This window comes from Candoia aspera, chromosome 3, assembly GCF_035149785.1.
Source record: "Candoia aspera isolate rCanAsp1 chromosome 3, rCanAsp1.hap2, whole genome shotgun sequence".
NCBI classification, from domain to species: Eukaryota; Metazoa; Chordata; class Lepidosauria; order Squamata; family Boidae; genus Candoia; species Candoia aspera.
The window spans coordinates 194,576,027-194,720,205 of NC_086155.1; the positions used below are offsets into that span (position 1 = coordinate 194,576,027).

General features: G+C 39.7%; 4 protein-coding genes across 4 annotated transcripts; 2 read left to right on the top strand and 2 right to left on the bottom strand.

Annotated features, from left to right (window-relative positions):
* Positions 1-912: 912 nt before the first annotated feature.
* On the bottom strand, positions 913-76,809 carry EIF3H (eukaryotic translation initiation factor 3 subunit H). The gene is made up of 8 exons (XM_063299609.1): positions 76,644-76,809; positions 65,190-65,346; positions 24,547-24,714; positions 22,188-22,287; positions 13,571-13,720; positions 6,903-7,023; positions 3,382-3,514; positions 913-1,187 (listed from the first exon to the last, which is right to left on the bottom strand). The coding sequence occupies exons 1-8, from the start codon at positions 76,758-76,760 to the stop codon at positions 1,090-1,092; spliced, it is 1,044 nt and encodes a 347-aa protein (XP_063155679.1). The 5' UTR covers positions 76,761-76,809; the 3' UTR covers positions 913-1,089.
* Positions 76,810-77,705: 896 nt separating this feature from the next.
* Positions 77,706-82,017, top strand: UTP23 (UTP23 small subunit processome component). The gene is made up of 3 exons (XM_063299610.1): positions 77,706-77,979; positions 81,087-81,261; positions 81,574-82,017. Exons 1-3 carry the CDS (start codon positions 77,792-77,794, stop codon positions 81,964-81,966), a joined length of 756 nt encoding a protein of 251 aa, XP_063155680.1. The 5' UTR covers positions 77,706-77,791; the 3' UTR covers positions 81,967-82,017.
* A 1,259-nt stretch (positions 82,018-83,276) lies between these two features.
* On the bottom strand, positions 83,277-107,943 carry RAD21 (RAD21 cohesin complex component). Its single transcript, XM_063299611.1, has 14 exons — positions 107,800-107,943; positions 100,658-100,824; positions 99,033-99,162; positions 98,478-98,577; positions 98,041-98,147; positions 96,406-96,609; positions 93,642-93,767; positions 92,441-92,563; positions 89,981-90,204; positions 89,098-89,242; positions 88,732-88,883; positions 87,971-88,120; positions 85,957-86,040; positions 83,277-85,087 (listed from the first exon to the last, which is right to left on the bottom strand). The coding sequence occupies exons 2-14, from the start codon at positions 100,799-100,801 to the stop codon at positions 84,896-84,898; spliced, it is 1,881 nt and encodes a 626-aa protein (XP_063155681.1). The 5' UTR covers positions 100,802-100,824; positions 107,800-107,943; the 3' UTR covers positions 83,277-84,895.
* A 7,146-nt stretch (positions 107,944-115,089) lies between these two features.
* On the top strand, positions 115,090-118,873 carry AARD (alanine and arginine rich domain containing protein). Its single transcript, XM_063300272.1, has 2 exons — positions 115,090-115,432; positions 118,641-118,873. The coding sequence occupies exons 1-2, from the start codon at positions 115,208-115,210 to the stop codon at positions 118,779-118,781; spliced, it is 366 nt and encodes a 121-aa protein (XP_063156342.1). The 5' UTR covers positions 115,090-115,207; the 3' UTR covers positions 118,782-118,873.
* Positions 118,874-144,179: the final 25,306 nt, after the last annotated feature.

A 144,179-nucleotide genomic window follows, 5' to 3' on the forward strand; every position in this document is an offset into this window, starting at 1 on the left:
GTTTCCCCACCCAAGGATAATTTTTACATTTTCAACTGAACATAATACTCTTAATTTCCCAGTTTAAAAGACATCTGTCCTCATAGAAAATAATGCAGTTGCAAACACACACTAATTCTTTCCCCTAATAGAACTGGTTCTTTTGCAGATGTGTGTGAGGCACCTCTAATTATAGTCAATTCATTTTTGTTAATTTGTCACCTTAATTATTTGAGAAGATTTTTCCCAAATAGAGATTCTCGAATGTTCAATACCCTTTTGCCATTTAGCTTATTCGTATTTTTAAAAATAGTTTTGGGGAAGAGCTAGCAAAAAAGCTAAGCGTGAATCTCCCTATCTATCGGAAATCTCCCATCTCAGGGGAAACTCAGACATGATCAGAAGATCAGAATGATAAACACAACTGCAGATACATAGGGCTGGCAATGAAGACTGGAGCCATCTACTATCAAAACAGCCAGTCACCTTCCTCTTCTAGTGCTATAGCACTGATTCAAACTGGACTTTGTCTATTGTTTGAAAATAATTTTAGAAAATACAACAGATGGAAGAATCAATTCTGCAATCTTTCTTGGTAGTACAAGGGATTTGCCCCTGTGCATCACTACAGAAAACATAGGCCATTTTAGGATAGATTTCCTATGTGTTTTTAAAAGGCAACATGGGAAATGCAGTTTAGCCTCAACTGAGTAATTCTTAGAAGAGGCTCTGCATTGTGTGTGTTTGAAAACAAAACAAAACAAAAAACAAAAGCCTCTCCATGTAGGGAGGCCTTTTTTAATTATTTGAAATGGTAAGTTGAGGTCTTTTGAGGGGGTGATCCGTTAGATCAAACACTTGTGTGCAAGTTGGTGTTCGTGGCAAATAACAATCTGGAGATAGCTGTCCAGTGGTCAATAAGCACATGCTAAAAAGTTTTAGAACTTTTATTATGCTTTTCTCCTTTTCAAAGAGGGATAATTCTACCGAAAACACACAACAGTCTAATTCATGGTTCATTTTGCGATGAACAGTAGAAGTAAAAATGTGCTGAGATTCCAAGCATCTGTGCTCTTTGGGCAGGCAAGAAGCAGCACTTTATTTTCCTCCCTAATTGTTGTGTTCTTGAAGTGACTGAGCCATGAAAAGCTTGCCCAGATTCTGGGCTGTGAATTCCTTGATGTTCCGGCTGTAAGTGTTAATTTGACCTACAAAGAAAATTAAAAAAAAAAAAGGGTGGGGGGAGGAAAAAAACAAAATACTTCAATGAGAAATTGAACATGTTAATATAAAATTATCAGCCTAAAAGGTGGTTTTTGATTCAATTTTTTCCACATTGGTGAGGTTCATATAATACACTAAGCCCAAACAAGTAAACAGTTTAATTTGATAATTTGACTGATTCACCCACAATTCATATTGCTAACCAAGCAGCCAGGTTCTCACAATGCATTGAACCTCCAACTACCTAATCCTTACTTAGCCTAGTATAGTGAGTTGTGTGAAGTGAGTGTGTGAGTTGTGTGAACACAGCCACTTCATTACCCTTTGGCACAGAGGTGTACAATCCGAAGCATTCTTACCCCCAAAAGGTTTGGTTTTACAATGCCCCTCCAAATGTTGCTAGCAAGTTGCAATGCTTTATGAGACAGAACAGGGAAATTATTAAATAAATCAGGAATAATCATGCAATGAAAATTTAATTGCATTTCAGCTTTGCTTAAACTAAATCCATTTTACTTGTGTACTTGCCCCACCTGGCTTATCAAGGCCGCCAAAGTTACACAATCCTACTTCAGTGTGAGAGCAGCATGCATTTTGTCAGGACAAAGACCTTGAAATCTGGGAGCCTTCTGCAACATTTTGTACAGCCTTTCCTTCTTCCCACTCTAAGTGGTTAATAAGCATTTGTGAATCAGGCAAAATGTGATGTGAATTGTTAATGTGATTTGAAAAATGGATCCAATTTTCAACGGCTTTTCCCAAATTGGTTTGGAAAAAGCCGTATCTGCACAAACATGGAGCAGTCTTTTCATTCTTCTGATTAAATTGGGAAAGTTGATTTGATTTTGCATTCTGAGTTTATTTAAAAAATAAAATTAGGTTTAGCCATTCAGGCCATGAATTACATCAGCACAAAATTAAGTGAAACCCTGTTTAGCTTTAGGAACTTGTATATTGCTCCTGGCTTGTACATTTCAAGCCTGTTTTAGAAGTTGTATGGAAATCAACTTCTGAAAATCTGTGACAGATAAATCCTATAAAGACAGAGAAAAAGGAGGACTAGGGACGATACTATGGTATATTCACAGGGCTATATCATTTCTAAATTATGCACTATATATCTTATTTCTAATTTCTGGAAGGCCAACAGAAATATACACCCCCATCTCTTCTGCTCTGTCTTTAACAATGCTGCTTTCCTCAGCCAGCTGACATTTTATAGGTCATGTTTTTGTTAGCTACCTCATGTTATTAGCAATTTTTCAAGCCAGCAGTCTGTGAAGGGTTTGTCTGAAGTGTTATACAAATCAAAAAAGTGTCACATCGCCCCTGCCCCCTCTTTTTGTACATAGTCTATTCTTAAAATTTATTTCCTCTACTAATCAGAAAGAGCAAAAAGACAAAGCCAGATTATCAAAATTAAAATTGCTTAGCAGACCAATACATTTCCATTTTCACGATCCACTTCAAAAAGTGTTTTTAAATGCCTCTGAGACAAAAGTAGCCACATTTCAGCTTTGATCTGCAACTTAATTCTGCATGAATTAAAAAAGTGAAGGCTTTTAGTCCTTTCCCAGACTGCAGGAAAAAAAAAATTGGCTGAAGGCTGTTGCAGTATAAATCAGTTGTCCTTTCTCCTAACTGAAGTATAATATATTAGAGCAGAAGTGGATGGAAAGATAATTGAAAAAAGTGAAAAAAGTTTAACTAGGGGGTTTCCCCTTCAAAAAGCACTGAGTTGCTGGAGAATGATCAGAATTCAAGCCATACCTATTTGCAGCTAGCCAAAGAGGCTAACATTTATTCGGTTATATATCCATCTACAACTTATTTGAAGAGTTGCATTTTCAGGGAACTTTAAATTATTATCTGCCCGGTAGGGCAGAGAGGGCACGCTACAGACCCCATCAGTAAAGGAATTCCATCTAGCGGGGTCCAGGAGGCGGGCCTTCTCTGCAGTGGCACCCGCCCTTTGGAACATCTTGCCCGGCAAAATTTGCTGTTCAACGTTCCACCTAATTTACAGTATCTCCTTAAAATCCCTGAAAGTAAAGTTCAAAATGGCAGCAAAAGCAAAACAGGGCATCTAGGAGGCCTTTATTTTTCTTGCTTCCACATCACACTGAAAGCAAGCAGCAGAGACATAAAAAGGGATGGATGTTCCCTTTGGATCATTACCTGCAATCAAGAGGGAGTCCATCCTGGGAGGAGGTTGTGGCGGCTTGAAGAGTTTATTCAAGTCCTCCTCAGGAAGGGGAGGCTCCCCTCTACTCTGACGCTGTAGGTTTTCTTGCTGGCGTCTCTGCTGGTACTGAAGAAGAAAGGGAGAAAGACGCGGGGTTCAAGTGAGGGCCTGATCCAAAGGCCATCCTTGGAAATCATCCAAAGAAAATGTAGGAATGTCCTTTATGGAGCTTAAACTATGTTATGAGGCTGATCTGGTCCAAAACATTGAATGATTTGTGATCCAGCCAAGCCTTTTTAAACTGCCAAAAGGTCCAGCAACTGACCATTAATTTGAGCTGTGCCTTCCTGCTCCTTTCTTCTCAATGAATTCTACGATCAATATAATTCCACCCGCCCGTTATTATTTGTCCACTGAAGTCAATAGTCCAATAATGGGAATATGTGGGAGAACCTTTAATCCAGTTGTAATTTGGGGGTTTAATCTTACGTGATTAATATTCTTGTTTTGAATGATAAGGTATTGATTCATCCAAAGGCCTCATTAGCTTGCTACGTGACGCAAGAGTGGCTCTGACTGTGACAGCTTTCTTGATGCGTGTTAAAACATGGCTTTTCCAAAGGCCTTTGGAGGCTGAATTGGAGTTACTGGTATCAGAGGAGGTGTATATGATAGGTTGTTTTCTTCCTCACAGTCTTTTATTACTGTATTATTCCCTATACTGTATTTTTATACATTATGATTCATTCTATACACGGCTCAGAGCTTTTTAGCACTGAAGCAGTATACAAATTCTATCAATCCCCCACCCCCAATCTTGATCCATGCTTTAAATGGATGGCCTCCAGTGTAAGGGTCCTGGAGCAATCAATAGAGAGGTAGTCCTCGCTTAATGACCCTAATTAGGACTGGCAACTCCACCGCTAAGCAAAGCAGTCGCCAAGTGGGAAAACATGTGACCGCGACTGTGCTTTCCAGCTGGAAAGAGACAAGATAATCAGTTTCACACCTAACTCCCCCACCCTTTGGAATGCTCAAGTGCCTGCTTACTGTCTGGTACACATCGAAAGCAATGTGACTGCACCGGCAGTCCACGGCTGGGAGCTGCAGGTGTGTTACCCAAACAGCCTACTCTCTTGAAATCCCTCCAGACTCTCCTTTGCCTGACCTCGCCCCTCACAGAGAGATTAGAGAGGGATTTCAAGAGAGTAAGCTGTTTGTTCTTCTACACATCAGGCAAAGGAGAGAGTGCCTACAAAAATTGCTTGCTCTCCCTCCCTTACTGACTGTAATGGCGATCACATGACTGAAGGATGCTGCAAAGGTCATAAATGGGCTGTAAAGTTATTTTTTCAGCATTGTCGTAACTTTGGACAGTCACTGAACGAATGATTGGTAAGTGAGGACCACCTATAACCTCTTTCTTTCTAGCCTAACAAGGGTTCTGAGTTTAGCAAAGGAAATGCTACATTTTATGTAGTACATCTGGATTTCAAAATGCAGTTATATTCCTTAGGAGGGAAAAAATATGCTTTAATCCACCCATCTCCTTTTAACACTATGCAACCTGAAGCCACTATTAAAAACCATACTGTGACCCACAGATCTATAACTGCTCATAGAAAAATGGATGTCCTCAGACTTAAAGGAGAGAATGTGGGGAGATTCCAAATCTTACATTTGAATTGTCCAGCAGATAATTTCTTAAGAGAAATTGACATAGTTTGAGAGACCACTTTGAGGTGGAAAACATGAAAATTATAGTGTAAGCTCTAAAGTAGGCTTAGCATAGTATGTGATGCAATCCCAATCATTTGGCATCACATCCTGCCTACTGTAGCTCTCTCCTTCCACTGAAATGTTGTCACTTTGAGTGTCTAACAGCAAACTGCCCACTCTTGCTCTTCATGAAGTTCCCCAAGATCTTCACATCTCAACAGCCATAGTGTCATGTTCACTGATTCAATGTAGTTTATACATCGTAACGTTTCACATGCCATGGTGCTGACGCGTGTTTCTGTTTGGGAGGGAGCTGCTGTGAGACCTTGTACCAAGCTCTGTATGTGAAATCAGTACAATGGAATGTGTTTGGGTTATGTTCTCTGCTCAAGGACATTTCCTGCAGACCATCAGAAGCCGTTAGGAACACCTGGGACTGTGAACTTGAGAAGACTCTATGGGGGGAGGGATCTCATTTGCACCGAGGGTTTTTAGTTTGAATTTGGCGCGCTTTCATCATTCTCAGTTTTCTCTGTGATCCTGCATACTATTCTTTAATAAATCAGATATCTCTGAATTCCTGCTCATGAGTCTGATGGTGTTTTAGAATAGGCAACCATTACACATAGTGACTAAACGGCTTATTTGTACAAGTGTAAGTAAATCAGTCAAGGACTTCATTGCTATATTCACATATGTTAATGGTTGAGGGGCGGGTGAGCTGGCTTAGCTTGCTGTGGAAATCTCTCCCATTATCTTAGTTTATGACTTTATGGACCCAGAGGCTATGTTAAGTCAGTGAACAATTTCATCTTTTGTTGTACAAAGTCAGAAAGGGCACAGGGAAAAAAAAGGAGAAGCATGGCTAGGTTATAACATTAATTTAAAATGAATGCAGCTTCATTTTCAATACAGCTAAAGCTTAGTAAAAGAGAGAAGGCAGTCTGCAAATATTCCCAACATTCTCACCTTTAAGAGAAAGTTCCATATTATTATGAGTTACACAGACAAGCAAGAGGTGTATACAATTTTAAATGGACCACACAATCTTAAAGTGGAAAAACAGCATGTTTCATTCTCTTCCCCCTTACTCAAATGGCAAACATTCAAAACTTCAGTAGTATAGGTTTTAAGCTTCTGACTGGTGAGTCAAGAAACGTCTGGTGACATTTTGCTGCTTGACAGCAGAACACAAAGTGCATCCAGATTTAGAAAATATTAGTGAATAAGAGCATAAAGCTCTGTATGTCAGAGAGAATGAAAGTGGAAAGAAATGGGAAGGCGGGGGGGGGGGGGTAGCTGAGAAGGAAACAGAAAAAGAGGGGGAAAAGATATCCAGTAAATGTATTTTTATACTTCATATCAAATGGGTACGTTTCTTCCCAATATTGCTTGCTCTTGCATTCAACTATACAGCTAAATAAAATGAGCAGGTCTGGCAATGGTGCATGAAACCCAGCTACAGCAATTAGAAGTTGAGCAAGAACCAGTAGGTAACAATCCTGGATTCCCCATCCCACTGCCTTTCAAATCAGTTTTTCCATCTTTAAAATCGTCTCATAAATCTGCCTTTGCAGATTTATATTGGCAAGCCAAGGAGTGCTCAGCAGCAAAGCCCATGCTTTACATGTAACAAATGCCAAGGATAGAAAGATCAGCTTTCTGAACTGGCTTGCATATTTAGGAGATGCAACTGAAAAAAAAGTTCCTGCAATTGCCATCTTGTTATCAAAATCACATCATGAACTGCTTCACCCTCAAACAGGTGAGAGGCAGCCTGCCCCAAAAACCTTACTTGGTGTTTTTGCTGTTGCTGCTTGCTGGTATTCCTTAGGTAGGTGTTGTATTTTACAATATCCTGACTCATTTCATCCACTCGGTCCATCAGTAGTTGCAGGGTCTTGCCAAGGTGATTACTGAAACAGACAAGGAGATGCCCTGGATAAAGATATGCAACTTTTCTGTAGAAAGAAGGTGCTGTCTATTGATCAAATTGAGCTGAACCTTCTTTATGAACTCACAATGTCTCTATTTCCTTAAAATTCACTGTTCTTGTACCTACTGGCTACATGTCTCTTGTTGTAATGAAAAGGAGTTGAGAATCACAGAGAGAAATAATCTGATGTTACCAAACTGGTCAATCTCCATTCTAGCTAACACCATACATCAATTATTGGGCGCAGAAACCAGTAGAAACCTTCAATCATCACTATCTTGTTAATACTATGGAGACATGTCTATAACATGACACCTCCCAGACTGTTCTCCACATATTTCCAAAGGCACTATTTCATATTACTTAGGGCAGCACTACAATCAGGTTTAAACATTAGGGCCAGTTTGGAGTAAATCAGGTCTAGGAGACCAGGGATAGACAACCTTATTTGGAATTCTGAGGCATTTGACTAACATTATCACAAAAGGTTTGACATGGGAGATTCATTCAAAACACAGCCGCAATACACATTTATCAGAAAGCAAGCTTGCTTCTCCAGAAGTTTTCTACTGTTTTTCAGTAGGGCCACTGTGGGACCCAAAGCCATTTCAGTAAATAAATAGGATGATGCTAGCGGCTGGTGTTTGGTGCTGCAGCATGCCAAATTTTTAAAATATCAAGTGGGACAGGGAGCCTGGTGGGCATCAAGGCATCAGAGAACTCATGGGCACATGGTACCTACTTCCCGAGGTAGACCTTTCACAGTACTTTATGTGTGTATGGGATCCTAACCCTAATCCTAACCTCTTTTAAGAAGACAAACTCTTCTAAACCAAAGTGAGGTCCTGCCTAGTTCAGCAGCCTTCTTTTAAAAGCAGCTAACCAGTTACTTTTTAGGGAGGGCACAAATGTTGCAGCCTTCTGCCACAGCTAGAGCAGTGAGCACCAGATCGGTGAGGCAACACTTCTTTTCTCTTTAGCACCTATGGGCTGCAGTGGGAGGGCAGCAATCCCATGTCATCTACAAAGGCGACAGGGACAGGATTTGGGGCCTATTTACAGTGTGTACATTTTTCACAATTTTCAGGATGTATTCGTTTTCTTAGTTACCAGGCAGCCGGAAATTGTGCCACCATTTTGGCAGATGGATCTTAGAGGGCTCTGTGGGTGAAAATGGAGCCAAGGGTTGCAGGCAACTGCAGATTGTAAATTCCTGCTCTTGTCTGTATGATTCAGCACAAACCTTGGCACCAAGAGATTCCATGTTGCTAAGAACCACCCCAGAGTCCTAACATTCTATGAATTTATCTCACCTCTATTTAAAGGAATCTAGGCCACTGCCCTCTTTCAATCACAAATTCTACCTTAATTATCTCTTCCTGACGCTCCTTGGTTCTTGAGAACAGCTTTCTCCAATGTGGGTCTCTCTGAAGAGACAGTATAGTTTACTTACCCTATCTCCATACAGTAGGGTCTACTTACCAATGTGTGTGTGTGTATGCATACTCATGCATTTAATAACAACACAATCACTTTCTTACTCCCAAATGAACTTACCTTTCCTACACAGCAGTACTCAGATACAACTGCCATGATCAGAACTAGCATTGAGCATTATCGCTGTTTCAAAGGTGAAACGCCAGGCAATGCTATAAATGCCTGGTGTTTCACCTTTGCTCTGCACCCATTCCCTCACAAACGGGTCTATTTCTTTTCTGGTTCTCTCTCCCTTTTCATGGTAAGGGAAACAGTACTTTTGAGCACAGTTATCTAGCAGGGGAACTGCTGTCACCAGGAGGAATGAAGAAACTAAATGAATTGAAATGGGACAAAATAATGTTTCAAAATCAAAAACTTAATCCAAGGTACTACTTTGTATCAACATGACTATTTTATCTGATTTTAGTCTGTGCTTCTGCTAGGATTTGGAGGGACAGAAAAAATAAAGCAACCAGAAAAAAATAAATTAGCTGTTGGAAATTTAAGAACCAGCCTGGAAAAAAAAATACTGATAAACTGAAGTACACGATTACGTCTGTCCTTCTGAAATCAGTATGACCTGGAAGTTTTTAACTTTGTGTTGACCCTACTCTAGGTTTAGGCTGCTGGACTGGGAACTAAGGGTTTTTGGTGGTGAAACAGAGCACAGTACACAATAACCCTGTGCAAACTCTCATTGTTTTTTAATGGAAGTAATCTGAAGGTAGGAGACAATTTCCTATTCAATCATTTGAGAATTTGTGACACTGCTTAAGCTAAGAATGGATTTTCTAATAACAATTCTAATCTCAGGAAGATGCAAGTGAACAGCAAACCTTCAATAAAACAAAATTCCCATGTAGAATTCTCTACACAAAGCATCAGTTTCTTGGATAACATTTCCCATTCTTAACTGCTGTTTATTTCCTTAACAAAACAGATATGATTATGGGTAGGGCTTCTCCTGTACAGCTGGAACAGGATGGTATGAAGTTGAATTCTGCATGAATTCCTATTAGCCCCAACCACAATGGCCAAGCAGTAGAGATGCAAGCCATAGCTCCCTGCTGTACACTATTCAAGGCAAGCATGCTGAACAATTAATGCCGTTTTGAAACAAAAGGTCAAAGAGATCGTTCTCTCTTGTATTGCATTACAGACCTTTCTCAAAGAACTCTTCTTAGAACGAAACGCAATGGGTGCTACAAGACAGAAGGTCTTCCCAGTTAGGGGGCTGTGACTTTCAGAAAACCTTCCGGGGCAGCCAGCCTTTCCTGGTACCCACTCATTTATTTTTGTAATGCCAAAGAAGGGGATTGTAGGATGTAGAGTATTAGATTTCACAGACAAATTGGAATTGAATTTAATGGAATTTTTTAATAGGTCTATTTCTCGTGTTGCTTATTATATTTGCAATTGATTATTTTTAAAATATGGGCTTATACATATGCAACTCAAGGGAACATGTGTTATTCAACGAATTCAAAATACCAATAAATAGCAGATATAGTATACTGATGGGGTGTCCCAAATCATCAGGATGTACATTGGATCAACACTGATTTCAATGAGTAACTATACGCATGATTAAATCTGTAAGTAATCTATGATTATGATGATGGATTAATAATTTTAAGGGACATATCTAAGAATTTATAGAGATAGCCACTACCATTCTAGAGTGGAACTTAAGGCAACCCACTTGTTTATAATACTGGAGTCTCTTTGTGAGGGTCAATGTATTTCATAGACAGTATTGTTGAGAAAAAGGTTTGGTAATAAACAATCTTTCCATAGGATTTTCTCTGGGACGGGTTTTGGAATGCAACAATGTAGACTGGAGTACTATACCTTAAAACTACATACCTCTTGCAAGGAAAGCAAATAATAAAACCTGAAAAGGCAGCATTGTGGAGATAATGGGATAAGAAGGTATTAACTACGAAAAGAGGCTTTTAATAGGTTTCCCAACAGGCCCATTTCTCTGGTTTCCTTCCTTCTAAGAATAGAAATGGGTTGACAAGAGCTAATGTATATGGAATGGATGTTAAGCCAAGATTTGCATACATTACTCAAGTTCTTCTGTAAAACAGTTTTCCCCATACTGGTGACCTCTATATGTATTGGACTTTCTCATAGTTCACAGTTAGCACGGCCAATGGCCAAGCTGTTTGAGTGATTATCTAACTGGAAATCCATCACATATGGACACACAAAATTGAAGAAAGTTGCCATAGAATAGTCCCCAAATCTTGTTTCTTATAAAAAATATGGAAACATGAGAAAGGCAAGAAAACTATTTATCTTCAATGAAAAGATCTCTCGTATAGAAACTGATTTGAAAGCCTGTGATCTTAAAAAAAAAAAGTATTTTAGCGATTCTGTTATAGAAGTGGTAGGACAAACATTGAAGCAATCTTTGTCAATCTGAAGGAAAATGAATGTGTTGAGAAGGATAGAAAGGCACAACTAATATAAATGGAAGATAGAGAAACTGCAGCCTAAGGTGTGAGTTGAATTGTTTTGAGCATAAACAAACCCGACTGGACACAAGCTAGAGCCACGATTAAGGCCTACCTTGTGGCAGTAAGAGCAGCGAAATGTCAGTATTTCTCCACTCTTATTGCATCCGCAGAATGCTGCCCAGCAGCCCTGTTTAGGATCACCCAATCCCTGTTGGGGAAAGTGGACCCAGAAAATCATCTACAGGGCCGTGCTGAGGAGTTTTCGGAGCATCTGCAGGATAAAATTGCTCAGATTCACTCTAAGTTGGACTCCAAGCGTGTGATGAGTCTGGGGAGATGCCTGGGGAGTGTATTTACCCAATTATCTGGGAACAGTTTGATCCTGTTGGACCTGAGGAAGTGGATAAGATCCTCCGGACTGTAAATGCCACCACCTGTCAATTAGACCCGTGTCCTTCCTGGCTGGTGAAGGCAGCTCGGGAGGTGACATGTGGTTGGGCCCAGTCGATAGTAAATACATCCTTGCGGGAGGGGGTGTTTCTGGTGGCCTTCAAGGAACCATCAAGTAACCTCAAGTAACCATCAAGTAACCTCAAGTAACCTCAAGTAACCATCGCTGGACCCTACCATGCTGGATAATTTTCACCCAGTCTCCCACCTCCCCTTTATGAGGAAGGTGGTTGAGAAGGTGGTGGCACTGCAGCTCCAGAGGATCCTGGAGGAAGTGGATTATTTAGACCCCTTTCAGTCAGGTTTCAGGCCCGGATATGGGACAGAAACAACATTGGTTGCACTTATGGATGATCTCTGGCAGGAGTGGGATGGAGGCAGTGCATCCATCCTGGCTCTCCTTGACCTCTCAGCGGCTTTCGATACCATTGAACATCGTATCCTTTTGGGTCGGCTCAGGGAGTTGGGGGTGGGTGGCGTAGTCTTACGCTGGTTCACCTCCTTCCTCCAGGGCCGGTCCCAGTCAGTGTTAATAGGGGAGGAGAGATCAGGCTCACAGCCCCTCCTTTGTGGGGTGCCACAGGGGTCGGTACTCTCTCCTCTCCTTTTTAACATCTACATGAAACCATTGGGTGAGATCATCCGTCTCCACGGAATGAGGTATCGTCAAGATGCTGATGATACTCAGTTATACATCTCCATCCCGGGGGAAGTAAGTGATGCTGTGATTGCCCTCTCCAGGTGCCTGGGGGCTGTGGGGGTCTGGATGGGGAACGACAGGCTGTGGCTGAACCCTGGTAAGATGGAGTGGCTGTGGGTTAATGGCCCCTCTGCTCCGAGGAATTTGCCATCTTTAGTCTTGGATGGGGTTGCACTGCCCCAGACAGACCCAGTGCATAACTTGGGGGTCCTCCTGGACTCATGACTCCTGCTCAAAGAGCAGGTGGCAGTTGTGGCCAGAAGGGCCTTTGCGCAACTTTGTGCTGTGCACCAGTTATGCCCCTTCCTGGAGCAAGAGGCCCTTCAAACAGTCATTCATGCCCTGGTCATCTCCCATATAGACTACTGTAATGCGCTCTACATGGGGCTACCCTTGAACAGTATCCAGAAGCTACAGCTGGTCCAAAATGCAGCTGTGCGGGTGATTTTGTGTGCTTCACGATCAGCACATATTACTGTGTTGCTGCACGAGCTGCATTGGGTACCAGTTTGCTTCTGGGTCCAATTCAAGATGTTAGTTATCACCTTTAAAGCCTTACATGGCATGGGTCCAGGTTACCTAAGGGACCATCTCATCCCTGTTACATCAACCCGTCCCACCTGCTCATGCAGAGAGGGCATGCTGCGGACCCCGTCTGCAAGATAACTCCATCTGGCGGGGTCCAGGAGGGGGGCCTTCTCTGCAGCAGCTCCCACCCTTTGGAACACCATTCCCCTGGAAGTAAGGCTAGCCTCCTCTCTTTTGGACTTCAGGGAACGATTGAAGACCTGGTTTTGTCACCACGCCTGGAGTGGGGAGAGGAAGAGCCACTCTTGGGGTTGGTTGGCTCCCTAGTCCTGCCGAGGCCGGTCTTGTTCCCCTTTGGGTGGTATTAGATCTGCCATTACTTGGATCTCATTACATTTTATATTTATTTATTGATATTGATATTTATGGATTAATGATACTATTTATGATTTTATTGAATTTTAAACTGTTTTATTGTGAACCGCCCAGAGTCCCCCATATGAGGGAGATGGGCGGTGATAAAAATATGACAAAATAAATAAATAAATAAACAAATAATTCTTTCACATACAAAGGCCATCTTGAATTTGAAAATCCTAAATGATGTGTTACCCCATCTTTTAAATCAAGCTGAAGTCAAATCAGCTTCCCCCAATTTGCTACCCTCTGGGAGTGTTGGATGACAAATCCATCTCTGAGTTAGTATGAAACTGATGGAAAATGTAGTCCAAACGCTTCTTTTGCAATAGCCTGGTGCCTTCCTGGCATTTGGACTAATTTTCCATCAATTTCATACTAACTCAAAATGATGAAATTGTTGAAATTATTATTTTCTCATTTCTACAATGATTTCCAACTGAAGTCTAGAAGCACACACCACATTTTGATTTCAAAGCAGTACTTACTTGCTTGCGAGGCTGAGCAATTCATGTCTACCTGCTATTGCTGACTTCTTTTCTAGCTCCCAAAGAAGAACATTGATCAGGTAGGAATTCCTGATGTTAATCGGGACTTCCTCAAACATATTTTCAAAGGCAATTCCTGCTTTTTTCAACCTGAAAAGAGAAGCACATTTATGTTTCCTACAGTTTCACCAGGAACTAGCAAAATTCTCAGCTAGTTATTATGGAGACTACACTGCCCCATTCTTCCAATTCATGGAAGACAAATGTTTGTACCAGACTGAGATCCAGGATAGAAAACTATTTCATTCCAAGACCTTCTGAAATTTTTAGGCAAAAACTGACTAAAATAAACTGACTTAGGTTACAAGTCTGTAGAGTCAGGAAGCAATCATTATTTCAAGATCTGGAGAACTTTGTGGTTCATTTTAAGCTTAACAAGGGTCTCTTACTGAAAAAGATAGAGGGACAAGCAGCACACCTAATAATATGAAGAAACATTGATGTCTTTGGCATGCAGGAGGTGACAGTTACTGTCAATATGGAAAACAGTAAAGTAGACCCAGCAGAGCCAGTTTGGTCTAGGGGTTAAGGCACTGGGCTAGAACCCAGAAGACCATGACTTCAAGTCCTGCTTTAGGCACAAAGCCAGCTGAATGACTTTAAGCCAGTCACTCTCTCAGCCCTAGGAAGGAGGCAATGGCAAACCACTTCCAAAAAACTTTGCCAAGAAAACTAAACAGACTGTCCAGGCAGGAGTCAAAAACTGATTTGAAGGTGTGCATGCATGCATTCATGCATGCATACACACACACACACAAACACAGAGAGAGAGAGAGAGAGAGAGAGAAGACCAGGACTAGCCAGTACTAATTATGTCCCCATGCCTTACAATACACCACAATAGTGGTGCTGCCTTCATTTCTGAACTCCCTCTACAAAGAACTCCACTGGTTTGCTTCTGTGCAAAAAGCACATCTATCATCTAAACCAGAGTTTCTCAGCCAGGGTTCCGCAAGAGGTCACTAGGGATTCCCTGGGAGATTTATTTAAAAAAATATTTCAAATTTGGGCAACTTCACGCCAAAGAGATACGTTTCATTCTTTATTTTTAGTTTAAGAACACTGTTAATGCATATATACAGACTTACACATGAAATGAATATAATAATTTGGTAACTTCTGGCCTGTATTTGAGCCTGAATGTACAGAGGTTCCTTGAGGCAAATATTTCAACGGTTCCTCCAGGGTCAAAAGGTTGAAAAAGGCTGTCCTAAACTTTTCAAAGCATGAATTAAAGTTGGCTTTTCTCCAGGGAAGTTTACTACACCAGTTACTTTTAAATAATTATTTATGCATTAGAAACTACATGGGAAAATACCAGAACAATAATTTTTTGAAAGTCCTACATGCTTAAATCAGTATAAAAAGAATAGTCATAATCCTGGCAGTTGTCCTTTGACCAAAGAATTATTGGCTAGATCATACAACATTCTAACCATTAAAGTAACCCATACTGGCTGGGTTCAATGACACAGTGAACTATTATTGTTTACAAGCCATAATGGCTGGACACGCTAAATCAAAACCAAGCAACTATATTATGATGTCATCTGTTCTGGGAATTAGATCAATACAGAATGGGATTCTTGGATTTTCGATGTTGGTATACTGCAATGTACCATTGTGGTCCTTCATCGTTCTTTACCAATTACCATGTTCTCATTTATAATTTAAAACTATGGGTGAGTTTTAAAGGCTTCCAAATTACTTGTTGCATCTGTCCTTTGTGACCACAATTCAACAAAAAACATATGGCATGCAGGTACTGTGTGTGTGTGTGAGGGGGGCAGAGTACTTAACAGAGTACTTTGCTCTTAGCCCTGTTGAAGAAAAGAACTTTTCCACTGTAACTTTCTATTTATATACACACACACACACAAACACATACATGCATACACACACATACACACACACAAACACATATACATATATACAGATACAGAAATGCAGATACTGAAAAGCCCTGTTGGCTATCCAGTGTACAATTCTAACTTTAAGTTCTTCCACTGGCAAGCAGCAGGGACACTTCTCTCTTAAACCAGTCTTCTCCAGACTGAAGTCCTCCAGACGTGTTAGAACTTCAACTTCCAAAATATGCAGTCAGCAGGATCATCAGCCATATTGACTAGAAATTCTAGGAACTGAAGTCAACCATATCTGGAGGGGCTGAGCCTGAGAAGATGTAGACAGTGGTAATGCAGAAGGACAGGCTGTCCCATTACACCATCATAGAGCAGGATCATTGTTTCCAGTAATACAGGTGCCTACCATATTCATTATTCATTGTTTGGAAGGGATAGGAATAATTTTTAAGTGGGTGGATGCTCTACCTTTTGAGCATCTTTTCCAGGAAAATACAGGCTTCAGCACCCCTGTGTTAAAATGTAGAAGGGCATTCTTGAAGGTTCTTCTCTTTTCAATCAGTTTCCTGCCTTAGGGTGCACAGAATGAGCTAAACATTAGAGGCAAAATGAAACCCTTCATCTTAAGAAAAAATACTGAAAAATAAATCCCATGCAAACTGTGTTTGCAAGTATGGGGTCTAACACATTTCCCTCCTTCCACAAAAAACAGGGCAAAATCTAAGGAGCATAACCTAAGGAGTTTTTGTTCTTCCTGTTTCATATCCTTTACTGTTAGATGCAGCTTTTGACTTAAAAAGTGACATTTTCCTTCTTAACTTTGTTTTGCTCAAACTTTCAAAGGGATCTCTTTCAGTTTCACAAGGAAACCCAATTATTATTCTTGCTGCTTACTCTCTAAATATATTTTCCTTCTTCAAATACAAACTGATGATTTTTGCAGTTTTTCAAAAGATGGAACCAACACTTCATTCTCCAAATTGTGAAATAAATATTTACACAGCACCCTGCCCACCTCCACGTCCAACAGACTGTCCCCTTCTTTCCTAGTCTAAGCATTACCCAGGGATTTCTTTTTATTTTTTAACAAAATTGAAAAGCTGATTTTTTTTTAAAAAAAAAGCAAATGGCAAAAGAGGAAAGAAAGGATCATTTAGAGAAAGTGTTTCTTTTTTACTCTGCAGTTTTAGGAAGAAACTGTGCCACCTAGAATTTCTTTCCCCCAAACTTTAGTTGATCTTGATACAAATGTTATAGAAAAAACACAGATGAAACTCCTAGGAAATAGCTTGTGCAACTCAGAATTTACTTGATATCCATAGCTACAACCTGGAGCCCAATAAACCAACAAAAGCCAATTGAACTTACTGGGTCTTGAATATAGTGGACTGCAACTTATATCTATGTCACAAATAAAATGTAGTCCAATGAATACCTAGATCTTCTCCTCTAGCTGCCACCTGGAGTGGGGATTATATCAACACCTCCTAGAGAATAGGGTGTCATAATTTTGATCACTCATTTCAACTCCATCTTTCAATTGGATCTTCAGAGAACAAGCTGCTAATCAAGTTATGTGCACCATACATTCTGGTGCTCAATGGTTTTCTTTAATTATTTGATACCTGTGGATATGAAACACAGGAAGAAATGGAGAATGTGCCCAGCTAATCTTGTTCTCTAGATGCAGATGTGTGTGCTATGATTAGCATCAAACTGAATGCAAAGAAGGTTGGTTTAACTAAATGCATTCTTAGACGCTCTTCACATCTTCAGTGCCCATGGATATAATTTTTTTTTCCAGGGGAAGATGGGGAATTCAGCCCAACCTAGTACACAGCCACAGGCTATCCTTGTAAGAATTTAACCCTCAGACCATGAGCAGTGGCTCTCAACCACTGATTTTATGCAGACCACCAAAGTGTCACTGAAAGATTTTGTAGGCCACAATGTGGGCTGCAGGTTGGCAACATCTTGGTACCATACTGCAAATTAAGCCACCCAGATGGCATTTGTGAGATCCCAAAATTAAATAAAAATTAGTTCTTTTCCTATTGTTAAAACAAATGGCAATCTGATGTCTGCAAATCTAATGAAATGTCAATCTTCTTTATCTTCTCCTTTTGGACACACCAAAATCTCATGACATTTTGAGTGAGAATGCCGAAGTCTCAGTATCACTGACTTCCTGCAGTATTCTCACAGACCACCAACGATCCATGGTTCAGTGGTTGGGCTACAGCATCTATACTGAATACCTGTGAATTGCTGGCTTGTATGCTACATACATTTCACCTTTTTCTAATACAATTCATCTATTTTCATAGAAACAAGGAATTGTTCTTTATAATTAGCTTAGATCTACCTCCCAGTTGCTCACTTGTTAGTAATTTCATCATAATCTAAAGCACAACCAGGACTTTCATATATCTTCATCTGTGTATGACTTAATATGCAACAGTGCAAGCTATTTTTTGTTAATAACATTTATTAAGTTTCAAGAGAAGAATAAAAACTACAAAAAAACAAAAAACTACACAGAAAGAAAAAAGAATTTAAAAAGTGCAAAAACGCAAGATAATTTTTTTTTCAGATTTACAAAAAGATGTGGCTTCCGACTTTTAACAGCAAGGATATACAAAAATTTCCATAATCAATCTCTTACTCTATATTAAACCAAAATAACAAATTATTTCTATAAATCATTCCACTTCAGCACATAATAAAAGTCACTCAGTATAGTTACTCCTCACTATTATATTAAAATAAAGAAAAAAAAATTCATATAAACCTCCTAAACACCTTTCTCCCCTCCAAAAGGTAACACCTGTTTAATTATTCCCTTCCTACCACTATCCTGTACATTTCTGTCTACTATAATAAAAATCAAATTAAAAAGCACATAGGTTGTTTGCTATTATACTTGATAATACAACAGTTTTAATAATCTTAATAAACCCCCCAAAAAACAAAGCTTGAAGCAATAAATCCAAATCTTTAAAAGCAAGTAACTTCAATCAAATCCTTAAAGCAAACCAGATAAATTCTTTAAGCCTTATCCTACTTCAAAATAAACCAAAGCATTTACATATCCCCACAATGTGCACAGAGCTTTTCTCTTGAAAGAATCAAACAGTCCAACTGCCCCCCTCAAAGATTCTAGGTTCTTTTCATGACATTCCACCAGAAAGTCAATTTCACTTGTGACTTGCAGATCTCTCCCTCCGTTAAATTTCTCCAACTCCACTATCCAATCTTCATCCAGCATCTCAATAAAAATCCCAACGTCACTCTTAAAAGAAACATTTCTATTGCCATTAAATTCCTCAATTTCATCCACTACATCCCCAATCTGATGGCACATTTTAAATCTCACATTTTCCACAATGTCCTGAATATCTTGCATAAAAGCTTGATAGAAGTCAGAAGAAATGTTTAAAATCTTGATGGAAGTCAGAATCTGAAATCCCCCATGTCTCACGCAGTACATTATGGCGCCTCCTACGAACTTGCCCAGAGAAAGTTGAAGCTATGGAAAAGTTCCGGAGTGTGTTCATACAAAGTGAAAGTGATATAGGCAGACAGTCCCCAAGGGAAAGTGAAAACAGAAAGCTGAAGGTTCAAATCAGCCAATTCAATGTGTAGGAAAATGCTAATATCTTTAAATTTAATACAAAAATAATAACAGGAAGACAATTGTTTACTCTCAATCCTTTATATTGGGAAGGAAAAGGGAATCCAAAACTTAAAAAAAAAATTAAAAAGCAATCCCAAAAATAACGATAAGCACCGAGAGAACCAGCTTCTCCTTGCTGTAGAAAGCCTCTCTTGCGGTAATATACTTTAAAAAACATATACAAATTGGTGATTTAGAAATGGGGTGGCTGGTCTTAGTGTCCCTTTAAGGCTACAGCATGGCTTGGAAAGTGATGATGTTCCCGCCTCCCAGCTAGCTCTTACCAGTCGAACGAGAATGCTGTTTGCGATCTTCTGGCCGCAAGCAGCCGTCCGGAGGACAGATGGGCTGATTCCAGGTGTTCTCCTTTATCCGGAGAACATGTTTGGGCTTCAGGAGAACCTGCCTGAGCCCGAAAAAACCTGCCACGTTGTCAGCTCCACCTGCTTAGCTCGTGGGCAAAGTCGTTCAGTCCACCATTCCCCACCAGAAGCTACTGCAAGCTATTTTTTAAAGTAACAGCACTTCAACGTGGTGTATCACATAGCACTGGAAACCCTGGATTAAAGTTCTGCTTAAGCCAACATGCAGGCTTAGGGTTTATCATCTAGGACAGCTTTTTCCAGTTGGTATACTATAGATACCTTGGATCTAAATTCTCAGAATTGCCGACTGCTTTACTGAATCAGAATGTAACACTTTCTCATATACCTTGAGGACAGGACCTTTGTTTTTTTTTATCCAAAATCCTTTTAAACAATGAGGACCTGTCAGATTATTCTATCTTAAAAAATTTATTCTTATACTAAACATATTCAGTAGTTTCTAGGCTCACCGGATCTCCTGTGCTTATTCTTGAATCATGAAAGGCATCATTCTATAATAAGGTGCCCTTGGTTGACTAGAGATGATCAGAGGAGAAACACATTGCTTTGGGCTCAGGCAATTTAGGGGGGAAAATTCCTTCATTGCTCTGGACCAGAGTTCAATTCAATTTTGTTAATGTTCATGTCAAAAGCTATCTCATGGCAAATCAAGATGAAATACATATTCAAAGACATTCAAAGAAAATCCTGCTAGTTCTGATACAGATTTACAGAGCCATGGCTCTAAAACACGTTAAAAAAGGTTAATCAATATTTGTCCCAAACACAGCCTTAAGATAATTTTGTTCTGCAGCTAGAACAAGTGCGGCAATCCTTGTCATCTAAAAGATGCTCATTTTTTGCTCTGGTACCCACAGAAACAATTTGCTGATAATGGAAGGGGGTCCCTTCATTCTGAAGACTAGATAAGGGATAGGCCTACAGATTAGTACATTCTCAATATTTTCAGAATAAGAGTCTGGATTTATATACCAAGCTAAGCATAATATTGTTTGTTTGGTATATTATGCTAACTTATGTATTTGTTATTCAAATTTTGTTACCACCATCTCCCCCAAAAGAGGGACTCTGGGCGGTTTATAATAAAATTAATACTATAACAATAAACATTAAAATCCCATAAAAATAAAAACAAGTTACAAATATAAACACAGTATAAATGAATATAAAATCCAAGTGGCTCTAAGATTCCTTGGTCACAGTGGTTTTCAAAACATGGTCTACAATTTAACATAGAGGTATGTAACCTTAGGCAACAAATACAGCCTCTAGAGACCTCTAAAACGTGTTGTAACTGATAATGTGACAGAACAGAAAACACAAAACTAGGGAGTATTGGTATTATAAAGTCAAGTTTCAACTCCCAATGACTTCAGGGCACATTCATGCAGTTCTACAGTAGTAATGAATGAACACTCCTAATTTGTTTTTAGATGTTTTTATCATACCTTTATAATTTTTATAAATAACTCAAGGTGGCAAACATGCCTAGTACTCCTTCCTCCTCCTATTTTCCCCACAACAACCACCCTGTGAGGTGACTTGGGCTGAGACAGAGTGACTGGCCCAAGGTCACCCAGCTGGCTTTCATGCCGGAGGCAGGACTAGAACTCACAGCATCCTGGTTTCTAGCCCATTGCCTTGCCCACTAGACCAAACTGGCTCAAAATTCCCTGAAATTCTATCATCCCAGTACTAACTAGGTCTGACCTTGCTTACCTTCTGAGCCCAAACAAAATCAGCCAGATGCTGCTAACATACTACATATGCTTAATTTTAATACAAGGTAAACATAATCAAAGAGCCAGTTTGATGTAGTGAGTAAGGCACCAGGCTAGAAACCAGGAGGCTGTGAGTTCTAGTCCTTCCTTAGTCATGAAGCTGGCTGGGTGACCTTGGGCCAGTCACTCTCTCTCAGCCCTAGGCAATGGGAAATCACTACTAAAACCTAGAAGAAATCTTTAAAAAAAAAACTGCAGGGACTAATCCAGGAAGCTGCCAGGAGTCCTGACTCAAAGGCACAAAAAGAAAACAAACAAAAAAATAATAAAGCAAATCAAATGGGTTGATTTAGTGCTTTCTGGAGCACTAAAACAATTGTCAACTTCAGACCAGAAAAGGTATGAAGCTGTGCCTTAGTGTATGAGCCCAGACTACTGTGTTTTATTCAATAAACAAATAATGGCTTAGCACATTGTGAACATTAGACCATGAATACTCAAGGTTACATTTCTGGATTGTGGTCTTCAAGCTCTTATCTATGTAGGCCTTGTTAGTTGTATTAAGAATTGAAAAAGGGGCCCTTATATGCAAGGGAATACTCAGAAGGAAAACAGTTAAGAAGAGATTCTTGATATTCACATTTTTATAGCTGAGGAATTCAAGTCTTACATTTTCTGTCTATTCTGCTCAATTTCATTTGTCTTTAGCACTTGTCCTCTGTCTGAATGATAGAGGCAACAAATCTTTCCTCAGTGAAGCAAATGTTGCTTCTATCAGTTGTGAAGGCTCTCAGTATTTTCAGCTATTGAGAAAGCACATCCATCATTCCTCTGTTTCACAGCAATGATTTGACTATTTTATGCCTTCTATCTATCTGCCACCCACATTCTAAAATTTCCCCTTGCACTTACACTTCTGGAGAGAAATCCTTCTCTTTGCACACCTCCATCAATTTAGGTGTCAGACGGTAAGCTTTTAGGGAGAGATAGCCCTGAGCAGTTTTTATAGGATCTGAGAGTAAACAAGAAGAAAGCAATGAATTTTTGTCTGAGCACTTTATACTGGGCAATTTTTTGTATGCGTTTTAATTTTCAGCAAAAAAAAGTCTGTATCGTTTTGTTTAAAACTATCATTTGATGAAACCACAATTTGTGGAGCAAAGAAACACAAACTGCATGCATTATTACTGTTAGCATTCGCATTATTAAGCTTTTTAAAGGCTGCATATCAAAATATTATGCAATAATGAAAATAGATTCTCTCTAAAGGAACGTCTTATTGATTTAATTTCAAAATAATATGCAGTAGTGGAAATAAGATCCTCTCTAAAAAACATCTTATTGATTTAATTCCATGTCTGTATGGAGCTCAGTAACAAAAAATTCTGGGCTATTTAGAGAGGTAAGAATGTAACAGCTTAGAAGGTTCAATCTAGAATTCTATCCCCATAGCCCACAAAAAGGATATGAGGTAACTGAGAATGTTTTATTCTGTTGCTCAAAAGTGTAGGAAGAAATCAAAACACTGTAACAAGGATGTATTTGGGAAGACAGTTCCACGGAAGGGGGGTGCCTTAATTATAAAAAGCTTAGTTTTTTAAATTTTTGCCCCCCCTTTTTGGCAGGGGTTAAAAGGTAAATATTGACATGTGAGTTCTCTTAAAGGAGCTGAAAATAACCAGTTGCATGATTTCAGACCCTCAGATGTGGGGTAGGTGTTTAAGGGTAGAAACAGTAGATTTGCTTCCGAGCGGCTTCATGTTCCTATTCTTATTTTTGGAAGAAGAGACAAAAACAACTCCATTGTCAAAAATTGCCTATTTTATTGCCATATTTCAAGGGTGTGATCTTAAGCTGCTGGAAAGCCACATACAGTCCACATACAGTCCATTCTGGACTAGGGTTTCAAAAAGTGACAGCCAATATTTTGAAATCGTCCCAGAAACAAACTGAGAATCAACACAGAAGGGAAAGAGGGAATCAAATTTCTGAAATAATACTAGAAAAATGGACTTTGAAAACTGTTATTTCATTTTTTGATGATATCCAAGGCAAGTAAACCAGAATCAGGGTCCACATACTCATCAACAGCATTACATCTTACCACATTTAAGGCTCAAGGGAGCTATGTGATGCAGCAGTGTGCAGACTCAGTATTGAAAAAAAAATACATTCGTTTAAGTAAATGTTTCAAGTCGCCTTAGTCTTTTTTAATATGTACATACTTTTCATGTTGACAAGCTATCATTAAGAATGGAAAATTTTATGAATTTAAAAAAGAAAAAAACTATTTACTCTCTAGGACAAAGGAGCTTAACATCTGTGGCAAGATAACAGCTGAGGCAGACTTGCGAAACAGCAATAAAAAAAAATCAAACAAAAATACTTTGTTGTTGTCTAAAACCAAACCCAGCAAAACCTTTAGCAATCAGTGATAAAATGAAAACCCAAATAGAGTGAAACAAGTGGAAAATTCATCAAGATCTGATGATGCAATGTTTCCAGCCAGAGTAAGTATACTTTAACAACTTGTTCTTTACTGTAATCCAATTGTTAACATACTGAAACAATTTGGGGGCAGCTTGTAAGATTGATCGTATTCATTAGTACTTTTTCTGACAGACACTCAGGACGTTACATTTACTTCTCAGCTGGAAACTATACGTGAGCTTGCCAGATATGGCAAAACTGTGAGTGTTCAGGGAGGGGACAGCTATAAAGCTGTTAAATTGCCTACGGTTCTGATACAGCGCAGAACATCTGTTCTGGAGAGCTTAGGAAACGCCATTTTAAAAAATCAGCAGAAAAAAAACTGGAGGGGGAATCTTCGTGCAACGAAACAGTCCAGGTTTTGTATGCTTCTGTCAGAGGCATAAAAATGGGGGGGGGAATACTTGGCAAACTGCTTCATGATTGGTCAGTCTTATGCTGAGCCAGACGCTCCAGCAAGCTGGGCTTGTTAAGACATCTGGTGTAGTTCCACTAGCCCCTTCCATGAGGGATGGGAATTGGGAGGAATAAAAATGAAGCAGCTACTCTGGCATTCCAAAACATACACATCAGGGCTCTGATAGCAAGAAAAATAAACAAAAAGAAGGAAACCCTGTCTAGACTTTGCTGCTGCTGAGGCTGCTGCAGACACAGAGTTGGTATTTACTTGGAAAAGGTCTGCCAAGGCAGCTCTTGAGGCAGGGAGTTCATAGGCGATGTATATAATATTGAGGGATTGGGGCGGGGGGGAGGAATAATACAGAAAGCCACACAAACTAACCATAAATGAGAACGACAGATTCCTCTATTGCGTGCTGGTAACTGAACTGGGAATCCAGGAGAGCGCGGGTAACAAAGGAGCCGTAGTACGTAGACTGATACCAGCCGACATGGAGATGGTCAATATTGACATGGCGAAGACTACGCATCATTTCCATCTGATATTGAACTGGAGAGGAGAGAAAAAGGGAGAGAGGCAATAAGCATTTTGTAGGATAAGCTTACCTCCAAATCATGGCCATTTCTGATGGATGCCCCCAGTGAATTAAGGGTGAGAATCTGCTGTTGCTATTTGGATCTGAGGAATCTCTTGAGGTTGCAGGGCTCAGAGACAGGAAGCAGAGTCATTCGAGTCATTCTTGAAGTCTTTGAAGGCAAACCTTTCCAGGTTTTGAAGAGGGTCTGAGCATGTCTACTGCCTTGACTTTGGAGATACCACCACAATGGATGTTGGTTTTAAAGCTTGTGAGTCTAAAAGGGAGGGATTAATGAAGTTTGCAAAGCTTTGCCTGCAGGAAGTCCCAGGTTCTCTGGTATGTTCAGGTAAAGGCAGCAGGTAAAGAGAAAAGGGTTCTACTTCTCTCAGGAGAGCCTGCTGCCAGATTACAAATTACCAACCTTTTGCAAATTACCCAACCTTTGAATAAGGCAGTCATTCTCACTGGCTGTAGCAGTGGAAGAGATGGGACGCTGGGCAGCTCCATTCTTCAAGTATCACTTTTTCACAAGTACTGTCGCCGAGCTAAATATTCCCCACTCTATATCTGTACATCTGATTGTTATTTCTCAATGAAGAACTTAGTAACTGTTTCTCTTAAATACCATACCGTTTCTCTAAACGATTAAGATTGGTTAGGATTGGCTTGGATGTTATTATCAATCTTCTAAGGGTCGTCCAATTATGTGTCATCTGCAAATCTGATAAGCAACCCCTTCATCTTTTCATTCAAATGACTTGTAAGAAGTTGAACAGTACAAGAACCAGAATTGAATTGTTTGCTTTGCTTTTAAAATGTTTATAGATCAATTGCTTTATGGTCTCTCTCGAATGTCTTAAATATTGATGCCAAAATCACTGATCAATAGTTCTCTGGATCCTTTCCCCTCCCCCATTATCATTTTTTAACATACAGATAACATTTGCTCTCCTCCAGTAATCTGGCACTTCACTTGTTCTCCAGGACTTCACAAAGATAGTATGTAAGAATTTGGCCAGACCACCAGCTAATTCCTTCAGTTCCTAGGATGCAATTCACCCGGCCCTGAATATTTAAGCTCATTCAGAGTAAAAAGATATTCACTGTCCCTATGAATATTAAACTGCAACCGTGTCCCTTTATCCTGCACTTCACAGTTGCCTGGTGGAACATATATTCTTGTTAAAGGCTGAGACCAAATAGAATTAGAGTAGTTCTGCCTTTTCCTTGTTGCCTGTTAACATTTTCCGCCTTCACTTAGCAGTTGGCGTACAAATTCATTTCTCTTTTTATAATGTATTGGAGGACATTCTTTTTGTTGTTCTTACCCCCTTCATCAGCCTCAGCACATTCTTTTAAAATAGATTTATTTTATCATGCTAAATTAATCAACCAAATAAAAATAAAAAATATGTATAACAGCATCAAAGGAGCTCAAAACTGATAAACAAATTAATCAAAACCAGAAAAGGGGGAAGAACCTGGACATTATGTTGCCAAAAGAACAACGCCAAAAAGTTTGATCATATTGTTTGCTTTTTTTATTCCTTACCCTTTAGTAAAACAAACCAACCAATATTAATTCTGATCTTTAGCCTAATAAGGCTATGCAGTACCTTGAATATGAACACAAAATTGTGCTTCTGTCAGTTTCTTCCCAGCAAGTTAGAGTGGAAAAGATAAAACAGCTACACAAGCTTACAAATAGCTCCGATTTATTGTAGAAAAGCTAAGAAGCCATTAGGAAAGAATTCCAGCAACTGCTGTGCATCAAATGGGAACTCCATACCGCAATCCCTGTTCAAATTGTACTCTTCCTTGGTGACCTTTCTTTTCTTTCTGCCTAGGAGCATTCGTTTTTATTCTGATTTTCACTGAGCTTTTTGTGCTTCTGCTTATCATACATTTTTCCCTCATTGAAATTGTTTGCAGCAGCTCATTTTTAGGAATACCCACCCACCTTGCGTTCCTTTTCCTATTATGTTCTTCTGCCTACTTATCACTGCTCCAAGCTTATTAAAATCTTTTTTCTTTAAAATCCAAGCTATGCATTTCAATATACACAACTTCACGTTGCCTTAAAATCACGAACTCTAACATTATATGACTTTCTCCCAGTGTTCCTGCTGTATTTACTACATTGACTAAGTCTTTTCTTTTGGTTAACAGTCAGTATAGCTGATCCTCTTGTGTTGTTCTGTAGTCTCTGAAAGAGAAAACTGTGAGTAAACATGTCAACTATTTCATGAAAAGCCTATGCTTAGCAGAATCTGTCTCTCAAAGGATGTTGGGAGTCCACCATCACTACTATCTCATGCTTTTCTTAATCTACAATATACAATTCTAAGATCTACAGTTAGGTTTGGTAAAGCATAATCCACATTTTCTCCTCCTGTTTTCATCCTTCCTTGTTATTTTGCAGCTTTGTTTCTAACTTAGCCCATCTGCCCTGGTTCCTCCCAAAAACCGGATTAACTCCCATTTCTCCCAAGACAAGGTTTACCTATTTATCTTTGCAACAGCAGGGCTCTAGATCTGCTGATATGGCTCTAAATCAGTCTTTCCCAACAACTGCTAATAAAACAACTTTTTATTTAGAAAATCGTATTTTGGATGCAGCTACTTATTCCAAACGTAACTCCTTCCAAGGTGAAATTGTGGTTAAGTGACCTCTATGTTACCCAAACTCACTGGCCCTTTCCAGTCAATCAAACTACAGTAATGCAGATAGTATCTAATTATTTATAGCATGCTTTCAAAAGTCGGAAGTGAACAAAAGAATCTTGCTGTATCATAGAAAAGGCCTACTTAGTTGGGACTCCTGTGTCACAGAGTGGCCAGCAAGATGCATTTGCGTAGCTTGCTACTGCTCACAAGAGGAGTTCATACATATATTTTACCTAAATACATCTTAAAATAAACATGTATGATAGGACTGCATTGAACCTTTATGTTCCTTGAGGGGGAAGGGAGGTGGCAGTTTCAAAACAGGCTGCATCCACTACCTAGGAGTTTCATTTCAGAGCAATATGCAGACTATCAATCCCTGATTTATCCTTAAAAGAGATGATGTGGAGAAGTAACAAGACATGGACCAATGCCACTGCATATGGAAAAGGATTTCAATCTGTCACCACTACTCCCAATGCTCTATTTCTACTTTTCCCCAACCTGGATGCTGACTCAGAATCCAGGGCAGTTGGAAAGCACTTCAGTCCATGAAAGTTATCCCATGTCACCCTTATAAAAGCAGCAGGGCGGGAATAAGGTGTGGGTTCAATGCGCTCTTCTCTTTCCAGCATATTTGTTGGCTTTACATTCAGCAACATGGAACAGAGCAAATTTCATTCTTTTGATGCAGTCATTGACTCAGTTCCCTTGCCAATGGCTTCTGAGTCTTCTTTCAGAGTGGACTGTACTTTTAACATTGAAATAAATACATTTACAGCAGAAACAAGAATGTGTGGCACAGGCCATCAGCTTCTTGCTGACATAAACAGGATCCAGACACAGAATGGAGACAATTAATACATTTTTATATAATCTTTGCATATACACATAGACATATACCCTTCCAAAAAGCTAATTGAATCATTGTTAACTATTTCCAGAGTACAAATGAATACAAGATTTTTTTGTGTTGTAAAATATGCCGAAAGTTAACCATGTTAAATATAGACCCTTAATGAAAAAAGTAGTTTATGAAGTAGTCTGTAGTACCAGAAAATACTTTTAAACTTTTGATTTTTTATATTTTACATAAAGGCATTTACAAAATAATAGGGGTGATAGGGGAAATTGGGGGTGATTTATTGTTGGCTCTTTAATTTATTTTGAGAGTGGCCTAGAGACCCAATGCCTCGAACACGCTGGGGGGGAAGGGAACACTTTTTCTCAAGATTTGACCTTTATTTTTACAGTTTATAAGCTAAGAGCAGATAGGGATGTCCAATTCTGACATTACAACAAAGACAAGAATTGGGATCAAGCCACAGGATCATACAGCACACTCTCACTGCTATACAAATTAAAAACTTCTGGAAACGTTGAAGCCATGAACATGGAAGCAGGGGAGTCCCTAGGGATTTTTCAGATATTTTGCGAGTAAGTGAAATATATGTAATGTGCATTTGAATCCTAATTTAATTTGGGACTCTAGTTGAATAGAAAGATTGATATAAATCAAGTAAATAAATAAGTAAATATTACTGTTTTTACTTTATCAGCTGAAAAAACACAATTTATAATATCATTTGGCATATTTAGCAATTTCATGTAGGTTTCCTCAGAAGAAAAACTCAGGTTAATGGAGTTGACTTATATGTAAAATCCCACATATAGGGGGGAAGGGGGGGATATGTTTTGAATTTTTTTCAAATAGCCATAGTTTTCTTGGCTATTTGTTTTAGTCAAAGGATGAGGCCCTCCAGATGCTGAGTTACAACCCAATATTTCTTACCATGATTTTGCCTCTCAGTACATCACAGAAGATCAATATTGTGAGGCACCACAGGCTAATAGATATTTTAGTAGGCTAGTCTTCTGCATACGCCAAATCTAAAATTCTTAGCTAATGCTATAGTATTGTGGCCAATTTTACAGAGGTCCACACATTTTTATTAACCAGATGAGATTTCTATTTACCTTGACCTTATCTTGAGAATGTAGGGTCTTCTTATTGGTACTGCGTTGAGCTTTAGGGGTGTGGGATGATCCAGAAGGTCTTTCCATCCCCAAAGTTTCAAACTTAGAAGAGAGAAAGTCTTCTCCTTGTGTTAAGCTTCTAGACGTCTTTAAAATCCCGTAGAACACCGCACATTCTTCCTCCAGGTTTGTTATTATGCCCCTGTTATAATTTTAACTCAATTTTCTCTCTGAGCTTGAAGGAGAGGAAGAGGGAAGAGGAAGAAGTTGTTTCTCTCCAGAGAGAGCATCAGAAGCCTTTTTGCATGCTGCCTATGTACAGATGGCACACCTGGATTGTAGCCTAGCTATGAATGTACCTGGGATTCTCCCCTTCTCAGTGGCTCTGATGCAAACCGCCAGTTCATTGCGTGCTTTGAGTTTGCTGCCTTATCCAAACAGGTGAGAAATAATATTCTGGCTAGAACAAGGGAAGAAACCCACAGTGTGTTTTGTTTATGGCTTTTGTTTGCGGGGAGGTTCATGGCTAACTATATTAAGGTTGCCATGTCATCCAAACACCATTCACTATATTATTATGAGAGGCCTTAATACTGTTTTATTTAATATGAAAATATGAAACACTGACAATCATATGTGTAAAATTTGGCTACGTAGTTCTTAAGAGAGATGGACTGATCAGACTATTTCCATTTTATTCAGTTTTTACACATGCTCCCATTTCTCTAGTCATCTATCATTTCTTCCAATCCTCATAAAAAAGGCATTTAGCATTTTTAACCACAAATTACACATTTCTAAATATATTTTATCTCAAAGTACATACTTCTCAGCATATTTTATTCCAAATGTATATTTTGTACACTCTTTAGTAGGTTTTCCTTGCCAAAAATCGCATCACAAAATTCAGAGATGTGTGTAATCCAAAAAAATATTGAGTTCCCATCCCTAGATTTGTCTGGGGGTGCAGATGAGCTTGGCTTGATCTGAACTGTGTGTTGGATTAAATTGTCCTATTTATCAGTAAACCATGATTGGCAGTGGTTTAATAACAGTACATTTCATGACAGAGCACCATCCTGCAGAAATTAAGCATTCTCAATCCTACTGATACCAATAGGTATATATCCTACTGATAATATAATATCCTACTGATAGGATAGAATTAAGGACAATATTAAGCAAAGGAGTAACTCTCCTTCTAAAATCCATCAAATATAATAGGATGGCTTGTGATCATTACACCTTTTCAAGGAACTATTTTTTTAAAAAATTGAACACAAATTTTAAGCTCACAACATCATACCTTCAGATAAAAAAATAGATTAACTTTTTTTATATAAACAACTCTTAAAAAGCTGTTCAAAAAAATCAAAACATGACCCTGTTTTCAACATGCCAAATGCTTATCAATCACTTCTATACAGGACTCATAATAATGATGATGTGCCATCAAGTTGGTGTCAACTCCTAGTAATTGCAATTTTTTCTGGGATGATCTATTCTCAACCTGGTCTTTCAGATGTTCCAATGTTGCATCCATTGCTACTGACTTTTTGACGATCTTGCTGCTGGTCATCCTCTGTTTCTCTTTCTTTATACCTGTACAAAATGCAGCCTGCCTTACCATCCTTGTGTGGCCTGGCAGTGTTTTTTATAAATTCCAACTTTCATTTCCATAAAGTGTCACAGGGAAAACTACTGCCTGCTGGATTTTGATCTTTGTAGACAGCCCAGATCTGGCAGTCCTATCTTATAACAAAATTTGATACAAAAATGCCTTGCAATAGAACAGCCATAGCACTGGCCTACGAACAGATGTTATAAGGAAAACTGCTGAATCAAATCAGCAACTGGTACATATTTGATGACTGCTTCAGGCCTTCTGTAGTTAGAGACCCATGCCTACTCTCCAGCTGTAACTCTGGCCAGTATTATTTCACAGCACTATCTATTTCCCAAACAACATTGAGATGTCGCGCAGGAACCTGGGAAACCTTGAGCTCAAATCCACGCTGAACCTTGAACCTTTCTCTGCTTGCCTTCACACATTGACTGTACTATGTTAAAAAGTCATTGTGTAAACAGCAGGGAATAGTGGACACCCTGAACATTTTTGAAAAAAAAGTGGGATATGATAAAAAGTCGATTTGAGCATGCCTACCTCAACTTAATGAATAAGGTGCAAACTTTTTGCCTGACCATATGCTGCCCTTTTCTTCTTCTCAGATGTTGTACATGACAAGTGGTACAGAAACATTTTAAATCAACAAAGAACATGTAGGAAATTTTCAGTTAACCACAGTGTCCTTTAAAAGAGTTAAGTTAATAAGCTGAAGTAGATACATCCAAATGCAGCCAGTGACCCTGTTCCACAGCATGCTTATCTCAATTAGTGAGGGGGTTAATGTGCTATGGAAACATCAAGAAAGTAATCTATATCCTGGGGATTAAAGTGAGTCCTACATTGCCCAATTATAAAGAGGGATAACTCTACCATGTTGGTCATATTGGAGAAAGATCTAAACCTGAGCTCACTGCCAAGCCCAGAAAGCACAGAACATACCTCCCAAACATTGATTGGCTGCTGGAGCCAAGCCATGCCTATTACTGTCTGCTTAGCCAATGGGGAAGGGGCTAGTGATGTCAGGAAGCCTTCTCAGTATTCTCCTGGTTCAAGAATCCATGGGATATTAAGCACTTCCTAGAGGAAGTAGGTGGGGATTTCATATTCCTTCGATTGCAGCTCTTAGCCCTGGTAATGTGATTGTGACCTGCAGGACCACCAGTGAGTAGATGTGACCAAGCCAGTGGTAATTAGAAGGCTGAGTTAGCTAAGCCTGTGTGGGAACAGGGTTACTGTGTCATCATGATACCCTCTCAACAGGTGAAATGGCTGTCATTGCTATCACTGAATGCAGAATAGCTAAAATATGTAGCTGATTAAATTAAAGAAATTTAGGTTTCAGAAATTAAATAAAGTCTAATCATTCAGATTTATAGTATATACAGACAGTATCAGAAAAGGTTAGGTAAAAAGCTGCCAAAATGCACCAACAGAACAGAGGGGGAAGGAGGCATTTAATAACATGGTACAAAATAATGGCTACCAAGAAAATCCACCAGGGACAAAATTGAGCTGAATTAGTGCAGTGCAGGGTACTTTTGTTTACATAACATTTAACATGTTTATTATTTTTAATAATTTCATTTTTTATTATTTTTAAAAATCAATTTATGTGACTGCTCACTAGACCTGTTTATAAAATGACAAAGATCGTAAATCTTTTACGTGCAAGGGTACACAAAGGGAAACATTTTACTTACATGCAAACTTCAGTGTACCTTGTATTCTCTTTTTTCCCCCACACCATTTAACATCTGGCAAAACACAATCTAGAACATCACAGCTGCTACTGCATTTAATTTCTCTGCTTTGTGGCTGCAAAGGTTGTTCACAACTCAAAACATATTTCTCAGTTTCAAAGAGGTTGGAGCCAAGGGGAGATTAAAAAGGCAGAGACAAAATAGGAGATGGGGGGTCTCTAACTAGGGGGATTTAGACAGGCAATGTCTTTATGCCCTGCCTTCTCACATAAAAAGGAATTAATCTTTTCCTGTTTACTCCACTGCTCTGATGAGTGCGAACTAGAATAAAAACATATCTCACAATCTAAAGCGTACCCACAGCTAAATTAAGTCACCATATAAAATGTACTAAAAAGGTCTTTCATTCTGTGTACACATTACTGTGTCAAAAGGAGGCAAGCTACCTTGTATCATAGTGACATCCGAGACTGCTGCATTAATGCAATCAAATACATTAAACATTTCTTATTATACATCTCATTTGAACATATTGTATTTTTAGGAATGATAAAAATAGGGGTTGCTTCATGCCTTAGACATGAAAGCCGGCTGGGTGACTTTGGGCCTGTCATTCTCTCTCAGCCCAACTCACCTCACAGGGTTGCAGTTGTTGTGGGGAAAATAAGAGGAGGAAGGAGCATGAGGTATGTTTGCCAACTTGAGTTTTTTTATAAAAATAATAAAGGTGGGATAAAATTTTTTTAAAAAAGTATCTTTGAATACATTTCTATACTGAGTAGACTAATTATGTGATATCAATCTAGAACTGTAGGCAAGATGTGTTCCTCTGGTTATCCTTGGAATGTAGTTCCCACTGGCCATGCAAGCTAAGGCTGGTGGGAATTGGAATTCAATAGTATCTGAAGGAACACACCATATCTATTCCTGTTGAACACAAGGAAAATCACAAAGGGGATTTATTATTCTGCTTATCCTTGCCTGGAAAACTGCTTTATGCTATGTTCCCTGCATTTACAACCTAGCACCCTACAGTGATATTAGGAGTTCAACTCCCAAAATTCCCAGCTACCACGGCCAAAGAATTTGCAGTCCTGACACATTGGGAGGTTGGAAAATATTGATGTAAGGAAGCTACTTCCGCCCACCCAACCACTGATCTTTTCCTCTGTTTTATTTTCCTTTAAAAAAAATGCAAATGGGAGAGCAAATAATTGAACAGAGTGTGGATATGTGTATGATCTAGATGATGTACTTAGTTAGGAAGATGCAGTACAGTCCTCTTGTACATTGGATTAAGGAAAGTGTGAGTAGGCTTCAATTCTACAGTTCAGTCAATGGCACAAAATTAATGCATTTAGCCAGCAGACAAAATCCTTGCCAACACAACAAAATTGTATTATTCATACATCATGTTAACTGTCAAAAACTTCTGGAAATGATAGTTTGGGAATGATGTTGAGAAATATGTTAGCAATTGTAGTGGATGGCTGAGCCTGTAAAGTAGAAGGCTGGAGGTTCCAAACCTCTCTTCCAGAAGGCCCCTGGGCCCCTATACCCTGCTCCTGCCTCCTGTTTTAGGGTACTAGCCTGGTCCTACTGCCATCACCTATCTTCCAGGGGTTGCTTCACTTGGTAGCCATCCCCTAACCTTGGTATGTGAGAGTGATGGAGCTCTCATAACCTGTGATGCTTTTCTGGCAATTAAAAGGTGAAGGGAAGGGAAGGGAAGGGAAGGGAAGGGAAGGGAAGGGAAGGGAAGGGAAGGAGGAATCTACCTCCCTACCTCTTGGTCTTGTAGCACATAGGCATTGTATCCAGAGCAGTGTTTCTCAATCTTGACAACTCTAAGATGTGTGGACTTCAACTCCCAGAATTCCCCAACAAGCATGGCTACCAAGGTTAGAGAAACACTGATCTAGAGGATTCAGCTCCTCTTTCCGTTCTTGGGATAAAGACTAATCTCACAACAAACAAACAAAAATCAAACTTTATTTAAAAAAAAAAAAGATAACATGTAAAAAAAACCCTTTAAATTTTATATATTAAAATGCAAACATTCAGTGTTGAGGGAGAAAGGTTAGCATGATGCCCAAGTCATGATCAGCTGGGTCCCAATTATTTTAAAGATGATCCAATGCACTGGTTAGATCACAATGGCACTGATCTGATACAAATAGAGATTTCATGGAGAATCTCCAGATAGATACTGGAGAAAGAGAGTTCCCAATATTATTATAAAGCAGAAGTAGATTCTAAAGAAAACATATATTTGAACCCAGGCTTACACACAAATTCTCTAATTTCTACAGAAGAATAAAAGCATGAGGCAATGAGACTTGACACCATACTGACAAGAGAAATAAAAGTCATATTGCAAATCTTTAACAAAACGTTTGCCTATTTCTATGTGATGACTCTTAAAACAGATGTTTTCTCTGCTTCAATTACCTGGACATCAACCAGATTTCTAGAAATGCCAAACTTTCATCAGACATTGTGGGGATTGATGGTAGTTCTGTACTTTTCCCACCCTAGGTACAAAAACTTCCATGGAGTTTTTCCTCCAAGTTTTACCTCCGTAGCCAGACCTTCTTCTATCTCCATCAGATAGAAGAATGAAGTTAATCTCATTCTGTACATGAACATGGACATCTCTCCCTCTTGAGGATGTGCATTACGATCGACCTGTAGTTTAGCAAGCAGGCTACAATCATAATGGTAATCTATAAACCCACACAGAACTTGAATTTTCAGAATTGTTTGTGTTGAGAAAAGAACTATAATCCTTGCTTTCAGATTAATTTTAAGTAACAATGGACTAAAAATAATTAAAAATAGCAAATTCACATATCCATTTGCCTATGATGTAACTTCCTCCTTGATATTAGAACCCAAGATTTTTTTTTATGGAAACAAAAAGTTTAGATTCTGACAGGTAGAATAGTGCTCAAGGTTCTTTCATGTGCACATGGGATTTACAAGAAATCAATTTAACATTTCTTTTCCATTTTCTGTCTAAAACACAAACACACACTGTAGCAAAAACATATCAAATTCTCAGTTCCTGGAGCAAGATAGTATCTAAAGTGATTCCCTGATCCATTTCCTGCTAATATGACCAAACTATATAATTGTGAGATTTTTCTTGTTGCTGTTGTGTGCCATGTCCAAATCCCTCTTAGAACCTCAAATGGAATCATGCATACACAAACATACTTTCTCTAGTATGCCTTTTAAAAACCTAAGACATAAACATGTTTCAGTTTTGAAAATTATCTGTATTTTCCCTTGAGTCAAATCAAGGGTTACCAGCCTATTTTTCTTAGCACATTTCTTCTCAAGAGATTACAACACAAGCCACCATTTTTCAGAACTCTGGCATATTGGCTCTCTCAGTAATAAATTACACATTGTTAGCAATTCAGCTACTTTTACTTCTTTTGTTCTTTATTAACTTGGATCAATGCCATCTGGTTCTACTGATTTATTACTAGTTACCTTCATTTTCACCTGTAAGGCCTCCTATATCAACCAGTCTGGACACCTGAACTTCTGCTTATATTCCTGGAAAAACAACCCAATAACCCACCCGGGGATGGAATCCAATTATGGTCCATTCTCTCAGAGTTTGGATTTCACCAGGTGCAATGAGAAGACCAACAGACTCTTTAAAGCCTACCTTCCAAATAAAGAACATTTACTTGGTGCTAATTCTAACAAATACTCCTCAATTGCTGAAGTAAATTGCCCCAAAATAAATTCAGCGTAATAAGAACACTGTGATAGAGGTGTGAAAATCTCTGCATATTCAATCATCTGAGCCTAAAGAAAATACAATTTGCAATGCTGTGAGCAGTAAAACATCTATCTCTGTTTTACCATTTCTTCTCTTTGAAACATCTATGTTTGGGGTTAACAGCTCCCAAACCTGGTGTATTTAATTACTTATTCTCTGAAAGCAGGAGCTGTGTTATACATGATACAGATCACCCCTCCCCCCAATAGCCCTGGACTGAATATGGCCTGCAGGGGTTCCCCATCTGACCCATGAAGCTTGTTCCCAAAAGTCTTCCCCTCCCACAGCCCAAAAAGGATAGGAAGGAAAGAAGAGCTGATCAATCTATTTTCTCAGCCTCTGCTTGCTATTCAGTGGTGGGAAGGGGGAAGGCAATTCCTATCTTTGTATGCCAAAGGAAGCCTGGGAGCAATTGCTCCTTCCTTATCCCACGGCTGTCTTTCTTGGCTCAGAAGATATTGTCCCCAGCCTCTGAATGACAATTGACTGGGATATGACAGGGAAGAGGGTTATGGAAAAAGGCAAGGCCTTCTCTTTGAACAATGCCAGGACATCACTGGCCAAGGGGGTGGGGGAGAAATCTGACTGTTGGCCTGCTGACTTCCTACAGGTCCTATTGCTTTTGAACCCCGGCTCTTTCTAAGCTCCACAGATGAGCATCTACTCTGTCACTTTTACTAGGAGGCATTTCTGTTTCTCTGACACCATCACATATGTGTGATTGCCCAAGGAAGGCACTTGCTGCCATTATTTCTTAAAATTTAAGAACATTTTTGACTGGATTAAGGCCTACCATAGGGCCCATTAAAAGGTTATTAGCTCCTGACACAAGTCTCTTTTCAAAGCAGTAGTTTTGTTTAACAATCCAGGGATTATGGAAGTAGAATCCAACAGGCCTGGGGAATATCAAAGTAGAGAAGCTACTAAATTCCACTTAATTCCAGCATACTGATTTTCAAAACTGGGGGGTGGCCTTATCATTCCCCTCTCCTATTAACATTTAAATGTGCCCACAGAAATCAGAAGCAGCTAATTCTTTACTCAGTGTGGTATTCACAGGCATTAAATTTAATAAAATGACCCCAATAAAAGTTAATCAGAAGCGTTTAAATGTATCGGCAATAAAACAAATTTTATGGCTAGCAGAGTCAGTTATCTTCTGTGACAAATTAACTGAGCACTCAAAATGAGATGCATCAGTACCATTTTAGTAATGAAAAATGAATGTGAGTCAAACATAACAGAAGGGACCAACTCATTACTTCCCAAATAGAAACCTCATTTGGACAGGGGAAGAATTTGTCTATTTTGATGGTCTGTCATGGCTTAGGAGCCTGCTTAATTCTCCCAGGGGATGGTGCTTTGCCCCTTGCACTGAATCAGGATTAATGCTCTGGTTTCGCTCTCCAAAATCAAGTTTCAAACATGTGCTGTTGCAGCACATTTCACAGATTTTGAAGGCCAGCCCAGTCTTTGGGAGATCTCCATCCTTTAGCTCCAAGAACTGAAACTAGAAACACAGTAGTGAAAAAAACCCAGTTGTCTCCAGCTCCAAGGAAAAGACCAAACTCTGCCAAATTTGGTCCTGCACTTCCTAAGCTCTTTGAATGTTTCAAAAATCCAGAAGCCAACTCATATGTATTTTTTCCATTCTAGGATTGATTTTAGTTCAGTTCTAATACTCAAAGCACATCTGGTCTCAGAATTTCTTCATTCTAACATGTGTCATTTGTGCCAGTCTCTGATTGGAGAAGCTTAAGCCTTTTGTGAAAAAGAAACTGAACCTGTCCATCCCTTATTTAACATAAAAACAAGCCTCCTCGTGAACATCTCCCACCTCCTATTTGAACAGGCCTATAAAATCTCACCTGGTTCTTAAACTTCTAATGATAAGCCAGCCTTTCCCAACCTGATGTCCTCCAGATGTGTTCTACTTGATCTTCCATAGCCAGCATGACCAGTTGAAGTTAAACCCTTCTAGAGGGCACCTGGTTGAAGAAGGGTATGGTAAACAATTTGACAGCTTCAAACAGCGCTTCATAATTAAAGGCAAAATGTGCTCTGGAGCATGCATATAACACTTGTTTGCAACTCCTTAAACTATATACATCTTTCCAACCATCTTTTCCAACGGTAGAAAGGGTTTCATAGGAAGAAACGTGATAGGTGTCCAAGAAGATTCCGATTTTATTTCTTGACTCTATGGAGTCTGTGACACATGGCACACATTTTTCTTTAAATCAATCCAAGCTCGCCTCTCCCAAAACCAGAAGCTGCCTCAATGAAAAGATAATCAAATGTAAAAAAAAATTATTTATTATATTAAAATTAATTATTGCTAATTTAGACATTCGTTACAGGTACTTGAAGTTAATTTAGTCATCACTTCCAAAGTCAACTATACTGCATCAGACACCTATTGTACCCTTATTCCAAGGAGTTCAAGGGAAACATACGGCACTTGCCCTCATTATCTCCTCACAAATACAGATAAATAGTGGGGGGACAGATTCTTCCGTGCCAGGCTGGCGTTTTGTGGCTCTTCTGATATCACCATAAGTCAACATCCATGAATTCCAGCTACAAGAGCTAAGAGATGGTGTGAGACTGGTCGTCCAACAACTTTCTGAGAGCACCTGATTCCCACCAGTCTATATTAAGCCAGAAAAGAACAGGAAAACACCCAAGTAATTTGAAAGGTAACTGATGTAAGAAGTAACTGGGAGATTCCAGCCAGCCTCTGACTCAGAAGACGAAACTCCTTCTGAGTCAGAGGGGGAAATAGAAACTTACCGGGCTGAAGCCAGGAAAGCAAAACCCAGAGATGAGTCGGCAGCACGGGAAAAGTCACAGATGCTGATTGGCCAGTCTTCAGAGGAGGATTTGATCCTTCAATCAGCATGCACCAACGAAGGGCAGAAAAGCACGCAAAGGAGAAGGCAGCTCGATTGGCTGAAGAAGGGAATAGGTGTGCAAAAGATCGGCATAAAAGGCAGACGCGCAAAGAGCAAGCTGCCGGAGAGAACCGATCCTTCGAGCTCACATTTCCAGCAGAAGAGTCCTTACCCGTGTCGGAAACAGTGTCCGTAACCAGAGAGGAATCAGCACCAGTGTTTCCTATCGGAGAGGATTTGGATCCTGTATCCACTGCCACCAAGGATCTTCTCCTCGCCAGACCCAGCAACCTTAGTCTTGCGTCCAGCTTCGGACCTCTGCGTCCTCCTTGTGCGTGTTCCAGGCGCACTTCCAGCCCTGCTTTGAGTTTCCAGCTGTGTCCAGAGTCTCCAGTCCAGTCTCGTTGTGCTTCAAGTCCTCAGCCTTGCCTCGAGTTTCCAGTTCAGCCTTGCCACACTTCCAGCTCCTAGCCTTGTCCAAAGTCTCCAGTACAGCTTCATTATGCCTTCAATCTCCAGCCTTGCCTTGGATCTCCAGCCCAGACTAGCCACACCCCAGTTGCACAACATTGTTCAGTAGCTTCACACCTAGCTTGTTGTGAAGCAGGTTTGCAAACTTGTCTAGAACTTGTGGTCCAGTCTGGTCATGTGTCAAGTCCCTTGCCTAGTCCAGAACTTCCAGTCCAGCCTTGTCGTGTGCCTAGCTTCCAGCCCAGCCAGGAATCTCCAGCCAAGTCCAGCCTTGTTTCAAGTTCTCAGCCCCGTTCCAAGCCTCCAGCCCAGAGTACCCAGTCCAGCCTGAGTCACTGAGCCCAGTCCAGTCCTGCCGCTAGAGTCAAGACTTGTCCAGTGGGTCCAGTTCAGTCTCGCCCAGCTTCTTGGTGCCAGCCTAGTTCCAGATCGTGGACATTTGTCTCCAGTTTCAGTAGTGCCACGTGTCCTAGCTTCTTCCAGCCTTCCATCCTCCGTCAGTGAATCCTGCTCCGCTGTTTTACCAGTTTCCTCCTGCAACCTTGCCAATTTCCTTGTTATTACCCAGTTAGTTTTGATCGGAACCAGTCTACCTCTTGACCGTAAGGACTAATTTATTGTAAATAGTTATTTAATAGTGTTTTGATAATAATTCTGCCTGGCTGCTTCTTAGTCTGATCAGGACAGTAACTGCCACAGCCACTGGGAAGTCCCAGTGATCCAGCTAAGATGTTTTGAAGCTCGTTCACAGGATGCATTAGGCCACAATATATTGTTTAGTTTTGAGCTTATCACAATGTGTAGAGCAACCATGGTAAGCCAGGTCACAGGTTCTGTCTAGTTCTTCCTTCTTGGAAAATATTGGACCGTGTAATTCACCCACCCACCAATTACAAATTCCATTAACAAAGGGGCAGCTTTGCATCTTTTGAGAACCCTTCATTTAAAACGGATTTTCACTGTCAAATTAACTACATATCACATTGTGCTAAGAACAGATCACAGGAGAAAAAATACACAACCCCAAATGAAAAACTAGTCACTTGCACATGCAATCTGATGATTACCCTTGGCAGCCTGATTTGCATCAATGCTTGACAAGAAACAAAGAAAACTCATTTCAGGAAGGGTGCAACAGTGGCCAAATTGAATTATTTAACCCAAATATCCATTGTCTCAAGTTTGCAGGATCTTTAAGGAAGGTTCCATTCATTTCCCCTCACTCTAGTCCTCAATTCCTACAGCACTTCTAAACTGAAAGTTAAAATTTAATTTTGAATAGACTGTGCATTCCAAGTGTGATTTGCCAATGTTTTCCTTTGCTCATCTTACATTAGAAACTCAAGCAGAAGAATTGGTATACAATTTATTTTAAAAAATTGTGAAAGATGAGGATTAGTTGTTACTCAGATTGAATTGTTCCAATAAAATTGCAATAAATATTTTTTCTCTGTATTAGGAATGCTCATGTCTCTTCCATTAGCATCTCCCAAATGAGAACATAGCCAATATCACAGACACATAAGAAGAATGAAAGTCTGTTTCACAAAATTATTACTTTTTCCATGGTACAGAAATCAACCAAATTGCTCAAATGCATTCCTTATTAAGGAGATTATTTATACCTAGCATCATCAAACAAAGATACTCATTGTAATACAACTTTATGGCTGGGCTTCTGTCAGCCGACTGTGCTAACGAAGTCTGTGCTAAAGCTCAGTTTCAGGGTGCTCTTCATGGGCACTCCCACATCAGACATGTTGAAGTAGTCCAACTTCATCATAACAAAGCATGCATAACTTCTAGGACCAGAATTCTCTAGAAATACCTGGGCAAAGGTACCCCAATTATAGTGTCTATCTGTGTATTCACTGAGAACATCCATATGCTTTTAAAAGAGGATCATATAAATCCATGAAGAACAGGCCTGTCAAGAGCTATTGGTTTTGAGGACTCATGTCTAGGTTGGAAGCAGCATACCTCCAAATACTAGGTGTAGGGGATCAATGGTGAGATAGAGGTATGTCTCTGTTTCCTGCTTGCAAGCACCCCAGAGGTTATCTGGTTGGCCAGATTGTGGGAAACAAAGTGCTGTACTAAGATGGGCTTGGTCTGATCCATCACAGCTGTTGTTATACCATCCACTCCCCATCTTCCAGTGATAGATGGGATTGTGCCCTTGAAGTTGTGTGTAAGTATCACTTACACCCACCAAGCTTTTGTACAAGAAAATTAATACTAAAACAATGTGCAACAGAAGTATGAAATATGTAGTGTTCCTGATGTTGCTGAATTACAATTGTGGAGTCCTTGGTGCTTTCTGAGCTTGGTTGTTTTCCTGCAGACATTTCATTGCCCCACTAGGCAACATCTTCAGTGCAAGAAGGGAATGGGGTTTGCTCTCTGTTTATATACAGTAGCTTGCCTTGCCTATGTTGGTGGGGGAGTTGTTCTCTCCTTGGTAGTTCCTTGATTAGGCTGATTTGTTTTACTGCTAAACAAGGAACTACCAAGAAGAGAACAATACCCCCACCAACACAGGCAAGGCAAGCTACTGTATATAAACAGAAAGCAAATCCCACTCCCTTCTCACACTGAAGATGTTGCCTAGTCGAGCAATGAAAAATCTGCAAGAAAACAACCAAGCTCAGAGAACACCAAGGACTCCACAGTTCAACCCTGAGCTACAGATACTCTCTTCAACTGAATTACAATTCCCAGTAACCTCATCCAGCCTGGCCACTTGAAGAATACTAGAAGACTATATGAAGACAGAAGGTCCCTCAAGCCAGGCCCTATATTATAAAGGGGTTTATAGGTGATATCCAGCACCTTGAATTGCACCTGGAAGCCAAATGGTAATCAGTGCAGCTCATGAAACAGTCGGGACATATGCAAATACTGTGACACTACTGTATTCTGGACCAGCTGTTGCTTCCAAGTGGTCTTCAAAGGGAGCCCCATGTAAAGCATAGAGCACATTACAGTAGTCCAATCGCAAGGTGATCAAGGCTTGAGTGACCATCTGAAGGGCCTCCTGGTGGAGGAACTGGTACCCATGCAAAGATCCTCTTGGCCGCAGCTGTCACCTGCTCTTCAAGCAGGAGCTGTGAGTCCAGGAGGATCCCCAGATTGCACACATAGCTTGCATGGGAAAGTGCAGCCCATTAAAGACTAAAGATGGAATGTCCCCAGAAGCAGGGGGAACACAAACAAACAAACAAACAAAGGCACTCAGTCTTCTCAAGGTCTGTTCCTCCCCATCCAGGCCTGCAAAGCCTCCAGGTCATGACTTCGACAGTGTCACATGACTAACCCAGGGTCAACCAAGTATAAGTGGGTATCATCATCATACTGATGATACCAGACCCAAACTTACGAATGTTCTCACCCAGCAGTTTCATGTAGATGTGAAACAGAAGGGGAGAAAGTTGTGCCCTGTGGCAGCCCACAAGTGAAGTGCTGCTTTCACAATATAAAAAGAGCTCTGAACTCAAACAGGCAAGAAATTAACCTGCCAAGGTACACATGCCACCCATGAGCAGGAAATAACAAGAACTTCTAGTATGGGTGGAAATATGCAAGAAATGTCATATCTTTTCAGCCTCAACACCAGGGGCATGCAAAATTTTCCAGGATGAAAGCTGAAGTTGCCTCTGAATAGTGTGTTTGGAACTATACTCCAAAATATAAATATAGCTAGGAGAAAAACAACACTTGATTTCATTTAAGCTGAAATTACATTAACTAAATTAAATGAAAGGATTACTTGCCCGCGTTGCATTTAATAATTTTCTCTTCTGTGTTAGAATTTGGTGCCCAGTTTAGGAGGGCCTCTGGGGGCAGCATTCAGAGTCCCCTTGTGGCCCTGGGTCTTCAGGCTTTGCATCATTGCTCAACACCAACTACAGTTACCATCTTCCTGTCTTAACAATTCAGTTTGTTCTGGGCTTAGCTCCACTGCTGAACTTGCACCTCATCAGTACATACATTGCCTTTAAAATATTACTTTGCCTTTCATGGGCCTCTGTTGAATTATATTAAACTAAGGTCTAAATCACAAGAATGACAACGAATTGTAGTAGTTTAACACAAACAAGTCTTGAAATAATATTGTGATCAAAGCAGAAGGCAGCTTAATAAAACCCAGGTGGTTCTGGCTTATCATATATGGTCCTCATTACTTCAATTGCTCAGTTTAATAGATTGCCTGGTGTCAGCAGAAGGAGGTCTCTGCTATTAATTCCTCCAGTTATAACCTTACATGTGTTTTCTGAAGCTCTCTGATAAATCAGTTTTGTCCAGGAAAAATGTAAAGGGAGAAAAGTCTATTTTAGAAGTCAAACCTTTTGCCACTGCTGGAAAAACCACAGAAACCACTGAGAGTTTGCTTTATTCACTATTAACATAGGACTAAACTAGTTTCTTGGGAGGTTCCAGATGACTCAAACTTACCAGAGTTTTGTGTGGGTTGATGTATTTCTCTCCTCCCATATCCCCCCAAAGCCACACAAAAATCTGAACTTTGTTGCATGACTTGTTTTATAAATTCCAGATAAAGGTGGTCTGTTATTTTCACTTTTTTCCTTTCATTAACTTTTCAGTTTTAGATAGCCACCAAATTACTTTGCAGCTATAAAAAGTCAAATCCAAAAAAAGCAAACCTTGATTTGTTTGCAGATATTCTTTAAAAAAATCACACTTGCCTATATTTTGCATCTAAACAATAAACAGATATTTTAAAAGTTGCATAAATAATTCACATTAAAATATTACAGCAGTCACAGTGAAAAACAAACATGTATATCTCTATACAAATGGATGAGGGAACTAATCAACCCAGAGTTCTCACTGGAGGCACAAACGACCAGGTTCAAATTATCATACTTTGAACACTTCATGTGGAAACCTAGCTCTCTGGAGAAGGCTCTAATGCTGGGAAAGGTGGAAGGAAAGAGAAGAGGACAATCTGCAGCAAGGTGGATGGACTCAGTTGCAGTGGTGATGGGTATACTGTTGGAAGGCCAGAATGACCAGAAAATCTATGTATTTGGTCACTAAGAGTCAACACCAACACCAATCTCCATATAATATAGATATAAAACAACATGATTGTCAAATTAAATGTGTGTGTGTATGTGTATACACACACACACACACATGCACACACACACAAAGTACCATCCATCACTAGAAGCACCACAACTGTACCAATGGGGTGGGGGCATTTTCTTCCACTTCCATCTTAGGATAGTGCAGTAGATCTATAGTATGGAACTGTATAAGTCATCTGACAATGACTTCAAACAGAAAACACTTTATCTAAGTTTGTATCATGCACTGACAGAACTAAGTAAGAGTTCAGATCAAATATTTTTGTCTCTTATTTCTGTTCTACACAAACCTGTATGCAAGATTTGATGGAGATGACACTGAGATCTGGGGCCTTTGGGGACATTGCTTAGCTACCAACATTCCCTGTACCCCACAACTTTATAAATACTTTTTCCCCCCAGCTAAGCATAACCACCATTTTCATGTCCCATAAGCAGTGGTTACCTTAGCAGAGCTCCTCTCTCTCCAAGTAATGTGGTGTTTTTTTAAAAAAAGTTCCAATGCACCTGAACAATTCCACATAGACTACTTTACAGCATGTAAGAAAGAAGTAATGAGATAAAATAAGAAGAGCTATCAAAAAACTGGAAGCTGGAAAACAAAATAAAAGAGACTGCCAAGACATGTAAGTCAACTGATCCAATTATTCCCTTCTGCGAATTCGTGGTTTATTATTATTTTTTCCAATCATGCATGGCACTGCACCCACAGATGAACCATTTCCAAAGTCTTCCAAATAACAAGGCTGCCATTTTCAAGGTTTTTCTTGCTAACAGTTGTAAAAGAGAAACTCTCAGCCTGGCTGAGAGCGTTTCAGGAGTGGCACCCAGCGTCCAAACAGATTCCTTACAACAGATTTACTTGCTCTGAACAACTCTTCCATTCTGTTCCAGCTTCTCTCACTACACTGCCTGCTAGAAACAAGGCTGCACAACAAATCTATATGTCCCGGAAAACAAATAATACTAGTTTTCACTCATGACAGGCAGTTGTAAGGAAGAAAGATTAAGTATTGGTTAGTTTAATTAATGAACTCCTGACTATTTTGCTTACAATGAGTTCAATATACTCCTAGCACTAAATTCAGGAATGAAGTAAACTTTTAACATTAACAAGCTAGCTCCTGTCCTTTGGAACATCCTTCCCCTGGAAATACGGTTGGCCCCCTCTCTTCTGGACTTCAGAAAACAGCTGAAAACCTGGTTCTGTCATCATGCTTGGAGTGGGGAGAGGAACAGCCATTCCTGGGGCTGGTTAGTTCCCTAGCCCTGCAGGGACCAGCCTTATCCCTTATGGGCTGAATTGATCTGCCCTTATTTGGATTTTATTGTATTTTATATTGTATTTTATATTTATTGGAATATTAGTATTATTTATAATTTTATTGAATTTTAAATTGTTTTTACTGTGAACCACCCAGGGTCCCCCATGTGGGGGAGATGAGCAATGATAAAAATCTGATAGATAGATAGATAGATAGATAGATAGATAGATAGATAGATAGATAGATAGATAGATATTCCCATATGTGAGTTACATACACTGATCTATGGATAAACCCATGTAGTTTCAACCTTCCCCAAACTGGGCCTTTCCAAGTTTGTTTGGACTGTAATTTCCATGTTCCTCAGCCAGAATAGATGATGCCAAGATGATGGGCATTCATGCTAATAAACGGGCATTCATGCTAATAAATATAAAATACATCCTACCAGTATCCCTAGGGTACTTTAAATGACAGTTGAAAATGATACCAACTTTTTTAAAAAAAAGAAAAGCCTGATAGGGACCCAAGTGTTAAATATGGCAGACTTTAGGAACACAATCTATTTTAACATCAGCCTTTCCCAAATCTTACACTTCTATTATATATCCACAAAGTCTATAGGCTCACAATAGACAAACTAGAAAGTTAAACAGGATGCTTTTGCCAAAATATAATTTCAAATTCCACAGCCAGATTGGGTCATGCATGAAAGATTCTACACTGAAACGGAAAGAATTAAATGAAATATTTCTTTGAGAAGAGAACATTAATAGATTTTTATTTTTCAAGACCTTTTTTGGCTTAACCTACTCACTTTGCTACAACTTTCTGGGGTAAGGCATAGTCATGTTAAAGTAGCAATCACACGGAATCAGCGTAGCCATGGATGGGATTAAAACATGGCAAAATCTAAATAAGAAGAGGGACCTGACATTTCACTTCTTAGGATACTCAGTCACTGACTTTAAGAACGCAGACCTGAGCAGAGAAATGGCAAAGGCTGATTTCAACCCTCAATTAGGTGAGCTAAAATTAATTAGGAGAATTAACACTATTTCTCACTGATTAAATAGGCACCAATGAATGGAGTAAGTTCTTCATGAAAAATGTCTAATACACTAAAGCTGTTGGGTTAATGGCCACTAGCTCCCTTTCAGTGTTTGTTTGGCTGTTGAAAGGCTTGAGCATGACCAGAGAAGAGAGAGTAAATATATTGCCTCTTTCCCTTATTCTGTCCAACCTCAACCTGTTGAGGTAGGAGGAGTAAAAGAAAGCTCCATTCACATTTATCTACCCTGAGTACAACTCTCTACATGACCAGTGACCCTGTTTCAGATTGTATAAGCTATACTTATATTCAAGCAAATTAAGTACATTTACCTTTAGACCCCCGGCTAAACCCCTTGCCACTACCATGGCCATGTATATATATATAAAACACTCATTTCTCAAGACTATATTTCATGCATCTGATGAATCAGACTGTGATTCGGGAATACTTATGCAATAAATAAATCTGTTGGTCTTCAAGGTGCAATAAAACTCTCTCGCTTTTGCAGCAACAGACTAACAAGGCCATATCCCTTGGTGTGCATGATTTACAGCCCAACCTTAAGCATGTTTGCTTAGAATTAAGCTCCACTGTGCCATATGAGGTTTATTCTTAGGTAACAATGCACAGGACTGAAGCCACACTGCTGAGCAAAGAGGAATCTGTTGTAACTGTATTAACACAACCCCTCACCAACTCAGAGGACAATGAGGGAAAGCTGTACTAAGGCAACAGAGAAAGATGCTCATGACAATGCAGTTAGAATTGCCTCTGCATACACAGAGAGACAAACCAAACAAACTGGTTACTGGCAAGTAGGAATTTAAGGACCATGCTTGAGATTTTTTTCCCCCAGAAGCCATGTGCAAAAGCCTATTCTCATACTAACCTATGTTAATAGAATCAAACTGAGTCTTGCACAAAGAGAAAAGCTAGTTAAAATAAACCTGATAACATCAAAATTACATGCTTAGAACCATTAGGGAGTACTCGAAACCTTATCGGCAAGCTGCCAGGTCAAGAATCGTCCTGCCAATTTTACACTCTCCATGTAGACTGTATTTGCTGGTATTTGATTTACCTCCAACATTCTATTAACTAGAATCAATACTGGCATTTACCTGCATAATCTGATTTTGTGTCTTATCCGAACACATTCAACTACTGCCTTGTTTATGTATAATGCATTTCTGCTTGTTGGCCTTGCTTTAAACAATATTGCTGACAACAGAAATGAATAGCTAGATGGAGTTGCGCAATGCTTTCTGCCAGGATCTGCCATCTTTTGCAACAATGAAAACATGACATCTCTGCCTTGGACACAACGAAGCACAGATAATGAAGGAAGACCAGCAGAAGTATTTTATTTTTTAAAGATAGATTGCAAGTTCTAAACCTTAATTACCTATTTGGAATTAGTTATTAAATGAGAGTTACTGCTGTATTTTGTAATATAGTGACTCACCAATATAGTAAAAGGAGTATACAAATATTGTGTGCTAGATCATTTTATTTAAAAAGAAAAAAGAAAGCTATGAGGTGCATACACAATTCCCTCTTGTCCCAAAGAGCTTGTTCCAAAAAGTTAACATTTGTATTAAAAAAAAACCAAAACAAACAAAAGTCTTTATAGATCATGACAAGCTATTTCCTTGATCGCTATGCTTGGCTAATTAAGGTTTTCTTCTGTTCAACTAAATTTCCCCTTCCCTAAATCCTAGAGATGTGCACAGAACAGCTAGTTTTGACTGGTCTGTGCCTGATCCAAAATGCGCATTTCAGATATTTTGTTCTTGACACAGACTAAGAAGGGGCCGTTATGTTGCAGATATGGACTGAAACGTAACTGTTCTTGGTAGAAGGGCTGAGGGTGTCCCAGTCTGTTGTAGTGACTGTCAGAGTTGGCTGTCTTGCTTCTTGCAACTGCGTGTTATCTTTTGGATTCTTCTGCCCTGTACACTGCCAGTCCTATAAGATAGGCCAGACTGAGAAACTAATGTCACATGGATCTAGAACTTATTTTATTGTAACAGTTACAGATAGTCCTCGCTTAACGACCACAATCGGGACCGGAATTGAGGTCGCTAAGCGATGTGGTCGTTAAGCGAACCCAGACCCGATATTACAACCATTTCTCCGGTGGCCATTAAGCAAATCACATGGCCATTAAGCAAACCATGTGGTTGTTAAGCCAATCACACGGTTCCCTATTGACTTTTGCTCATTGGAAGCTGGCTGGGAAGCACAAAAATGGCAATCACATGACTGCAGGACACTGCAACCATCTTAAGTGTGAGGAATGGTTGTAAGTCAGTTTTCCCTTTAGTCCCTGGGCAACCACTGAATGAGATCACACTGAAGATGGGTTACATGAGATCACATGGGTCCCCTTATTTACAACACAAGTTTATATGCCAGCTGATGCATTCACTATTCTCTCAATGGCTCCCCACCTTCCTTCAACCTGACTGCCATTGCTTAACTTCCTGGGCTCCTGACCCAGCTGGGTCAACCATGGTGTACTGGCTCTGAGGCCACATAGACCAATCTAACACACAGCTGCACCAGGAAGGTGAAACTCTAGCCATATCAGTTCAAACAGCCCAGGATGAAGAAAAAAGAGAGGTATCTTTGTATGAAAGTATGCCAACAGTGTGTTTTGTTAAAAAAAAAAAAATCCTGTGAGGAAGCTGGGCTTCATGAGGTAGGTTAACATTAATACTTTCAAAAGAAAAGCAGGTGAAACACTGGGGGCAACATGAAAGATGTGTACATGTGCACACACTACCATGCTTATGTTCACACAGAAGTGATGTAAATGCAAAAAGAACATGATGGTTTGGTTGATCTGTTGCTTATTTGTGCCTGTGGAAAGCACATGAACTTAGTTTCTGCTAATGGTGAGATTCAGGATGCCTTTTATATGCAGTGAGGGGTCTCCCTCCTCAAAGGCACTCTGAAAGCTACACAACCAGCAGGAAAACAGAGCGCTGCACACACTTCATCTCCACCCACCCACCCAAAATGATGGCTTGCTCCGGTTTGGCTATGCTCTGTCCACTGCCTTGTGTGTTTTGTATTTGTGGAGATCTTAAAGGGCATTTAAAATGCAAACAATTACGGGGTTGGCCTAATAAACTGGGGGCGGGGAGGAGATACATTCTGTTTTTGCTCTCATACAGCCCAAGAGTCCTCCTTGAACTTGTTGGTTTCACCTATTTTTCTGCAATCTTTCTCTCCCTTCAGTACAACAATAAAAAGAGCATAATGCAAGAACTTGAGCTTTTATTTTGTTTTTTGCTTTGTGTGCCATTGTATACTGTAGATGTAAATGATGAAAGCCAGGCAAAGGAGGACTTTTTCTGCTTCCCAGGATAAGGCCTCTCTCCTGGGCAGCTTTTCTTTCTCATTCTCTCAAGCAGAAACCATTTTTCCCCCACCCAACCAGGAAAAAAAATAAATAGGGGAGGGGGCAGCAAATCTGCAGGTTAGCCTTTAAATCCTGGTGTGAAGGGAGAGTCGGGCCATACCCCCGATTGTCTGCAAGGCTAAGCTTAGCCGTAGCAAACAGGTTTAGAAGAGTTTTGTTTTAAAACAATTTTAAAGTAACCCTTTAATGGACTGATTGGGATTAATTTAATGTTTTCTGCCAGGACGTCCTCATGCCTTGGGGGAGATAATTAATTAGAAGTGCAGTATCTCATGTGAGGGCTCAAAGCCAGCCTTCCTCCCCTCACTGTTCCTTCCCATCAAAATGCCTATGCCCTCCGAGTACATGAGTGCCCTAAAATCAAGGAAGGCTGGGATTAGGTCTATCTATGGGGACTGCAAAAATTTGGACAGCCACTAAATGGCTGGAAACAGTATTTCCTGTATCTCTTTGCTGCTATCTAGGTATTGTCCCAAAAGGCTTTTCCTGAATCCCCATGTTTCCCATGGCTAATCTAATCAACACTTGGGTTTTTATTTCAGCCAAGCTGCAGCTGATCAGAAAAACCTTCTAGAGTACAAAGTTCTGAGTTTGAAACAACACACATTTGTGCTTTATGCACACCACTATAAAATCCTAAAAAACCTATTTCCCTTAGTGCATAGTTTCAAAAGTGCCATCTCTTGCCACCTATAAATAAGCTAGCCATGCCAGAAACATTGACCTGTACATTTCCTCAATCTATTTTTTTGCAGAAACCAGGTGCTTTTCATTTGTTGGCTTTTTGGTATACTCTACTTCGCTTGCCACAAATTTTACAACATTTAAAAAGAAGATTGCCTTCATCACAGATTGCATGAGATATAGCTGGTCAGTACTTATTACTTTGGTTGCAGAGACCTAAGTGGAAACTGAATCCTTGGACCAATTCTGCACGGGCACCACATAATTTTTATTTCTGAATGCAAATGTGATTTTATTGTGAGTATTCTTTGTAAGTCTCTTTATGAGGTCTATGGAGCTATTTAAATGCTCTAAATAAGTCAGTCTTTAAGCTAACTGTTCAACCTGTATGTTTGATTGTAACTCCAGAATGAGCAGGCTACCAGCCTTTGGCCATGCTGACTGTACTTGGACTTGTAAGTAAACTAAGTATGGAAATGTTTGCTTAAACACCCAGATTATTCTACATAATAAAGTTCTTGTTTATCAAAATCTATAATCCTGATAGTTTCAGAAGCATACATGAAGATACAACTGCAATAAACATGGAAGATTTCACATAAATAAAAAGGGAAATGTGTGTATTGTAAATAGGAAGCTTACAGATCTAACAATATTACCTTGAAGCTAAGTAAAACCAATTTAATTTTTTTTAAATTGATGTCAAGCAATCAATAAGCAGATATTTTGTCTGATGAATATTCAAATTTTCTATCTAGCCACTGATGCAACTTCTCCCTTGCAATTCTTACATTTATTACATTTTAAAATCTTGGTCTTCCTCCAAGAAGGTAAATAAAGTTCTGGATCAATTCATTGCAATAGCTAAATCTCAGGTGAAACTCAACTGAAGGAGTGGGGGGAAAGGTACAAGGGTATTGGGAGAAAGAATACAGAGCAAGGACCACCTGAAAACAACAACAAAAGATTCACTTTTTATGAGACAGCTTGGGGAATATCTGTAACAATAAAGAAAAACTTGCTTGCGTACTGAGGCAGTACAGAACATCAAGTCTAATAAAATTGCTCGGCACTCCAAGAAGGCATTCCAAGCAAGTACAAAAGCAGAACTAAATCAAACCAAAAGCAGTCAGCAGTTTGAAATAAATGGAGAAAACATGGAACATTTTCAGCAACAAAAACAATCACTTAATTTAGGCTTGTTCCAACTGATATCAAAGTAAACTTACATTAAATTGATATAAAATTAAATTTCTTTAAGCTTCTTTTATATTAAAATTACTTTTTGTCAGTCATTAAATGGAGATCTGTTCTAGGTACAAACAATTGCCATCTAGAATTCACTGTTATCCTTGTTATATAACCTGATGCTGTATTTCTTCTAGAAAGGTTATTGTTGAAACCATCAGACCCATCCATTACAACCCCCCCCCCACTTTTGGACTTTAACCTTTGTATGCTAACTATATGCCAATGATGTCAAATATAAAAGAATTTTACATTAACTTAAAAAGAATTTTATATCAACTAAAAAACTGGATATTTCATACAATCTAATTTTAAACACTTCCTATATATGTTAAGTTTGAAAAAGACAGTACTTTATGAAAGAAAACAAATAAAATTTACCATATTATATATTATAAAAAAATCAGGACACTAAAACCATGTTTTGGAAAGAAAGTAATATTTTAATGTCCCTAATGTTTAAATAAATGTCAACTATATAAAAATTCACAACTCTTTTACCATATCCACAGCTCAAATATGAAGGAAGTTAAAAGTAAAGCTCTTAATTCTACTTTCAAATATCAGATTTTAGCTTTATTTCTCATACTTCAATTTCAAAGTTTTCTCAGCTGCCCAGGCTAAAAGGATTTTAATATATATAACCTTTGGTTAAGGCCTTTCCACAACTTATCAGAATAACTTACAAATGGAACATTCAGCACAATTACTACCACAAATATTTAAACTCTAGCTCAATGCGCTCTAACACGTTAGCATGTAAAAAACATCCTCATGCATATATAGAATACCTACATGCATCTGATTCATTCTTGAAAAAGAAAAGTTAAATTCTCCATTCTTGGACTTTTTTTCTCTAAGGAGACATCTTTTTCCAATTTAGGAAAGTTTTTTTTAAAGTAAAGATTAATAGCACATTATCCCGCCCCCGCCCCCCAACAACAGCCATTAAAAGTTGGTGATGGTTTGAATTAACATTTTAGGCCACAGGAAATAAAAGGATTGTTAAATACCTGTTTGTCTCATAAGTTATAAAATGTGTGTGTTTTCTCTCTTTCACTCTCTCTGTACAGTACATCAATCATAGGGTATACCACTGGCTTGCATGTAATTATGACTAATGGAGAGAAATTTAACTTAGTTGGGACAAGCAGGCTACTAAGGCAAGACTTACAGATGATTATTAGAGGAGAAACAAGCACACATTACAATGAAGGCAAAGAAAAGGTATCAAAAATAAGAAGGTGGAGGCCAGTGAATAACCTTTTTCAGGGCTACAATAATTTTTAGCCTTCTCAACTCAATCAACAAGGGCACTCTTTTGCTTGCTGAAAACAAATGTCATAATATTTTAGCACCCTCTTCAAAAAGAGACAGTGTAACATTCTACAGTTCCCCTCAGTTACATAAAGAAAGAGAATGAAAAGTGACAACCACAATTCAGTTATTGTAGATGTGCCCGCTAGCCTAAGTACCTAGTAGGGAAATTCTATTTTGTTTTCAAGACTCAAAGCGTTCCTTGGCATATAAACATAGCAATAAAATTAACAGAAATCAATTATAACACCATTGAACCTTTAACATAATCTTATAACAGGAATAAGTGTATTACGTAAATAGGCAAACCCTTTCCCTTATTTTAAACAAAGTATCACTTAATGGATTTCTACAATGAAATGTGACCTGGAAGTTAAATACCTATAAAGAAATAATAAGACAGATTGGGAGGAAAAAGAAGAAAAGAAAATTTGAATCATGAAAATTAAACTGAGCACAGCATGAAACACTGACTAAAAAAAAAAAAAAATCAGCAGGTCATATATAAAACTTTAAATCAAGAAAAACTAGATGCTTCTTCTCATGCAAACTTTTAAAGACAATTTTCATAAATAAGCTAACAATGTAAAACGATTATTAATTAGAATAATTTTATGCATTGCAGCTGTTAAATATGAGCTCTAAAAGGATTTAATTATATACATAATGTACCCGCATCCCATGATGTTTGCATTAAAGCATTAAAAGAAAAAACTGGAATTTTTATGCCATGTCAAATTGCTTTTATACCCTCCTCAAAAGCAATCTGTCATTTAGCTTAGAAACAGTGGTGAAAGAAAAAGGACAAAATTCTGGGCCTTGTCGCCCTGATTGCGGTATTTTCAATCCATAGGATATGAACAAACTGTGTTTATAAGTGTTCCTTTCCAAATAGACACAATTTCTTACTTTCAGATTTCAGTCTCTGAAGAGATTATCACATTCTTACTGCTACAGTTTAAACACACACTTTACATATTCTGGCAATATCCAGGAAGAAACTTTGGAAAATACATGCAGTCTAAAAAAGGGAAAAATGAAAAAGGGAAAATTAGCCAGCATGTCATAGAGAATAATAGGGATTAAATGTTAAAAGATAACTCTGAAGTTATTTCAAAGATACAATCTCATAATAAAATGTAATGTCATGGTAGATCTCCTCATAACATGAATTTCTTTTGTTTTTCCACAGTGAGAAAGTTGACAGAATTGCCAACTGTTCACCCCCAAATGTTATATAGGTAGAAAAACTGACAGGAGATCACGGGCACTGTTGTCTGCCTAAGACATCAGGAAGGCAAAGAGAGAAGTCTGACATAATGCATTATTTGAACTATTTGTTATTTATCTTTTTTTTAAAAAAAGAAAGATATGGGCAATAATAACAAAGCTCTCTAAACGATACAGAAGCCCTGCAACTTCTCCATCATAACAGCTGATATGTGATGTGACATCAGTCAACAATCAGGAAGTGGGAATAAGGACAGAAAAGTCTGTGTGATGTCATACTCGGGCTAACATTAAAGATTACAACTTGAAGGTGAGCTAATCCAATTCCCCAAGTCAACTTGACTTTCTATAATAAAAAAGTCAATCTGAAACGTCTGCAAACGCATGGAAACAGCTTTTTCCAAACTGAACTGGGAATCAAAGTCAATTGACTGAAATGTCAACTCTGAAGCAATTCTCCAAACTGACTTGAATCATCAAATTGATTTTCCAGACAAATTTAGATTGTACTTTGTCTAGATCTGCAGAGGCCAAAACCATTCATCCTTTGTCTAAATATTAGTGGAAAAAAATGGGTGGTTTTTTCCTGAGCTACAGCCTCCATCTCATTGAAAAGAGAACATCTTGAATTTGATATGGAAATCAGAGGAAACACATCCTGGTCAATAAAGCTTGTTTCTGTACTTTACCTTTAAAACTAGTGGAATCTACTTGAAGAGACTGACAATAAATTGTTAGATTTGAAGTGAATACAATGGGCTTATTATACTGTTTACTGAATGTGATAACATAAAACATGTCTGAACCTTAACAAACGAAAATAGCCTCTTCCTTCTGCATGGGTTAACAGCACAAATGAAGAGTACTGTAATTGCTTTTAAGCTGGGTAACAATGCCCCCTAATGGACATTTCAGTAACTACCTCACTTAAAAAATACGAATACTGTACTCAGTCTCGGTTATTGTAATTCTGTTACAGTCTTGCTCAATTACCTGAAACAGATTTATTTTGTACTTCATCAAGTAAAAGGTGTGCAGCGGATGAGCCCAACTCATAGAAGAAAATCTAATGGAAGTACATGAAAAAATAATTCCACTCAAAACCTTTTCCAGCCTAAAGGAACAACTAGAAAATTAAATGAGAATTTATTCCAGATGTATATTGCCTATTCTTTTTGAAGTAATTCAGAGTGGGTAAACATACACATTTTTTAAAAGTTCACAGTGAGAAATGAATCTTTGTTCCTTAAGGATTGCGACTAAATTCTTTATCTGTAGAAGTTGAAGGAGGAGAACAACAACCAAGCAGGTGGTATCCTGCCACGTGTTCTTATATTCAGGTTTATCTTTACTGGAACATTACATGCCACCTAATACCGTGTTAGGCTACTTATGTAACCAGCCCAGTATTGCCTATCAATGAGCAAGCTGTCTTGATTTTGGTGAGTTGCTCCATGCCATTTCCAGCATAGCTCAGCTCCACAACTGGCTCAGGTGTGCTGAAATGTTCTCAAATCTACAACATCATTGCTCATCTTGCCTATTACTGTTTTGCTTCTCAATCATTTGCAATAACTGCTGCTTGACTTTTTTGAATGGGTGAAATCTTTGTCATGTTAGGCATTTGCCCCATCACTAAGCTATGGCCACTTCTCCAACCAGTTCTTCTCTTCCCAATTCATGCAGAGCTAAGCAGATGACAGAGTATCACTAACACCTGTCTAAGGAACATGATAACAGATGTGAAAATGAGGAGAATATGACCCATCAATCACTCCCAAGAAGAGGCACGAAGAATCAGCAATAAGTCCTCAAAATCACTGTGCAAAGCATGCATGCTTGTTCAGAAGAGCCTGCCCGCAGAACCTATTAAGCATCATTTTCTTTTGAGAGCTATGAGGCAAGTTTCAACGAGATATACTGGGAAATGTCATACAGTGCTGAGATTCTTTTCCAGAGCAGTGTGAGAGAATGGACAGGCATACATCGAGGCGACTCTGCAAACTTACAAACAGGAACAAAGGTTAGGACAGATTACATGCTCAAAAACAGATTGCCTTTGATCATGGGAGTCTCACCCTGTTATCATGGCTAAGTAGCTGATGAGAGGCCTGTCCTCCATAAATAAAGTATTTCTTATTCAGCACATGGTATGCAGAGCATTTACAGGATACTAATTATTCGATGCCAGGAGCCGCTAAATGCATCACTGATCTCTGAAATCAAGAGTATATTTCACCAATTATCTGACACAGCATCTCTGTGTATATATACTTTGAGGTAAGTACTATCTTCAATGATGCTGATTCTCAGATAAATCATGTAAGACGATGCCTGAATGTACTAAAAAAGTGGCATTTGGGGTGTGGAGAGACTGTAATGGTGATGCTTTGTTCAATGTTCTATCAATCTAACCCTTATGTCGGAACTGCAAGGAATTGCAATTTGGCTGGGAATTCTAAGCTATGTTGCAATCGCGAAACAAGTGGAGGGCCCTGATAGTGGGAAGCTCATCAACACTGAAACAGTAACATCACAACACAAAGCATTTTCTGACGTCAACTTTGCGAATTGGAATTTACAGTATATCTAGTGATAATTATCAGGGACGCGGTGGCATTGCAGGTTAAACCGCTGAGCTGGCCGATCACAAGGTCGGCGGTTTGAATCCATGTGACGAGGTGGGCTCCCGTTGCTAGTCCCAACTCCTGCCAACCTAGCAGTTCGAAAACATGCAAATGTGAGTCGATTAATAGGTACCACTTCGGCGGGCAGGTAACGGCGTTCCGTGTAGTCATGCCGGCCACATGATCACGGAAGTGTCTACGGACAAACGCCGGCTCTTCGGCTTTGAAACGGAGATGAGCACCGCCCCCTAGAGTCGGACACGACTGGACTTAATGTCAAGGGAAACCTTTACCTTTACCTAGTGATAATTGCTGCTGCTTATTGCATTCCCTTTTTCAGGATGGTGGTATGGCAGAAACTTGATTTTACGAGAACACTTTTTCCTCACTGTCATACAGCTTGTTTGGTTTTTTTTAATTAATTGTGATTTTGGCAGTGATTTCGGTTTCCTACCTAAATCGGATTCAGAACAAACAAATCCTCATGAATCATCACCTCTTATTTCTTAAGTAAAACTAAGAAGCATAGTCATTATAGCTTCTGTACATGTATGTATAATGTACGTAGGTCTACTGGCATCACCCTGAACTTTTGTTGTAATGTATATTGCTGCTTAAAAACATTTTAGGTAGGTGGGAGACTCATACCAGTAAAGGTCCAAATACATCTCATTGACCAGTGTTCAATTTATGTAATTTATCTGAAGATATTGTCGTATGGTACTGCACAAAGATGGTGGATAAATTCAAATGTGATCCTAACAATTAAATCACTCTCAGCCATATAGTTCAAGAATCAGCCTTGGTAGAAAGCCAAGTCCAATCTTGAAGTATCTCCATCCCACAACGGACCAATGGATTACATCAGCACGGAGGCATCTTTCAGATTCTTTCTGCTTTGTCGTCATTGCCTCAATGACTTTTGGAAATACTGTGTCCTTAATAAAAGGTAAAGGTTTCCCTTGACGTAAAGTCCAGTCGAATCCGACTCTAGGGGGCGGTGCTCATCTCCGTTTCTAAGCCTTGGAGCCGGCGTTGTCATAGACACTTCCGGGTCATGTGGCCAGCATGACTCGGAACGCCGTTACCTTCCCGCCGAAGCGGTACCTATTGATCTACTCACATTTGCATGTTTTCGAACTGCTAGGTGAGCAGGAGCTGGGATTAACAACGGGAGCTCACCCCGCCGCGCGGTTTCGAACCGCCGACCTTCCGATCGACAGCTCAGCGGTTTAACCCACAGCGCCACCGCGTCCCTCGTGTCTTTAATAGGCTCACTTTAATTCAATCAACTTTCCTCAGTTCCCTCTCATTTCCAATAGTCAAGCTATGAATGTATAAAAGGAGTAACATAAATCGAGTTTTAAAAAATCCATCCATCGAGGGTTATTATCCGTTTTAGGACCTTGTATCTGTCCCAGAGTTCAAAATTTTTTTAAAACTATATTTTTTTAATCACAGAATTCCAAGAACTGCCTGGGATTGGCTTGGCTCTTAAGCCTGCTCTTTTAATCCTATCCAGGACATTCCCTCTTCTATTCTGGTAGGTAGCTTCACTTCCATAGCTGGTTTCCTTCTTTCCCTTTTGTTGGATGACACATTGCTTGTTCCCTTCTATGCCACAATAGAACATCACTTGCCAGTGAAGCACCCACCTCACTTTCTAGTCAGGTGCCCCTCAAGGTGTAGAGATCATCCTGCGAGCCCTTGTTCTTAGTTGTGTTTTTCCCATTTCATGGCAAAATCTGCAGTAAAAGATCTCCACAGATGCAGGCTGTTTTGAAATACACAGATTCATGAAAGCCCACATAGGTAAGCAAGGGCATGTGGCAAAACCAGAAGGGAGATGAAATAAGACACTATTGCATGGTCATGCAGATCAGTAAATACAAATTATGATCTCATTCTAGATCATGGTTGGATTGCTTTTTCAGACAAAGCAGCTTCTCCCTTTTAAAAAAAAAATACTGGGTTCAGAGAACAGCAAGAAGTAAGGCTATGATGCCATTAAAGGGAAGGGCTAGAATTTTCAACTGTTTTTGGTAAAAGTTGGAGGATTCCTTTTACTCAAATAGATGTACTACCAGAATTTTGACACACCCATGTTGCTGCTGAAAATCTTATTTATGCTGCAGAATTGCAGTGTTGATACTGCCATTAAGTGGATGCCATACTGAGTTACAGATGAGCAAGGAGACTGTGTTTAAGCAGCATACAAATGATACTTAGAGGGACTGTCATTTAAATATTTACAATTTGAAAGTAAAGGTGTCAACAACAACTTTTTTCCACTGAATTCCAATTGCTCTCAGGATATTTCTCAGGACAGATTTCTTTTTTTTTAAGGAGAGAAAAGCTGGAACTGTAATTTCTTCTAGGAATCTTCTAAAGTGTTGAAATTAGACGTACGCTCTCAATAATCATGTCAAGTTGGCTTTGTTGACCTGGACTGCATTGCCGGAGTATGATTAGTTGTTTCATTTCAATAGACGATTCATTTCTCAAAGATATTAGTTTTGACAGTACAGTGCCTAAAATAAATTATCAAACAGCAGAGGATTTTCCTTGCAAAGATTAATCTCCATTTAGATTCTAACTTCGCAGCTCTTTCTTAAAAGGGTAGCTTGAGTAGCATACACGTTGAATTTCAATTATCAAATTAGCACCATAAAGAATTTGTACTCACAAACAGTCAGGTCCACCACTGCTGATGTTTTGATAAGCTATGGGAGAGACAGGAAGGAGAGATTCGCAAATCTCAGCAGGACTTGGCAGGAATCTTGAGAGATTTATTAAGCTTCCCTGCCTTGGACCTGTCCCAGCAATTTCTGTCTTTCAGTCTTCTTTTGTAGAGCTCAAGTAAGGCTGAATCCTGGTATCTCCCTACTTCACATTCCCAAAGCAGAACTCAGGTGCCCTATACAACCTCACATTCCTCCCTTGATTTTTATCCCCTTTTCCTTGCTTCTCCTCCACTCAGCCCAGGTCTTTCAGGGATGGGAAGAAATGTTCCTACCAGAGATCTAAGTGAATCACTTCCAGAAATATCATGAAATTAGACTAAAAGCTGCTAGCAGCCCTAGGAGTTAATATCACAAGCAGCAAATATGCTGGTGTCATGACTCATTTTTCTATAAGTGCTATCTGTAAGTTTCATGCTAAGACCTTTCACTCATTTTCTATAATATCCTAAAGGTAGCATTAGGGTGACAGAGTAGGAGCTAAGCTAGCAGTTGGTTTCTTACCTAAAACAATAGGCCTGAAGTAAGATCACTGCTGAGAGGAGCTGAAAAGGGAGATCTGCAAAGGAAAGAACTGTATAGCAAGAACCAAAACAACAAGCAAATACCAGACTCCTCTATGTGTGCTATTCTCAGACCTGGACTGGGCTACCAAGAATGTCAGTCTCAAGAGAGAATGAATTAGGTGAAAGATGGCCTGCAATAATTCAGCCTGAACATTACATCCTTAGAAGAGGGATGCTCCTTCAGGAAGGTTCTAGAAGGAAAAAACCTGTAAGATTCTCCATCTTTTAAATGAACAAGAAGAAGAATCCATGGGCAACACTGATTCAGGCTAGGCTCTGATGCTCCCACTTCTCCAGCTATGGAATCTTTATGGCTCCAAACTTACCAATGGAATCAACCTCTTATAAGTCAAGAAGTAATTTATGTATGGATAAGGCAGTAATAGGAATTGGCTAATGTAACATCTAGATTTATTTAAACCTTTTTGAATTTCTTTCTGACATTGAGACGCAATTAAATTAAAGTCAATGTACATAAATAATGATTAAATATACTTCTAACCATCAACAATTTTCTTCTGTTTAGCACCCACATAAGTTACAGTAATGCACAGACTGTCCAACCATTTTCTGCTGGCCTAAACCGCTACTTAAATATAAGATGATCCTCTACAACACTTCCAAATCCATTTTCCCAGACAGATCCCTACCATTAATCCCTGCCTTGCCAGCTCTTTCTCCATTATTACATTTAAATCCCTCTTTAAGATGCATTTATTTACCAACAACTTTTCTTCTCCTTTTGACACCTTTAACTTAACACCTGTGCACTATTTCATTATTACTTGTACATAGTCCTTAGAGATGTAAGGCATCTTCACTTATTCCAAATTATTTACGAATAGAGAGATCACATCAAATATGCACAACAATCTGGAACACACACAAAAAAAGGATTTCCCAAACTATGACTAAGATATCTAAAGCGAAGCCTAGATAAATTATTTTGTATATGTTTCAGTGAAATTGGGAAGCAGGCTTGTGGCTCTTCAATTAGGCCTATAAATCCAACCTAGAATAGAGCTTTCATTTTTAAGATTTAAAAAGAGCCTCCTAAATGCAGATATACAGTGCATTTTAGGTAACTGCAAATTTTGTAGTATAATTCTCAGGATCAAAGAAGCTGACTAGCCCTAATTTTACGGTATTAATAGAAACCCTTTTTATACATATCTAGTTTCAGAATTTATTACAACCTAGGAGGAAAAAAAATCAAGATCTAGGACAGGGCACTGCTATGAAATTAGAATCACAATAATTATCTGTATATAGCAGGAGTTATCAGATCAAAATCCTTTATTACAGTCAATGACCAGATCTAGGTACAATTCAGCAACAATATTACAGGGGAAAAGAGGAGATACAGGTAAGTGTGCAATTTACAGAAAAAAGAGGAGAAAGTGGAGGAAAAGCTGGTAAGTGCTGGCATATCACAACTTATTTAAAGTATTTAGGGCAGCAGGAATTGCAAGAAGCGCTTAATTGTTAAGTAAGTACAATGCTATGTTAATGAATGACAGTAAAGTATTAAAATACTGATATATTAAAACATTTAGATAAATAAAAATGTGGTAATAAAATACAGAGGTATGCACTTCAGTAATAAAATTCTACCTAGAATACTTTGAATATAACTAATGATGCTTACTTAGTACCTACTTAGTTGTTTATTATAAGAGTCCCTCCGTTCGGAGGAGATGGGGGGGTGATAAATTTGATAAATAAATAAATATTACTGTTATTTACAGTTCTATAAAAGGAGGAGAGAAAGTAAGAGAAGGGAAACAAAAATAAACTGGTCCAAGGACTTTGAGTTATTAGGTTGAGTTTGAAGTTAACTGTTGCCTGGTTTTAACTGCTGCAGTGACAAATTTAGCTACTGTGTGGGTGAGGTCACAACTGGAGTCTGAAAGGAGGTAGCAGGTATAGAAATCATCTGTTCTCTGCAGCACCTGCAGTAAAAGTTACAGTGTTGTTTCAAAAGTCCTTGCAGAAGGTAAAGTAAAGGAGGACATATTTTATCATTTCAATTTTCCCAGAGCCGCAAGGGCACGTATGCTGGGATATGGGGAGGTTGGCATACCTGCCATATAAAAGTGCCAATCAGAGTACATTATGCCCTAGCCCTGAAAAATCTTTTTCTCAACTTAGAGGAAGTGAGAGGGTACAAGAAATTTGCTGGTCAGGAGTTGTCCAATTTTGTGGGTCCATGAGACCGTAAAAAGATAAATGACCCATAAGGATTTCACTGGGGTCAGAAGTGGGAAAGACACAAATAAAGCACTTTTATATATAAATATAAATATAAATATAAAGATTTTCAAACTTTGCAAGTACCAAATCTGACCACTGAGGCTTCCACAGGCAAAGCAAAGAGCAATTTTTCTTTAAAAAATCCTGCCTTTAACTAAACAAAACAAGGGGAAAAAGTAGAAAAATAAAGAAAAATTTAAAAGAATAGAACAATAACAACAACAATTTACATATAAAAGGGCTACTCATCCATCTATATACATCTATAAAATTTTACAGCAGTTTCAATAAGGGAGCACGTTGTTTGAAATCACTCCCAATGCCTGTGCAAAGCTGATTTTAAAAATTGTGACTGTCCCTTCTAAGTTCCCTGGGATCCCCTACAGTGGTCTTGATCCACAGTTTGCGAACTCTTGGTACAGGGATTAACATCAACTGAGACATTAAGAATATACTTTGCTATTGATACTTTGCAATATAGGCCCAAAATAAAGCATGCTAATTGTTTACATCAGGGAGGCATGCCCAACTTTCCCTTTGGGGTCATAGGTCAGCGATGAGGAAAGTGAAGCAAATGATGGTAGCACCAGAGCTCTAACCAGGAAGGGCTACCCATTCACTTTTTCCCCCCACTTTCCTTTTCTTTCTCTGACGTCCTCTTTTCCCATTCTTTCTCTCTTCCCCTCACCCTCTGCTCAGGAGGCAGCTAGAAAAGGGGTGTCCACTGATCACTTTCAGAGGGCTTTTGAAAAGGAACTGAAAGCTGCATGAAATCAAACCATGGTCCTCAGGTAAGCTGCCCACTCCAACATTAAATAACTGTCTAAAATAGCAAAATTTCAAAAAGACTATTTGTCCTTTTTAGACAAATATATGTCATTAACAAAGATGATATTGATGATAATGGGTACAGCACATTTATTTTCACACTCCAGTATAATCCCCATATTACAGATGGGAAGCAACAACCATTTAGATTTATTCAACACTACTGTGAGTTCACAGCTATTCTGGAATTTAAACCAAAGGCTTTATCAAGTTTTAAATTAACCTGGTTCCCTCTAAATGAGCTAGATTACAATTTCCACTATTCCAGGACAGGATGGACACTAGGTTGGAGAAGGAATTATTCAAAATTATTCAACAGATGAACTACAAACCACTGTGTTACTTTTACCAGGTGCATAATTAAGGGAGCCTACTTGGTAATGCCTCTCCCCTTCAAAGGCAGAATGTCCCCCCTAGGGCAGCTTGGGTAGCCTGTCTTGGTGCTTATGCTGATGTCATTTCAACATGAAAATGTAATCCTCAAAACATCATCTTTCACGGTGTGCTTTAATCCTTTTGTTTGAAATCCACTGTATTGCACATGTGTTTGTTTATTCTTATGAACTGTCCCCTTGATGAGTAAGATATAAATCCCTAAAATAAAATGTGCCCACAAGGCATTCCTTAAATGCCACCTAACTCTCTGCAGGAATCCCAGAAACTAGAAGGTACTCTAACAGATCATGACAATGGTACACCCACTGACAATAATCTACCTTCTCCCTAAGCCATACCTGTATTCCATGACACCATCTCTCATAGTAAAAGCCCAGGATATTGGACAGGGGCTGCTACAGATCCAAACCAAACATGCACAGGGGTAGATGCAGCTGTTGCCCTCCAGGTGTTTGGAGTGCAAAACTTCCAATTCTTTGCCATTGGCCAGGAGACCGGGGTTTGGCAAGGGCAATAGACTGTTTACCATTTTCGTACACAGCTTATCTTAAATGATTACCTTCATCAAAGTCAGCATCATCTTCTGTATGCTGAGGGAATGGGAAGCAGTTGGTGATTTCAAGTCTGTCATCCACCACCAAGCCTAGCAGCACACCTTGAACCACTTCACTGCCTTGGCCTTCTTCCTGATAATGCTTGATGATCTTCAGCACCACCTGAAATACAAACTTCAAGTTAGGAAAACCTCATTTAAGATGCAAGGGCTAGATCACCTAGCAGTCAGTTTTCACACAACGGTTTCAAACGAACTTGCTCAGGTGTGAACTATTGAATGTTATATTTTTCCAAGACTGGCCATTATCATAACGTGCTAAGATTAGTAATAAAAACAAGTTAGTGTTTTAAAAATCACCAAAATGTTGCTATGGAATCAGATGTATTTATTTCTGCATATCTGTATTGAAAAGACTTGGTACGGCACTTCTGGGGAAGAAATGGCAGACTGAAGACGGCTCCGCGAAAAGTGAAGCTGATGACCACGGTGGAATAAAGAGCCAGCGAGTAGACCGGCTCTTCAGTAATTCCTCCCTGGACAGGGAGAGGACTTGAGATTGCCCAGAAGTGCTCCAGACAGATGCTCCTCGCAAGGCCACAAGATAGTGGTTTGTGGTGGAATTAGAGCTCTGGGAAATGAGGGAATAACCATCTTGCTCAAACCACAGTCAGAACCTTTGAAAGAACACTAAGTTTGCATACTTCCTTTTCTAATCACTTTTGGAAATTGCCTGTTAACTGCTTTTCAGGTATTAGGAACCTTTGGATCGACAAGTTTTACAGCACCGGGTGAGTTTTCTGCAGTCTTTAGTGAATGAAGTATTAACTACAAGTTTAAGAACTTTAAAATATATTTTTTTTGTATAAACAGCAAAAGGGTGATTAAAACTTTGACTTTAGAAAGCTACAAATGGACTAAGGGTCCAGATAAATCTGAAATAAGATTTTGGGATTAATTATAAAGAATCCTTCCCATGCGAAAATGCTTTTGATTTTTTTTTTAAATAAGATTTTAAAAATTGGACACTAGGGGGAACTAAAGATTACAATTAAAGGAGAAGAACACTTAAATGTGACTTACAATTACAGAAGAAGCAAAATATTTTAACATTGGACATACTGAAGGATATTTTTAGACAATGGACCCAGAAGTTAATTTTAATAGTGTCTGCCTCTATAGATAGACTGTGTCCAAAAGATGTTATAGAAGAGGAACAAGTTCTACTTGATAAGATTGAGACTGATGTGGAAAAAGATGCTACATTGGACATGCAAAAGAAACCAGCTGATGTCTTAATAATTAAAAGGGATATACAAACAACAGACCAAGAAAGTGACCTGGATAATTTTCTTATATTGGATTTACAAAAGAGGCTTGTTAAAGTTTTGAAGAATTTTGTGAGATGGGACAAAGAAAAAAGTAAAAAAAATCAGCTTCTACAACATTATTTGAAGGGGCTAAAGATTAAGATCGTTAGAAGTAAAAGGAATATAAAGCTGGTTTATTTGATCAAGGTTAAAATAGGTATGTTGTTATCTCCGGTAGCCCTTAATGGACTTTCATGGACATCAGGAATGAAATGACGATGCTTTATGGATTTATTTGTAGATAAAGATGGGATATGAGAAGAAGACATCATTTGTTGTATTTCAAGAGAAGGTGATAACTTACTAAAATTGTTTATACTTGTGATGAAAGTGGGAAGTCGTTTCTTTATATATTTCTTTGCTTTTTTTTTTACTATATTCTTATTTTTCCTTTCCCATTTCTTTCTCTATTTTTTCTTTCTTTTCTGCACTTTCTACTCTTTTTATTCTTCTATTTTTTAATTTGTATTAGTTTTTACTGTTGTGATCATAATCTTTAATAAAATTACTACTAAAAAAAAGGAAAAAAATTGGCAGGGCAATTCTACATTTTCAAGGAGGGCGGAAAACATTTGAATATAAGTAACATTCAACTCAGCTTGCTCAGGAAATGGGGTAACAGTACCAGAAAATCTAATGTAACACCTACAAGCATCAGATATTAGAAGTGTAGCAATGGGTAATAGGACTTTTTCTCTAGCGACAACTCTCCACAAAAGCATTTGGCTTCCAATAATGGTTGTTTCTGTACTTGTATATTCGAACGAAAAAGTTTATTGTCAATTTAGCCAATAGCTTTAAATTATTCCACCTTGGTTTATTCCCCTTTACTAAATTTTGAGAAAATGAGAAAATGAAAGCAGCCAAGTAACACAAGTCTGTGTGTGCTGCAAAAAAGATCTCTCCATTGTCAGGAGACGTTGTTTTGCGCACCTGTGGACAAAACACATCCACGTGCAACAGAGGAATTCTGTAGTTACCAGGCTCAGGATCAAAACAAAAACACATCTAAAAAAGTGGGTACTGGAAATAAATACACTGGTGCTGAATATTCCTACTCAAGATTTAAGCTATGCCCAGGGCATTCTGGTTTTCCATTTTTTCATCCATTCAAAACAATCAAGAAGCATTCTGTATTCAAAAAGCATGCATTAGGCTGGTGGCTTTTAACATGTTTCCTTTAGATTTTTCTTCCTGAAATTTAAAGTTTTAATTTCCATTTCTGCATATCTTTCAGACCCCCATCCCCTTAGTCTGCTGAAGTGGAGTTTGGCAACATAAAACTTGACAAGCAACAATTTGAATTTGCTATTTAAATACATTTAGAGTAGTCAACCTGGTACCATCCAATCAACACCACCCAGTGTGGCCAGTAGATAGACAGCAGACGAACACTACTCCACCAATTCCAAAATTAATATTAAGAGCAAATCTAGAATCAGTTCACCTAATAGTATGTGTGGGGAGAGTTTTTTTCACACACACACACACAAATTATTTAGGGGCATGGTCTATATAGGTAAAAAAAAAACCCAACATATTATCTAAATGGAATTTAGGCCAAGAGAGACCCAAAACCAATAAGGGTGGGCAAAGCATTCGAAAATAATCAAGAGACTTCAGAGACAAAATTTCTGCTCAAGCAATTCAGAGACAAAGCAATTCATTAAGCAACTTCTTTCAGGATTTACCTTTTGCTCAGGCATTACCTATGTTGAACTGAAACATACAACAAATACGTCGGTCTATTATAGGATCTGTCCATGCATTGCAACACAAATACTGTGGCAAACCCTGGGCACATAACAGGGAAATATTGAAACATTCTAGTATACAGAACCACTAAGCACAATAAAAGACAAATTTGGCCAGCAGTAGTAAGAGTTTCCTTTCAGATATAATCCTATTTAAAAGAGGGAGAAATCAATACTCGCCCTGAAAACAAAATGTGGAAATGTCATAGCACATGTGCTAGAAAGGGAGGGAGGGAGGGAAGGAAGGAAGATCTTCTTCTGACACCAACCAGAAACTAAAACATACAGTAGTCTTACAGGTGAGTTTAGAGGATGGGAAGATAATCTCTTGTTTGGCTTAAAAAACATAGCCTAGCAGGGTTGAGGATTTGTATGTGCACCACCCTTACATTACCGGCAAATAAGAACAACATTCCCTCTAAGATCCTAAGAGTTAAGGTAGAACTAGATGAGGATGCATGTCTAACAGCCAATATATTCTGAGTTCAACCTCCTCTACACCCGCCACCCGCCCCCAGAACCTCAGGGTAGGGTGCAGTGTGCAGAGTAGGTTCACCTGGCTAGAAAAAAGGACTGGCTGTCCCACATATATGGGGAGGCCCTGCAGCTTCTTTTACTCAGAATGGGGGCAGATATAATGGGCAGAAGTAATAATAAGTTTTAGGAACCTGAGGAAGAGCCACCACTAAGGGTCTGATAAAAGAAATCTGAATCTGGGGCAGAAATGTAACTTGAGAAAGCCATCTCAGAATTCTCACAAAGATAAAGGGAGGAAGGGGGGAAGTGCAGTCAGATTTGCAAGTATAAAGTTACTAGAACTTTATAATAAAAGTAGTATTAGCATGCATGACTCTGAATTCCTAATGGGATCTACCTTGAAGGACTGATAGCAGCTGAGGACACCAGAAGGAACCAAGACTAGGCAATCTATGCATTGGAGATGGGAAAGAAGCAGCGTATCTTAATGCTGCACCTTTTTCCTGGTGCTCCATGAAAGGGGTTTTTTTTGGGGGGGGGAGGTTGCCCGAACTCTCTGCAAGCTGTACAACATGCAACATGATAGTAGTAAGGCAATTCTACATTCTCCAAGCTGCATTGCCATCGATCACTTTTACACATCCCCTGTAAGTATCCAGGTCTGCAGGAAACAAAGCTGAAGTATTGAGCTTTGTACCATTACAACATGTGCTATTAATCTTGGGTAAGCAGCAACACTGAAATCTTATTATCTATCACAGAAATGAGGTGCCTAGGAAGAAAGTTTTTTGGGCTTTTTTGTTTAATGACCTTAACACTGCACTATCATAACCTCTGACCTGTTAGAACAGCAATCTGTATTGTAAGTGGCATGGATGGTTAAACTCAAATGAAGTTCTGGATTTCAACAGGCAACACTGAAGTTATTTGACTTTAAGGGGAGAAAATGAGAGATGTCATAGTGCACATCCTGCAAGAGTTTAATCCTCACAGAAACTGCTGAAGATGTCCCTTACAGAAATGTTTCTGGAACGTGTGCCCTGGGAAGTTAGGTCTTTGAGCTGTTAGGAAAATGAGTATTCAATATCATTATCACACGGTCATCAAAATGAACAAGCTATAGCAGCGTTGTCCAACCTGATGCCACCAGATGGAAGGCACCAGAGAATTCTGCAATCACTGAACTGGAAGGAGCTATTAAATCCTCAAGCCCAACACCCTCCACCCCCAAGCAGTTATTCAGATTAACAACACATTACAGATGACCTTTAGGTTCTGTATGCATACATCCAGTGAGACTCTACCACCTTTCTAGGTAACTGGTTCCACCAATTATAATTCTCATTTACAGTCCCAATCATTCCCAGCTACATGTTTAGTGGAAGGCTAAGTCAGAACAGTGAAATTAAGAACTTCCTGTTGAACTAGACTTTTTTTGATTGCTTTTTTCTTTGTCACCTTGAACCCAACAGATTATAGAACCCAACAGACTATAGAATTACGAATTTGCGTTTTCAGTATTATTGTTTAAAATATTTGACAAATATTTACTGTACTGATTTACTATTCCCTATCTCTAAGAACTAGATTGGATATGTGATTATCCCATTCCACCATTTTAACCTCAAACATGTGTCTTAAATTAAGCTGACAAATAGGCTGTGGTCAGACAACTCTATCATATTCTCACATGGCAGTTGTCTGATGTAAGTCACAATAAATGTTCCAAAATTAACTAATTAGCACTGAAGTTCCAAGTCTAATAGTTTAACTGCTGGATCACGAGTCTCAGAACAAAACATGACAATACGTCCATCTCTATGATCAGGGACTCTCCATGGTACAGTAAATTTGCATAAACCCAGAGGAAAAACAATCCATTTTAATTTCTGAAATTAACAGGCAGACAACAAAGAAATATATAGCAAAGGCTCTTTTTATCACAAAGCTGAGGAATGCATACAGCCCACTTTGGCAACCTGTAGCTTTCAGAAAGTTTATAGCTGATATTTTTGCAGCGCACACTTCACTGCCAATTTTCCCTTGCTATCAGCTATCAGCCAGGCATGGAAGCTGAATAGGTCAGTCTCCTAGCATCTTGATAAGGACTGCCAGAGAGGCAGAGAGAGGTTTAACTTGGTTCCCCTTATCAAAATTTTCAGAGGCTGCACAAGTTCCTTAATGATTAATGCAGCCCTTCCAGAAGGGATCATAGCAAAAAGGAACCCATTAAGCATTCTGATATTAACCAGCAAATGTAAAAGGCTTGTAATGCGGTCGCAATAAAATGAGCTATTACACATGTTGGCAATGGCCAGCAAATATAAGAGGCTAGTATTTCAATATGTAATCAGCTGACCCATCTCCAATTAACTCTTGCTGCTTTTTACAATTTGTTACAATTTGCATCAGCCTATAATACCGCTAAAAGCTGGATGTGTACACGTTAGAGGAAAGGAGATTCCAATGTAATATCAGAATTTTTTCTTAACAGTAAGAGCAGTTTGACAGTGGATCCATTAACCCAAAGGAGTGGTGGGTTTCCCTTTGCTGAATGTGTTCAAGTAGAGGCTAGAGAACCATTCATCAGGGATGCTTTAATTCAGATTCCTGTACTTAACAGAGACCTGGATTTGATGACCTCAATGGCCCTTTCCAACTCTATGATGTCAGGAATTTTAAAAAATGGTTTAAGCAATAGAGATTTAGGAGATATCCTAAATGCTATCTCCAAGTAAGACTACAGCTTTGGGAGAAACAATTAAATTTAAACCTACCCAACTGCAGGACTCCAATGCTTTAAAGCATCTCTGAACTACAGGAGGAAGTGGTGCCAATGCAGTACATGTCTTAGTCAGCAAGCACCCATAAATAGATACATACATATTACCATGTCACTAGTCATGTCTGGAAATATTCAAGAAATCAGCATGGAATGTCTCTAACATACTCTGCCTCAAGTGCAGCAAAAAATGGCTAGCAACAAAGAGACAACTTACACTTCTTTCAAGATAGCGCTAATGTCCTTCCTAATCACCAGTATTCTTTTACAAGGCAGGGGGTTCTGTCCCATCCCCTTCCTCCACAATTATGGTTTGGGAATGTCTCCTCGTGATTATGCCAACTTATGCCTTGAGTTATTTATAAAAATGATAAAGGTGTGATAAAAAATTTAAAAAAACCCTAACAAGTAGGAATGATAGGAACTTGCTTTCCAAATTGAGGAAGCCCTTGGATAAATATTACTTATTAATAAAATATATACATACATAATTATGTGGTAGTCCGTTATTATCATGCTCATATTATGTAGGAAAGTTAAAGCCAAGAGAAGCTTGGTTCACCCACTTCACTACATGCTCTTTTGTTTTTAAGACTTGTTGAACAAACCTCAGTTAAGCTCATTTAAGGTTTAGACATCAAAGAAGGCATAAAATATAGTTTACAAATCACACACAAAGCCAAAAAACATTATTTTGGTTTAGGATGATATATGTGCCCAGCATGCTGGCTGAGGAGTTTGGGGAACTCCACGCATATTAAAGTTCCCAAGGTTGACAAACACTGAGTTAAACTATAATTGGAAATTCCTAGTTTGTATCCATAACTGCCAGGCTAAAGCAGCTATATCACCCAAGAGACACGAGCCACAGCATGGGCATCTCTTCAAGCCACCAAGTCTCTACTTTACCCTCTAATGAAGACATGCACAACATTTCAGTTGAGAGTAACACATTTCTACTTAGCAACAAAGAATTAGAATTTCAGCCATCAGCAGCTGCATTCGGTTATACTACTGGAGTGCCACATTCTGTATTCATGAGTTACTGCTATTTCCCCATTAAAACATTACTCTCCAGATTCCCAGCAACTCCATATGTAACTATTTCAAAAAGACATCTAAGTACAGTAGCAGTTAACCTTATCATCATTCAACAAGCCATTTTTCACATGGATTCTAGCTGAATTTCTAGTGTCATTTTAAATTTAGAGGAGAGAGCCTGAACAGGGGAATAATAAATCTTGTATAGGTATTTGATCTTCAGAAATTATTAGTCTGAGGGGGAATAAAAGCAAGTGACTATATCTGAAGCATCCACTTTATGATTCTTAAATGTGAATATCCCATCCTTATTGCAGGGATTTTTCAAAACTTGGAAAATATGGTTAAGACATTAGCTATGCTGTTCTTCTTTAAACCTAACTTCAGCCTAAATTCGGAAAAAGTCGCAAAAATATGTTAGGATGAAGCAACATGTCTTTTTAGTTTCTGTATTCAACCCTCTTCCCTAAATGGTCCTAAACCAGCATTCCCCGTCTAGATGCCCTCTAGATGTGTGAATTCCCCTCAGCACAAGAATTCTCTTCTTTTATTAACTAAAGCAAATAAATATCAACATACAGGCAGAAAGAATAGACACCTTAAGATTTAGTTCACATGCAGCACAAAAATCAGTATTTCGATGATGCACAGATATGCTGCAGTAATTTATCTAAAATATTTATAGTCTGCTTTTTAGAGTCAAACTCTACTGGCAGCTTCCAATACATGCAATTCAATGCAATTTTTAAAGTAATGCATCACAAAAGTACAGTTAAATAGGCAAGCATGATGAGCTATAATAAAAGGGTGATTAACTTTACAGTCAAATCAATCATTATAACCTATAATCATACCCTATGCAATAATCCAAGAAGATCCTCATCCAATATAAGGCAAATGTAAACAAATGGATCTTTACAGCCTGCTTAACTGCCTACAGTGTTGCAGCAATGTGCATGCCAACTATGGCCATTTCAGCACTAATGACCACAGCATCTTCCTAGCACAATCCAGCCATCATCGCTGTGATTTAAAGTCTGTCCTCAGTAATGGGTTTTTTTGTTTGTTTGTTTGTTTTTGTACAATGATAGCTGGGTGACTAGAAAGTGCTTACGTCACTAGGGGGGAAATGATGTAGAAAAAGGTCTAGAAATCAGTCTGAAAGTCTCTGTCTGTCATGCCCTGGCAGACTAAAAGGGAGCATTACTTCATCATTCTAACCAGTACGGTTAGACTGCCTTCTTCTATGTTTATATACAGAGCGATGGGCAATTTGTAATCTTACAGATATACACAGCCACTGAACCTCTTTTTTGTTGTCCACAGGACCTTCTATCATGCTGCTAAGTTGTAGCAGCACCACCACTGAAAATCAGGGCAATGGCTTCTTGCCATTTTAAGATAAGCAAACATGAAAGTGCACTCTAAGTGTTAGAAGAAGTTTAATATAGGAAAAAGAAACCTTAAACCTTCTCTCCAACAGAGAAACAATGGAAAATTCTGGCCCATCCCTCTATGTCTCCATCTATTTTGCATCATTATCATTTCACCAGCAGCAGCCTTTGGTGAAGGTGAAAGGTCCCCTGTGCAAGCACCGAGTCATGTCTGACCCTTTGGGGGGACGCTGCTTTCGTGACATTTTCTTGGCAGACTGTATCAGGGTGGTTTGCCATTGCCTTCCCCAGTCGTCACCTTCCCCAGCAAGCTGGGTACTCATTTTACCGACCTCGGAAGGGTGGAAGGCTGAGTCAACCTGAGTCAGCTCCCTGAGAATCCAGCTTCCGCTGGGATTGAACTCAGGTCATGGGAGAGTTTCAGTTGTAATACTGCCGCCTACCACTCCGCGCCACACGAAGCAGCAGACTTTACTCCCTTCCAAATGTGTAGTTTAGCCTATCCCCCCCACCCCCACCCAAAAAAGTTAACCAAATAATTGCTACGTTATCGCACAGCATCTTGCTTTTGGCTTAGCACGAAGTGTAACCAGACATGCAGCTTGTTCAGTAAACCACAGTTTAAAATTCCTGGCTTTGAATAATTGATGACACCCTTACAGTCACCCAGAGGGTTCAGTTACCAACTGAAAGACCAAATTAATTAATTCTAATCCTAAAATCCCTCTTACCACCATAATGGTCTTCTTATTATCAACAGCACACAAGTGAACAGCTTAGTGAAAACAGCATCCTTACAGAAGCATACTTCGCTTGAGTGACAGAGAGCACAATCTTATAAAGCTATGTTTTAACCAAACCATCCTATACATGGCTACCAAGAAGTTGTAGCATCCTAGTAGTATGGTCTACCTTTGCTGTATTTATACCTTTTTGTGTGTGTGTTAGAAGCACCTACCAAGAAGGCGCTTCTGTATTGAAAGGATTTCCCAGTGACGTCATCGTTGCCCAGGGGATGCCTGAGAGGGCTCCATTCATGTCCCTGTTATTTTCCCACTGACGTGGTACCTATTTATCTACTTGCATTTGCATGCTTTCAAACTGCTAGGTTAGCAGGAGCTGGGACAAATTGACAGGAGTTCTCTCTGTCACGTGGCTTGTGCTCTCGGGTTTCGAACTGCTGAGCTGCAGACCTTAATGGTCCTGACTCAGCACCTTAACCACTGAGCCACCGTGGCCCCTTATTTATACCTAAGACATTGTAATTCATACCCTCTTTCACCTATAGAATCCCCAAGTGGCTCTCAGCAATTTCCCTTGTTATATTCTGGTTTGGCACTGACTTATCTAGGCACCAATTAATGTATTTAACAACTTAACCCTATATACAGAGCTGGGTTTAAAGTCTAGTTAGGTTACAGGACTACAGGTGGGAAGACCTAGGTTCAAATCCAGTATCAGCCATGGAAACTGTTACATGGTTACATTTGACCAATCACTATTTTCATCTGGTGAGTGGGTGCCTGTATCAACTGAACAGAGAAATAAATAACTCAGCCAGTCTATCTCACAGGATTGCTGTTTTGACAATAACACTGGAGTAAGGAGTACTGCATACACCACTTTGAGCTCCTAGTGGAAATGCAGGATACAATTCTAAATTAATTGTTATGATCAGTCTAAAGGACATATTTTTCCCCACAATTAATTCTCTTTCTGTTAAAGGCAAGAGAGATAACAACTACTGTTAGGGAAAAATAAGTGCACTGCCTTTATTTCATGATGTCTGGAAATCCTACAGAATTACACCTCTGTTTTTGAGAAAGAAAACTAAACATTTTAAAGATTATAAATTTTGTACGAAATCCTGAAATCTGTATTTGTCAAACAGCAAAATGCTAATATTACTGTACTGTATATAAAATCCGATTAGTTCAACAGAAGCTCCAATGCTACTCACTGGGGCTGTGTGGTATTTCAGACTCAAAAGGCAAAAGGATGCTTTGGAGTGCCTTTTGCAACTCCTCAAAAACTGCTGTATCTTTTCCCAGCTGTCTTTTGCAACCACCGTACAAGCCCAGATAAACACATGTCTTTAAGAACTTGCATTCGTTAATACATATTTACTTTATAGAACCAAGTTCACACTAATGAACCTTTTGCCGGAGTTCCTCTTGCCAACACATACTTTCTTTGACATAGTTTACTGAGTAATCTATAACTGACTGAGTTCACACAACACTCTATGTCAATGTTTCTCAACCCTTGGCACTGGCTGGGGAATTCTGGGAGTTGAAGTCCACCCACCTTAAAGTCGCCTTGGGTTGGGAAACACTGCTCTATGTTATAAACTATGCTTAATAAGCTACAGTGGTTCACACAGTAGGCTACAGCGCAAAACAAGCACATCACATTTAGGCTTGGTGCGGCGGGTGAATCCTGCAGCTAAGTCAAAACCAAGAGCCCGATCGTGGCATCCCCTGTTAACGAACACCAACCGCTGGAAAGGAGGGCTGCTGCCTTTTAACCGAGTTAGTGGGGCTCTCAAACCAAGATGCTGAAGCAGATGGCTGAAACAAGGGAGCCGGGGAACTCCCCCGTAAAGCCGGTCCCATCCCTGCCTGGTTCCCCGTTTCGCTTACCAGCCCGTCGATCTGCACTTGCTTCACCGCGGAGTCCCCCGGGCCCGACTTGCCTTTGGCCTTCCCGCCACCGACTGCGGAACCCCCGGCGCCGGTTCCTTCCTTACGAGACGCCATGGCGAAAAGAGGCGGCGAGCACACCGTCCGGCAAGGAAAGAAGGTGGAAGCGTGCGCCGGATAGGATCTTCCGGGTGCTGGACCGGAAACACGATCCCCGGAAACAAGGTTCCACTTGCAGGAGCCCAAGCGTTAGTAAGCCGGTGCTCGAATCTACGGGGTAGGAGGGATTGTGACAACTGAAGGTGGCTGATTTCTCAGTAAACACGCGGTAGGATAGGGTTGCACGTGACAACTGGTAATATTAATGTGGAATGCGAGAAAATCTGCCTATGTGGTGGGTAAGAGTGGAAACTCACTTGTTGACGCTCGGTTTGGATTACAGCGTTTAGGTTACGTGATTCTGGTACTTCACTTAACCAGCAGTCCTTTGGCCCCGTAAGCGTTTTAAAACTGGTTATGAAATAAGATAAAGCTTCAAGGGACAGTCCATTGATTTCTCCAACTTGGTCCTTCCCCGTGTATTGAGATTCCAAGTCCCCGAATTCTCTTCTAGCATGGCCATAATTAGTTTATTCATTTTGGAAGTACACAAGACTCTTTACTTTTGCTGCAACAGGGGGTTGCCACTACTCTTCAGAAATGAATCCAACCGGTTATCCTTGCAATGTCACAGCCAAGTGAATAGTCTAGTTTGAAAAAACGTATCTGCTCCCAACTGCCTGGACGATAATGTACAATAGAATCAATGCCACCCACTATAAATAGCAAAATAAGAAGTGCTCTGCTTTCATTAACAGCAGAATTTTACTTTTTAAATTTTATTTTATTAAAGATAGGCTGCTTTGCGAATATTTTACGAGCATATTAAAACCTCCTGTATCCCACGGCTATTACCCGGATTTCTGCAGCCCAGTTCTTAATTATGTGTCACCAGAACTATCTCCCACGTGCTTCAAGCAGGCTCACTGCGCATGCGTCAACTTAGCTCCTTCCGTTAAACCAATCAAACTTCCGGTTAGGGGAAGAGTAGGGAGCCCTCTTTGTGAGGTATTTTGCCTTCGTATGTTTATTCTCCTCCGACCTCCGTTATGAAGATCACCCGGCAGAAGCACGCCAAGAAGAACATGGGCTTTTACAAGTACAATTTTGGCTTCCGGGAGCCCTTCCAGGTGCTGCTGGACGGCACTTTTTGCCAGGCTGCGCTGCGCAACAAGATCCAGATCCGCGAGCAGTTGCCGGGTTACTTGGCCGGAGCCACGCAGCTCTGCACGACGCGGTGAGGCGGGAAAGGGGGGGGAGTTGAGGTACCGTGCCTTGATTGGCTGTGCGGAGCAACTGACGGGAGCGCGAGGCCTTCTGCAGGAACGCTCACGCGCGTTCTCTTCCCTGGCTGCGTGGCCAGCAGGGGCGCGCGAGCCCTTCCAAGCAGCGTGGCCTGGGATTGGCTGATGGGAGAGTTCCGCGCGACAAGGGCGGGGCAGTGGTTGCCCACCAACGGTTAAAGGCGCGGGGGCCACTCGGAGAAGTCCCTGAAGACCGGGGAGGGTGGTCGTACGTTATGCTCTGGCCCAGTACCAGTCACCTTTGGGAGCCTGTGTTGCATTACAGCCCCACAGACCTTGATTAATAGGGTTAGAATAACAGCCCAACGTGATCTCAGTGGCTTAAGTCTAGAGAAGGCTCTCGCCTGGGGAGTTCTAAATCCAGATTGGCAAGCCAGTGATCAAATGTGCCCCAGCTGCTCCCTCAGAGGAACTTATTTAACTAGAATGGTAGAGAGGCTCTAAGGTGCTGGAAGATAGTGTAAGCAGCCTTGATTAGGGTTGGTGAAGGTGAAGGGTCCCCTGTGCAAGCACCGAGTCATGTCTGACTTTTGGGGGGGATGCTGCTTTCACAACGTTTTCTTGGCAGACTATAGCAGGGTGGTTTGCCATTGCCTTCCCCAGTCATCACCTTCCCCAGCAAGCTGGGTACTCATTTTACCGACCTCGGAAGGGTGGAAGGCTGAGTCAACCTGAGCCGGCTACCCAGGAATCCAGCTTCCGCTGGGATCGAACTCAGGTCGTGGGGAGAGTTTCGGCTGCAATATGCCTACCACTCCGCGCCACACAGGTTGCTCAATAGGCAGAGGAGGACATGGATGAAGAGGAGGAGAAATGGGGTGAAAGGAGGACGTATTAACTGTTTAACTTTCTTGGCATTCACATTAAAAATTACAGTGAAAAACTGCAAAAAAAGTGCTTAAGCCTACATGTATATGAAATAACTTCTTCCAGCATCAGAAAGACTACTTTTTCCATCTCAATATTTTTCCAACAAATCTTTATTTTCGAAAGCCTATGCTAGCGATGATATAGAATTTATGACAATGTGCTTTACAAATTTACTATAGAAAAATATGACAAATTGTGATCTACAGAATACAGTGGTCATAGATTTGGATGGATTGAAGCCAGTTGCTGAAATCAGGAAATAAATAGCGTAAATCTATTGGATGAGGGAAAGAAAGAAGCAGACAATTTACAAGGTCATAATACAAGAAAGTTTGAATGACTACTGTTGTGAAAACATTCCCCCCAAAACACTCAAAAAGTTGGACAATATTTGATTTTTAAGGGTTTGGCTGCCAGACAGAGGATATGAGGACAAAAAGGAGGGCGTGGTCTCTTTTTTGCCAGATGTCTGGTAACCCTAGCCTTGATTATCTTCAAGGGCAGGCAGAATATAGATGTAACAAAGGTGTCTATGATGGGGACAGGTGTCAAAACAGGCAAGATGGTGGAAGCAGTATCGGGATGCAAGCCATACCCGTTTGTGCAAAAGCAATGAGGCTTGCCCCCTGACACCACTACTACATTCTTGCCTGTTTTGACACCTGCTCCCCCCACCCCACATCCTCATGGAAATCGCAGGTCAGTAGTCTCCTCTTACTGTCCCATCCCTCTTTATGGAGCATAGTGGGAGTGGGTGGTATTTTGAATTTATTTATTGGATTTATATGCAACCATTCAGGAGCTCACTGTGGTATACAAACATTCCCTCCTCCCATTTTCCCCACAGCAAAAAACTTTGTCCTTACAACAAAAATCCTGTGAGGTAAGTTGGGCTGAAAGAGGGTGTCGGGCCCAAGTGATCAGTAGATAGTACCATGCTATGTTACTATCATACTGATTTCCTATCAATTACTTGATGTAATTGGACTTGGGTGGCTCGTAAATTCAAATAAATAAAGTATTTCTTGATACATTTAGTATTTATTTAAACATTTACATGCCACTTATCTTAAACCAAACTCTAGGTGGATCACAACTCAAGGATAAAAATATTATATACAAACAAAAGCAGTAAAACCAAAAACAGATGAAAGGGATTGCTTGATGTGATCATACTTGGTTTTTCAACTTGTATTTCTGTCTGCGGAGTCCTTGGTGCTTTCTGAGCCTTGTTTTCTTGCAGACGTTTCATTGCCAGACTAGGCAACATCTTCAGTGCGAAGAGGGAATGGGCCTTGCTCTCCTTTTGATTGGAGGTTTGTACCTGACAGCAGATACATGTATCTGAGAGCAAGGCCCACTCCCACTTTGCACTGAAGATGTTGCCTAGTCTGGCAATGAAACGTCTGCAAGAAAACAACAAGGCTCAGAGAGCACCAAGGACTCCACAGTTCAACCCTGAGCTACAAATATTTGCTTCGATTCAGTGTATGCGTATGTATTTAACTTCCAGGGAATATATTTAACTTCATTTGTATCTTAAGAAATTCCATTCCATCTTAAAGTGTAAGAAATGCAGATAATCTTTGCTTAGCGACCACTTGTTCAGGACCACTTGATGGTGCTGAACAAGGAGATTTACGGCCGATCCTTGAAGTTGTGGCTGTCGCAGTGTTCCCGTGGTCATGTGATCACAATTCGGGTGCTTGGCAGCCAGCACACGAGTCGGAGCATCCTGTGGTCACATGATCACCATTTGCAAGCTTCACTCCCTGCTTCCAACAAGCAATCAATGGGGAAGCTAGCGGAAAACTACAAGTTGCGGTCATCTGACATTGTGCTTAATGACCGCGGGTGATTTGCTCAACAACTGCAACCAGAACTGCCATTGTAAGTCAGCATGGTCATGTGATTTTTCACTTTACAACCACATCACTTAGCGGCAGAGTTCCTGGTCCCCATTATGGTTGTTAACTGAGGGCTACTTCTATTAGACTGTAATCCTCCTATTCATGCTTAATCACACTGAATTTAGTTGGACTTAATTCCAAATAGATATTGGATTCTTACGTCTCACCTCACCAATTCCATGTTCAATTTGGATATATCTGGGCTTCTTGTTAAAAATACAAAATAAGGTTTTGTGCTTCTTTTTCTTATTTTCCTTTAGATGTGTGTTAAAAGAATTGGAATGCTTGGGGAAGGAGCTGTATGGTGCAAAACTAATTGCACAGAGATTTCAAGTTCGCAACTGCTCTCATTTCAAAACACCAGTGAGTGGTTCAGGCTGCCTGTTGTCCATGGTTGAGGGTGGTAATCCACACCATTATTTCATAGCTACACAGGTAAATTTATTTCACTTGAACATATTTGAACAGAATGCTTCACTGGTGACCTGCACTAAAGATACTCATTTGTTAAGATCATTTGCAATACTACTTGTTAGTTTTACATACAGTGATGACTACTTTCCAGCTGTTACATTTACAATATTAGTTTAATTCTATATTTTTAAACAGTTTAATTACATTATAGCAAATCACGTGTTGAGGGAAGAGAATCGGTTATTGTTTTATGGGGTGTATTCTGTAGTCTGCACTTACCCACATTTTGTAACTGGCTTTTTGTTTTGTGTTTTACTTTCTAAAAAAATATAGGACCAGCATCTGGCAGCAAAAATAAAGAAAAGGCCTGGAATTCCTCTCCTGTTTATTATTCAGAATACAATGGTTCTGGACAAGCCTTCAGCCAAATCTTTGGCCTCAGTACAAGCAATGCAAACCAATCAGCTGATTCCAGAGTACCATAAACAGACCATTGCATTTCTCAAAGAGGAAAAGGGCCTTGTGAAAACTTCAGAACCCAAAAGAAGGAAGCGGAAAAGGGCTGCTGGGCCTAATCCTCTAAGCTGTCTGAAGAAAAAGAGAAAAACTGAAGATACCTTACATTCTTCGACATCTAAGAAAAAGGGAAACCGGAAGCTCAGTAAAAAGAAATCAGACACTATGACTGGGGCTGTCCAGTCAGGACTACAGGATCTGAAAGCATAGCATTGTTCCAGCAATTTTATGTGCATAACTCTTTAATGCTGTTGAAAAATCAATCATACTTCTTTAAAAAAATCTAGTTTTACATGTATGTCATGTTGGTGCCATAGGTGAAAAGACTAACTCTTCACAAATTTTTTGGCATCTCATTTCAAAGAAATTGTTTGTACATGTCTTTTGAAAAGATAACTGAATTATATATAAGAACAAACTTTATGTAAACAGGCTATGAGGCTAAAATGTTGTTTGGTACTTTTCAGAATAGACAATACTGTGAGGAGGATGGCAGAATAATCATGCAGATGCCACCCAGGTTAAACTCAGGATAGGCACATGCTACTAAGACTGCATTTGGACATAAGACAGGATTTAAAGAGTTCAGGGACAATTTTTAAAATCATCTTTAAGTAAAACAATAAAGCAAAAACAAGGAAAAAGGAGAATTCATTATATATATATATATATATATATGATCTTAGAACAAAAATTAAAATGTTATAAGCTTTTTTAAAAAGGACAAAGACAGAATTTAACCCCCTTTTTTTCCCCTATATATATGGTCTTAGAACAAAAATTAAAATGTTATAAAATAAGCTTTTTAAAAAAGGACAAAGACAGAATTTAACCCCCCCTTTTTTTCCCCTAGGAATTCAGCTGCAATTTCAAAGAAGGAGCTGCTTTGACTTTGTTGTTCTTTAAATGGGAGCAGCTAAAGAAACCTACATTATTCCATCTTTGATTTACTTTGTGTGAATCAGGAACTCCAACCATAACTTTTTATTCATGTATAACAGCTTTTTAGGTCTGCTGGCCAGAGGAGCCAAGCGGAAATGACTGAATAACACATTTCCAAATTAAGACACAACACTTTAGCTTTGCTTGTAGATAAGTGGAAATCTCTACATGCAACAGCCGCTCCATTGATTGATCAGGCTGTTCAATCCAAAACTTGGAAGTGAACTTCAGTTACATTTATGATCTAGGAAAAACATGCTTGTTTATAGTATCCAAGATGCTATATGGATGTCCCCATATGCTCTGAAGCACATTTCCCCCTTCAAATCCAGATTGTTACACAGCTTTGGTCTAGTTATTTATAAATCTAGTTGTCAGATCAATATCCCATTCCCCTGGACTGAAATAGCTTGTAAATGTGCTCTCTTCAGTGAAAGCATGTTTTCATGTGTCTGATACAACCTTCCTTTAACTTGTATTGATTCTTGGGCATAGAGAATATCCTACCTGGAATTAAGTAATATGGAGATTACTTCTCACAATATAGCTGGACAGAAACTAGAGATATTGGTACTATGTAATGGCTTAACACAACTTTTATTAGAAAAGTTATACATAAACAGCAACTATTTCCAAGAATATTAACCTTTAAAAGCAACAAAACATGGACTAACCATCTTTAACAAGAAACTAATGACCTTCTCTATAATTAAACATTCAAGTTATCTACAATGTCTCTTTGTACAAAGGGAGAAAATCATGGTTGTACAGGCACATCATGTCAAAAATAAAGCTGCAGTAACTATTTTATACAATTATCTTTTCTCAAGGGTTATTAAAACATCGCAAATTTTAAAACATTCACATAATTTTACACTTGGGCATATACTGAAATCTCAGTCCCAAAAGGTAATCATTTCACAAAAGTGCCAACATTTAAAATCAGAACCTTTAATTATTGTTTTATTTTTTTTGCTAAGAAATGTTAACATCCATTCATCCACATTCACATGATTTCTGGTTTGGCCTGATTCTAATAATAAAGCCTTTATTTTAAAAAAAAAAGTAGTAAAAAAACCAAATTGGGGGTTGTTTGAAAAGCTATTCAGCATCCATTATTGGAAAACACCCCATTACAAAAGCTGTAAAGGTAGCCAGGTCTATTAATACTTGTTACACAACAAGATTACATTTAATAAATGCAAGTTTACCTGCTTCTAAAATATACATCTGAAGCTTGCTGTCCCTTCAGGGCCAATGCCGTCCCACATAATAATTATTAGTTAATTTATACAAACGTATCTTGCTCAAACTCTGAGACCCACCTAGCTATCAACTTCCTAAATCAAATTGCTTATAATCTATGCTTATGACATTTAATAGACATACGATCCCCTAAGAAAGGTAAATGCTTAAAGAGGCTTAAATTCAAATGAGGAAAAGCTTAATGAAAGTAGCCTGCCCTCAAAGCTACCTGGTATCAGAAATGGACCACACTGAGAAGGAATGTGACGTCTACTACCAGATATGTTTTGCCCCTGCACTTGAAGCAAGTCCCAATTTTTTAAAATAGTTTACCCCACCCCCACCCCATGGGTACCTATCTGCATTTAAGTCCTAGGGCTGCTTCGGTCCTAATTCTATAGAAAACCTGGCACAGCAAGGACTCCTGCCTGCTAGGCACTAACACTCAACCTTACAGCTCCAAAAGCACCGCTGGTAGCAGGAAGATGACCAACACTGACAAAAATGGGGGGCAGGAAAGATCACTATTACAAGGAAGCGAGCTCAGAGTTTTAGGTCTATTTGGCAAATCGGTAATGAAACAAGTTGGCCATTATTGGGTCTTAAGTGATTAAAATAGCATCCTGGTTTACTAAGATACTGAAAAACAATTGATTAGTCATAGATGCACCAGTATTGCACACGTCTGCTTTGAATTGTTTGTTTAAAAAAACCACTCTTCATAAAGATCCTTGAGTTACTTTCTCATCTCTGCGACTGGAACTCAAGCCATCCAGTGCAGAAAGGTTACTAGAAATGCAAAAGTGGTAAAAGATAATAGAAATCCCTCCCCAAACACAAAAATCAATTAACTGTGCACAGACAATGAAACCTAAATTGCTTCTCTCATAGGCCCTGCACATGGGACATTGTGTGAGCACTAATGATGCTAACTATACAGTAAGCCAAACATTCAAATAATATGGAATCGGGGGCCAGGAGTTGCAATGATATCACTGTATGGTTCTTGCTGTGTCAGCTCTATAGCTTGTTGCTTTTTCAGTACCAAAAAACTGTAGAATTTTGCTGCCGCTTGTTTGCGGTTTGTATTCCGACACAACTCAAGCAAACTGATGGATTCTGCTCCAGTCTTGGCAAGAGCTCTCTGAAAATACAGAAAATAGTTAACCATTACCATTTCTGACTCTCATTCTGAACATTTGCTAATGTCAAGCAACCACAAGTGAACTTAAAAGATGCTCATTACTGGAAGAGCCCCTGCACCCACTTACAGACTGAAAAGCTTAGATCTTCAGGAGAAGATAATAAAACATTTAGTGATAGGAAAATATTGTGCCTTTATTTAAAAAAAAAAAAAAAAGTACCACCGAACCAGACATACACACTACAACTCTCAACCTAGGATACAATGCTACTCCGTGCAGGATGCATTCACAAGCTTCAATACAGAAAAATATAAGGAGTCCTGATGGACTTTTTATGAGTAAGGAAGTGCAGCTATGGCTTACTTAAGGCAATACCAACACAATACTAAGTGTCCCCACATCTCTCTGAAGCACCTTTTCCACTTTGGATCCAAATAGCCACCAATCACATTTGCCAAGTATCTGGGCAGTCTGAATTGATGGATTTAAAAAATGTCCAAAATCAGACGGATTTGTGTTCCTAACTCAATTAGGGGATTACTTCTCCATGTTAAATTTCCTACAACAGTGGCTGCAGGGCAACACACAAGGGAGTAACTTTATTTCTTACCAGATTATTGGTTCATCTACCTCAGTACTGTCGGTACTGACAGCAGTGGCCCTCCAGGGTTTCAGGCCAGTTTTTCTAACCATATCCAGAGCTCCATGTGTGCAAAACAAGAGCCCCAGTGAGGGATATTGTCTTTGCATTTTGTTTGTGGGCTGCCTGAAAACGACTAGCTAGCCACAATAGGAAGGTATAGGTTTGTTAGCAGACAAATGATATTCAGAAAGTACCTCTCATACATTACCAAAAATGAACTAATACCTGAAGACCATGAAGCATCTGCTGTGTTCTCTTGTTCCATCGCCGTTCCTCCTGATCCTGGTCACCTCCAGTACCATCTTCCTCCTGAAATGAATTGCATCGAAGAACAGATTCAGATAATATAAGTCTCCTAAAAAATGCTCAAGATTAAAAAACAGAACAAGCAAGCTACATAAGGAAACAATAATGGGATATTATTATTTGCATTGCTGTCCTATAACACTAGTGCTTGGATAGATGGTTCACACAGTTCGTAAGCAGAAAACTGAGGAGAGTACAAATGTAAAGAATTTATGATTAAATTGCAGTTATAAAACAAGGCAACAGTCACTAACTTGAGTCTTTATGAAGGAATTAAAAGACATTTATGGAGGACAGGCCTTAGCTACTATTAACTACATTGCTACTGTAGAGAAACATTCAGTCTCTAAATAGTGACTATTATAAGACACTACACATGTAGGAGCTGTGGTTTTTATGTCCACCTAACAGGCTCATTGAACACATCTGGCTGGCCACTGAGGGAAGTTCAAGTTCAAAGTTAAAAAAAAACCTCCCTCCCAAATTGAATGAGAGTAGCAATTATTAAGTGCAAATACGAGGCCCTCTTATTTTCACCTAAAATTTCTGAATTTAATATAAGCCAGTCTTCTCCAGCTTACACGTCATCCCGACAAGTAAAAATCAGCTCCCAGAATTCCCCAGCAAGCGTGCCTTTGCAAGACTTCTGGGAGGTGAACTCCATACAACAGGTGGACGCCCAGGCTCGGGAAGAATGATACAGGTTGTGATCACCAAATTGTTTAGACTGAGCCAATGGAAAACTTGTGATTAGGTTAGGTTAGGTTTCTTAGCTGAGGCAATATATTTGTGGTTTAATTTGGGCAGCCGTTTGCAAGTTATATCTATAAAACTATCTACATATGCTTTTTAATCTACAAAGCAAACTGTTGACTTTAGTTTCAATTAAAATGTAATGAGTAGCAAGTAATAATACACTCCTGAACTTAACTGCAAACTCAAAGGCATAAGTCAGTCTTTCATGGTGGACAAAACAAGTCCCTAGATGTAAATCTGTCTACAAAAACAGAGGGCTATTGCAAAAGTATTCGCTAACAAGATATTTACAGAGAACCGCCCACAGCTACAACATTTTAAACAACTCTTATAAATGCAGCTAAACAAATTTTAAAATGTCATTATCTTTTATATTCAGAAAAGTAATAAAGAAAAAAAATCACCATTAACATACAAGATCCTATTCATGTATTTTAGAGTCTAATGAAAGAATTAGATAATACAGTCTTTTGTTGAGACAGAGGGTAAACAAAATGTTATGTAGAAATATTCAATTACTACAGGATATTTAAGAATGGATCAGTGTTGCCCCTTCCTACCTGACTGCCCGCCTGCTACCTGACTCCAAACCAACTCAGGGAGGCTCACAATATAATAAACTATAAAAATGCAATACAAAACAAAACAAGATGGGATCCACTTGCTCAGTATAAAAACACACACAAGTGGATCTATCCATTTTAACTCAGGCCTGGGAGAACAATCAGATCTTCAACATATACCAATATTGTGGGAGCTGCATGGACTTCAAGGGGATCTCATTCCAGAGGGCAGGCAGTGCTTCCTGGGCCCCAATAGATGGCACACTTTAATCAAAGGAACCCAGAATGTGCTTGCATGGCTGGCATGTCCCAGCTGGGGAGAAACCATGGGAGATAGATGGTCCCTCAAATAACCAGGCCTGAAGCCATGCAGGGCTTCGTAGTATGACCAGCACCTTGAATCGCACCCAGAGGCACAGACAACCAGTGCCACTTATAAAACAGAGGGGCCCCATAGGCATACCAAGGCATGCCCATCACTGCCTGCGCCACTGCATTCTGGACCAGTTGAAGTTTCTGAGCAGGTTTCAAAGGCAGCTTCACATACAGCGCACTACAGTAGTTGAACCATGAGGTGACTAAGGCATGATTGACCATTATAAATCAATACCTACCTCTTCCTCCTCTTCCTCTTCCTTTTCCTTCTCTTTCTCTTTTTCTTTTTCAGGCAAAAGCTCAAGCTCTGGAATTAGCTGACAGATATTCTGAGGTTCTTCTGGAGGCAATTCCACTGGTGGCATTTCTATCTGTTGTAATGGTTGGGACTGACGAGAGGAACATTCAAGTTTAACAACTAAAACCAGACAGATAGTAACTAGACTTGGTAACACCTTATTTAAAAACATGTTTTTTTCAAAAGCCTCACATATAACCTTATTACTTTATACAAATATCTAGATATACCCATTTGTTCTGTTCAAGAATCTTGCTTGCATCCCACTCAATATTCAACTTCATTGGGAAGAAAATCTGGGATTATAGCATGTACAGACACAGCATTTACTTAAAATCAATTAAACAGTAAAAAAAATAGATGCACTCTGCTGATACATCCTGATTGTTAAAACCATTGAGCTAGTCATTATAAAGTCATCATATGGTTAAAAACTGATGAGCTTCTATTGTTAGCTTTTTCCTATTATAGGAGATATTAACCAATGGAAGGATAAGCAGATATTTGGTGAAACTGCTTAAGGTTCTTCTATTTGTGTCAACTCACAATACTGGAAATTGGATATGCTATTACCCTCAAACTGATCTATGTTATTTCCTTATGACATTTGGTACATACATATTGCTTGGAAGTTATACAGGGATACATGTGTTACAGTTTATAGTCAATGTATCTAGATGTCAAACACATTCTTTCACTCACGGGGAGCACAGGTTCTGGTTCCAATTGTACAGCCTTTCGCTTTACACCAGTCTGAGGTGGAGGTGGTGGCATGACTGATTCATCTAAGTTGGTCCTACTGCCTTCCATCATGGATTCCTGAAGGCGACTTGGCTCTTCTAAAATGGGTTCATCTGCAGTATTGCAAAATAATATTGATGAGTCACTATTTTTTTTCAATGCAAGCATTCCTTTCTATCTTTACAAAAGCACAAATTCTTCTCTTAACATAGAAGGTACCAATACACATGAAGCAGTTACACAGTTTGAACATTAAGCTGCACAGCTTTTTAAACACATTTACTGAACAATCTACCAGTCAAAAACCAAGCCATTAAAGACACAAACCAATAACATTGCGTTGCTGTTCTTCTCTAGGTACTTCTGGATTCTCAAAATCTTTAAGGAACTCGTCTAGGTTATCAGCTTCCCCACCTTTCCTCCTCTTTCTAAGATCTTCTGGTACAAGAGGTGTAAGACAGCGAGTAAAAAGCTTCAAATAAAAAAAGCAAATGATATATTCAGTTGGCAAATACTGCTTTTGTTATCTACCTCATGCACTTCAATGTTAGGTAGTCTAGCATCAGATTGTATCCATCTACCTGCTAAAATGGATAATACACACATATACCCAAACCATGAAATTAATTACTATCAATTGATTAGAGGTGCCTCACTTTAGGGAGCTGAGGGGTGCTGAGGTTTGGCATTGCTTTTTAGTAGCTGCACCAATCCTTTGGAATGGCTTCCCAATGAACACCCAGTTTGCTCCAATCCCAACTGCCTTCCAAAAGCTGCTCAAAATGGAGCACTTCAGGAGGGCATTTCGGCCTTCATCTTACTTTGATTATAGTTCAGTCTAGTTAATCTAATTTAATTCTATGCTGTCATTAGCTTATGGATCTTCCATTTGTATCCTTTTGTTTACTGTATATTGTTTGTTTATCTTTCTTGTAAACTGCTAAGAGTCCTTAGGGATTTGGCATTCTATAAGGGTAGCGAAGGAGAATACTTTATTTGCACAATGTATTATTAGAACATGTAATAGTCAGTTTCTGGCAGCCTTTCCCAAACTGATGCCATCCAAACTTTGTTATACTTGTTGGGGATTCTAAGAGTTGCGGTTCTGACACATCTTAGGTGACTAAATTGGGAAACGATGGCTTCAAATATCCACTATGCAGTGACTGTTCATTACAAAATAAAATTTCCAAAATTTAGATCACCTCACCTTCAGCAGCCTGTTATTCCACAGAGGCTGAGCAGGAAGGGAGAAAAGTTTTTCAACACCTCCAGTCTCTTTCCACATCATTAATTTCTTAGTAGGAGGCGCCAGATCCAGTGTGGTGACAATGTCAGAATAATCACTTAGTTGGGCTCTGATGGTCTTGCTGTCCAGTTCTTTCACACTGTCTACAATCAGCTTTCTCTTCCTCTTTGCTTTGGTTTCTTTGACTATTTAGGGAAAAATGTATTAGGCACTGAACATTACAATACTGTTCCTGTTTATAATTAAATTACAGTATTAACAATTTTAGTTTCTTTACAACAATTTTGCAATTTAAGCAAAGAGAAACACTTTCAAAGTCTGCTTAAAACTTTTTTACCTAAGAATGATCATATTAAGAATATATTATTCAGAAAAGGATATACTGCCACAATTCTGTTTAGAGTATGTAAACATGAAGTGTTTGTTAGAAATGCTTCAGTGAGACCATCTAAAAGAGTAGCACAACCTCAACCTTTCCTTAGATTTGTCATTTGCTCATGGAAAAATTCTGACTAAAATTATATATAAAAAAGGGAGAACTACAACCTCAGGAATCAGAGTAGATGCTTGTAGATTATCTGCTTGTAGATTATCCCTACAAGTCATCGAAGACTGGAATGAAGTTTGGAGCAGAGAACCATGTATACAGAAATGCATGTTGTATACTTGAGAATCAGGGACAGCACAAGAAGTCATTTTTAACAATGAAAAGAACACTACAGGTAATCCTCGAGTTACAACTACAGTTGGGACCGGGATTGCTGTCACTAAGTGCTATGGTCATAAAGCGCAACATCATGTGACTTGGCAATGGCAATCCGGGCAGCCCCAGTTGTCATAACCCAAGATGCACAGGTTGTTAAGAGGGATGCGAGGGGAGTCCCACGTAAGGAGCGCAGGGGTGCCACAGGGGGGTGGAGGGATCACTGGGAGACCCAGCACAGGCCACAGGAGAGTCGGGAACGGGGTGCTCATGTGGCACAAGCTCAGAAAGGCCAAGGAATGAGGGGCACAAGAGTGTGTGCGTGCAATCACAGGGAGGCCAAGGAAAGAGGGTGCAGGGTACATGTGCGCATTCATGCAATTACAGGGAGGTCATGGAAAGAGGGCATGGGGTATGTGTGTGCAAAGGCAAGGAGTCCAGGGAAAGAGGGTCCAGTGTGTGGGAGAGTGAAGAGGGGAAGGAAGCACGGTGCATTCGAGCAAAGAAAGGCTGTGGGATGGAGAGACTTACCTGACTTTGCTTGGGGGAAGCCAGCAAGGAAGGTCGCAAATGGCAATCATGTGACTGTGGGATGCTGCAACTGGTTGAGAGAGCTGGTTGCCGCGCACCCAAATTTTGTTCATGTGACTGTGGGGGTGCTGCAACAGCTGGAACTTTGACTACCGGTCTTAAGACCCTTCATTCAGCACCATCATAATTTCGAGCGGTCACTGAACAAATGGTTGTAACTCAAGGATTACCTGTATAAAATGTGCTTGTAAGTGGAACAATATGGACCAGAGAGGACTGCAACCAAAAGGTTTTCTTACTTCACAAGCAATCATTACCTTATCTTAAATGAATTCCAAATGAAGTTTTAAAACAGCTTCTGGCACTAATACTAATAAAGGAAGAGCCTCTTTTGACTTTGATTCCTGATGACTTCTTGTACGCATCTATGTAAGTCTTCTCAGAAATAAAATGGAATGGTTTGCCATTGCTTTCTTCCAAGATGCTCTATTTGACTTCCTGGTTTAGAATGTAATGCTGTGATTTTTTTGATGGTCTCCCATCCAAGTACTAACCAGATCTGAACCTGCTTAAGCTTCTGAGACCAGCCAAGGTTAACTAGACTCCATCTATTATTCCCTGCATCTATTAATGAATAGTTTAGAAAAGATTTATTGATCCCCTGACAATTTACGTGAGGGGGTAAACTACTAGAATGTGCAACTGGGATGTACCAATCTGCAAAGTATGTTTACGGACAAATTTACATTCAACATTGATTTCATGTGGAAGGTGAAAGCTGGTCAGCGTGTGTGACAATATCCATTCAAGAGGTCCATATTGTGGAACTTTGCTTAATGAATTCCTCATTAACTGTAGTTTCCCTGGACAGAGGAGGCATCTGCCGGTAGGTATCATCTCTATTACTTAATTGCAATGACTGATTTAAAATAGAAAACTTTAAAGCTCTATGTTAATTACCAAGTGATCAAAAAGTTTCAAATATAAAGCAACTAGAAAGGATTTGTGAGTGCAGATGCACACACATACTGATTACCTTTACAGGTGGACCTACTTAAATCACAAAGGATGTTCCTTTTTGAAATTAAGCCATCAGAAGAGCTTAGGGTATTGCTATGAGGAAAAAAAAAGGCAATAGGAGTGCCAGTAGGCATATTACATACAAAAACGAAACCATTAAAATTTACCAGTTATATCAATGGGCTCTAAAGCAAATGCTTCTTCTTCATTTGGAACCAGTGTGGTCTGATCAGTCATGGTTGGCAAGGGTTCCACTGGATCTACTGAGTCTGGGCTATCTGGTCCTCCCACTGTGAATTAAAGAGTCAAGTAAGTTTTCTAGAACATTTTATAGCCACAACATAAAATACAAGTGAGACCACCAAGAATATTTTCCATGGGTTAGAGTTAGAGGCTGCCCATTTGATTTTCCCTCTCTGGGTCCTTCCTGGCTACATTGCCCTCATTCTGTGCCAGCTGAGCATGCCCAGTTCTCACTGACTTGCTTCCAGAGGGTTTTTCTTTTCTTTTGGTAAAGGTTAGAGTGGATACATGAACGCCTGGAGTCAATTACATTTGTTTTCTCCAAGGCTCTCTATGGGCATGTTTTTTTTTCCCAACATGCTAGTATGAACCAAGATCTAATCAATTCAGGCAATAAGGTGTTAACTTTTCTATACTTTTCCAGTTCTTCCTATCTATTCTAACTTGCAATCTGGTTGATTTTTTCTCTCATTCAGTATTCCATGCCAGCGAGTTAAAATTAAACTGTTACATTTTTCTTCAGGACTTTTTTAAATGGCTCTTTTTTAATCTATGAAACCATGGCTGCTCCAAGATTTTCTTCTTTTGCATCCTAATGGGCTACTGGCTCCACCTCTACAAATGTGGGAAGATAAGCATACACAAAAATGGATGAAAATTCTCACAGCTACAACCATTTCTAGAGGCCTACACAAACACCACGCTAACCAACTTGTTCTGATAACACATCATTCAGCTTATTCTCATCTTCTCACTCAATGTGTCTGGTGCAGGCAATGCTGTAAAAGAAAGGCGTGTAATTGGCCTGGGATGGGTGACCCAAGCAAAGGTGAGCAATTGGCAAGCACCATTTTCCACTGATGAAATATTGATCATGAAAATCAGTTGGGCTGAGAAAAGGAGAGAAAAACAGGGAAGCTATTCCCTGCCTAGAAAAGCACCATCTTTTCATCTCTCAGCCTTGACTGATTATGTCTTGCCCATAGGTTGTACTTTAGCCGTTACTGCCACAATATTGATGAAGTACAAAATACAAGTGTGTCAAGCATGACATTCCATCTATGCAATGCTGGCTATCATTTACAATGCATCTCAAAAATAAAAAAAAACTGTTTAAATATTCACTTGAGACATTATCATCATCATCCATATCATCATGGGGAGGTTGCTCAGGCATCATTACTCCCCCTTCTGAAAGGGCAGGCGGGTCATCAAATATTCCTACTTCATTGTGGCTGAGAAGTTTGTCATCTGAAATAACAAATCAAGCAAATTAGGGTTAGAAGCATAAACCTTATACCAAAATGTAAGACTATCCTTACTACAACAGTATTAGAAGACAGATCTTTTTCAAGAGAAGAAAGTATTTGTAGCTTAGGGTTGAACTATGAAGTTCTTGGTGCTCTCTGAGCTTGTTTGTTTGCAGGCGTTACATTACCCAACTAGATAACACCAGTGCGAGTGTGTGTGCAGTCTGCTGCCTGTTTATATACAGCAGCTTGCCCTACCAGGTTTGGTGGAGGTGTGGTTTCCTCCTTGGTGGAAACTCAAGGCGGTGAACATACCTAATACTCCTTCCTCCTATTTTCCCCACAACAACAACCCTGTGAGGTGAGTTGGGCTGAGAGAGAGTGACTGGCCCAAGGTCACCCAGCCAGCTCTTCGGACTAAGGTGGGACTAGAACTCTCAGTGTCCTGGTGTTGAAAGAAGTTTAAATGGCTGTATATAACAGCATGTCCCTGCCTCTCTTATATGGGAGAACTGGGAATGTCAGTAGAAGCATAAACATAAGATGAGTATACAGGTAGTCCTCACTTACTAACACTTAATTGGGACTAGGAACTCCGTCGCTAAGTGACAGTTGGAAAGTGTGACGTCATGTGACCACATCTACTTGTAACAGCAGTTCCAGTTGCCATCATTAGGGAAATCCTGTGAGGTCACAGTGTCCCACTGTCATGTGATTGCCATTTACGACCTCCTTCCAGCTTCCCCATTGACTTTGCTTGTTGGAAGCCGGAAGTGAAGATCACGAATGGCAATCACATGGCTGTGGGACATCGCAACATTGCAACTGTGAGCCGGTTACCACACACCCAAATTGCAAAGAGGACCCATCACAAGTACCCTGTCCTAACTTTGAAAGGTCACTGGATGAGTAGATGTTAAATGAGGACTACCTGTAATATGAATGGAATCTTTAAGAGATAAGGGTATTTTATTTATTCAGCAAATTTATATGGCCACCCAACTCAAACATGGTGACTCCGGGCAGCTTACAGAATTAAAATTCACAATACAAAAACCCATCAACACCCCACCCCCTGCGGCAGCCACAAACCCAATCAAATCAGCCACCTGATCAGCTCCATCTCAACCTGGGATCCCCAGGCCCGCTGACAGAACCACATCTTCAGGGCCTTCCGGAAAAAGATCACGGTGGGGGTCAATCTTATCTTTGGGGGAATGATATTCCATAGGGAGGGAGCCACCATAGAGAAGACCTTTTTTCATGGTCCCATTTGATGTACTTCCCTCATAGATGGGACCCTCAACATACCCTGCCTCCCCACTGTGCTGTGCTGGGTAGATGTAAAGTTGGTCCTTCAGATAACTAGGCCACAAGCCATGCAGGGCTTTAACAATGATAACCAGCACCTTGAATTGGACCCAGAAGCAAATTGGCAACCAATGTAGCTCCCGCAAAAGAGGTGACACATGAGCAAATCTAGACTTGTGCAAAACTATGTGGGCTGCTGCATTTTGAACCAACTGAAGCTTCTGGATACCCTTCAAGGGCAGCCCCATGTAGAGCACATCACAATTGTCCAAATGGGGGGTGAATAGGGCTTGGGTGACTGTGAGAAGGGCACATTGGTCCAGGAATGGGCACAACTGTCGCACAATTTACAGAAAAGACGAGATAGATCAGGAATGAATAGGAAATGAACAAATGTAAATACAAAAGTGAGTGAGCAGTAGTCCTGTTATATAGACAAGATGAATGAGGATCTAATCTCAAAACAAATATATGAAGGAAGAGTAAATTGGCTGAGAAGAAGGGGAAGAATAAGAAATTCATGGCTGGAGTGGGTAAGATCCTCAAAAAGAAAAAGGTGAGAAGTTTTAAAAAAATGTATTTGAAGCAGTATATAGATGTGGTGGAAGTTTACAAGGATAGAAATGTCTAGAAATGTATAGTGAATGATGTTAGTGTATTAGGTGTATTTTCTTTCTTTTTTTATCTCAGACCTTTAATTTCTTTGGCTTACTGTTACTTATTCCATTTTTGCTCTTGTATAATGTCACCTACCAAGAAAGGGAATAGCATAACAGATATAAATGCAGTGAAAGTGTTCTAACTAATGATGCTGGAATTTTTTTTTCTCATGGGACAACACAGATAGCTTTTCACATCTATATTCAGAAAGGCAAATTTACTAAACAGAAAAACATAGTACAATGGAGTTTACTTATAGAGAGCTATTTAGAGGCCAAATGTAGTACCTGGAAACTTAATCTCCAGTATTGTAATCGGGTAAAGAATCCTTCATATGGGGAAATGTATAAATTGAGGATTGAGAGGAAGAATCTTTGCATTTGGGAACCAGGAAAATAAATCAGAAGACAACTTAGGAAAATTCACCCTTGCGCATCCCAGAAAACACATCCCATTACTTGCTGATCCCACTATATCCAATCATCCAACTCAACCCAGAATAGAGCCTCAGTGTCTTGAACATCAAGTTAATAGGGCAAGGTCTTACAAAATATGTGATAAATTCATACAAGCCCTAACATTTAGATACTATATGCCCCTTAAAGTCAACATGCATGTAGAATTACCTCATTAAATTATCTTGGGCAAGATACAAATTGATAACATACCCAGGATTCCACCATCATTTCCCTCTCCGAAATTGTCATCCTTGTACTGGTCTTCATACTCCAAGTGATTAGATTTCTCATTAAGATGACTGGTGCTCTGCTCTGGCTCCAGCAGAAGGTTTGAAGCACTATTGCTATCCAGCATGACATCTGGAAAAGCACTATCTTCTCTCATCATTTCACGATCATCCATCCCAAAGTCACCTTTAAGATTAAGAAAGAGATTGACAGATACCTTCAACTACCAATCCTATTTTAAATTGCAATATTATATAGTTCTATTTTTAGTTAGTACACAGAATACTTTTCTGAATTGCAACATTCAATACTTAAGCAATTCCCTTTTTCACCTCATTTATTATTACTCATGTTTCATGTATATTCCTTATTCTAATCATTTCACTAATATAGTCCTCTCATAAAATATTTTCCCAAGATTCATAAATTATTCATATTCTTTGTCCCTGATATTTTTCTCTGACCCACTCTAACCTCTTCTAATACACAATTATCAGAACACTGATATTACAATTAGAATAAGTATATCCATATTTGGGAGATGTGCAAGCTTTTGTTTACATACCAAAGTTTGTAACTTTGTGAATTTATCATTTCAGATTCTGACAAGACTTTATTGCAGAGGTTTTCCAACAGGCCCATGGACCACTAACTCCTTAAAACAGATGCAGAATAATGAAAATTACCCGTGCTTGGTGAGGCACTATATTTATGGATTTTTTTAAAAAAACAAGGGATGGATCACTGGACACATTAACAAACCCCTGGCCCAATGGCCACTGTTGTTTATTATTCTACATGTTGCTTTGGGAGATTTTAGACTAAAGGAGGAGAATGAATACCTTAAATAAATAATCATGACTTTCACAGAATTACATTCACTGTAAGAAATACATCCATTACATAACAAAAGAAAAAACTAACAAAGTTAATACTGTATGCAGTTTCAGCTGGAATAAAACACACTGAAACCTCCATTTAAAAGAACCCCACGTAGCAGACTTCAAATCTGATGGAGCCAATTTCCATCCTGACAACCCCCCGAGTGTTGTGAGATGGGCAGCTGTATATAAAAAACAAGAGCACTGCTTCTAAAGTAGTCTGGCAAGGCAGTCACACTTATACTCACTTTATCTTAACTTTATGACAAAGATGGTGATTAACACTATTTGCATAAAAATATAAACGTGAAAATCTCAACTTTCATAGTGATTTGCACATTTGCATAATGGCACCATTACACAATTGGACTATATTGATGCTAATGGCATGTTTTGCATCATGTGCATAATGATGTCATCACTCAAATGTCATAAATCGCTGTAATGTCATATTTTGGTATTTAATTCAGGTATAGCCAAAATCCCTCCCCACAACTGGGCCATTACATGAATTTTCGCTGTGAAGTTCAATTGTTCAAGACCCACAGCACTTTTTAAGCAATCCTGAATCCAAAGAGAGAGAGAAAGAAAAGCTATACTACTTATTTTTGGTTTATTAAAAATATCAAGGTATTACGATTATTTATACATCGTAACACCTATACCAACTGATTTTGTGAAAATATAGGAATCTAAGCTTAGTATTCCCAGTCCTATGAAAACAGGTATGCTTTACCGAAGTCGTTTTCCTGAAGTATGCTGATGTTTCCCACCTCCTCTCGCATTGTAATTTCTTCCACTCTGCTTTGGTTCAAACTGAACTGTTGAGCCACATCAATATCACTTTCAAAAGACATAAAGATTTTTAATTAGAAAGCATTCCAGAGGACAGTCAGGTATTATTCTTCAGTTAAATAAAGTCACTCTACTAATTTAATGAAAACTGAAAGGAATATGCCTTTGCTTAATATTTTAAAATGAACACGGAGTACAAAACTAAGAATGTAATTTATCGCATAGGTGTATTATTACAGCAAATTTTCTAAGCTGTGGAGTGAAAATTCTTTCACTGTTTGTTGTCACCCCCTAATAGAGCAATAAAAGGGATATGGGTAATCTACAAATATTGCAAGAATAACTATTTTAGCGGGGAATCAGAAAATAAATGCTTACTCTAAATCTGGCAAGGGTTGATCAAAATCGTGAAATTCTTCAGGTAAAGTGATAGCGTTGTAAGCAGCTTCTCTATTTTCCTCAGGCAAATCAACCACACCTAAAAAAATTACATGCTCTTAAGCTGATATTTTTAAAGAAAATATCTTGGCACATTTAAGATCACATTAACTGCAGCATAGGTCTTCACAGACAATAAACCATTCAGTAAAGTAGAACAGGATTCAGTCAGTATGTGTTGCGGCATCGTGTACTTAGACTGTACTTAGTGATAAAACTGATTTCAAAAATAATAAATGGGACGCCCTGACTTTATGTAGCAACTTCAAAATGGATTCAAGGGAAGCAACTACTCCAAAATAATTTTCAAGGTCCACTTAGGTCATGCTCCATTCATATAACAATATTCAATCATTAGGAGGTTACTAAGGGACCTAGGAGAAATCAGATGGTATATATTCCATTATATTTAAAAGGTCATACTCTCAAGGAAACAAAATTATACTGTTCATGAACTAGTAACAGCTTTATAAAAAGCAAGTACACATCAAGTACCTGGACGGAAAGCCATCTTAATCTTAATGAATGCCTCATTACAGTCTGCAAGGAGATATTTCGCTTTCCTGTGATAGATTCTAACAACTCCCAATAAAAGATGTCCTGAAGTTCGAAGTGCCATCTTCACCTGAAAAATTATTTATAGTACATAATAGTTAATTGTAACTAAGAAACAAGTAGGAAGAAAGGCAATTACTTAAACCCTCACATCATATTTAAAGTCTCAAATCAAAACATGTAATTTTATTGCCGTTCAGTTTATCAAATGGGCACTTCGCAATGCCAAACATACTGTACTATCAAAAACCATGAAATGACTCCTCTTAAAAATTAACTGAATTATGATAATTTGAAGTTTTATTTTAAATGTCTTTATCAATATTATTATTTTATCCTGCCTTTTATCCTATCACTGTCTCCTGGTTTCTGGGCTAGCATCTTAACCACTACACAAACTGGCTCTCTAAACGTATTTTTATTTAAACTATTTATAGAGCCACCCCTCTCCCAACACTGACTCTAGGCAGCATACAGATAAAAACTACCATAGCAGTATATAACCCTGGTTAGAACAGTAATCCTCACACTACCAGCAGAGCTCACTTAACCTCCTGACCCAAATGTCTGATGGGGAACAGCCAGGTCTTCAGAGCCTTTCAAAACACTAACAGAGTCAGGGCCCTCTAGATCCAACAAGATGGCATTGTTTGATGGAAGGGACCCAGAGAACACCCTCCCTGCTAAATTGGAGAGATAAAAGGTTATCCTTTCAGTCAAGATTCAGGCCTGGCCACAGTACTGAGATGACACTGACTGTATTGTGGATGACCTCTGGAGAGCAATTTTTTCTTCATATAGTCATTATGCAAATTTATTGGCTGTTTCAGAAACTTTTAAGCCATACAAATAAATCAATACTGGCGATATGTTTCACAGAAAAATAAAGTTAAGCAAAACCACATCAAAGAAAAAGTTGAGGAACTTTTATGATTGGGGGGGAGATGGGTGGTCTCTTTTTTCTTGTTTTCTCACTTACTACTTTTAGCTCTGTCTAAAAGTATAAATTTTATACATTCAGCCCAATCCTTTATCAAAGACTTCAGAAAATACTCAGTAGCAGGCTTATAAGAATAGCCACTATTTAAGAAAGCCAGTTTTTACTATTCTAGATCATGTTTTATTTAGTGCCACTTGCTAGCGGCATATGTGATACAATACGGAGCTGTATTCCCAGAGTTCTAAATATAAATCATTTTTTAAAAAAGCAATAATAAAAAATTAAAAGCAAAGCAAGAGCCAGTGTGTCTGGCTTTAAGGGTGTTTGTTAAATTCTGCATGGGAAAATATACAATAGCAACTCACCATGGTAACTAAATGGTATCTCATTGTAGGTGCAATGTAATTTCTCATTGCAGGACAAGAGATAAACAGGAGGAAGTTCTCTCATTCATATCTTAGTCCAAGCACTCAGATACATCCATTTGTTGCCAGTTTCAACAAAATCCTGGACTTATATATTGATTTAACACTAACAAAATAGTTCAGTAATGTGACATTTGGATGAATGTATGCTTTTATACCAATCTCTCACATATCACAAAGCGTAATCATAAAAATAATACCTTAGGTGAGATGATGCTCTCTACACTACTTTCCAAATTGCATTCAAACACATGGGCTTTGGTTAGCTTTTTATCCCAATGGGCCGCCAGCCATATTTTAGCTAGCGGCCCTCGTTTGCTCAGGACAAAGTGAGCATAAAACATTGTGCCAACACTCTATGCAGAACCTGTAAAAAACAGAGGTACATTAAATACAGTGTCACAGGGATACATAGGTAATTCCAGCAAAATAGTTCATACATAATATAGGTAGGTTTGTAGATATAGATGTGTGATATTTTTGTTATTTCTCACCAAGAGTTTGCTATGAGTTATCTATTTAAAGGCCAATTTATCCAATAGGATTTTCAGATTTTATTTATGCAAGTTTTATACCACTCCAAGCTGTTTGACTTTAAACAGTCAAGGGTACAGAATAAAATGGCAATACACTAAAACAGTAACAATAACAAAAAATATACTGGTATATTCTGATGCATACAATAATCCAATCCCTGAAGGCCTTCTGAAATAAATAGGTCTTCAGAAATTTTTAGAATGCATAAGGACACCACTCTGACCATACAAAGGGAACCCCTACAAATAATGTCCATTTCTGTGCTCCCTCCACCCGAACACACCAATTTGGGGACTTTTAGAAGACATTCTGTTTTGCATGTGGAAACAGATGTATAATGTGACTATAACGGGTCTGACTCATAAGCACAACAGCAGCTTCATTTAGCACAAGCTGAAGTTTCCAAGTGGTCTTCAAGGTCAGCTACATGTACTGCAACTTACAATTGTCCAGTTGATAGATAACAAGAGCATGACTATTACCAGTGTGTCCCCTTCCTATGAATGGTTTCCACCTGTTCTTCTAGAAAGAGCCATATGTTCAGGGATATCCAAGATTGAAGACCTGTTCTTTGAGAAGCAGCACAATCCTATTGAGGGACAAGATGGGTATGCTTCTCAAAGAACAGCCATTCCATCTTTGTTTGGCTTGGGTCTGTGCTTGTTTCTCCCCATTTAGCCTCTAACAACCTTCAAGCACCAGATCAGAATGTCCACATCTCCTAAATGAATCTGAGTTTATAGCCATGTCCTGTCACCCTCTCTCATCTTCTGTCAGCATTGTTGTAGGCATCTCTTCAGTTGCTTCATCTCCCAGACCTCTTCAATATACTAAGAACCCCTTGGGATTGGGAGCAATCCTGTCTAGTGCACTTGTTACTTCTGTATTCCAAAGGTTGACTAGATCTGATGGAACTATCCTCTAAATCTCTGAGTAACTCTCCAAGCACCATCTAAAAGACCAGGGGATCCATCAGTTAACTGGAGCATCTTCTTTGAGAAGGTTTTTGGCACAGCTCCATAGTCACAAGGAAGAGATCTGTCTAAGAGAGGAGACTAATAAAATGTCTCTGGCCACCAGATCACATCTCACCTCCTTCAAGGCAAAAAACAGATCTAAAATGTAGCTTGCAACATGGGTCACACTTGTGTTAAAGTTATATGGTATGTTTCACATCATTGCACTTTCTGCTGTGCTGCACCTCTCTATAAATCCTCTCCTCCATTCTGGCTTCTAAGATATGAAATGCTCGCAGACAATCTCCCTACTGCCACTTCCACTCCTCACTATATTTCTCACCAAATATGAGACTGAAATGGGGGCAACCACAAATACACACAATTGTGGGCAACTGCAATGCCCACAATTGCCACTCAACTTGGGCCATTCATCCAGCATAGCACAATGCAAAGACCACTCACTCTCTCCCCACTCCCTCTGTGGCATTATAGCGAACACCCCACCAAAACTTTTAGGGCTTCCTTCTTCTTTGTCTTTATCCAATTCTCTTTTTCAATCCCACCTTCTTCCTTAATCAATGTTTATTATTTATTTATTTTCTATCCTGCCTTTATTATTTTTATAAATAACTCAAGGCAGCGAACATACCTAATAGTCCTTCCTCCTCCTATTTCCCCCACAACCACCACCCTGTGAAGTGAGTTGGGCTGAGTGTGTGTGACTGGCCCAAGGTCACCCAGCCGGCTTTCATGCCTAAGGCAGGACTAGGACTCTCAATCCTACCCTATTAATAACATTAACAGTCGCTAACAAACCAAAACAGCATTAATAATTTAATACAGTATTAACATTTATTACTCCAATATTCTGTCTTTTCTCTGGGAGCTGAAGGCAGTTCCTATAGGCATTGCTCATGCTTTTCTCTTATAGCACCAGCCCTGTGAAGCAGGCTTAAAGGTGTCCAGTAGTGGTGTATAAAGCATTTCAAGCTCAGGACAGCTGCTTTGTGATCATGATGGGTCTTTGATCATTTTAAAAGACTTTTAAACATAGCTGTTTCAAGCTCAAAGCATTTCCAAAATGGTTAAAACACAGAACATAGAACTGACTAAAGCATAGAACACAAAGCATAGAACTGACTCAAATTTGTAATGTTCCAGTAAGCCCTGTTGGCATTATTTGTATTTTAAAAAATGCTAAATGACATTACTTCATCAGGACAATAAAATAAATAATTGCCTCCTCTATTTTCAGTCAGTTCAAGATTCAAATACAATTGTTCTGGGTGATTTTAACAATTCATGCTTAGACTGTGGGCCATGGGACTATCTCAATTAGAAATTGGTCTGACTAACAGCAGAAATATCCTTGATCTGCTCAGAGGATGAGGTAGATACTCTGGATATGGTCAGACCATTTACTGGTGAAAGGTGACTTCATAGCACTATTAAAGTAGTATGGTGTGGGAGACTCAAAGAATTTGATGGATTTCCATATCAAGAATTTAAAGATCTTTGAATAGTGAATCAGATCAGATGATGGATAAAGAATGGATAACCCATCGACAAGGCTGGTTGTGCACATGTTACAGTGCATAATCACACCTACTGCACAGCAGTGAAGGCAACAGAGAACTTACATTTCTGCCTCCACTGCATCTGCAAATATCTATACTTAGCAGACCTCTTTCAAATTATATAGGGATTAGCATTATCTATTCCAGAAAAGGTTATTTTTCAGTCCTCAGAGGCCTTTGCGATAAATTTGCAAAGTCCTAAGAAATTCTAATCCATTTTCTTCCTGTTTAAAAGTTAACAGAAGTTCAACCAAGAAACCTGTAAACCATTTTTTCTTGTTGTAGATATTTCTACACATTTGGGGCAGCATTATGCTCTTCTCCTATTTGCAGACAGCTTCCAAATAATATTGGAAAATTGGAAATTGGCCTCCTGGCCATCCTGACGTAGATGCCTCAAGGTATTATCCTGACTTAAGTGCTACAGATAGTTCTTTACGACAATTGGGACCAGAATTTCCATTGCTAAGCAATGCAGTCGTAAAGCGCAACTGTATCGCTTAGCAACAGCAATCCCTACAGTTCCGGTTGCCATCATTAACTGAATCCCAGTCATTAAGCAAGGCAACTTCCTGCCAGCTTCCCACAACCAACGCAGTAGGGAAGCTGGCAGGAAGTTGCAAGTCTCACGCTGGCAGGCAGGTAAGTGGCTGCCGCCAGATCGGGGAGGGAGTGAAAGGGTGTGCAGGGCTGAGGGAGAGAGTTGGAGAGGTTGTGCGGGGGTGTGCAAGAGGCACCACATGGGTCACAAAGGGTGCATGAGTGGCCGGTGTGAGTGCAGAGGGGCTGGGGAAGTTGTGTGGGTGTGGGAGACTTACCCCAGCGACTTGCAACCTTCCCTGCTGGCTTCCCCACTGACTTTCTAGGTAAGCTGGCAGGGAAGGTTGCAAATGGCGATCATGTGATTGTGGGGTGCTTGGCAACTGGTCATAAGTGTGAAGGGGTTCCCAAGCACCCAGATCACAATCACGTGACCGCAGGGCTGCTGGGACGACCACAATTCTGAGGACCCATTGTAACCACCATTTGTTCAGCACCACTGTAAATTTGAACGGTCACTGAATGAATGGTAGTAGGTTGAGGACTACCTGTATTTAATATCTATATGAAACCAACAGATGCAATCATAAAAATAAAAGATATAAAGTGTCACCCACCTTTATTTATCTGTTATGGATTCAGAAGAGGGAGTACAAAGTTTAAATTGGTGATGCAAAGCAAGAGAAGGACAATAAATTGAATCCTAATAAGATGGTAACAAATGGCTTACAGGTTTGGTAACCACTGGTATATGTGAAAACCCCTAGTTTTTGGTATGACACCAAAGTGGTCCTTACAGCATCTAATACATTGACTTCACAGAAAGACACCTGAACAGATAGAATTTAGCCTTTATTTCCTGAAAAAGCCTCTCACTTATACAGAGGCAGCATTGGTGAAAACCAGGCTGTACCTTTATAATTCCACCAAGAGTTATTAGAAATGGGTTAACCATGGATAATTTTTGATTTGCTGGCAGAGCAGAATTAAAGCAAATGTGGCACTCTTTCATTGGGCAAAGCAACAGCCTCTTGAAAGAGGCTGGCTTCTAGTTATTTATTCTACTTGTTTTCTTCTATTCTATATAAATGTAGAAGGTAGAAGACATATAAGGAAAAGAAAGGAGAGCCTGCCTACACAACCCAAACAGGTGGCTTGAATGATTTCTTTCAAATCATTCTTTCCATAATTAACACCTGCTGAAACCCAAGAGGTTATTTTAGGGAGTTCAGCAAGGCTGACCATATTAATTTTCTTTGGAATACTGTGTGAGATTTACTGGGCTAAGAACTCCCCAGATCATTTATGATGTGTCATGAGGTTCAGTATAACTGGTGGCAGCTGATCATCTTTCCTTGGGGGGAACATTTAGAGGATGGGGTCAATTATTTTTCCTCCTGGATTGTAAAAGTGGGGTTCACCTCCAAAGCTTGGCGTTATTCCTGAACCCATCTTCTTCCTTGGAGACAGAAATGATTCTGCTAGGAGTGCTGTTATCAACCTTGAATGGTGTAGCAGTTACACCAGATTCCTAGACAGCTTAGCTGCTGCAATTTATATATTTGATTAAGTGAGATGCCCATGGGAATAGTCTGGAAGATACAACTGGTATAGACTACTATGGCTAGGTTACTGGCTAGAGTACATACTGCATAAGTATTACACTTGTGCTAAAGATCTACACTGGTTACCAAGTTGCTACAAAGCAAGATTACTGCAAAGACCTAAGCAACCAGGTTACTTTTAAGAGTATCTCAGTTCATTTATCTGTATCTTGACTTCCCTCCAGAAACACAAGCCAGTGTAAACAGGACTCCCTCCTCTCTTTTTTCCCTTAAAACCACCACATTGTCTGGGGATGCCAGACTGAGATAAAACTAGACAAAATCTCAGTAAATTCCCATAGCTGTGGATGGAGTTGAACCTCGGCTTCCTCGGCACAAATCCAGCACTTTAACCGCTATATCATATTGGCTCATTTTTTTTAAGCCATTCAATCATGACTGATTCTTGGAGACTACCTGGACAAGTCCTTGGAGTTTTCTTGGCAAGGTTTTTCAGAAGTGGTTTGCCATTGCCTTCTTCCTAGGGCTGAGAGAGTATGACTGGCCCAAAGTCACCCAGCTAGCTTTGTGCCTAAGGCAGGTCTAGAACTCAGGGTCTCCCGGTTTATAGCCTGATGCCTTAACAACTACACCAAACTGGCTCTCATTGGCTCATTAGTAAAGGTAAAGGTTTCCCTTGACGTAAAGTCCAGTCGAATCCGACTCTAGGGGGCGGTGCTCATCTCCGTTTCTAAGCCTTGGAGCCGGCGTTGTCATAGACACTTCCGGGTCATGTGGCCAGCATGACGACTCGGAACGCCGTTACCTTCCCGCCGAAGCGGTACCTATTGATCTACTCACATTTGCATGTTTTCGAACTGCTAGGTGAGCAGGAGCTGGGATTAACAACGGGAGCTCACCCCGCCGCGCGGTTTCGAACCGCCGACCTTCCGATCGACAGCTCAGCGATTTAACCTGCAACGCCACCGCTCATTGGCTCATTAAATGTCTCTTAATGATTTGGAGGATGGGGGGCAGTTCTGTTCTCTATGATACAGCATGCACATTTTTACTTGGCAATGAAAAAAAGGGAGTTTTCTCCATGGCCAACTATCCTGATAAATGCCCCTCTCCACTGCAGCTTTTCATACCTTTTATGTTATCTTTCATCAGCCATTAACTCTCTGTTAAGATTTGTCCTTTAGCAGTCTGTGTTTATACCACTTTTGTTCCAAATGGTTTTATGTCTACAAAATCACCAGAAGTTAAGCTCTACTTTTCCAAATGCAAAGCCTCAAAGACATTGTGTAGGAAGATACTAACTTTAGGTGATTCCACTGCACCCGGAGGCTTTGTCTGCCAGTCTCTCTCCACATCTTAAGAAACTGGGCAGGGATTTGGCAGAAACATCAGCTTCAAGGCTCAGTCTTATAGAGAGCTAAGCCAGGCCCAAGCATCAGCCAAAAACAAAAGTTAGTCAAAGTGGCCTTAGACCTCCTTTAATGCCCCACATTCGTCAAAGCATGAGTCGATCTTTCTACAGGGGAAGGAACTCTCCCATTGAAACACGGGAAAATAACCCAAGCCCAGACAGGTCAATTTCGTCTCACACGCAATCCAGAGCTTTCCCGCAGGATATTCCCGAGGATATTCATATGGAAATAACTTCCACGGCATGGGCTGGGAAGGCTCCTGAACGTGCACCGGATCCCAGCCTCTCGCTGCCTTGCCTTAAGTCTTTAATCGCGTGGAAACAATGAATTTCCTGATGCAAAGGCAGAACCGGGAGAAATATTTCGAGAGGCTCTCTGGACCAACCGCACAAACCACAGCCCTTTTTCACAACCTCTTTTGGGGGGAGTCACTCCGGCTCCCCTTCGAGGAAGAGTTACAGCGAGGGATCGGGCAGCCCTTCCCGGCCACAGCTGTGTTTCGAAACCAGCAACGGCCGGGCGAGGTCCCCCAACGGAGAAGCTCAGAAACGACCAGGAGGCAAGGAGAAGCCCAGCCCCGAAGCCGGGGACCTCCCCCGCAGCTCCGGTCGAAAGCCGTTAACGAGCCGTTCCTCCCTCCGCCTTTCCCAGTGAGCGGGAGCCCAGAGGGACAGTTAGACCCAGGCCGAGGCCTAGCCGGGCTCCGGCTTCTACAGGAGCCGCCCCCGCTCTCCTCCCCCTCCAGCCCTCACCTCGAGTCCTGCGCAGCTGCCTGAGGAACCGGGCTCCAAGCGCCGCGGAGAGCCGCCGCCGCCGCCCGCGAGTCCCCCACCCCCCTGCCTGAGCCACTCAAACAAACAAGATGGCGGCCGCTCCTCTTCCTGCCGCCCAAACCAGCCGTTCAAAATTCGGCAGGATGTTTACCGTTTAAAAAAAAGGCAGAGGGGAGACAGGCCGTGGTGCGCCTGCGCCGACACTCGGGCGGGTAGGCTCTCCTACTCGAAGAAGAAAAAAAGCAATGCACAGGCCTAACGGCGCACGCGCCAGTCGCAGAATTGACGCTAACCAATAGGAAGGAAGAAAAGATGCTTTCGGCCGAGATTGGCTGAGGAAGGCGCAAGGGGTAAAAGTCATGGCGTGGGGCTAACGCAGGGCGGCGCGGGAGCGAAAGGAACGGGTTTTGGGGTTGAAATTGCACAGGGAGGAATTCGCGGAGGCATTTTTTTTGTTGGTGTTGCGAATATAGGATTATTTTTTTGTTGGTGTTTTGTTTTCTGGAAACAAATGTAGCACGGGATTTTTCATTAGATAAATAATTTGAGTTAGATAAGTATTTCCTTTAAGGGCATGCAGAGTGGCGCAGAGTTCTCCTGGTGGCACGAAGCTAACAGGGCAACTCAGCGAATGAAATTACTTCCAGGCATATGTGTTGTAGAAGAAAAAATTGCCTTTTTTGTTGTTTAGCAAACTTCACCCTAAATCTGCAGCTGAAGTAAATAATTGCTTAAGTGCTTATGATGAATTATCTTAAATTATTTCCAGTGTTAGGTGCCTTATGCAGTTTTTCCCAGTAGATTGCCTCATTATCTTGTTTTTCTACTTCTGAATCCAAGCAGCTAATTCACAATAGTGACCTCCGTAAAGCTGCTTCTGTGGGGATTCTTTGGGACTACAGTACATCTGCTGGCAAATAACAGGAAAAAGGGGTTGATAATGTAAAATGGAGAGAACGTAGATGCTTACACTTTCCCTTTATTGTTTAAAGAGGTAATCAGAAAGCTGGAAGTAGATGGAGTTTGTGTTTTAAAAATGACCATTTTGAGTCCAATAAGAAGTTGCCAGTATTTGGTTCACCTAACTATAAATTCAGGCTGATTGCTTTTTGGTGTAATGTGTTACACAAATCCAGACACTAGTTTCCTCAACCTGAATTTATGATGTAGCATGTTGAGTGAAACCTGAGTCAATGAAACTTGCAAATCACATCTCTTTACTCATATAAATTAATTTTATAAATTGCATTCTGTTTTCATAATGATTGAAAATGCATCTATCTTTAACGGCCAACTTGTTTTAAGAAACACAGAAGCTCATTGTTACGTGCTGCAGAAATTGTTTGGCAGTCCCATGCCAAACACTGTCTTCAGAATACATGCAGGTCTAATCTAGGGATACAGTGGACTAGAAATACAAAGATTTGATCACAAATGAAGCTAGAAGACACCAGCCAATCCTCACATATTCTGAATTACTTACATAAAGACTGCAAGTTTAGAACTGAAAGTTCAGTGATTCCTGTTTACCCCAGTCTCCCCCAAGGGGAGACCACATCCAGATGTGTTGAGACCACAGATCCAGAACTCATAACGTATACAAAATGCATATGTTTGTCTTGAATTGTTACTGTGCTATGGAAAGATTTTGCCTTCATGCTGAAGTATGTTGAGTTGCCTTTAGACATGTCCTTGTTGACACAAGATGCTTACAAATAAGGTTTTTCTTATTTAGTCTGCCTCTTCCATATCATTTGCTTTCCATTAAAGTTCATTAAGGAGAAAAGACTCATGTTATTGAGTAGGGCTTGAAGCTATCCATTTGTAAGCAGCCTCAGATAACAACTGTGAAGATTGCAACATTGTGTTTCTAATGAAAATCATTCTGATAGATTCTCTAATAAATTATTCTTAAACTCTTCCAAGAGTATCAAACTCTAAACAAGTTTGTTTGTTTGTTTTATGAAGAGAACCTATGCCTGGAAATGTAGAAACAAAATATATCCTGCTGCTACTGGGCATTCTACTGGCATATCCAAAAGAAGTTGGCCAGGGCTCCTTGTACCATGTATTTCTCCACAATGTGCTGCTGGCCATATGGCCAGTGATCATATCTTCGATGATAAATGAGGCTTCTGGCAGCTGATGTGCTGCCCTGTGACTGGCGCATTCAGAGTCATTATATAGTACAGTGCAGGAAACAATAACACAAGCTACATTCTCCTCTGTAATAGATAGCCTTGTGCTGACTCCCCCCCCCCCCCCATTGTTTCAGTCATCCAAAGGCATGCTATGATGTTCTGGCATGGGTTGAGTAAGTGGTTGTACACCGTTTCCCTGATAATTAGTCTCACAACAATTGGCTTCATAGCCAACAGGTAGGTACTATCTTCAAGAATTACTGGAGAAATAATGACTCTGATGTAAGTGATTGCTGAATTACTGGGGACAAGTTCCCCCACATCCATGAATGTGGAATTTGCAAAAATGCATCATGGTGCATCCTGCTGCGTTCTGCTGTGTCCAGTCACCACATAGATGAACTGGTCAGTGTGATTCACAGTGCCCTGCAGCAACATAAAGTAGAACTGCTTTCAGTTTATTACCTGCTCCCACAAGGCAGATGGTGCACAAATTGGAATAGGGCACCCATCCACAGTTCCAGTGCTGTGTTCTGTGGTGATCTGTGGACAAAAAGCCGTTTGTTACATATGCAGGCAGCTTTTACTATAGATTCAGGTTCTTTATTGCAGTCTTCAACTGAAATAAAACAGTTAAACATATTTGAGACTTAGTTTATTCACTTATCATTCTTACTGAACTTTATTTAAATCTTTCCTAAAACACAAGATGAAAAGATTTACAGTAGCCAAAAACATATGCATTATCTTGTACCTTTATAATACAATATCACTCTACAATCAAAGGAAGCTACGGAGGAATTTTAAGAAATTTCTCAACTGCAGCTTACATTGTTTAACCTTGGGGAGGTTTATTCTGGGCCTCGTAGGCCTCTGCTTGTCTAACCAGTTGAAAATATGTGCACAACGTAATACTGTTGATGTCTATTGTAGAAAATAAAAAGATGTTGATCTAGTAGCTCCCAATTAATTTCAGTACTAAACTCATTAACAATTTTATAAGCTTTTTGACTGCAAACAGATTGATCTTCTGATTCATTGTAAATCATTTATGATTCAATACTCACAAGCACTCAGCATCCTAATGAGACTACATCTAGCAATAGTTTAATATTTCAGTTTTTCTGTTGAAGGACATGGGATCCAGACCAAATAAATCTGATTTTCTGAAGCTTTAAACATTACAAAGAGAAACAAAAATTGTATGATAAGAGTCACAAATTCTTGGTAACATTCCAAACACAAGAAGCAAATGCTAAAATAGCTTGCCCCAAAATCTGATGTACAAAATTGGGGGAGGGGGGCGGTAATATAAATCTAATTAATAATAATAATAATAATAAAAGGTTTCCCATAAAAAATCAAAGAAGGAAAGGAGAGTGAAAGAATAAGGAAAGAAGAGAAAGAGTAAGTCTTATCTAAAAGTATTAGAAAACAGATCAACCTCTCAACAGAATGAATGAAAAGTAAGCATAAGGAAAGAAGATATGGAAGGCACTTGAAATAAAAAATAATTCAATTTCTGACAATGCTACAGTGGTGGTGGAGTTATGTTGATAGAATGGAAAAAAGGATGCTTGGTGGAATGATGGAGTAAAACGGCTTTGGATAATGACTCAACTTTAATTATAGAACTTTTATGTGGTTATACGTTTGGTTGCTAAATGTAATATATGTATGAAGTAGATAGAGCATAGGTGAGACTAAAGGGAATGTTTAGTGTGATGTCCCATTGCTTGTTCAATGTGTTTATGAATGAATGTATAAAAATGCTTGTGGTATTGTTAGAGGTGTTCTGGTCAGGGACGTGCAGGTATTCCTTGGTTAACCACTTGTTCAGTGACCGAAGTTGTGACAGCACTGACAAGTGGTATTTAAGATCAGTCCTCAAAGTTCTGGCTGTCACAGAGGCCCCACGGTCACGTGATTGTGATCTGGGTGCTTGGCAACTGGCTCCCTCTTTGGGGGGAGATGGTAGCAAATTTGTCACCGCCCATCTCCTCCCACTGGAGGGATTTAAACGGTTGCAGTGTCCCATGGTCACGTGATCACCACTTGCAACCTTCCCTGCCAGCTTCCCACAAGCCAAGTCACTGGGGAAGCTGGCAGGAAAGGTTGCAAGTTGCCCCCTCTGCTTTTTCTCCCTAACCCCTATGGAGTACGAGATCCCAGGGTTCTCATACTCCATAGCATGCTTGCTCTGCAGCACCCCTCCCCAGCCTGCATGCACTTGCCGCAGCACCCCCCTACCTCACTCTGTACTGCTCAGCCACCCTCTACCCTGCTCGTGAGCTGCCTGGGACTTGCAACTTCCAGACAGCTCCCCCAGTGACTTGGCTTGTGGGAAGCTGGCAGGAAGTCTCAAGTCGCAGTCACATGAGGTCCTTGCTTAATGATGGCAGCGGGATTTATATGACTGCCCATCTCACTTGCATGTGACTCTGGGCAGCATATACATTTAGAACAAAACTATTTTTTAATTTATTTATATTTATTTATATATCAAATTTAGTCACTGCCCATCTCACTCAGAGAGCGACTCTGGGCAGTTTACAATAAAATTCACAAAGTATCACAAAATTCAACCATTAAAACCAATTTTAAAAAGTTAAAAACTACAATAACAAAAAAAAATACAGGGGGGAGTGCAATCTAAACTTACATGCAGTGCAACCACTTAATGGGCTCCACACTTCCATGGGATCCCCAAGCCCAATGTTACATCCAGGTTTTGAGGGCCTTCCAGAAGGCCAACAGGATTGGGGCCAATCTCACCTCAGGGGAAATGATGTTCCAAAGGTCAGGTGCCATGGCAGAAAAGGCTCTCTTCCTGCATCCCACCAAATGAAGCTCCTTGACCAACAGGACCCACAACATGCCCCTCTGTCCAGACCTGATGGGGTGGGTAGATGAAATTGGGGAGAGGCAGTCCCTCAAATAACCTGGCCCCATGCCATGTAAGGCTTTAAAGGTCATAACCAGCACCTTGAATTGGATCCAGAAGCAAACTAGCAATCAATGCAGCACACAGGGTGGAGGTGTAACATGCAGTTCTAGGAGCACACATAACTGCTCGCACTGCCGTATTTTGCACCAGCTGAAGCTTCCCATTACCGCCCCTCTATAGTGCATTATAGTAATCCATTCAGGAGGTGACTAGGGCATGAGTGACTGAGAGCAGAGCCTCCCAATCCAGGCATGCATGCCATGGTGAAAGATAATGCCATGGTGTTGTCTGAAAACCTGAATATTTGCAGTGAATGTTATATCAACTGTATGATGCAACAAGGAGTATGAATCTGAAAAATAATCTATCAAAGCAAAGGAGGTTGTGTTTAACACGTCAACTGCTGGCCAGGGAATTCTGGGAGTTGAAGTCCACACATCTTAAAGTTGCCAAGGTTGAGAAACACTGCTTTACACTGGTATCTGTTGACATGCTGCACGAGGTACAAACATGAAGCCCAGACTTCTTTTCAGAGGCCTAGTTTTACAGAAACACAGGGCATATAAAAGGCTTCACATACAGGACTGTCCTCAATACCAAGAGAAAAGTCAAATCCAGTCTTCTTCAACCTGGTGCCCTTTAGATTTTGTTGGACTACAATACCCACCTTGGCTTGCAAATGATGGGCACTGTAATCCAATACAGCTGGAAGATACTGGGTTGGAGAGGCAGGTGTGATCCAATCTTTGCTTAGTCCAGCCTTTTTTAAAGAGCCATTCAGTAGAAGCAATCTGTTTACACAAGTTTCTAACTTCCTTTTCCCTCTCACACAAGATAAACCCACCAGCAGCTGCAAGAAGAAAAAAGTCTGCTGACATTAATAAAGATTTCCTGAAGAGCTCCTACAATTTGTGCCCTTCTTTTCTTCCAGTTTATAGTCTGGTACATTATCTTCAGTTCATTTCCACAACAAAAAGTCTTGCATTCTTGCCTTAATAGGTTTGACCTTTTATTCCAGCCTTGGCTTTTTGCATAATAATTGCACTTGTGTGCTTGTCAACCTTTTTATTCATTCCGGATTATTGTGGGTGCCCTTGAAAATGGACAAATGTATGACAAGTTCCTATAGTTTCTTTTGTGGCCTTGTAAGTTTTAAATTGCAAGGCATGGGGGTAAAAAATTACAATTTGGCCTATCTTAAATCATGGAGAGGAGACAGGGTGTGCATGTGATCTTGTTTACCTGTTTCTGCATAATAAGAGCCTGCTTAAAAAATGCACATTTTTCTCGATCTCTTTCTTTAACAACTGGTATGCTTAGTCACCCAATCAAATTGGCTTGGTACCCATATGTGTCTTGCATGAACCTCAGTTTAGGGATGTGACGATGAATTAGGACCAGACTTCAAAGCACCATTGACTTTCCTGGTATAAAGTACTCAGCAACCGCATCTGCAATATCTTAAATACAGAGCATCCTTCTGAACTGATGTGATTTCTAACTTGCCAAAGAAATACTTCTGTTGAAATGAATCAGTTGAAAATTCTTTGATTGCATGACACCAGAGCAAACGCCTACAGTTGTGGGATTAGGCTGCTGGCAAAAGTGTCAAGATATATACAGTGGTTTTAATACTGAATGCAGTTGATTTGGAAATTAAGAACACATGGCTTAGGAATGAACTTCAGTGGAAATGCTTCACCATAAGAAGACTTGAGTTTCTAGGTCTCAGAACTCAGGATTTTCAATTTTCACTGGGTATTCAGGGACCAAGCTGTTGAAAATTAGTTTGGGGCAACCGATTTTGTATTTATTGCTATGGATTTTCCTTGGGTTTGAGCAGGCTTGGTTTGGGAATTATCTTGCTGTGTTATGACTACAGTATGGTAAAGTATGCAGATGAGCTGGCTAAAAAGCACAATGGAAATGAGAGTAATCCATCCGAGAACAACAAACTATCATTGCACTTAGGAGTGAAATGTCCTAGATTGTGCTTTTCCTTCCAACTCAGCATGAGTGAAAGGGGTGGAGAGGGAGAGAGAAAGAGGAGAGATTGATTCCCACAGGGAGAGATGTTGCTCTTTGCCCCTGTCTACCTCCCACTTCTCTCCCACTTTCTTTGGAATGATATTCAGAGAGGGGAGGGGAGGATGGGCTTTCTGCACACAGGAGCCAGGGCAGCTCAAGGCTAGGAAACAATAAGCACAGGGAAGAGGAGAGTGTGGGAGGCAGGCTGGCAGAGATCTCTTCTTGAGGCTTTGCTGCGTCTCTCCACTTCTCCCCATCCCAGCCTTGCCCAATGAAACCAGAAGAGAATGAAGATACTTTTTCCAGCTTTTTGCTGGAGGACATAAAGCAGAGGCTGCTCCAAGCTTTCCAAGGGCAGACAACCAGGGTAGCAGCTAGTCCCCTGCTCCCTAGACCTGTTGAAGATACGGGCCATGGCAGAAGAGCTATGCCCACTCAAGAGGACCTGCACAGGAGGCACATAGAACAGGGCATAGCCTGGCTTCGTGTAGAATTGGTGAGTGATGTGGGCAAGGGAGATGGTTAGGCATCCTCTCTTGGGGGTATGAAGGGGTGATCTGTAGCCCCAGAGTTGTCCAATGTACTTGTTTTGCTGTTACAAACTTCTGAACCTTTTCTAAGCACTGTACAAATAATATAGTCCCTGCTTCTGTAGACATGGCATAAAAAGATGGGGAGGGAAAATGAACACCAGCAGTGGAACAACAGCCATTTTTAGCCAAAGGATGAATTCATTTGCTCTCCTCCTTGCTGCCTTATCCATGATGATGTTGATGATGATGGATATGAAGCTTTTATATCATCACCAGCATCCCAGCTTGTCAGCTCACTTTAAAGAAAAAAATTAACACAAGAAAAAACTAATGAGGGAAGAGACCACAAAGAATCTTGGTTAGTTAAAAACAGGACCTCTTATTTACTTTTATTTATTTATTTATTTATTTATTTATCGAATTTCTATTACCGCCCATCTCTCCCAAAAGGACCTCTTAGTTTTATCCACTGAAACAGGAACAGTTCAGAGAGGGGCTGGGTCAAATCGTGAAAGAAATACATGTATGTGATTTATCAGTAGAACAGCCTGCTGTAGTCAGAAGATGCACAAGTTGTATTGGGAAGATACTCAAGGTTCACCCATTTTGGCTTTGTAGCAGTGTACATTTTACTAGCTGGGCTCTAAGTTGGTGTATCCAGGTGAAACCACTTTGAAACTGTATATTTTTATGATCAAACTCAGGTGTGTGAAATAAGATTGGTAATAATGGTATTTCTTCCTGGTGTGTTGTCAGGACAAAATGTAAATTGCAGTTCAACTCCTGAGAATGGCCTCTGGTTTTGGGAATATCTATTCATCTTCTGGTGCCGTTTTTAAAGATGCAACAAAGCCCTTGATGCTAGAGAGGCGTTGCTGTGTGTTGACCAACTGACATCATTATTAAAACACACCTAGATATTGCCAAGTTGGTTTAAAAAAAATCTTACCTAGCTCCTTGACAGACCATGTTGTTACTTCTGCTTGAAATGTCACCCTAGTTTCAAAACAACAAGTAACAGCCCAGTGTACCCTCAGCTGCCATTGCTGCTGGCACAAATAGTAATCTATATTTCTTACACTTGTTTATAGTAGATGGACAAAATGTATAGGAAAGAAATCACTACTAGACTGAAATAAGGCTCCTTCAGGAATGTTTTGCTCTTGGCAAGTATTTAATTTTCTTGCAAATTAATTAAAGCAAACATTTACTAAATCCTTCTTTTTTGCTGAGATCTTTTGATTAAAACAATCAGCACCCCCACCCCCATATATCGGCTTAGCTTTTTACTCGGCCTTGAATCAAAGTACTTTCAAGGGTCTGTTTTTTTAGTGCAGGCTTAGAAATACGGCCTGAATAAAGGCAGATGTATGCCCTACTTTTCCTGTGTTTCAGTCTTCATTCTTGGAGAGTGGATTGGTTTCAGAATATTCCAGCTAGTATATTAGAGTTCCATGAATGAAGCAAGGACAATTCCATCATAAAAATAAAAACTCATCTGGAACTACCCAGAGTTTTTACATCAGCCTTTCCCAACCTGATGGTTTCCAGATAACTTGCTGGAAATTATGAAGTTCAAATCCAACACAGTGAAAAGACACCAGGTTGGGGATTCTCAATACTGTTCCAATTTTAATATATGTGCTGCTGAAGCAAGCACAGATTACCTGGTTGGGGCTGTTGATGCTAGGATGTTAAGAGAGCAGTCCTCTTCAGCAGCATCCGTGGGGTGAGTGTGTCAAAATCAGCAGGATGGTGGACAGAACATTGCAAGGCAAATCCTGCCCTTTCTGAGCAAGTGAGCAATGTTGACGTATATACAGAAGGGTTCCTTTTCTATTTTCTGTTCTGCACCTCTATTCCTTCTATGTCTCATACTTTTACTGTAATTTCTTTTTTCTTGTTTTTAATTTATACATTACGAAAATAAAAATAATTAAACAAGGTCATATACGTAGAAGGGGCAGAGCTTGTGCCATGATGCTCCATCCACCATACTGACAATTTTGACTCTCATGCGCATACACACATACCCCACAGTGTCTATTTGGCCTTACTTCTTCATGCTTTACTCCTTTAAATATGAGGGATAATAACTACTTCTGATTTTTAGCCAGGATAGTGTGAGAAGTAAGCTAAGAGCCAACAGCTTGAAGCCCAAGTCGGTAGTTCTTTGAAGAGTCAACACTTTAAGAACACCAAGCACCACACAGCATGTTTGCTACGTCATGGGATGCACAGGAAGACAAAGCTAAGGGGCTGAACCACTGTGGATATCAGAGGCATTTGCACATTCACATGGTTCATGGGAAATCAACCCTTTCATTTGGCTTCCTTCTTATTTTCAGTAAAGACCTTACTTAACCAAGGCATGTCTGGCACACCTTTGACATGTCCTAGACTAGGAGCTGTGTCAACTCAGTGATTTGTCTATGATTTATTGCTGAGACCTGAGTGAGGTGCCTGACAAATAGTTAGAAATCAGGTGTCCTACCTGTGGCCTTAGGATGTATGGAGGAGTAAAGACGCATCCTTGGGAAACTGCCCTTCCTTTACTAGAGGAACGTTAATCATTTGGTAGGATTAGAGAAACTAATTTTTTTCTAATCAAGCTCAGTGCCTGGGGACTGTACCCAGATTGTTTTCTTAGCAGGATCAAAGAAATGGTTTCCCATTGCTTTCTTCTGGCAAAGAGCAGCTATGCAATCCTAGGAAAAGAGGGAGGTGCTTTAAGAAGATGCAGATAGGGGTCACGATTGCAACCTTGAATGCTACAAAGCAAATTCTTGGAATCAAATCCAACTTTATATTTTAACTTTAAGCCCAAAAGTTACTTCAGCATTTTGCCAGTTGGTCACCAATGGATTCTCAGTCACCCTTGAAGTCAAGGGTGCTCAAGCTGTGGCTCAGGATCCATTGAGACTCATAAGTATTATAGTATATTTAGTGTTAGTTCATCCGATTATTAAATCATGCTTCGGATAGAGTCCCTTTACATGTGAGGGCTGGTACAATTGATTCTGGCTTATTAAATGCTGTGAAAAATACATTCTGCTCTTGCTTGAATGTTCTTTTATATGTATTTGCTTATAAACATTTCAGGACCAATAAAGCTTTTCTGGATAGTGATCATCTAGTTGAAAGCAATTACCGTCTTTTGTTTCTTTGTAGCTGGAGATGAAGTTCCAGAACCGGAAACTTGCCAAAACTCTGCTGGATTTAAGCATGGAAATTCAGAGGCTGAGAAATGAAACTGACCTGTCAGCAGCTCTAGAATCAAAAGCTCTAAGCACTGCTGGAAGCCCAGAGTAATAAATTGCATTATGAGACTTCAAATTTAGGATGCAACATGCATCCTTTCACTGGCTGAGAAAAAAATTGAAGACTGGGTTGTACATTTAACTTCAGTTAAATTTCAATATTAATAAGACTTCTGCTTACTCAATTTGATGTCTTCCCAGGAGTTTCAGCTGAAAGAAAGAGACCTACAAAGGATGAGATACCTGCCTCATCTTTCAAATGTAGTCATTGTTTTTATAATGACCAAAAGAGTCACCCCAGATTTGATTGTTGGAAAGATGGCAGGACAACTTAGAAAACTCTTTAAAATAATAGCAATGGTATTAGTTGAATTGTTTTTAATAAATGAATTACACCCATTTCAGAACATGTCCTATATCAACGATCATTTGATAAGCAGGTCACCTATGCATGTGTTCATGCGTTGAAAGTAAATGCGGCCTTAGTATAACTTATTAGTAGCTGCACATTTGCCTTGCAACTTCGGGAAAGAGTAGTTGTAATTAGAAATATGGTGTGTAGACAGAAAGTACTATAACCCTAATTCAAACTGGTGAGAGAGGAGTTGCCACAGCTGGCTTTTCCTTCTAAAAACTTGCAAGCAAACTCATCACAGATTTCCTACTATCTCACTGCAAACTCACACTCAATGTTCTAAGCTGCATGCATGCATACATAGCAGCCATCACATGCCCACGCACAAGACTCTCTGCCATCCCCATTAAAGACAATGAGAGCCGGTTTGGTCTAGCGGTTAAGGTGCTGGGCTAGAAACCAGGAGTCTGTGAGTTCTAGTCCCGCCTCAGGCATGAAAGCCAGCTGGGTGACCTTGGGCCAGTCCCTCTCTCTCCGTCCAGCTCACCTCACAGGGTTGTTATTGGGGGGAAAATAGGAGGAGGAAGGAGTATTAGGGATGTTCGCCACCTCGAGTTACTTATAAAAATAAGAAAGGCGAATAAATAAATAAATGTATTAGCAAAGTGCATTTCTGCAGAGGGGTAACCAAAGGAAGGAGAGAGTGAGAGAAACAATGCGGGAAGCGGGAATTTAAAGACTTGGTGAGGGGGAGAGATTTCCAGCCTGAAAGCTAGGCTGAAGACTGTGAGCCTTCTGCCAGACTCAGGCCAAAGGAGAATTGAACAGCAGTGGGAAAGAAAAGGTGAAGCAAAGAGGAAAGCAAAAGAGAGATGTAACTATTAATTAAAAAAAAACAAAACCACAATTTGGGAGCTTGTAAATCTAAAGTATGTGATGTGCTTTTTTTTCTAAAATATTGCCCCCCCCCCAGCCAACTTCGCTGCTCAGAAGACATCATGACTTTTGCATCTGCCTCCCTGGTTTAGAGGGAATGTTGCTTACACTGCTTTTGCCTTCACAATCTCTACCCACTGTATTAACTCACCCATCACATTAAGTTTTCAACTGTTGAACATGTTTCTTGTTGCACTGCACTCTGGACTTTTCTTTTAAAATAACAACAGCAACACATTTCTTGTAGTATTTTAGGTTTCTGTATTGAATTAACTGAAGGAGCAAAATGTTGAAGTTCAACAAGCTGATAATGTATATATAAAAATCAGTGACTTTTCCTGCCCTTAGTATATTATGTTCCTGTCATGAGTGAGGATGGCGAGCAGGGGGCTCCCATCCAGGCTGTAAAGCGCATGCGTAGTACTGAGGAATTAGGTAGCCATTCAAAGAGACACAGATCGGGCCCGCCTTAGTCTTTGGGGTTTATATGTCTGGGTTTTCCCACGCTTCTTCAGTTTGTTAGGATTCTCTGTTATGTAGCAGTAATAAAACACTAGAGACCTATTCCTTGTCTCAGCGTGGTTCCTAGCTGTTAGGACAGTTCCCAAGGTACTAAATTTTCAATCGTCGTGTAGATTTGTGGTTCTCAGTTGATGGTACATGTACCACAGGTGAGATTCAGAAGCTGTCTTGGTGCCATAAACTAAAGATAAAGGTTTCCCTTGACATTAAGTCCAGTCGTGTCTGACTCTAGGGGGCAGTGCTCATCTCCGTTTCAAAGCCGAAGAACCGGCATTTGTCCGTAGACACTTCCGTGGTCATGTGGCCGGCATGACTAAATGGAATGCCATTACCTGTCCGTCGAAGTCGTCCCTATTAATCTACTCACATTTGCATGTTTTCAAACTGCTAGGTTGGCAGAAGCTGGGACTAGCAATGGGAGCTCACCCCGTCACGCGGATTCAAACCGCCGACCTTCCGATTGGCAACCTCAGCAGCTCAGCAGTTTAGCCCGTGGCGCCACCGCGTCACTTTTTGGTGCCATACAAAGTAGATAATTGAAATTACAATTAAGTCTTTTAAGCTTACCTTAAATGATAAATATAACAACAAAATATCCATTAACATATAAGAATTTGATACCTCTCTAGAAGTTTAAGCTAAAGCAGAGAAAGGAATGTGATACCTACAAAGAATGAATGTCTCCATTATCTTCCAAATGTTATTGTGTTTAGCTTTTTTTTTAACCAAAAGACTCACCACAATCTGATCCCTGGCCAAACCAGAAAGATTTGAAAAACAATCATGAGTTTGTCTTTACTGTGTGGTAGATCCAGATTTTTTGAAATTAGTGATTGGCAAGATTTGATACATGGACGTTTGAGAACCAGTGGACCATGGACATCAGGTAGACACCACAAAGACATCAAAATGATGTTATATGCATCATGGTGTCATAATGATGTCAGGATACATCCCTTGTGTTCCCCAGAGGAAATCAATGCCCTGGATTTAAAATTTATTTTGGATTTCAGAAGCAATTCTGGAAGGGTTAACAAGCTGATGCTTAATTCAAATAAGATAGAAGGAATAGTTGGAGCTGAAGAAATCATAATCCCATATAATCCCATCACATGCAATTTAGGCCAGTAGGAGATACTTCTTCCCCTTGATTTCTTCCTAAAGATCTATAGCCATGTATGAAATAGTATAGTCATTTGTGTCTGATGCCTATGGTTGATCTTCACTCAATAAATAACAGTCTAGCCTCTGTTTGAACACATTCCATGAAGGGGAGCAGGTCCTAGAATCAGTGCTTCTCTCTTTTAAATAGTGTATTGCTTACAAAAAAGGAAATCTGCTAAATCTTCTGTCCATGGTTTTATACCAATGGACAGAATTTTGTCCCCAGCATTTGATTCATGTTGTCCCAATGCTTTTATTCAGAGACTTCTGAATAAAGAGGAAGCCAGAGGGCAAATGGCACCATTTGTCACATGTAAAACAGTGAAATATGTCTGCAGATAAACTTTTTTAATTAAAATAGTTATCTCACCCTCTGGCAGGTGTCAGAAATAAGGGTGAGAAATGACAGCTTTGCATCAGAAAGCTGTTTGCATCCTAAATGCTACAGATTCCAGATATTGTTAAATATGAGTGAAAACTAGCGTACAGTACTGTTACTTATCCTCGGATTATAAGTAAATGATATATTCTTTGCCGTCAAGCTCAAAAATGATTACGAGGCCAGCGAGGCTAATGGTTATCCATACACTTACATAAACTGGAAGCCTAAAATAATACTGCTTATAATTACATTGGCCGTATTTCAGAAATCAGGCAGCCTAATACATCCAGATTTGATACAGCTTGCAAAGTTCACTCGAGTGGCTGCTTTGCATGCTAATAGTCCAAGTATTTTTGTGTCTTGTGACTTTTTCCAGCAAGTGAATGGGCTGGATTCCAGCAGACCACCATGGTTCTTCTGCAGCTTGAGCCCCTAATATGATGCTTATTAAAATGTATAGCTGCATTTAACTCAAATTGGAAAGCTCAAGAAAACCCTCTTGTTAGAGGTTCACTTCCTCTTTTTAAAATAATTGGATTTAAACTCTGCTTTTCTCTTTAAATAACTTTAGAAGAACATATGGGCCGGATACTCCTACAGTGCCATTCTTTTGACCAGTGACTGAATGTGCAAGAATTATGGCTGAAAGCCCCACCCCTGCTAAATACACAGTGTATTTCTTTTTCTGCAATGTATGTATGTAAGAGGTAACCTCCTGGAAGGTGCAGAAGGTATAGACCTGATCTTCAGTCTCTTGAGCACCTAATTCAACTCGTACTAATTTTTAGTAAGTTAAAATTAAGCTTAGTGGTGTTAAGATGGGACAGGATGGATGAAGGTGTCAGCGGGTGAGAAAAAGGAACTTTCCAGATACACATACACAGTGCTTTTCTATTCTGAAGTCATATGTAATATATCCAGTACCCTTAGCTTAATGAACTATACATGCATAATATATTTCTATACAGACAGTTCCAAATGGAGCTTTTGACAATGGCTTATCTGTTTCACTTCCTCCCTCTCACAGCTTCTTTCCATGCCTTCACTTTTGGAGTTGTTTCAGTCTTGGGGAGCAGAATGGAAAGAGGAGAAAATAACTCTTTCCTTGGCTTCTTGGATTCCAGTACATTGTCAGCATGTCCTCCATGGCCTCTGGTCCTTTCTCCAAATACTGCAGTCCTTTCTACCAGTCAGTTCATTCAACAAATTGCTCTCTCAGCTCCTGCTTGCTCCTGTTTGGTCTCCAAATTCAGATTCCTCCTCCTTGATGCATAGTGTCACCAGTCCACGTGTAGCCAGCCATGGAGATGACCTTGGAAAAACAGTTCTGTTAAAATAGCTATCTCAATAAAGTATAGTTCTAGTCTTCTTGTAGAGTCTGTTTCCTGACCAGTCAGCCTTGAAGGGCTGATAGAACATCACAGCAAAACAACTCCAGGAATGTCCAACATTCTCCTCCTCCTCCATGGCTTAATGGTTCTGTCCTTTGATATGTTTACAGCTTTAAGATTAGGCACAAAAGCTTCTCCTATCTATGTGACACTGAGCCTGATTTTGGTCCACAGGGAAAAACTTTTCACCTTAAGACCATTGTGTCTTCCCAAGTCCATCAGGGCAACTCACCCTGCCAAAGAGGGTTAAGAAAAAAAAAGTATGCTTTTATTCTGCATATAATTACTTTTTCTATTCAAATGGAGCCTGGAGAACACTCTATAAAACTCATGATATGTAGACTTAACCCAAAAAAGGCTGTGTTCCCATAGTGTAGAAGACACATCTATTAGAACATTACACAAGTATGTTATTGTCTCTTTCCAACAAGAATATAGCCAGTCTGAGAAAGTCCTAACTCCACCTCAATAACATTCAGTCTAACACTACTAGTGACTAAGTCATTTAGTAAACAGTCCATGTGTTGTACAAATTCAGCGTTGTTCTCAGTGTTGGAATTATCAGAGGTCAACTCAGCATTGTCTCATAAGCATAAGGGGGTCTTTCTAGTAAACACATCTCTATTGTGCTTGTGGGATGCCACATGGGTCACCTGATTTCCACTTCCTCCTTCTTTTTGGGTTTGGGGATTAACAATCTCCATTACCTCTGGGCACACCTGCAAGCAGGAAGTGCTGCAGAATGCAGCTCTTGTCCTTTTATCTCACTTGCAGGCAGACATTTCTATTCCACATAGAAATGTGTCTACAAAGAACCAGTGACGAATAAGTGCTTTCTGCTATGAATCTATTTGTAACCAGATCTACTGAATAAATGTAAGCTATCTCTATTTTTTTCTTCATCTAACTACTGTGTGAAGACTGAATTTATTTATTCAGTCTTCACACAATTTATTCTCTGAAAGTAATTAAGCTTAATGTGCAAGTTTTGGTCCACACTTCTACTTTGCAAGATTGTTGTTAGCTGCTTGGAGTTCTTTTATTAACCTTTAAAAATTCCATCACTCAGAACCTAATAGCATATTCACTTCCTACATGCATAGGTACCCTGTGCAATTATGCAGTTTAATTAAAACATTTATCTGTATACCTGTACACATACAGGAACACAAAACTGGAGTTAGTTTATTCCCCCCTAAAAAAAAGCCAAAGGTTTTGCACCCAATCTCTACATCTCTCTGACATTTTGCAGATTTTATCAGGACACTTGAATGATAGATGCCATTTTCATATAAATTGCCCACTAAATAGCAGGGGGAAGCAAATCCCTTTTAAATCCCTTCAAACTGTAAATGTTGGTCTTGTACACAGGTCACTGATTCCATCTGTTTGAACTTGCCAGGTTTGACCTGTGACAGGCAGTTTCTTTTCCTAACATAAAAAACCATTTGCATTCATGCCAACAGAAGCTCCCTATTCCTATTGGTCTGACATTTATCAGGCTCCTTCAAAAGAGGCTGTAAATGTCATCTAGCTGTGAAAGGACAGAAGTTACAATTATTTGTTCGTTATTCTGTGATAGTCTGTGGGGAAGCAGGAAGATTTGGATAATCCGATTTGGCAATCTGCTTTGGATACAAGATGACGGATTTGCTAAAATGTCTCAAGACAAACCATTCCTCCCTTTCTAAATGAGTCAGTGTTGTGAAATGGGTGGACATATACATTATTTAAATAAAGTAGAAATGGAATGGAATGGAATGGAATGGAAGCCAAAGGGGTTTCCAAAGCGTTAGGCACATTGTTAGTTCTGGTCCTTACGGTTGCAAAGGTCTACTACACTGGATTTGGGCAATTTTCAGTGGTGTCTAGGATCAGAAAGGTTGTGAAATAAAATTTCCAGTAGCCAGAAAAGGAGCTTCGGTGCCTTGCTTAACTCTTTCCCACAGATTGGGATGTTAAGCAAGATGGTAAAGGTGAATGAATACATGTATTTCAAAACAAATTGTTTTGAATTAGTCAGCATTTAGAATAGTAGGCATGATGCTTTTCCATTTGATAGCCTGGTGTTGGCAAGATGGAGGCAGAAGTGTATCATTCTCTTTCTGTTGAGCAGAGCTGTCTGTTGTTATGAAGGCTATTAGCTAAAAAGCATTCCTCACTGGAGAGTTATTTGGTTAAAAACTTGCTGAAATCACTTGCATCAATGAATTGCAGTACTGGGCAAGTTCAGCATAAATAATTCAAGAAATTCACTAATAAGACAGGCAAAATAAAAAAACTCTTTCATTCTCTCGCTCTATGTTGATATTACATAGCTGTCTTTCCAAAGAAATGGAATCTGAATCTTAAATAAGCCAAAACAAAAAGAAATAATCCCCAAACTAATAAAAGTCTTAAATATTGATTTCAGACCTATGTATTGCAATAGTTTTAATACAGTACTACAGTATTGGGGATCAGTTCTCTTTTTCCTAATTTACCCCCCCCTTTCTGTTAAACATTACTTATCAGAGAAGCAAACTAAAAAGACAAGTCTGATTTTATTAAACTAATAACATTTCTTTGTACATGTGTTATGACGTTGCACCCATGTAGGAAATGGGGCAGGCTTGTATCGTGGTGATGCAATGCCACTTTTGTCATTTTGGCAAATGCTTACGAACCCGTGGATGCCTCTGGTTACTGATCACAGGTAGCCACTCAGGCACAGATAGTGGAGGAACAGTGATGACACCTGCTTTATGATCTTATCACAAAAATGCTGCATCCAGCATCAGGATGTAAGGATGTAATGGCGGTATTTGCATGAAGATGTCATCCAGTATCATGGTTTGTTACTGGCATTGCTGACATGGAACTAGAAGAAACAAATACTATACAGCTGGGTGCACTGAATAAAACCCAACCATAGACTTCAGCCTGCAAAGTATGGGTTTCACCATTGTGCTCCAGCACCTCTTGACCCTATTTCTACTAGGATGGCCATTCAAATTCCCAAGAAATGAATCAACAAAAAATAAGAAGAGGACAGAGAATAATGCAGCTTTGCATTAAATTTGTATATCTTAATTTCTATCCTGCAGATTTAAAAGTATTTAAATAGAAATATAATTCACATGACCACACTGGCTGGTGACCCAACCTCATGGTCTATTGGATCATGAGCAGCTGTAATAAGAAATATAGACATGAATAAATAATACTAAATGTAATTATGGTCCTTGAAAGGATGTCAGAGTTCATATTATGCACTAACACCACTATATGCAGGATCCAGAAGCAACTTGTGAATGCGAGCATTATGCTGATCTATAACTAATAAAGATTTGATTTGATTTGATTTGGCGTACATGTAGCCTGTATTGGAGAAGTGCTCGGCAAAGGGGGAAACAGCACTTAATGTACCAGCCTGTTCCACTGCATGACAGTTTCAACATTTGATAAGTGCCTTCTAAAGACTATCCTAAAGCTGCTTCCAGCAACTTTCAAGCCACTGTTTCTTGTAGTGCCCTGATGGGTAGTTGAGAAGATGTGCACTCCCTCTTCAGGCAAACAATCCTTAAAATTTTTGAATACAGCAACATGACCCCCTTTTATCTGTGCCATATGCCATACACAGCCATATCCTTCAATCTGCTCTGGAGAGCTCTTCCTTTCCATAACTTTAATCAAATTGGTTAAGATGGTTGTTTGAGTTCACAAAGATTTCTGACATATCATTTTTAACTCTGGTACCCAGCACGGGAACTTTTACTCCAATAGGGTTTTTAAGAAGGCATATTATTTTAAAAACATTGATATAAAATGTCAGTGGGTGGTTATGCCGCCTGCAATCCAATGGCAACATATAGTTCTGGAGAGTATACTCCAGCTCAGAAAGCATCTGTTGAGCAGAGGACATTCCTGTTGCCACACAAAACCGGCTTCCTTCACATGGCAATTCTGTGTGCTATTGAAAAGGTGAGGGTTGCAGCATTAGTGTTTTGTTACCACTGCCACTGCTACAAAGGGAAATATCAGGATCCAATTCAACATCTTCACTCTCCTCCTCTGGTCTTGAGAAGGGAGCACAGAAGATTAGCATGTGTTCTCCTGAGATTCACCCTTCCTCAGGATTACTGTCAGCAAAGAACCTGAAACTTTATCAGTTCCTCCCATGCCTTGATGATTCTGTGGGTCTTAGTGTGTGTCAGGGTCCACTTCCCCTTTATCTTTGTGCCTGTGGAAGCAGTGTGGGAAATAATGAAGCAGTTGTGATTTCACCGGGTTTTATTCTTGGGTCCCACATGCAGCATTCCCCATACTACAGTATGCAGGAGTCTCCTAGGTGGGAATAAGAAGGACGTTGAGGGTTTTAGCCTCTTTTTGTTTGGTGGGGAAACTAGTCATAAATTATCAGAAAACCAAAGTCCTCATTTTTTCAGGAACTGATAAAAAAAAATAATAATTGGCAAATTAATGGGAATGCCATCGAGGAGGTACATGCCAAAAATACCATGAAGCACTGAACCAGGCTTCACTGTCTTGGAGAGATCATTTCTTATACCTGGCAAATGTTCAGTGTAGCTCCTCAGCTGTCCTGAGATTTTTTTTTCCATTTGAAAAGAGCCCATTTTCTCTCTGCAGTTGTAAGGTCTTCGTAACCAAGGTCATCTCCCGGCTACAGTACGTTGTCCAAATCTGCACTTAAAAAAACTTGGCATTCTTGAAGCTATTCCATCTAAGTTCCTCAGAGCTATTCTTTCAGCCCCTAGAAGTGTTAAAACACCACACTTCACTTAGATATGGAAGTTAGAGCTTGATACCATCTTTTCTATATATGATTTTTATTAAAGATTTTTTTAAAGGAAGATAAAAACTAATACAAACTAACATAAAGTAAGAAAGAGAAAAGAAAAATCAAAGATAAAGCTAAAAGTTAAAGAAAAGAAAGAAAGAAAAGAAAAGAAAAGAAAAAAAAAAGATACAAAGAAGTAGCTTCCGATCTTCTTTACAGCAGTTATAAGTACAATTATAAATTTACCTCTTACTCTATGGTTACACCATAACTCTCAAGATATAAATTTGAAGTGCATTTATACATTCTAGACAACCTCTCTGGTGACATATACCAATGGTACATCATTTTATAAAAATTCTCTTTAAGATTATAACTGCTGCTGCTTTAGTCATTCAGTCGTGTCCGGCTCTTACTTACTTACTTATTTATATTTCAAATTTCCATCACCGCCCATCTCCCCCAAAAAGGTGACTTTATTATAACATAATGTATATTTCAATCCTTTTAGCCACATATTTTCCCGCTGTTCCATTTGTATATTATAACCAAAAATTTTAGCCCCTTTATCATATATTCTTTCACTTGTTCTTCTGTTTCAAAGTTCAATAAAAGGTTATACATTGTAGCAATCTGTACACAATTCTATTTCAAACTCAGTCTTTATAATGTTCAAAACCATAAATTCTTTTGTCTACTTTAAATCTTTCTAATAATTGTAAATAAGAGAACCACTGACAACTATATCCCCCTGCCAGCAGTTCTTCTCTTGATTTTATTTTGCATTCCACTTGACAAAATTCTAGTATCTCACAACAGGTTAGCCATTTGATACAATCTTTTAAAGCATTAGCTAAAGTTTTTCCTTGTGAGACCAGCCCTGCTGATTCATGGAGACTACCTGTGTTAAAAAAATATACTGGAAAGCTTCACTCCCTAGGATTCCTGACAAGGAGCCTCAACCTGTTAATTAATACTGAAAGTATTCTTAAACAGTGTATTGATTTTCAAATCACTTTAAGTGTGGTTCCAAGCCTTGTAGCACAAGAAGGTTTTTCAAAGGGGTATGTGTTATCCTTCCACCTTTCATCTACCAGTTCTGAAATTTCATCAGGTCTTCACTTTGCCCAGGCCTGGATGCTTTGCCCTCTGTCATCTTGTTGGGGTGCTACAAAAATATTACAAATTCTTCTGTGCTCAGTTGAATCTTTCACATAATACTTTTAAAGAGATATAGACCAGGTTGTTAATTTTAGTCATACGACATGTTGCATTCCCTGCTAATGTTAAGTCAGTTGTGGCGTATTTTGGCTGGTATGCAACCAAGACCCAGTTTCTCCCCAGCTGTGCTCAAACTATTCAATGCAAGTGAGGATCTCTAATCTGATACCACATGTCACCCTTCCCTCATCCCCACCTGCTAAATTTCTCCTTAACACAAATTCGTACTTACCTGATCCCATACAGCTACTGTACAAGTTCAAGAGAAGGCAAGCTTCTTTTAAGAGGAACATATACTGACAATAGAAGAGTGAACTATTAAAACAGTGGACTTAGCCCAAATGGCAAAGCTGACAGATTTGATGAAGGATAAAAGTTTGGCTGAATTTACAAAAATATGGCAACCATTTCTTAATTATATTATTAATAAGGAAAAAAAAAACAATGTAATGATTGTAGGTTTTATAGATTAAATGATTAATTATATAGAAATAGGGGTAGATAGATAAAATAAAGACAAGAGGTTAGGATATCATAGTTAATAATATAGTCACATTTGCAATAGTCAGAAACCATTTATTTGTGCTGTTTGATTTTTTGGTTCGTTAGTGTTTGATGTAAGCATTATATGTTTGTAATTTTGTAAGTGTAATACGTTTGTTTTCGTATTTTGTTTTTATTGTAAGATGAAATAAACAATGGATTTTTTTAAAAAAGAGAGAAGGCAAGCTTCTTTTAGGAGATTCATTAAGGTTGCCCTCACCAGTTCTGAAGCACCTGCCCACTCTGAATCCAAATTCTGCACACCTTTCATATATGCAATCTATTGACATACGTCCAGGATAAAATGCACTCGCACTAGAATTCATTATGATTGTTTTCCTTCTAGAAAGAAACAGCTTTCCATATGCCAGGTGCAGGTGTGATTTGTCCCAGGACAAGTCCCAGGGGTGGGGTGATAGCAGGGGTGCTTTTTATTCTTCAACCCCACCCTTCAAAACAGATTGCTCCAATCCATACCATGCATGAAGAAATAAGCTGCTGCTGCTTCCTTTCATGGGGAAGCATGGAACAGTCCAGCTGTGGATGGAGGGTTTTATAGACTAGATGCTTACCACATATCCTTGGATGAGAAAGACCTCCTGGGATTGTGTGATTCACTGATTAGTTCACATATTTCCCCAAAGGTTATATATATATAAGTCACCTCCATTGCTGTTTCCAACACTCTGTTTCCAACGTAGTGGAAGGGCCACTACTGTTTGATTGCTTTCTAATGAGGGTCAAACAAATTGAATTCTACCTTGAATTCTGAAAGCTGAATCAAAGGTATTATCTATTCATACACATATGGCAAGAGGTACACCTATTTGTTTCTTTTGGTTTTTGATTTTGCTCTTAAAGAAATCAAAAAACTATTCTGTATTTCTACAGAGAAAGATGAAAAAAAGTTACAGCCCTTTCATCAACTGCCTTCTTAGCAGATTTGACCAAAAAAAGCTCTCTCTCTCTCAAAACATAACTAACTCAGAAGTAGGGCCTCTTCAATTCAATGAGATTTACTTCCAAGAAACGGTATGTTGCATTCCAGCCTTAACTGAACTTGTTTGGAAAGATCAATATACCAGGATGCTTATTATCCAGGGACATAAAATATTCAAGCAAGAACCTGCATTCTTTCATGTGACAGATTTGCCACAAAGCAAATACATAACACATATAATGCCCAGGGGGAAATGGATGCCTGCCAAAATTTATAAATCACTTTAAAGCTGCTTTTTCTAACTTAGGATCCCCAAATATTTGCCTAAATTCCCATCATCCCAACCCAGGGCCAACCCTGATACTCAGCAGAGTAAATTGACCATTTAGTTCATGGACATAGAAAAGCAATGAAGAGTTGTGGTCAGATCTTGCTCTACCATGGCCCTCTGTCTGCTCTCAGTCTGACTCAGTCCTGCCTGTTCACAATCTAGAACCAGGGGTAGGCAATCTCTAAATCTCATAAGTAAGTATTTGTGGTGATGCTTTTGTTAGAGAGAGTGTGTTTGTGCAGACACACAGGATTTCTTTGTTGTTTTTTATTCTTTTCATTTTATTGTTCTTCTTTAGATGTAAGCCACCCAGTGCCATCTTGGAGTCAGGTGACCTCTAGATCTAAATCTCACAGATAAATAAACTTCTTTCTGGTTGGGGGTTGCAATTAGTAAGAGACAGGGGTGTCTGCAGGGCATAGTCAAAAAAGTCAATATGGTGGCCACAATGGTGCAACCAGTCTGTTTATAATGTGTGTCCCATGTGCCTCCATCTTGGCTTTTTTGACCACACTCTGTGGACACTCCTGCTAGGGGGACTGGGAGCTACAGAGGAAGGACTGATGATTCAGAAGGAATCAGAGCACCTCACAACTATGGGTGGCACCATTTTTCCATTTGGGGAAAGAGTTGTGGATGTAGGAAACTGCACTCCTAACTTTTGTTGATTGGAGGCTGAATCTTGGCACTTCCCTGGGAAAAAAAATTCTGAACCCACAAATAGGGGGGGCTGGTCTACAGACCATCCTGGAACACAGCTTCTTGTTGAAGTACCTTGGTAACATCCAGAACTGGAAATTAATTCACACCTTGAAACATTTCATTTGGCAGTCAATGTTCATCTCAGATTTTGACTGAGCCTGTTTTAAAATAATAAATACAACACAACTGTGACAGCATCTAAATTTCAATTCAGAGAGTCCTACAGGAAGAAGAAAGATTTAGAAACAAATAACTAGAATTTTACTGCTTTGTTTTTAATAGTTGCCATATTTACAACCCTTCATAAGCCTTACAGCAATAGCCTAGTAAATTCTGTATATTCTATCTGTCACAGACATAATCACATATGCTGCGCAGATGAAGCACTACATTTTTGAAATAATGAGCCTGCTTGTTTCAAAAATTAATAGCCTCAGGATCATCTAGCTTTGACATCCCCGATAATGAAATCTTCATGTGGAATCCATTTTTGCTTGTACCACCTTTCCCCAACTGGAGACATTCAAATCTATTGGTTTATTGCTCTGAGAATTAGCTAGGAATTCTGAAAGTCATAAGGCACCACCACAGGAAGTGTTGGCATGGGCCCAGGATTAGCAACACACTCTGTGATCCCACAACATCATCCCTGTTCAGTAGCTAAGCCAATTTATTTCCAGCTTAGCTGTCATGAAACCAAAACTGTGCAAATCTAGTTTTCCTGCTGAAATGCTGGAAGTCTACAGACTCTGGGGAGCTGGCCTCCCGTGTCTGAGTCTCTCCCCTTCTCTGTAGTGATCCATAGATAGATCACAGATAAAAGGGCAATTCTGCATAGCTCTCTAAGTCGCTTCTGTCCTGTGCTTCTCCCAACTGTTCCTGAAGATGGCTTTAAAAGTTCTAGATTGCAATGGCTTGGCAAAACAGCCAGGCTGGACTTCAGTCTAGACCAGTGTTTCCCAACCTTGGCCACTTTAAGATGCGTGGACTTCAACTCCCAGAATTCCAGCATGCTGACTAGGGAATTCTGGGAGTTGAAGTCCACATATCTTAAAGTGGCCAAGGTTGGGAAACACTGGTCAAGACTATGGCCATCACAGGTCCTAATTGGTGGTTCTGCTTCTTGCCCTTCCCATCCATGCAGAGAAGGTAAGCCTCTCTGGTTGGCCCTTTGTGAGCAGGTTTCCCAGTGCCTGCATTTTCCTTTTAGAGAGTGCTCCGTTCTCAGTAGTCCCTGTTCTTAATCAGGTCAATTGGTTAAGACAAATGGTGTAACTTTCAAATCACACAAAACAAATGACATGTTCACACTATGCAATAGTTAAAATATTGCATTGCTACCAGCTTTGACCAGCAGTGTTACTTCTCCTGTGGCAGGCCAGCTCAGTGGGGTGGTCAGGGGAATGTGATTTCTCTCTTTGATGGAGCTACAGCACCTTTTGGAATAGCTCTGTGTCCAACCTGATAGTTATTTTGTGAACAGCCACTGTCAAGAATGCAATTTGATTGCCCCCTAACCTCATTATTTACTATAGATTGATGTTAGCCTTTTGAGGTAGACCAGACAAGAAGCACACCCAGGAGTAGTAGCTCTGTCTTTATTATAAGGTTACATTAACAGAATCTTGCAAGTCTGAAAGTACATCTCTCCCTCCTTACCATTACAGTCCAAGAAACTAGGGAGGGTCCCTTCTGAAATGTTTGCCATGTTCCCATTTCTTTTGAGGGCTCAGCTGCCTCTTATCTGATCGCTGTTTAGTCTGCTGCTCTTCCTACTGTCTCCCAAGGTCACTCCCACATACAATTAGAGTATGAAACAAATGTTGTGAGTTCCATGAACAAAAAGATTGAATTGAGATATTAAAAAGTTTAGAACTGAAATGATAAATGCTGTTCCAAGCTGAAAGCAGTAGTGAGCATAGCCAATATTGCTTCATCAGCATTATTAGGTACTATGATGGTGAAGGCAATACCTTCTCTATTGCTCTTTCTGAGAGCAGTGTAAAATAGAAGGCTTTGCTAAGTTGCCAGTTAAATGTGGCAAAACACCTTACAGCCATGATGGCAGCAGTATCATTTATTCAACTTTTGAGCCAACAGTGAACAACAAAGCTCTGTCAAGGCTAAGTGAGCTTTACAAAATGATTCTGGATAGCCAAGAGGAAATGAAGGCAATAAAAGAAAATCCAAGAGGACCAGGCATCTTTATTCAAAACTGTGCTGCTTGTTGGCCACTTTCATGGCTCTCAAGGAACTCTAGAGAAAGGGGGAACATTACCATACCTTTTCTATTTCTAAACAAAGCAATATTGGGAAGAAGTACTATGTACACTGAGGTTTACTCTTGGAGGAAAGTCTGTTGTTTGTAAGTCTAAAGCTCAGTTGTCATCTTCATCATCACTGTTGATGCTGGGAAAGGTGGAAGGAAAAAGCAGGAGAGGATGACCAGCAGCAAGGTGGATGAACTCAGTTACAGTGGCAATGAGTGCACCATTGGGAGACTTGAAAGACCAGGTTAGGGATAGATCGTCATAGAGAAAATCTATCTATGTGGTCACTAGGAGTCAAAAATGACTTGATGGCACATAATCAATCAATCAATCATCATTGCTGACATTCATCATCCCAAGGGCATTGTGCAGTTCTAGGATATTGGGTTGCCCAGTTAGAAATGAAGTTAATCGGGTGCTACTCTTAAGAAAGGAATCTCCCGTATGAGGGAGATGGGTGGTGATAAAAATATGATAAATAAATAAATAAATTGTATGATTCACCAGGAAAATTGTTCATTCATTCATTCATTCATTCATTCATTCATTCATTCATTCATGTATGTATTAGATTTTAAGGCTGCCCAACTCAACCAGTGTGACTCTCTGTGGTGTACAGCATAAAAACAATAAATCGAAGTATGTATGTATATACAGTATATATGTGTGTGTGTATGTGTGTGTAAACATACACACACACACACACACACACACAGTGTAATGGTATGTGGGAAAGACCTTGGAAGATTGGGCAAAGAGACACTGCCAAGGGAATTGTCAGATAAGAGACAGCATAACCCGCAGCTGGATAGTGGGCAGAGCAAGAAGGGATCCTCCCTACTTCCTTGGCTATAAAGGAGACAGAGGGGGAGGGTTATTCTTTCCGACTTGCAAGACTCTCAATGTAGCTTTACAATAAAGTAGAATTAGCTCATCTGGTTGTGATTCCTATCTAGTTTACCCCATGTAGCTGACACATACATACATACATACATACATACATACATACATATATACAGTACATAGACATATTTGGGGGGCATCAGTAGCCTAAGTGGCCTAGGGTTACCAGATATTGAACAGGTGAAGGACATGGACAACTGGAATGGAGGACAAATGGGGTGGAAAGGAGGACACATTAACTGTTTAACTTTCTTGGCATCTACAACATCGATTACAATGCACTTTCCAAATTTCACCGTAGAAATGTATGACGAGTCATGTGAACTACAGAATACAGTGGTCATAGATTTGAAGGGAATGGATTGAAGCCAACTGCTGGAATCAGGAAATAAATTAAGTAACATAAATCTAGGCTGTCCAGTCTGTTGACAGACAAGGGAAAGAGAAAATCAGACCATTTACAAGGTGACAATACACAAAAGTTTGAATGACTACTGTTGTAAAAAGTCCATTAAAAAAAGACACTCAAAAAGCCAGACAATATTTGATTTTAAGGTTATGCCTGCTGGACAGAGGACATGAGGACAAAAAGAAGGATATGTCCTCCTTCTGGGGACATTGGGTAACCTTAAAGGGGCCCCTTCCAACTTCATGATTATGTGATGGAGCCAGAAGCCACAAAGCAAGTGTATCCTTTTCATGATGTCCTAGAGACACAACATACTTTATTTTGGTCTTTTTACAGGCTTGGTATATTAAGGACCATCACCATCACTTGCAGCATGAATTTTGGAATACAAGATATACATTTTATGTTGTACAAAGTCCTTTTGGCCCCATCCATGAAGATGTGGAAAAAAGGCTTGCTGAACAATTACTTTCTGTATGCCCCAACACTGGCCATGCTGGCTATGGTTGATGGGAGTTGGAATCAAAAAATGTCCCCCACTCCCCAGTTGCTTCTGTTCAGTCTGGCAGCTAGTCGTTCAGAGAGGGCTAGGCCATATCACTTTCCAGAATGAGAACTATGGTTCTTTAAAAGTCTCTGTAATTGGAAGCAAAGTTTATAAATTTTGTGCTTTCTGACTTCTGCTGGATTGCTTCTTTGGGAAGATATAATGTGTATTTTATTTAGTGCCTTCATTGTCCCTTTATTGCTTACATTCTGAGTGTAGATATCTGGAATATTGCCAGTGTAGGGGAATCACATTTCATGATGAATAATCCCTATGACATGAAAAATGAGATCAGAAGGCTACCTAAACTAATTAGAGGTTATTACAGTCTTCATTGCCAACTAATTCTCAGTTGCTTTGCTTCAGCTTTATAGGCAGAAATTTAAAGCCCTTGCTTTATATCATCTGTATCAGTCATCCTTCTCTTCCCCTGCCATTCCTTTCTAAAGGGAGTTTCACAACATTCTCCTTAATTTCCAGGAGAATGAATTCCACCTTTTGTAACACTCAAAGACAATTATGCTGTCTTCATGATGAATGATATTATCCTGGACCTGGCAATAAAAGTGAATGTACTAATGCCAATAAATTTTTGAACCATATCATTCATTTGGACTTACATTTCTTTTAAAGATCGTCATTCTGTATATGCAACAAGCAGCTGCTATTCAGTAGCCTTGTTATTCAGTAGTGTATTCTGTAGAACTTCATGCTTTTCTGCCCCCCCCTTTTTCTTTTTTTGTTTTGTTTTGGGTGCCTTCAAGTCAGTGTTGACTCCTGGTGACTGCCTGGACAAGTCCCTGCAGTTTTCTTGACAAGATTTCAGAAGTGCTTTTCCATTGCCTCCTTCCTAAGGCTGAGAGAGAGGGACTGGCCAAGGTCACCCAGCTGGCTTCATGTATCAGGTGGGACTAGAACTCCTGGTCTCCTGGTTTCTAGCCTGGTGCCTTAACCACTACATTAAACTGGCTCTCCCTAGAGGAACGCTAAAAATGGGTACATGCTGCAGTCCTGCCTAAGATGATGCCACTGTTAGATTCTGAGCCCTTGCTGTGTAACACAGCTCTTTTGCAGAGTGATGCACTTAGGCAAAGCTTTAAGGAGAAGCCTTTGTCTCCATCCTGATTATCAGAGGCCACTAACCATTGCTGCTTCCTATTTGAAGTAAGTGAAGAAATGTATCCTGCCATCTAAGTGGAATTCCTACTCTTTTTGTTGTTTATTCGTTTAGTCGCTTCCGACTCTTCGTGACTTCATGGACCAGCCCACACCAGAGCTTCCTGTCGGTCGTCAACACCCCCAGCTCCCCCAGGGACGAGTCCGTCACCTCTAGAATATCATCCATCCGCCTTGCCCTTGGTCGGCCCCTCTTCCTTTTGCCTTCCACTCTCCCTAGCATCAGCATCTTCTCCAGGGTGTCCTGTCTTCTCATTATGTGGCCAAAGTATTTCAGTTTTGCCTTTAATATCATTCCCTCAAGTGAGCAGTCTGGCTTTATTTCCTGGAGGATGGACTGGTCTGATCTTCTTGCAGTTCAAGGCACTCTCAGAATTTTCCTCCAACACCACAGTTCAAAAGCATCGATCTTCCTTCTCTCAGCCTTCCTTATGGTCCAGCTCTCGCAGCCATATGTTACTACAGGGAACACCATTGCTTTAACTATGCGGACCTTTGTTGTCAGTGTGATGTCTCTGCTCTTAACTATTTTATTGAGATTTGTCATTGCTCTTCTCCCAAGGATTAAGCATCTTCTGATTTCCTGACTGCAGTCAGCATCTGCAGTAATCTTCGCACCTAGAAATACAAAGTCTTTCACTGCTTCTACGTTTTCTCCCTCTATTTGCCAGTTATCAATCAAGCCGGTTGCCATAATCTTGGTTTTTTTGAGGTTTAGCTGCAAGCCAGCTTTTGCACTTTCTTCTTTCACCTTCATCATAAGGCTCCTCAGTTCCTCTTCGCTTTCAGCCATCAGTGGTATCATCTGCATATCTGAGATTGTTAATGTTTCCTCCAGCGATTTTAACTCCAGCCTTGGATTCCTCAAGCCCAGCATGTTGCATGATGTGTTCTGCATACAAGTTGAATAGGTAGGGTGAGAGTATAGAGCCCTGCCGTACTCCTTTCCCAATCTTAAACCAGTCCGTTGTTCCGTGGTCTGTTCTTACTGTTGCTCCTTGGTCATTATACAGATTCTTCAGGAGGCATACAAGATGACTTGGTATCCCCATACCACTAAGAACTTGCCACAATTTGTTATGGTCCACACAGTCAAAGGCTTTAGAATAGTCAATAAAACAGAAATAGATGTTTTTCTGAAACTCCCTGGCTTTTTTCCATTATCCATCAGATATTGGCAATTTGGTCCCTAGTTCCTCTGCCTTTTCTAAACCCAGCTTGTACATCTGGCAATTCTCGCTCCATGAATTGCTGAAGTCTACCTTGCAGGATCTTCAGCGTTACCTTACTGGCATGTGAAATGAGTGCCACTGTTCGATAGTTTGAACATTCTTTAGTGTTTCCCTTTTTTGGTATGGGGATATAAGTTGATTTTTTCCAATCTGATGGCCATTCTTGTGTTTTCCAAATTTGCTGGCATATAGCATGCATTACCTTGACAGCATCATCTTGCAAGATTTTGAACAGTTCAGCTGGGATGCCGTCGTCTCCTGCTGCCTTGTTATTAGCAATGCTTCTTAAGGCCCATTCAACCTCACTCTTCAGGATGTCTGGTTCTAGCTCACTGACCACACCATCAAAGCTATCCCTGATATTGTTATCCTTCCTATACAGGTCTTCCGTATATTCTTGCCACCTTTTCTTGATCTCTTCTTCTTCTGTTAGGTCCTTGCCATCTTTGTTTTGGATCATACCCATTTTTGCCTGGAATTTACCTCCGATGTTTCTAATTTTCTGGAAGAGGTCTCTTGTCCTTCCTATTCTATTGTCTTCTTCCACTTCCGCGCATTGCTTGTTTAAAAATAATTCCTTATCTCTTCTGGCTAACCTCTGGAATTTTGCATTTAATTGGGCATATCTCCCCCTATCACTGTTGCCTTTTGCTTTCCTTCTTTCTTGGGCTACTTCTAGTGTCTCAGCAGACAGCCATTTTGCCTTCTTGGTTTTCTCTTTCTTTGGGATGTATTTTGTTGCCGCCTCTTGAACAATGTTGTGGACTTCTGTCCATAGTTCTTCCGGGACCCTATCTACTAAGTCCAGTCCCTTAAATCTATTCTTCACCTCCACTGCATATTCCTTAGGAATATTAGTGAGCTCATATCTAGCTGATCTGTGGGTCTTCCCTAATCTCTTTAGTCTGATCCTAAATTGTGCAAGAAGAAGTTCATGATCGGAACTACAGTCAGCTCCAGGTCTTGTTTTTACCAACTGTATAGATGTCTGCCACCTTTGGCTGCAAAGGATGTAGTCAATCTGGCTTCGGTGTTGTCCATCTGGGGAAGTCCATGTATAAAGCCGTCTCTTAGGTTGCTGGAAGAGAGTGTTTGTTATGCACATTGAGTTGTCTTGGCAAAATTCTATCAGCCTATGTCCTGCTTCGTTTTGTTGTCCCAGGCCATGCTTACCTGTAATTCCAGGTGTCATTTGACTGCCCACCTTAGCATTCCAGTCTCCCGTGATGAAAATTACATCTCTTTTAGGCGTGTTGTGCAGTAGGTGCAGCAGATCCTCATAGAACTGCTCTACTTCAGCTTCTTCAGCATCTGTGGTTGGGGCGTATATTTGTATCACTGTGATGTTAGATGGCTTGCCCTGAATTTGAATTGAGATCATTCTATTGTTTTTTGGATTGTATCCAAGCACTGCTTTAGCCACTTTACTATTAATTATGAAGGCTGCTCCATTTCTTCTGTGGTCCTCTTGTCCACAGTAGTAGATCTGGTGGTCATTTGATGTGAAGTGGCCCATTCCAGTCCATTTCAGTTCACTGACGCCCAAAATGTCTATCTTGAATCTTGACATCTCACCAAGAACCACATCCAATTTGCCCTGGCTCATAGATCTTATATTCCAGGTTCCAATGGTGTGTTGATCCTTAGATCATCGGATTCGCCGTTCACCACCAGCACCGTCGGCCTCTAGCTGTCCTTTTAGCTTTGAGCTAGCTGCATCATCACGTCTGGGACTAGTTGAACCCATCCCCTGTTCCTCCCCAGTAACATTTTGACCATCTTCCGACCTGGGGGTCTCATCTTCCGATGGTATACCGACATATCTCTGGTTGTACTGATCCATTTAGTTTTCACGGCAAGAATACTGGGGTGGGTTGCCATTACCTTCCCCAGGGATCGCATTTAGTCTGACCTCTCTGTCATGACCTTCCCATCTTGGGTGGCCCTTCACGGTTTAGCTCATGGCATCATTGAGGTACTCAAGCTCCAGCACCACGACAAGGTAACGATTGTTTGCTGAAGAATTCCTACTCTACTGTAAGGTAATTAAAAAAAAAACTAATGTGCCTACACTGCTACTTTGCTCTTCAGAACTCTAGAATATCCTTTAATTTCATGCACATTTGCCTAGAACAGGATTTCCCAACCAGGGAAATCATTACACAGGGTTCTGTGAGAGGTCACTTGGGTTCCCTGGGAGGTCACAATTTATTTAAAAAATTAGTTCAAATTCAGACATCTTCACATTAAAGAAGTAAGCTTCATTCTTTATTTTTAATTTAAGAACACCGTTAATGCATATACCGCCCAGAGTCCCCTTTTCAGGAGAGATGGGCGGTGATAGAAATTTGAAAAATAAATAAATAAATAAATAAATGTGTGTATATATATATATATGCAGGCCTACCCATGAAAAGAATATAATAGTTTTGTGACTTCTGGCCAGTATTTGAGCATGAATGGGCAGGGGTTCCCTGAGGCCTGAAAAATATTTCAAGGGTTCCTCCAGGGCCAAAGGGTGAGAAAGGCTGGCCTAGAAGGAGGTACTGCACGAAGCAATTTGGAGATTACATTTGAATAAATTATATTTGGTAGCACTTTCTTGGAAATAGAGTGCATTGAAGTCAAGAGCCAACAAGGTGTGGTGCTGAACTAGGACAACCAGGCTGAAATCCACCTTCAGCCACAGGAGATCCCTGAATGAGTTTGGGCTAATCATTATCTCTCAGCCCAACTTAACTCACAAAGTTGTTGTTATAAGGAGAACCTGGAAGAGTAAACCTTATGTATACTATCTTGAACGTCTGGTTTCTGATAAAAATGTAGTACATCTATTGTTGTGGTTTTTATTGTTATTACTATGTAATCACTAGGTTGAGTCAAGTGGGAGAAGAAGGCTTTGTGAATATATTTTCATTAAAAAAGAAAAAGCATTCCCTCATTTTTTTTCCAAAGCCTACTGCAAAAGGCTTCAATGCCAGTATTACATTCCAAATAGCATCATTTTGCATTTTTATTTAATGAACACAAAGAAAAAAAGATACAAAAAAGTAAGCAGAAATCAAAACAATGACAAATACAATGCACATAAAATAGAGCTCAGTTTTTAAGCAGAGCATTAAACCTTAACTACGTGGAATAATATTGACTAATCTTTCCACAATACTGATAAAGTGCCAGAAAAGAAAGCAAATATGTCATCAATTTAATATGTAAATTGTAATAAGTAAATCTGAAGTAATCTTTTTTGCTGTACCATATGCTCAATAAATCTATAGTTCTTCATATAGTAATAAATTCCTGATTTGGCATGTCTAATTCAACTACATTCACGTCTTCAAACCATGTTACTCTTCCCAAAACCATATTAAGAAACCTATGGATATTAAGCCAAACAGAGTAGTGGGACAAGCTTATGTCCTATGTGGAAGTGTCTTCTCCATCATTTTACAATGGTGCTGTCCAGTTCTCCTGCCTATTCCAACTGGCTACTTATGCTATGCCACATATGACTCTCCTTTCAACTGGGTGCTACACTCCATGCCCATTTTATGTTGAGCTGCCTGCCCTCTTGTGAAGACACAGTGACACTGGTTTTTTCCCTTATTTTCATGGGTAGACAGATGAAACCCTGGGTTGTTTATCTATAACAATTCAAAAGTGCAAAAATGTACATTTCCTGAAGCATGATAGACATTGAAGCAAAAATGTCTTATTCTTTCTCATGGAATGAATGCAAATAAGGTCCTAAATGATTGTAATGAAGATAGATTGATAGAACCAAAACAAGTCTAAATTAAATCAATTGATGGAACGTGTCCTCAGTGTGGTTCTTCATGTTTATTCCCCATAGTTCTGTTTATTTTTTGTCTTCCTTATTAAACTATTGAGCCAGTTTGGTGTAATGGTTAAGGTTTCAGGTGGGAGACTGGGAGTTCTAGTCCACCTTAGGCACAAAGCCAGCTGGGTGACTTTGGGCCAGTCATTCTCTCTCAACCCTAGGAAGCAGACAATGGCAAACCACTTCCAAAAAACCTTGTCAAGAAAACTACAAGGACTTGTCCAGGCAGTCACCAAGAGTCAAAAACTGACTCGAAGGCGCATGCACACACACACCCCTATTACCACTGAAAATGAGTTGAAAAATAAAGCGTATTATTCAGTGATATCTAACAATGGTTTGTTTCTTTTGCAGACAAAGGAAACTGCTGGATTGTATATTGTAAAAATAAATGATAGCATGAAAATGATTATAGAAAACTCCCAAAAGAAAGTCTTTAGGAAGAAGAGGAAATGTTGCCTTAATAATACAGTGGAATTTGTTCCACTACAGCTGACTTGTTCCACTGCGAGGTCTCTGCTTTAGCATATGGCATATAAATATGAGGTTAACTTGTTGTTGTTCAGTCGTTAAGCCGTGTCCGACTCTTCGTGACCCCATGGACCCTAGCATGCTGCATGACAAAGTACGTCTGAGCTTCTCCAGCATTCCCATCCTGTAAACTCAAGCTCCCTTTGATGCCCACCTACTCAGGTATAGCCAATTTTGAACACTGCGCATTCCAAGCAAATCAAAAATAATATGGGAGAAGGAAAAGAATTTCTGTATCTTGTGTCTGTCTATTGATTGGAATCAAATCTCTTGGAATACACACTGCCACTGAAACATATTTTTTTTTTGCTGTGGCACATTTTGTAAGCAAGTGCTGCCATCTTCTGCTGAAATAAAAAGAGATCACCGCATCATGTCCTTATAGCATAGGCCAAAAAAGGCAAGGCAACCAGAAAACCAACAATCAAATATCTTCATTCATTTGGGGCATTTGGCCAAGCCCTTGTCTTCATCTTTGCCTGCTCTCCATTTCACTACTCCCTGCTGAGTCCAGATACCAGTTGCTCTTAGTCTGCAACTACACATACCATATGTTGCATGTTCACATCTTTTTAAATGCACATCTCTATCTCTCCTGTGTATTAATTTGTATTAGAAATTTTTATACTCCTTGCAAAACCCAGGGCAGTTGACATGTTTTTTCCATGACTTTCTGAGGTCCCTAGCATTTTCTTTGTTTGTTTTGGAAGCAATGGGAAAGCAGTACCGTCTTTAACTGTAGAGATGCTGTTTTAATACTATCTGATCATGTTTTTCAAGATGGATAGTTTTGAAGTATGCCAGAGTAGGGAAATCGCTTGCTGAACTATAACTCCCAACTCTTCATTTTGGCCGAGCTTGCATGGACATGCTATTCTGCAACATCTGGAGGACTTCACATTACCCAGCTCTGATTGTCAGACCATGCTGGACAACTCAGTTCCACTTTGCCATTGTTGTTGTCAAACAATTTTCTTCAAAAATGTGCTAAAACATTTGCCTGCATTAAATTTTTAATTAAAATTTCCATGCAGTTGCATTTAAACTGCAATGTGCATTGAGACATCCATGGTAAATGTTTGTGAAAACCAATAAACATGATGTTCAAATGCTGTGTTCCTATTTATCTTAAATCTCCATTGAATGCTGGGCCATCAAAGGCCATCTGAAATTCTCTACACAATTTGTGGGCAGAGAAATTGGGCTGTTTTTAAAAAGGAAGAATTTTCCAACCATTTCTTCAGGGCAAGATTCCCTTTCACAGTCACAACAAC

What these genes read in the sequence shown, in the direction of transcription:
- RAD21 (XM_063299611.1), bottom strand. Translation starts at nt 100,801, where the DNA reads ATGTTTTATGCTCACTTTGTCCTGAGCAAACGAGGGCCGCTAGCTAAA. An exon ending in TGATGATGATAATGTCTCAA is followed by an intron (nt 92,564 to 93,641) that starts GTGAATATTTAA and finishes TTTAATTCACAG; the next exon opens with TGGGAGGACCAGATAGCCCA. An exon ending in AGAGCCCATTGATATAACTG is followed by an intron (nt 90,205 to 92,440) that starts GTAAATTTTAAT and finishes TTCCCTAAATAG; the next exon opens with TCAAAGAAACCAAAGCAAAG.
- EIF3H (XM_063299609.1), bottom strand. Translation starts at nt 76,760, where the DNA reads ATGGCGTCTCGTAAGGAAGGAACCGGCGCCGGGGGTTCCGCAGTCGGT. An exon ending in ATCTGTCGTTCTCATTTATG is followed by an intron (nt 22,288 to 24,546) that starts GTTAGTTTGTGT and finishes GTTTACTCTCAG; the next exon opens with ATCCTATAAAAACTGCTCAG. An exon ending in GGACTCCCTCTTGATTGCAG is followed by an intron (nt 1,188 to 3,381) that starts GTAATGATCCAA and finishes TTTTCTTTGTAG; the next exon opens with GTCAAATTAACACTTACAGC.
- AARD (XM_063300272.1), top strand. Translation starts at nt 115,208, where the DNA reads ATGAAACCAGAAGAGAATGAAGATACTTTTTCCAGCTTTTTGCTGGAG. An exon ending in CCTGGCTTCGTGTAGAATTG is followed by an intron (nt 115,433 to 118,640) that starts GTGAGTGATGTG and finishes GTTTCTTTGTAG; the next exon opens with CTGGAGATGAAGTTCCAGAA.
- UTP23 (XM_063299610.1), top strand. Translation starts at nt 77,792, where the DNA reads ATGAAGATCACCCGGCAGAAGCACGCCAAGAAGAACATGGGCTTTTAC. An exon ending in ACGCAGCTCTGCACGACGCG is followed by an intron (nt 77,980 to 81,086) that starts GTGAGGCGGGAA and finishes ATTTTCCTTTAG; the next exon opens with ATGTGTGTTAAAAGAATTGG. An exon ending in ATTATTTCATAGCTACACAG is followed by an intron (nt 81,262 to 81,573) that starts GTAAATTTATTT and finishes AAAAAAATATAG; the next exon opens with GACCAGCATCTGGCAGCAAA.